Source organism: Orcinus orca, chromosome 14, assembly GCF_937001465.1.
Source record: "Orcinus orca chromosome 14, mOrcOrc1.1, whole genome shotgun sequence".
In the NCBI taxonomy this organism is placed as follows: domain Eukaryota; kingdom Metazoa; phylum Chordata; class Mammalia; order Artiodactyla; family Delphinidae; genus Orcinus; species Orcinus orca.
Window position 1 is genome coordinate 41929503 of NC_064572.1, and position 144179 is coordinate 42073681.

A 144179-nucleotide genomic window follows, 5' to 3' on the forward strand; every position below is an offset into this window, starting at 1 on the left:
TTTGCTGTAAGAAATCAGAATTTATTTTAGAAATTGGATGAGAGAAAAATAAAAAGTTATTTTAAGCTAGTTTCATCAGGACCCTGAGCATTCAAACATGAATAAGCCATGCTTCCTGCCCTCAATAAACTCAGTGTGGATGGGGAAACCCATGAAACAGAAAGATGCAGAGACCCTTGCAGGGGATACAATGAGAGGTCACCCCAGGTGGGACAGCGTGGGTGCTTACCTTTGGAATCAGGCAGTTGTGGGTTTGAATCCTGATTCTGCCCCCTGTGGGACCTCAGGTAACCAACCTGACCTCCCAGAGCCTCAATTTATTTCTCAATGAAATACAGATACCACTCACCCTTCCAGGATGTCGGAGAGATTATATCAGAGAAGAGACATGTGAAAGCACCGAGTACCACGTTGGACCCGTAGCAGTCACAAAAAAACTCTCTAAATAAAATCCAAGCTTCACATACCTTAGGATTTGTGCCAACGTTGATTTCATATTGCAGTCATCCTCCCCAAAACCACCATACAAACTCCGGGCTTTTACAGTTTTGTAACTAGGGGAGTAAAAAGCTCAACTTTACTGGAAGGTAAAACCTTTGTTTCAGTTCATCCCCATTTCAGAGCTCGACTCAAGTTTTGTGTGTCAGACATTCTGGCGGTGGTTGTGAGAAAAATCGCCCCAGTAAAAATTCTGATGTTTCATATTCTAAGAGAATTATAAGGTTTCAAATCAGCCATCAGGGAGTATTACTTGAAAGCTGAAAAGTGCGACTGCCCTATGGTGTCATCCTCAACTTGGCTCTTCGTCGGAGGGTCAGGTTTCTGCTGCTCACAGGCCTGCTTTCCCTCCCAAAGTCTTGATCGTTTATCAGCAAATAGTGGTCCCATTCTCATCACATCCTTGAACAGAGTTGTTTTGAGTTGCTTCTGCTCTTGATGTTTTAAAACACTTTAAATGCCTTAAACAGACTGTTATTTGGAAATCGACTCTGTTTTCAATAGTATTCGCTTTTTTCCAGGGATCAAGACATTCATTAAAAAGATCTAAAAATCATTCCCAGTTTTGCATTAAGCTATTCATATGATGCTGGTTGAAATATACAGTACCTGTTAACCTCTCAAGGACTCTTAGTTGCACGTAACATGTTTATTATATTTACTGCCTACGTCTGGCACTAAATAATGATAACTTGCCCCCACAAAGCTCAAGTTTCCACTGAGCTATTGGGACTATTTGAACTAAGTTGAGGGTGGTTTGCTGGGATGCTCTTGAATGTAACCAGATCACCATTTAGGCTCAATATTTAGAATCCTCTGTAGATAGCTACTAGGTAGCAGTGGCAAAAATACCAGCTTTATGTCTGTTCATTTGATTTTCTGGACTTTCAAATTTATTTTTAATACATATGAAATGAATAAATATGTTCTTATTTAAAAGAAATCCAAATCGATACCGATTAAACAAAGTTCACCCTGACATCTCCCCTCACCTCATCTTCCAACATAAAAATCATTATCAGTTTGATAAGTAGCCTTCCAGAATTTTTCTGTCTATGCACTCATAAGCATATCTAGATATCATATAAATATGTACTTTAACTGATTATGATGCACTGTACATATTACTGTGCAACTTAAATATCCCCCTAACAATACGACTTTGAGATCGTGTCAGTAGAAGAATGATCTCTTTCTTTGCACAGATGTATGGTATTTCAGAGATTTGCCTATGTAATGTTTATGACGCATAATCCTTTTTAAAGTTTCACTGTTGGGGCTTCCCTAGTGGTGCAGTGGTTAAGAATCCACCAGCCAATGCAGGGGACACAGGTCGGAGCCCTGGTCCGGGAAGATCCCACATGCTGTGGAGCAGCTAAGCCCGTGTGCCGCAACTACTGAGCCTGCGTGCTAGAGCCAGTGAGCCACAGCTACTGAAGCCCACGAGCCTCGAGCCTGTGCTCCGCAACAAGAAAAGCCACCCTGGGCTTCCCTGGTGGCGCAGTGGTTGAGAGTCTGCCTGCCAATGCAGGGGACACGGGTTCATGCCCCGGTCCGGGAAGATCCCACATGCCGCGGAGCGGCTGGGCCCGTGAGTCATGGCCGCTGAGCCTGCGCGTCCGGAGCTTGTGCTCGGCAACGGGAGAGGCCACAGCAGTGAGAGGCCTGCGTACCGCAAAAAAAAAAAAAAAAAAAAAAGCCACCCTGATGAGAAGACCGTGCACCACAATGAAGAGTAGCCCCCGCTTGCCGCAACTAGAGAAACCCCACGTGCAGCAATGAAGACCCAACGCAGCCAAGAATAAAATAAATTTTTAAAAGAAGTTTCACTATTATTACCTGGGGACAAGGAAATCCCTCAGGGCAAAAGTGATTGTGAGTGCTGGGTTCTTCCTTCTCACCTCTTTGTTAAGCCAAGTAATGATTCACTAGCCTGTTAGTTCTTCAGTGCTTTTCTTAAAAGGTTTAAGAGAATTTTTTTTGCCAGCATTTTAATTTGTCTTCAGCAGGATGGTTTGAACTCTTCTGTTGGCTGTTCAGTTTTTTTTAATTCTTATCTACTATATTGCTAAACTATCTTTTTATTTCTAACAAATTCTCTATGGATTTATTTGGATTTTGTATTAGACAATCATATCTGCAAGTGGTTTCAGGTTTTCTTTATTTTCAACTTCTATGTCTGTAATTACTTGTCATCACACTGGCTAGAACCTCTAAATAATGTTAAATAGAAGTACTGACATTGGAAATCCTTATTTTGTTACAGACTTTAAAGAAAATGCTTCTAGGATTTTACTATTAAGATACATTTCTGGGGCTTCTCTGGTGGCGCAGTGGTTGAGAGTCTGCCTGCCGACGCAGGGGACACGGATTCGTGCCCCGGTCCGGGAAGATCCCACATGCCGCGGAGCGGCTGGGCCCGTGAGTCATGGCCACTGAGCCTGCGCGTCTGGAGCGTGTGCTCCGCAACAGGAGAGGCCACAACAGTGAGAGGCTCGCGAACCACAAAAAAAAAAAAAAAAAAGATACATTTCTGTAGATTTATACTAGATACCTTTGATTGTTTCAAGGAAATTCCCTTCTATTCCTACCTTGCTAAAAGATCTTTTTTTCTTTGAATATTTTTGAATTTGTTTTGTTAATACTGAATCTTCAAATAAAATAATTCTTTCAGCTAGGCTTTCGATTTATTTTGAATATTATTTGAATTTAATTAAATGCTTTTTGTGCATCCACTGAGAAGATCCCACGGTTTTTGTCATTTATTAATGTGAAGAGTTACAGATACTGATTTCCCTAATGTTAATTTACCATTGCTTTCCTGTGATAGATCCAACTTGGACATGTTCTGTATTTTTTTAATAAATTGCTGGACTCAATTTGCTAACATGTTTTAAAGGAATTTAGTGTCTATGGTTTTCAGTGGGAGAAGCCTGCAATTTCCTTTTCCTTGTTGTCCTTGTCTTATTTTGTTATTAGTGTTATATGGACTTCATCGAGTTTAGGCAAGTTTCCTCTTTTTCAATGCTCTAGAAGAATTTGTGTAAAATTGGAACTGTTTATTGCTTGGAAATTTAGTGGAAATAACTTTCTTTCTTTCTTTCTTTCTTTTTTTTTTTTTGTGGTACGCGGGCCTCTCACTGTTGTGGCCTCTCCCGTTGCGGAGCACAGGCTCCGGACGCACAGGCTCAGTGGCCATGGCTCACGGGCCCAGCCACTCCGCGGCATGTGGGATCCTCCCGGACTGGGGTACGAACCCATGTCCCCTGCATCGGCAGGCAGACTCTCAACCACTGCACCACCAGGGAAGCCCAAAAATAACTTTCAAAACCATGAACTTTCTGTTATATATGTTATGGAATTTTTTTCTTAATGTTGATTTCTTTAGAAGTTATAAAACTCTTCTGCTTTTCATTTCTTTTTGTGTGTTTTGTTCACTTAATTTTTCTGATTTGATAATGTCTCTTATCTATTTCATTAGCATACATCCAGAGTATTCAGTTAATGTCTTTTAAATCACTATCTCTGTACTTTTGTATTTTTATAGTTAATTTTTAAATGTGTACTTTATGTCTTCCTTCTTGGTCAGTATCCCCAAAGTTAGGTTACCCTCTTCAAAGAATCTATTTTTGGCCAATTAAAAATTTTTTTTCTATTAACTTCTTTTTTTTTTTTAACTTCTTTTTTTTTCACTTTAAAATGGTTAAACTGATACTTTTATTTTATGCATGTTTTCCTAAAATTAAAAAAGAAGCTATCAAGAAAGTAAAAAGACAGCCCACAAAACGGAAAAAAAAATTTGCAAATCATATATCCGATTAGGGTCTAGTATCCAGAATATAGAGAGAACTGTTACAACACAACAAAAAAAAAGAACAAATAACCCAGTTTCAAAAATAGGCAAAGCAATTCAATAGACAGTTCTCCAGTGAAGATATGTAAATGGCCAACAATCACATGAAAAGATTCATGTAAAAGATTCTTGTATATGAATGCAAGAGATTTTGTGCATTAATTTTGTATCCTGCTACTTTACCAAATTCATGGACTAGCGCTAGTAGTTTTCTGGTAGCATCTTTAGGATTCTCTATGTATAGTATCATGTCATCTGCAAACAGTGACAGCTTTACTTCTTTTCCGATTTGGATTCCTTTTATTTCTTTTTCTACTCTGATTGGTGTGGCTAAAACTTCTAAAACTATGTTGAATAATAGTGGTGAGAGTGGACAACCTTGTCTTGGTCCTGATCTTAGTGGAAATGGTTTCAGATTTTCACCATTGAGAACGATGTTGGCTGTGGGTTTCTCATATATGGCCTTTATTATGTTGAGGAAAGTTCCCTCAATGCCCACTTTCTGGAGGGTTTTTATCATAAATGGGTGTTGAATTATGTCAAAAGCTTTCTCTGCATCTATTGAGATGATCATATGGTTTATCTCCTTCAATTTGTTAATATGGTTTATCACATTGATTGATTTGCATATATTGAGGAATCCTTGCATTCCTGAGATAAACCCCACTTGATCATGGTGTATGATCCTTTTAATGTGCTGTTGGATTCTGTTTGCTAGTATTTTATTGAGGATTTTTGCATCTATGTTCATCAGTGATATAGGCCTGTAGTTTTCTTTTTTTGTGACATCTTTGGTTTTGGTATCAGGGTGATTGTGGCCTCATAGAATGAGTTTGGGAGTGTTCCTCCCTCTGCTATATTTTGGAAGAGTTTGAGAGGGATAGGTGTTAGCTCTTCTCTAAATGTTTGATAGAATTCGCCTGTGAAGCCATCTGGTCCTGGGCTTTTGTTTGTTGGAAGATTTTTAATCAGTCTCAATTTCATTGCTTGTGATTGGTCTGTTTATATTTTCTATTTTTTCCTGGTTCAATCTTGGAAGGTTGTGCTTTTCTAAGAATTTGTCCATTACTTCCAGGTTGTCCATCTTATTGGCATATAGTTGCTTGTAGTAATCTCTCATGATCCTTTGTATTTCTGCAGTGTCAGTTGTTACTTCTCCTTTTCATTTCTAATTCTATTGATTTGCATCCTCTGCCTTTTTTTCCTGATGAGTCTGGCTAATGGTTTATCAATTTTGTTTATCTTCTCAAAGAAGCAGCTTTTAGTTTTATTGATCTTTGCTATTGTTCCCTTCATTTCTTTTTCATTTATTTCTGATCTGATCTCTATGATATCTTTCCTTCTGCTAAATTTGAGGGTTTTTTGTTCTTTCTCTAATTGCTTTAGGTGTAAGGTTAGGTTGTTTATTTGAGTTGTTTCTCGTTCCTTGAGTTAGGATTCTATTGCTATAAACTTCCCTCTTAGAACTGCTTTTGCTACATCCCATAGGATTTGGGTTGTTGTGTTTTCATTGTCATTTGTTTCTAGGTATTTTTTTATTTACTCTTTGATTTCTTCAGTGATCTCTTGGTTATTTAGTAGTGTATTGTTTAGCCTCCATGTGTTTGTATTTTTTACAGATTTTGTCCTGTAATTGATATCTAGTCTCACAGTATTGTGGTCAGAAAAGATACTTGATATGATTTCAGTTTTCTTAACTTTACCAAGGCTTGATTTGTGACCCAAGATATGATGTATCCTGGAGAATGTTCCATGAACACTTGAGAAGAAAGTGTAATCTGCTGTTTTTGGATGGAATGTCCTATAAATATCAATTAAGTCCATCTTATTTAATGTATCATTTAAAGCTTGTGTTTCCTTATTTATTTTCATTTTGGATGATCTGTCCATTGGTGAAAGTGGGGTGTTAAAGTCCCCTACTATGATTGTGTTACTGTCAATTTCCCTTTCTATAGCTGTTAGCATTTGCCTTATGTATTGAGGGGCTGCTATGTTGGGTGCATAAATAGTTACAATTGTTATATCTTCTTCTTGGATTGATCCCTTGATCATTATGTAGTGTCCTTCTTTGTCTCTTGTAATAGTCTTTATTTTAAAGTCTATGTTGTGTGATATGAGAATTGCTACTCTAGCTTTCTTTTGATTTGCATTTGCACGGAATATATTTTTCTATCCCCTCACTTTCAGTCTGTATGTGTCCCTAGGTCTGAAGTGGGTCTCTTGCAGACAGCATATATACAGGTCTTGTTTTTATATCCATTCAGCCAGTCTATGTCTTTTGGTTGGAGCATTTAATCCATTTACACTTAAGGTAGTTATAGGAACATACCTATAGGAACATAATAGGTATGTTCCTATAGGAACATAATAGGAACATAGGAACATAGGAACATAATAGGAACATAATAGGTATGTTCCTATTACCACTTTTTTAATTGTTTCAGGTTTGTTATTGTGTTTTCCTTCTCTTGTGTTTCCTGCCTAGAGGTTCCTGCCTAGAGAAGTTCCTTTAGCATTTGTTGTAGAGCTGGTTTGGTGGTGCTGAATTCTCTTAGCTTTTGTTTGTCTGTAAAGGTTTTAATTTCTCTGTCGAATCTGAATGAGATCCTTGCTGGGTAGAGTAATCTTGGTTGTAGATATTTCCCTTTCATCACTTTAAATATGTCTTGCCACTCCCTTCTGACTTGTAGAGTTTCTTCTGAAAGATCAGCTGTTAACCTTATGAGGATTCCATTAAATGTTGCTTTTCCCTTGCTGCTTTTAATATTTTTCCATTGTATTTAATTTTTGATAGTTTGATTAATATGTGTCTTGGCGTATTTCTCCTTGGATTTATCCTGTATGGGACTCTCTGCGCTTCCTGGACTTGATTGACTATTTCCTTTCCCATATTAGGGAAGTTTTCAACTATAGTCTCTTCAGATATTTTCTCAGTCCCTTTCTTTCTCTCTTCTTCTGGGACCCCTATAATTCGAATGTCTGTGAATTTAATGTTGTCCTAGAGGTCTCTAAGACTGTCCTCAATTCTTTTCATTTTTTTATCTTTATTCTGCTCTGCAGTAGTTATTTCCACTATTTTATCTTCCAGGTCACTTATCCGTTCTTCTGCCTCAGTTATTCTGCTATTGATTTCTTCTAGAGAATTTTTAATTTCATTTATTGTGGTGTTCAGCATTGTTTGTTTGCTCTTTAGTTCTTCTAGGTCCTTGTTAAACATTTCTTGTATTTTTTCCATTCTATTTCCAAGATTTTGGATCATCTTTACTGTCATTACTCTGAATTCCTTTTCAGGTAGACTGCTTATTTCCTCTTCATTTGTTTGGTCTGGTGGGTTTTTACCTTGCTCCTTCATCTGCTGTGTGTTTCTGTGTCTTCTCATTTTTCTTAATTTACTTTGTTTGGGGTCTCCTTTTTGCAGGCTGCAGGTTCATAGTTCCTGCTGTTTTTGGTGTCTGCCCCAGTGGCTAAGGCTGGTTCAGAGGTCTTCTGCCACCGTTCCGTAGGTGTTCTGTAGGAGGTGTTCCACTTGTAGATGTACTTCTGGTATATTTGTGGGGAGGAAGGTGATCTCCACATCTTACTCCTCTGCCATCTTGGAGCGCTTTAGCCCAAGCACAGTCAGGAAGCCAGGTACCTTTAGCCTCAGTTTGTCAGTTGGGGAAAAAAGGGGAGGTGAAAACTCACTATCCTCTTCCTCTAGCTGGAACTGCTTCGCCCCCAGGGGCTGTCTCCAGGGCGCAGCACAGCAGAGCCTAATGCCTGTTAACTTCTACTTATCAAAGGTTTATTCTATTGCTGTTCTATCTTTAAAGTGGAAAGTTTGTCCTTTAGAGTTTTCAGTCATTCTGTTTTTCAAATATAAACATTTAAGGTTAAACGTTTATCCTTAGTATTGTTTTGCTGCTTCTTATGACTTTTGATATTTTATTTTTGTCATCATTTAGTTCTAATTTTTGAAGAATTTCCATCATAATTTCTCTAACCCATAAATTATCAGGAGGCTTGTTATAAACTTTCTAAAAAAAGATTTTTTCATTTAACTTTCTGTTATTTTTTTCCAGACTAATTGTTGTGAATGTTTTCACCTTAGGCTTGTTTTGCCAGTTCTACAAATTTGTATCAATTGATTCATGCTATATGTAAGTTTTGTTAGGCTTCTTCCACTCAGCATTATAAATATGAGATTTATCTACATTGTTGATTGAAAGAGTAGGTCATTCCTCTTTATTGCTAAATTATGTTGCATAAATAAATCACAATTTGTTTATCCATTGCCTGTTGATGGACATCTATGTTGTTTCCAGTGTTTGGCTATTGTTAATAAAAAATGGCTATGAACATTTTTTCACACATTTTTCTGTTGAATGTTTTCATTTCTCCTGGACAAAATGGAAATACTGAGTTGAAAGAGAAATGTATTTTTAATTTTACAATCACATCCCAAAACTTTTTCAAAGTGGTGTTATGACTTTACATTCCCACCAGCAACATTAACAAAGTTCCAGTTGCTCATTTGTGCCAACATTTAGAGTTATATTTGGTTGAATTTTGGCTGTTCAGTTGAATAGAGTAGTATCTCGTAATTTAAACGTGCATTTTCCATGATTACTAATGATGTTGAGCGCTTTTAAATGTGTTTATTAATTCATACATCATCCTTTGTGAAGTACCTATTCAAGTTCATTTAAAAATTAGACTGTTTGCTTTTTTTTTGAGTTGTAGTTCTTTCTATATTCTGGATACAAGTCCTTCATCAAGCATATGATTTGTGAATATTTTCTCCCAGTCTAAAACTTGCCTTTTCATTTTCTTAATGGTGTACCTTTATGAACAGGCGTTTTTGATTTTAATAAAATTTAACGAATAATTTTTTGGTTATTGATTTCTGTATCTTGTCAAGAAAATTCTTGCCAATCCCCAAATCATGATGATGTTCTTTCATGCTTTCTTCTAAAAGCTTTATAGTTGTTGGGTTTTTTTTATAGGTAGGTGGTACATCTTTATTAAAAAAAAAAAAAACTTCTATTTGATTGACTTAGAAATAATCACTTACAAATTAAATATTTCTAAATATCAAGGTAGCTGGCTAGAATGAACTTTAGGGTCATGTGATCTAGTAAATATTTAATTTTGAGTCAATATCTGGTATTAAAGCTAGCTTAAGCTTGTTGGTTTAATCAATACAGATATATCTTACTTTTTAATTTTTTTTTACATCTTTATTGGAGTATAATTGCTTTACAATGGTGTGTTAGTTTCTGCTTTATAACAAAGTGAATCAGTTATACATATACATATGATCCCATATCTCTTCCCTCTTGCATCTCCCTCCCTCCCACCCTCCCTATCCCACCCCTCTAGGTAGTCACAAAGCACTGAGCTGAACTCCCTATGCTATGCGGCTGCTTCCCACTAGCTATCTATTTTACATATGTCCATGCCACTCTCTCACTTTGTCACAGCTTACCCTTCTCCCTACACATATCCTCAAGTCCATTCTCTAGTTGGTCTGTGTCTTTATTCCTGTCTTACCCCTAGGTTCTTCATGACATTTTTTTTCTTAAATTCCATATATATGTGTTAGCATACAGTATTTGTTTTTCTCTTTCTGACTTACTTCACTCTGTATGACAGACTCTAGGTCCATCCACCTCATTACAAATAGCTCAATTTCGTTTCTTTTTATGGCTGAGTAATATTCCATTGTATATATGTGCCACATCTTCTTTATCCATTCATCCGATGATGGGCACTTAGGTGGTTTCCATCTCCGGGCTATTGTAAATAGAGCTGCAATGAACATTTTGGTACATGACTCGTTTTGAATTACGGTTTTCTCAGGGTATATGCCCAGCAGTGGGATTGCTGGGTCATATGGTAGTTCTATTTGTAGTTTTTTAAGGAACCTCCATACTGTTCTCCATAGTGGCTGTACCAATTCACATTCCCACCAGCAGTGCAAGAGCGTTCCCTTTCCTCCACACGCTCTCCAGCATTTATTGTTTCTAGATTTTTTGATGATGGCCATTCTGACTGGTGTGAGATGATATCTCATTGTAGTTTTGATTTGCATTTCTCTAATGATTAATGATGTTGAGCATTCTTTTATGTGTTTGTTGGCAGTCTGTATATCTTCTTTGGAGAAATGTCTATTTAGGTCTTCTGCTCATTTTTGGATTGGGTTTTTGTTTTTTTTGTTATTGAGCTGCATAAGCTGCTTGTAAATTTTGGAGATTAATCCTTTGTCAGTTGCTTCATTTGCAAATATTTTCTCCCATTCTGAGGCCTGTCTTTTGGTCTTGTTTATGGTTTCCTTTGCTGTGTAAAAGCTTTGAAGTCTCATTCTACAGATTCAATGCAATCCCTATCAAACTACCAATGGCGTTTTTCACAGAACTAGAACAAAAAATTTCACAATTTGTATGGAAACACAAAAGACCCCGAATAGCCAAAGAAATCTTGAGAACGAAAAACGGAGTTGGAGGAATCAGGCTCCCTGACTTCAGACTATACTACAAAGCTACAGTAATCAAGACAGTATGGTACTGGCACAAAAACAGATAGATCAATGGAACAGGATAGAAAGCCCAGAGATAAACCCACGCACATATGGTCACCTTATCTTTGATAAAGGAGGCAGGAATGTACAGTGGAGAAAGGACAGCCTCTTCAATAAGTGGTGCTGGGAAAACTGGACAGGTACATGTAAAAGTATGAGATTAGATCACTCCCTAACACCATACATAAAAATAAGCTCAAAATGGATTAAAGACCTAAATGTAAGGCCAGAAACTATCAAACTCTTAGAGGAAAACATAGGCACAACACTGACATAAATCACAGCAAGATCCTTTTTGACCCACCTCCTAGAGAAATGGAAATAAAAACAAAAACAAACAAATGGGACCTAATGAAACGTCAAAGCTTTTGCACAGCTTTATAGTTTTAGCTTTTACACTTGGATCTAGGAACCATCTGGAATGAATTTTTTGTTTGGTATGAGGTGGGATCAAGATTTTGTTTTAAATGGATATCTAGTTGTTTCAGAACCATTGTTAAAAAGTAGTTTCTGCATTAAATTGCTTTGCTGCCTCTGCCACAAATCAGTTGGTGATATATATGTGCTTCTGTTTCTAGGCTCTATTTGCTGTACTGATCTATTTGCCCTTATGCTAATATCACAAGGTTTTGACTACTGTAGTTTTATAGTGAAACCTGAAGTTCAGTAGTGTACATCCTTTGTTATTCAAGATTATTTTGACTACTTTAGGTCCTTTGCATTTTCATGTGAATTTTAGGTCCGTGTGCCAAGTCTTCTTAAAAAAAAGTATTGAGATTGGACATCTCTGCCTTTTTCTCAATATTAAGGAGTAAAGTATTATACATTACTGTACTTTTCCTATATGCTCTTTTTCTTATTATGGTGGTTCCCATCTATTTCTAGTTTGCCAAGAGTTGGGGGTTTTTAAAATCATGAATGGGGGGGTGCATTTGGTCAGATACTTTTTCTGTATCTAAAGAGCTGATCATATTATTTTAGTCCTTTATTTTGTTAATATGGTTTATTATCTTGATTTTCATGTTAAAACAACCTTGTATTCCTTTGATAAACCCCACTTGTGATGTATTATACTTTTTATATAATAATGGATTTTATTTTCTAGTATTTTGTTAAAGCTTTTGCATCTTTATTCATAAAATTTGGTCTGTAGTGGTATTTTTTCCCTTTGCTGTTTATTTTTTCCATTGTCTGCCTTTAGTATTAGGGATATATGGGTAAGACCATAAAGGTGATTTGAGAAGTATTCCATTCTCTGCTTTCTCAATAAGTCTATTTAAGATTGATACTCTTCCTTAAATGTTTTATGATACACTAGTGTTCTTCTGGGACAGGACTTTTATTTGTAAGAAGATTTTAAAATATAAATTATTTTTATAGATAGAGGGCAAATCAGGTTTCCTATTTCTTGAGTCAGCCTTGGTAAGTTTTGTTTTTCAAGGAATTTGCTCATTTCACTTAAGTTGTAAAACTTACTGGCTTAAGTTGTTCATAAGTCTTTATCATCCTTTCAAAGGTCTGCAGTATCTATAGTGATATTCCATCTTTCATTCCTGGCATTGGTAACTTGTAACTTCCTTTTTCTTGATTAGTCTTGCTAAGTGTTTATCAATTCTATTAACTTTTCAAACAACAAAATTTTGGCTTTGGTAAAATTTCTCCATTGCTTGTCTTTTTTATTTTATTGAGTTCTGCTCTTGTTTTGACTTCTTTCCTTCAACAACTTACTTGGCTTTAATTGCTCATCTTTTTCTAGCTTCTTCCAGTAATTAGCTTCTTCAAGCTAATTTTCCTCTAAGCACTGCTTTATCTGCATCCAACAAATTTTTTTTTGTATTTTGTCATTTAGTTCAATTTTTTTTCTAGTTTTCCTTTCTGATCTGTTATTTAGAAGTGTATTTAATTTTCAAATATTATGTTCTAGATATTGTACTGTATTGCCTTCTGATATAATTCCTTGTGATCAAGGCTTCAGTCATCTGAAATTCACTGAGACCACCATCTGTGGTCTGTCTTGGTAAAGGTTTCACATGCATTGGAAAAACGGTTCAGTGTAAATGTCCCACAACTGTCAGTTAGGTCAAGGTAGTTGATATTGTCATTCAGTTCTTCTTTTCTTACAGATTTGTAAAATATATCAATTCCTGAGAGGTGTTAAAATATCAAACTGTTACTGTGACTATATCTATTTCTCCTGTGGAAAAAGAATGTTGCCTGCCCTCAGCCACTGCACACCCCCTCTCCCCACCACCACGAAGGCATACCCTGAGGGGAATTCAGGATGGAAGAAAAAAGTTAAGATTCTGTGATCTGGATACTGGCCCTAGGTAGTTAAGATGCATATCTAAGGAATGATTTGTGAGCCGACTCTTGCATCTTCCCATGCACAGAAAAGCACTAAAACCATTAGCTTGAAGTTTTTGTGATCAGCAGTAATCTTTCAATGTTTGACTACATGTTCTTTTCAGCAAAAACTCCTATGTGTTCTGGCTCCACCCTCACCTCTTTGGAGGAGTTCCTCAGAGCTATATGAGAAGCTCTCGGGCTATAGTCCTCAGTAAGGTCCCCAAATAAAACTTAACTCACAACTTTTAGGCTGTTTTTCTTCAGTAGACACTCCCTTTAATTTCAGTTTTTGCTGTGCATTTTAAAAGTTCTACTGCTAGGTGCATAGCCATAATTGTTATTTCTTACTGATACAGATTTTTCCCTTTCCCTAATCATTATGCAATGCTTTTTAGACTTGTTAATATTCCTTTGTCTTAAAAGTCTACTTTGCCTGATTTTAATCACTCCAATTTTCTTATGATTAATTCTTGCACAATGTATCTTTTCCCATCCATCTTCTTTGAAACTATTTGTATATCCATTTTCTTTGAAATTATTTGTATATTTGTGTTTATTGTGTGACTCTTCATTTTTTAATTTGACAATCTCTGCGATTTAATTGGAGTGTTAAAATAATTTAAAATAATTACTGGTATCATTAGATTTAGTGAACAACCTTGGCTTGTTCCTGTCTTAGGAGGAAAGCAGTTTTTGCTTTTTACTTACATGTGTTTTCTATTTTTCTCATCAGTTTTTGTTACTGCTACTCTTTCCCTACCTTTGGTTAATCAAATATTTTCCAGTGTTTGACTTCGATTCCTGTAAGGGGCTCCAGCTGTTATCTTTTTGCATTACTTTTTACTGGATGCTTTAGGCATTATAACAGGCATCTTTAATTGACTTCAGTCTACTAAGTATTACACTACTTTACATTAAGATTTCTGAGCCTTGTAACAGTATAGTTCTATTTACCCATAGTCTCCTTATACAACTCTGGCAGACAGGTCCTTTTAATCTAGGTGGTGTACAGGTATGGTTTTCTATTTTTGCTCCTTGAGCCAGTGCACGGCCTTTGGAGTATTCAAATTGCAAACACAGAAGCTAAGGGAATAGAGGTTTGACCAAAACACTCAACAGTATTTATTCAATTTTTTTCTTCAGTTTAAAAACTTTCTGTATGAAATTATCTATGCATCCAGTATCAGGATACCAATTAACTGACAGTGAATTGTGCAAACTTCTTCTGGTCCTTGCTTCTAATGTAAGGAAAAATCTTATTTGAAACATTTTAATGATTACTTAATTTTATTCCATTTTTCCCCTGCTTTATTAGTCACTACCAAGATATTAATAATATGTTTTGAAACAACAATTTTAGAGATTTGCCTTTAAAGTAACCCAAACCCAGTACCCACAGTGATATGAAAAGGTATTATCCCAGGTGTTTAAAATTGTTCTTCACATTTGTTCTTCCATTTCCTGATGGAGTGAAAACAAAATTGTTTGATAAAAGCTACTGTTTACCAAGACCTGTTTGAAACACTGAATGCTTCACATGTACCATCTTAATTGTCACAACACTGAGGTTAAGTACTATCCCCCATTTCTGGCTGAGTAAACAGAATAAAAGTTCAGGAATTTATTCAAAGTCCATAAACATCACTAATATTCAAAATTTATGCATTTTTTTTACGATCTTTCTATATCCTTAGCCTGCACTCTTAAACAGGTTATATACTATCTCTATGTGGGTAAGAGGGGAAAGTAGATGGGAACTTCCAGGACAGATCCTTTCATCTAGGTTTGTAGTTAAAAGCACTGAGGAGAGGTTGAGGAACCCACTTGAGTAAATACAGGAAACTTAAAGGCTGTCAACTAAGAAGAAAACTGAAAAACTAAAAAGCAGCTCTAAAAACTCAAACGCAAAGAAGTCTTGGGTCATATTCAGAGGAGCAAAAGGATTAAAGCAACTTAATAAACACACCGAGGGCATGACTACTTAACCAGAAAACTACCATCCCTAATATGTGAGCTGCTCAGTTGACATTACATTCAGATGAGTATTATTAAAAACATGGGGAGATATAGTGTTTAACAAAAATTGGTTAAATTTTTATGTGCATATTCAAAGTGTGAAACTCACTTAAGTGACACATCATGTTTCCCATTAGTTGGCTATATCAAGTTCGTGAGACTTCCTCCTCCAAAATAGTTCAATAGATTTATGTTAAAGACAACATGTGTATTGAAAGTAGCAATTTTATTTGAGTTAAAATTATTTACAAAAACCCAAAGACATACTTCATGAAACTGGTACAAACTAGTTTTTTCCTGCCGTTGGCTTTTGCTCCAAAGATCACAGCTGAGAAATACTGTATAAAATAAAAATAGGATTGGATTCAAAAAAGTACTCTACCTTCTAATTTCCGATTGATATTATTTACAGAAATATTTACAATGGAAAAAAAGGTTACTTTAAAACTTTAATTTGCAAGTCAGCCTCAAGTACCCTAAAATGCAGAGTTCTCTGAGGGTTAAAAACACACAAATGCACTGCGGTTGGTGAGGTGATTTCTCCCCCACCACTCCCCACCAAAATCTGCATCTCTATCAGTGCTTGACAATTAGTTACTATTTAAAAAACAAAACAAAAAAACTGTTAAACACTGAGGTAAATCAATTCTCAAATGATTACCAGTGTAACAGAAAAATGTAGTTCGCCCTGATTGTTCTTATCCAAATGTTTTATAATACCCCTTACCATCTGCCACAAGTCAGTTTGATCAACACTAAAAATCTCTTCCTAAATCCAATGAGTAATAAATATCAGTGTATTTTAAAATAATTTAACTAATTCAATTTTATGGATATCATTTACCAATAAGCTTTTAAAATAGTTTGCTAAGCTAGCTTTTATACTCAGGGCAAATACAACCTCAATCTTTCCCAAGTTACACTGGCATACTATGCTCTTAAAAGGTGATGGGTGGGGTTTGGGGTGGGTAGGAGGAAGAAGAAAACAATTTGACTGGAATCAGTTACTTCCTTATAGATTTCCCAACAATCTGCATTATCAAAAATAGGAAGACAATAAAAGGCAGCCACTGCATTAAAAAACATTACAGGTGGCACTGATCCAAGAGCCCCAATTTGTCACTTTATACAAGGAAATAACAAAGTCTAAATGGGTAAAAATTAGACTTTCAGCTATTTTCCCCAATACACACCAAACTAATATTTTTATGGCTTCAAGTTTTACAAATCCAATGAAGAAACATAACTACCTGAAAGGTATTTTAATGTATTAAACGAAATCTCTGGAAAGCCTGTATTCAGGCCTGATCAAGAAAAAAGAAAAAATGTATTAACCAGTGGTCTGAACAATAATTAATATAATAAAAATTTGCAGTGTTGTGAAATTAAATACATAAAATGTGTTTTGTGTGTTCCAAACAACACACTGTTCTATGAACTAAAAGAATCTGAATGAAAAAAAGGATCTTCTCTAAACCAACAATTTAAGGCTTTGCGTTTATGCATTTGATCCTGTCACTCTTATAGAAGAATATACATGTTATCTGGAAACATGAATTCTACATTGGTGTTTTAGCTTACTTATATTTACTGTACTGAACATTAGAAAATATATCTAGAGAGTTCTCCCTCAAAACTTAATCATGTTTCAAGAGCCTCCCCTAACATTAAGGGTAAACTACCCTGGGTTTGTCTATTTTGCTTCATCCTTTTAACAGGGCACATCATCTTATATTCCCTCAAACTGTTATTTGTTTTCTTGCGTCTATAGCTATGACTCATTATGATACGATAATGAATATGGTCATGGTCTCAAAGGTGAAAAATAGTTTTGACAACCCAAACCAAATCAAGAATAAAAAAATATACTATTAATCCCTTGTGTCTTTGGATTCCATCTAATTTTAAATATAGACAGTAGTTCAGGGAACAACAACAAAAAAAATTCACAAAATTATTAAAAGCTTTATTTACGATCGGAATCATTCAACAAAAAAGCAAAAGCAAATGAGCCTGAAAAAGGAACTAAGCTGTTGTCTAGAATGTCCCCAGAACATTCGATACCTCAGTAGCTAAGCTGCCTTTGCACCTGGCTGGCATGACAACAGTGGCTCAACATACACAGCAGTTGCACTAACAGCAGCACAAATTTTCCCCTTAAAACTTGCCCAGAATAAAAGCAAGAAAACAAGGGGAGAGTATAAATTCTGCCAAAGTGTGTTTAAATACTGTGTGGAACTGTTAACAGCCTGAACCTTTTCCCTCATTTTTGATAGTTGCAGATTGATGTAGTAACTGTCATTTAGCAAATGCAGAATGCATGACGAAGAAGAAATCAGGTGGCCTTAAAAATCCACATATGAATGATACTGATGAATGTTCTTGGTATATCTTCAAGGACTTCTTTCGTGACTTTTCTTTGTCTAAGAATAGCTCCAGCATTACCGAGCACCTGAAGCAAAGGTAAAGCAGCTAGCAATGTTCCAAGTATTCAATCACTCTAGAGATAGATTTCTGGCCTGTGGTTCCAACAGCACACTGAAAAGGGGAGGATTTGAGGTCGGGGGGGGAGAGGAAGTAACAATTAATATTTATCAAATTTTCAAAAGTATTGAATAAGAGCTTAAATTCTTTAGCTTTACTAAACCAAACAAACACTATGAATCAAAACAGATTAAATTGTGGCTTTGATAATACAGTATCAATATATTTGGCCATAATAATTCAGTTATCTTAAAGAAACAGAACACAATTATTAAGAGAATCTTTTTTTTTGCTTCTATTCACTATGGCCAAGTATTTGTATTTCTACTGTCATTAATGTATCATAATTAAAACCACAGAAGCTGCAATAGAAGCCACTTACAGTAAGATTCATGAAGCTCAGGAATTTTTTGAGCATCTCTGTCATTATTGAAAAGTCCCCTTCTGGCAGATACTCACGCACAGTGGTCACATTGATCTGAGGAAACATGGAAACATTGATCAGGTGACACAAACCATAAGCTTGAACCTTGCACTGTGTTGTTGGTTTTGGCACACACACCCTATTTCAAACTTCTACAAGGTCCTTGAACTCCTTGTAGATAGTAGTTCAAGGACCTATGTGATTTCCTTTTCCACACTCCTTAATTCTGTAAGTGTGTGTGTCCATTCCCTACTCTATCCCATTCTCAGAAAGAAAGGAAAAAAGGTAAAGCTGACAAAGGCTACAAAGAAACATGTGCATGTTTACTTTTGTAAATGCACAGAAAGATGCCTGAAATAACAAAATGCACTGTTGAATGTGTGTGTTGGGGGGGTGAAGGGTGGTGGAGATGGAAGGAGATGGAGGGAGAGGGAAGGAGTACAGACTTAGAATGTATCCAAAAAGCTGCTTAGGAATACAAAGAAAAAGATCAAAGAAAATTCTTAGTGTTCCTATGTAGGCTAGGAATTAACTGTATCTTTCCAAAGATAATATAATATTATCTATGAGAAGGAAAATGTAGGCAATGCCAGGAGAGAAGATTAAAATGTTTCCCTCCATTATTACCAAGAAGCAGCCAAACTATATATAAACCAATTTGTTGTAAGAAAAATAGATGGCCTGCTTTAAAAACTGTTTTATTTCAATATATTTTTTAAATGCTTTAAGCATTTTAAGCATAGCTCTTCTAAGGAGGCTCACCTATAATAAAAAGCACATACAAAAAAATGTTGTCCCGAGTTTTGGGCCACAAGATGGGGAGGAAGTGGGAAGCTTCCGATTTGACTTTTGTTGATGGAGGCAGGGGAGGAAAGAGTACAGATTATCTCTTAGGAAATTTGCAACCAATCCCCTCCTTCCAACTTTAACTGCTACTGGGTTAGATCTTGGAGCTAAAATCTTTAAAATACTTATATTTTTTAAATATACTGAAAAGTGGAGAGTATGTTATAAGGGCAATAGCTATGGTAACTAACTGCAGAGGTAAAGGAACGCTGGATTTAATGACATCTTTAACCAGTTTCTAGGAAAGGGACATGATAGCACCGTGGTGGGAAGAACAGTGGCTATGTTGTCTATGAAGAGTGCTCAATAGAAAAGTGTACTTCTATCATTCAGAATAAATGATGAGATCCTAGATTTTGAGTGAAAGCCCTCAACAACCCAAATCAAATCCTTTTCTATCAACACACTACAGAATACAACATAAAAAGTAGCTGAGGCATAGGAAGGAGAGCCTGAGCAATTTTTTTTTTTGGCCGCGCTGCATGGCATGTGGGATCTTAGTTCCCTGACCAGGGATCGAACCCGTATCCCCTGCATTGAAAGGTGGATTCTTTACCACTGGACCACCAGGGAAGTCCCTGAGCATTTATTTTTAAATAGTGTGCAGCAGGTATAAAAAGAAAAGGTGTGAAATGGCATGGCCTATTTGGGAAATTTAGAAAAAGTACCCACAGGGTATGACAGATTTTAATATTGGATCAACTATACTTCAATAAAATAAAATTTAAAATAAGAAAAATTGGAGAAGCATTTAAGTTTGGAGTCTTACAGTAAACAAAGTCATCATTCCCTAAATGATGGTGAGTCAGGAAAGACTGATGAGAGAGGAGTTACATGATCAGATGTGCTCTTAAGGAAGTCAGCTATGGTGGCAGTGTGCAGGATTTCAGGAATGGAGAGTGTCGAGAGCAGCAAGGACAGAAAGACCAGAGAGAAGACTGACCATTGCAATGCACCAAGATGTATAGTGGGTAATGGAAAATGACACCAGAGTCTCCTGGGCATCCTAAGCATGTTGTCCTTTACCATAAAGCAGCACTTAACTGCATATAACCACCTGCTTTCTTGTCTCTCCTCCACTTAAACATTGGGCAAACCAGTTTCTTTCAGATTTTGTGGCATCAGCTAGCTCTTTGGGGTTATAATCATAATGATTCCCAAGGCAACAAAGACATCCTGGGCTCTATGAATTCACAATATTGTTTACAACCTAAGGAACTTATCTCTTTAGAGACAGGAGAGAAATAGACAAATAGGAAATTATTAACATGGGAAAGATGGCCCTAAATAAATCACACCTGATAATTAATTTTAAGAATGATTATTTAAGAAAGAACATGATTGAAACCAGGTGTATACAAAATACAATACCTAAAAATCTTTAAATTTAAATAGCATACCCATTGTTTTTTTCTTTTGAGGGGGCGAGGGGGGAGTCTTCCTCCTTCCCTTTGCTTGGTATGTGTTTCTCATTTGTCCTTAATCTCCGGATTTTAAGGAAATAAGGAAAAGAGCTGAGCTGAAGGATTCAGGAAAAGGAATAAAGATTTGCAGAGACTCCAGAGCCACAGTAAGAACTCTGGTCTTGATCCTGAAAGCAGCTGTGCCAGCAAAGGCCACAACGAAGTGGGCTACTGTGCATTTAGATCTGAGCTGTCTATAATATAAATATGGAAGAGATGAACAAGAAGGATTCAGAAAAATGCACAGGACTTAAGACAGATACAGGGCAATGCAGAAAACTCAATGGCAAAAATGAGGAAATAAGGGTAGGCTGATAGAAGCCCTTCATATCATAATTATGTTCTTCTAATCCTCCTATACAATACTTCTCCACTCTTTCTTGCGTCCTGAATGCCCTTGCTTGTAAGGGAAAAAAACAACTCCTTTTTTTGTAAAATTTGGCTCTTCTACTGGGCCTTTATGTTAAAAAAAAAAAGAAAAAATCCACATGTCCCCGATTTTAAAGCAGACTGTCTGAACAGCCAGAACCTGTCCACTTTTGTGCTGATCCAGCCCAATTGTGTAGACACTCACATGCTTCTCATAGTTACATAATGATGATCTAAATCTCACATAGTAATCCCATTTTCCCGGCCAGTGAGTAGATCAAACAAAATCATGTGAGCTAATGTTGGCCAAGGTAAAGGGAAGTCTACTTTTTGCAGTGGGTGTGGAGAGGTCCTAGAGAAAAGAAACCATTGCTCTTACAAAGAAACAAAGAGGCCACGTTCTTCTGCTGGACATTATTTAACTAGATGAGACACATAGCCAGAGTCAGCATAGGGCCATGAAGAGAGCTAGCAAAGGATAAGACAATATGCAGAGGACAGCAGAGTTTAAGAATAGAAATTATGAGTCCTTGATGATATCACTGAGGCTAGACTTTTCCACCTTAAGTCAGCTGAGTGCAGGTTTTATATGATGTTCTTTTACTTCAACCAAAGACATGTGAAATCATTCCTCCATCAATCTGGAACTTACTCATCAAACCCAATATACTCTTACTTTGAAATGCACCTTCTAAAGCTCACCAAATATATAAATGTTTTTAGCATGAGGGGAAATAAATAATAATTAGGTAATGATGTGAAGTGATCGCAATGGAATCCTTTTAAGATACATAAAACAACACTGAACTTACTGGACTCTCCTGGCAGAGACACCCGAGAAGTAGTGCTGTGTATGAGGCCACAATGCAGTCCTCCATGTGTTTGCCAGCATGCTGAAGGGCTGAAAGTATTAAAACAAAACCGTAACAGCACATCCAAAAAAAAGCCCACAAGAAAACAAACGCCCCCAGGAAACCAACTGCTGAACATCAATAAATGGTGCTAGGAAGATGGGATATCCACACAAATTAACAAAAAAATAACACAAGTGGAAGAGGGACCTTAATTAAAAGCTAAAACCATAAAACTTTCAGAAGAAAACACAGGACTAAATCTTTGTGACCTTGGGTTAGGAAATGGTTTCTTAGACACAACACCAAAACCACAAGTGACAACATAAAAAACAGATTAAGTTAGACTTCATCAAATTTAAAGCTTCACCATCAAAAAAGTGAAGACAACTCACCGAATTTACCAGCAAATCATGTACTTGATAAGAGTCAAGTCTCTAAAATACACAGAATTCTTAAAACTCAACAACAACAAAAAAAGACAACCCAATTTAAAATACGGGCAAAATTTCAAAACTCTTAAAACCTTTAGAGGTCATATTATTTGGCTGCTTCTCTTTACAGATGAGTAAAGAACAAACCAGGGAGGAAAAGCAAACCTCCCCCACACTGCACATATACCTTCCTCACTGCTAGGAAGCCAATGAAGAAGAACTATGAAAAAGCAAAGCTTGTCTGCACTGAACTAGAGAGGCCATAAAATAGCAAGATTATTACAACACACGAATTAAAAGAAAGTCTTGCAGGAAAAAAACCACATTACTTTTTTTAATACACCAGTCAAAATAAATATACCTTTATTGAGGTCAAGTTCTTCATCGTCCTCCTCCTTCTTATGTTTCTCTTCTGTACCATCAGTCTTTTCAGTTGATACCCACTGTATTTCTCCACTTGTTTCTTGCCACTCTCCACTCTTATCATGCTGAGTGGTGGGAGCATCTTTGATCAATTCATCTGTTTTACTTTCTGCCAACTGTGCTGCTCGCTCTCTCTCAAGGAATAGCTGATAAACATCATTTTTGAAGATCATTAAAAGGATCACCAACCAACATGTATGTACCCAAATATAAGGCTCTATTTGCTTTTAAACATCACTAACCCTAAGAAGCATGCTGTTTGGTAAAAAGGGTATCAATAAAAGCCTTCACTCTACATCCAACTGAAGGCCAAAACAAAAATATAAATGCCACTGGGGTTCAATCAAGTGCAATCTACTGATGATGCATACATTGTTTTTATGCATACATTGTTTTTAAAAATGAAAATCTTAACTCCTTCCCTTAATTTAGATAATACTGACAGGAAATTCAAGCAAAAACTACAAATTAAAGGTTAAAATTAAAAGAGTTAAAAATTCTTTAAACCTAAGCAGCCTGGATAAATTAACTGGAAGGAGGGAAGGAAGGACACTGAATAAAGCTACATAGTATTGGGGAAAAGCAACATAGCTTCTTTAAAAGAAATTTAAAGAAATAAACAAGAACCAGTGAAAGTAAAAGGCCAGTTTTCAGAGAAAGACTCAGAAGTGAATCTCAACTAGTATTATTAACAATAGAAGTACCGGGTGTGGAGAAAAGGGAACCCTCTTGCACTGTTGGTGGGAATGTAAATTGATACAGCCACTATGAGAGCAGTATGGAGGTTCCTTAAAAAACTAAAAATAGAACTACCATACGACCCAGCAATCCCACTACTGGGCATATACCCTGAGAAAACCATAATTCAAAAAGAGTCATGTATCATTGCAGCTCTATTTACAATAGCCAGGACATGGAAGCAACGTAAGTGCCCATCAACAGATGAATGAATAAAGATGTGGCACATATATACAATGGAATATTACTCAGCCATAAAAAGAAACGAAATTGAGCTATTTGTAATGAGGTGGATGGACCTAGAGTCTGTCATACAGAGTGAAGTAAGTCTTTGAAAGAGAAAAATACTGTATGCTAACACATATATATGGAATCTAAGGGGAAAAAATAATGTCATGAAGAACTTAGGGGCAAGACGGGAATAAAGACAGACCTACTAGAGAATGGACTTGAGGATATGGGGAGGGGGAAGGGTAAGCTGTGATAAAGTGAGAGAGTGGCATGGACATATATACACTACGAAACATAAAACAGATAGCTAGTGGGAAGCATCTGCATAGCACAGGGAGATCAGCTCGGTGCTTTGTGACCACCTAGAGGGGTGGGATAGGGAGGGTGGGAGGGAGGGAGATGCAAGAGGGAAGAGATATGGGAACATTTGTATATGTATAATTGATTCACTTTGTTATGAAGCAGAAACTAACACACCATTGTAAAGCAATTATACTCCAATAAAGATGTTAAAAAAAAAAAGTACAGTGCTCACTTCAGCAGCACATATACTAAAATTGGAACAATAGATTAGCCTGGCGCCTGCACAAGGATGACACACAAATTCGTGAAGTGTTCCATACTTTTTACAACTAGAGATTATCATACTAAGTGAAGTAAGTCACAAAGAAAAAAATACCATATGATACCACTTATATGTGGAATCTAAAATATGACACAAATGAACCTATCTACAAAGCAGAAACAGACCCACAGATACAGCGACAGATTTGTTGCCAAGGGGGAGGGGAGTGGGGGAGGGATGGACTGGGAGTTTACGGTTAGTAGATGCAAACTATTACATATAGAATGGGCGGACAACAGGTCCTACTGTACAGGACAGGGAACTACAGTCAGTGTTCTGGGATAAACCATAATGGAAAAGAATATGAAAAAGAATGTATATGTGTAACTGAGTCACTCTTCTGTACAGCAGAAATTAACACAACGTTTTAAATCAACTATACTTCAATTAAAAACAAACAATGGAAGTACAATTGTCAATGGAAGTATACACCAAAAAGTCTGAAAGGGAACACACACTAAAATCTTTTGCCTTCACTTACTTCCCTGTGCTGATACAGTGTTGAATGTACAGAAAGCATTTCATATATTTGCTGATACAATTTGGAGAAAATCCCAAGTTACTAATGACAACTACCTGAAAACTAAATGCCAAGTAGATCTCAAAAACTTGCTGAGTATATACAAGAGTGGTATGTAAACTTTAATACCCTTAAGAAAATAAAATTTAAGCTTTATATAAAGCAATATTTCTTAAAATTGGGTTCAAGGATCCCTAGGGGAACGCAAGATCCTTTCAGGGAGTCGGTGAAGTCAAAACTGCATTCATAAGAATATTAAAAGGTCAACTGACTTCTTTCATTCTCTCATGACTGTATGGTGGAGTGTTCCAGAATCTACATGCTATGTGATTATGTTATTGCTCCAGTGGTTAATAGAATGAGTGCCTGTATTTTACACTTTTCTCTGTTTTGATTTCTAATTTAGTAAATATCAATAGATAAAGCACACATAAACAAAAGTTCTTTGGAGTTCCCAATAATTGTTAAGAGTATAGAGAAGTCCTGAGATCAAAATGTTTGAAAAGAGAATGATGGGCTTCTAGTTATGACTCAGGAAAAGATCCAAGTTGTTGAAGATTACCTCAAGACACAGTTCAAGCACTTCTAGTTTCAAAAAGGCCGAAAGGATTAAAGGTTAGCAAAGGCTTCAGAAAAAAATGAAAAGAATGGTTCTCTATCACTTGTGAACATGTACAAATTGTCATTTAAGAAAATTACAAAGGTAGCTAGGAACTGGCAAAAAGTAAAAACTGTAATGCCCAGCATTGTCAAAAAACAAAAACTCACATACAGTTTGGGGGGGAGTATAAATAGAGGGGAGAGGGAGTGTTCGGTTTTTGGGGTGGAGCGAGTTGGAGACATCAATTTTAAAACACATATTCTGACACAATTCCTAAGCCAGGAAATTATACTTTGAAAAGTACGTCCCAATATTTAGTTGCACAGATCAGACCAGTAAGTAAATGCTGGAGGACTTGAACCAGGATAGCGCTAGAACTTAATTCCTAATTTGTTGTTAATCATCTACCTTGATTCATAAACAAATATGCCTTGTTTCTGCTTTTTGCTAACAATGTCTAACAAGTGATTATAGTAGTTGAAAACAGTCAGCAGAGAAGTAATGGTATACATTCTAACCCAGTGTACCTCTCACAGAACTGGTGAGAGTTAGAGAAAGGGAAAGGGGAGGTAGGGGGGAGAGAGAAGATGCAACTGATCAAGAAATTGGACAGATGCAACGAACTGAAAGTGTTAGGTTTTAAATTGTTGCTTACCTGCACTAACGCCTGAACTGCGTGAACTTGTCCAGCTATCCTTAAACTATCATCTCCTTCTCCACTACAGAAGGAAGAATCAAAAGAACACGATGTTTCCATGTTGACAAGACAGTGCCGATTCCGAGCACTATACTCCACTAGATTTATCAGTAGACCTAAACCCTATAAAAATTAAAACATGCATGTTACCACAGGGAAGAATTAAAAGCAAATGAACACAATATACATAACTCTTACTGGCAGCCAGAAAACTAATCAGTGCTCTACCATCTACAAAGTGGTTAAAAACCAGTATATGATCTTCCCAAACAAAGATTTCACCACTTTTAAAAGTCACCACTTTTAGTTCTTATACTTTTTATTTTTACACAGGGCCCTTCATAGCTCTCTTTTGTACAATAAGAGGTATATTCATAAGGAATCAATTGAAACCCACAACATATTAAACAGCTGGTTCTTAAATCCAAAACTAAGATGAAGTTTTTATCTTAATAGATCAAGTACTCATTTCTGAAACAGTCACACTTCAACTCACCAGCACTCGAATATCAAATCTCTGCTCCTGAGGTAGGTACTTTGGAACCTGAAGCACACAGTTCATCGCTGTGCCAATCAAGCCATCCTGTTCTCCTGTTTTGGTGCTGCCCCATTCTAAAATGGAGAATGGGAAGAGTATGAAAATTGTTACTGATTCTTTATGACAACCAATACTTATTAACATGAATATTAAAAGTTAAAAACATGTATCTTGAAAAAAAAGTATAGCTATTCCTTTATTAAAATACATCGTTGATTATAATATTTCTGAGCCAAGCTACCAAGCTGGTTCTAAAAATATCAACTCCTAAAAGCAGTTAAATCTATACATGAATAAGTGAATTACATGATGGCAATTTAAAAATCACTACATCAAGACAAGAAACAAGGGAGAGGCTTCCCTGGTGGCACAGTGGTTGGGAATCCGCCTGCCAATGCAGAGGACACGGGTTCGAGCCCTGGTCCAGGAAGATCCCACATGCCGCAGAGCAACTAAGCCCGTGTGCCACAAGTGCTAAGCCTGTGCTCTAGAGCCCGCAAGCCACAACTGCTGAGCCCACATACCATAGCTACTAAGGCCTGCACACCTGGAGCCCATGCTCCACAACGAGAGGCCACCACAATGAGAAGCCCACACACTGCAACCAAGCGTAGCCCGTGGTCACCGCAACTAGAGAGAGCCCATGCACAACAACAAAGACACAACACAGCCAAAATAAACAAACAAAAGAGTAAAAAAAAAGGGGGGGGATTAACTTTCTTAAACATGTAATACAATCTATCATTGAGAATATATGTAGAAAATATGACTTACCATTATCATTAGTTAAATTGAGTAACACCCCAATGATGGCTCTCATGCAGTCTTCCACTGCTTTGCCCACGTGATTAGTTACATTCTGGTGAGGCAGAGGCTTACTGTCAGGTAAGCATATACTGTTCTCAGCACGATTATACTGCTTAATCAATTCTTCACAATGCTGTAATGCTCTTGAAGAGAAGACAAAATACAGACTATTATGCTAAACTAAAATAGTTACACTAAGAATTTCTACCTACTTCGACCTTAATGTTTTAAATCTGTCATAAGGACCACCCTGGTGGTCCAGTGGGTAAGACTCCGTGCTCCCAATGCAGGGGGCCCAGGTTCAATCCCTGGTCGGGGAACTAGATCCTACATGCATGCAGCAACTAAAGATCCTGCGTGCCAGTACTATGACCCGACGCAGCCAATAAATAAGTAAATAAATATTTTTAAAACATACAAAGAAAAAAGATAAATCTGTCATAAATGCTGCCAAATTAATTTTTTTCTACCCCAAAAGTTATATCAACTATCCAGTCATGTACCAAACATGTCTGATATCACACCAGGTGCTCAATTTTATTTTGGGAAAACCTGATAATATAAATTTTTCTAAGCAAAGTTAAAATTATAAAGTCAATGCAGAAGTTTATAACTATACTACCTACAGCTGTCCCCCATTTTACCAATCTCTCCAACATAACAGAACTACCACTACCCCACTCCAAACAAGGTAAAACCTTTAAAAGCTAACACTGGACACTTCTGAATTTGATTTAATGTTTTTCCTTTAGAATGTAAGCTCTTAGCAAGTAAAGTATATTATTTATATTAACATTGCATAATAACCTTATGTAAATGGATGTTAAATACTTCATAAACATCAGAGCAAATCATTTTTTTTAACATGAGGTCATTTAACTGACATGTCTCCTGGCAGACATACAAGGGTACCAGATACATCCAAGGACTCTCAAGATGCTACCCAAAATAACAAGGAAATGTAATTTTTAAGTGGGTCTAGTATTTCTCAAGACTCTCTTTAAATCACTAAGTCCATTAACTTAAAAAAGTCTATGAGAGAATGAGGTAAGCTGACTCTGTCAGTTGATTCTTCATGTATTATATACCACACAAAACCCTTAAAGAAAACTGTACTATATCTAATCCCCCTCTAGCTGCTCCTTAAAACACATCCTCTAGTGAGGAAGGTGTTCGTGTCTAACCTAAAATAATTTGTTTAGATGTTTGAGGATGTTCGCCAGAATTACCATGCCGTTACTGTTAACTGCCTTAAGTAGCACTGAGCTAAATCTGTTGGGAGGTGAGGGGAGAACAGTAAGGGTATACCATTTAATCGTTCAATATGCTATCCCTGCATTTATCAGGGTTCTACTGAAAGTTTCAAAAAGTCTTTCACAAACATCCAATTCTGACGTCTACTGCCACTTCTAAGACATCTGACACAAGTTCCTAATCGCAAAGGTTCCTAACCTCCTTTTAGAAGTCCATTTGTCAGGGGTCATGAAGTATACAGGAGACGTTTTAAAAATAAGAAATAGATTTAACTTGCAAGAATACTCTTTGGTGAGGGAGGGTAAAACATGGTAACAAAACAACAACACATGCCTTAAGGATACTAACTGTGATACAAAATTTAAAGAGATGGAGGGGAAACCTACAGATTAAAAACAAGTCTATTGGGAACTAGAGACTATTAGAAATTTGAGACTATGGGAAATTTGAATACTGACTGGATTTATGATAATATTAAGCAATTAATAATTTTTAAGAGATGAAAATGGTATTGTGGTTATATTTTTTAGAGTCCTCTTTTAGAGATTATATACTCAAGTATTTATGGATGAAATCTGTAATTTGCTCCAAAATAATGTAGAGGGGGGAATGGATAGGGTTATACATGGAAACAAGACTGGCCAATGTTTGATGATTATTCAAGCTGCATGAAGTGTACACTGGGGTTTATCAAACTATTGTCTACTTTTGTCTCTGTTTGAAATTCTCCAAAATAAGAACTTAAAAAACAGATAAACTTGAGTCAGGCTGTAGTGGACCTTTGATACTCTACTAAGGACTTTGAACATACATCCAAAGACAAGGGATCACAGAGATTAGGAGTTTGGGATTATTTTTACAAGACAGAAATCTGGGGAAAGTTAAACCCCTGTGGTATTATGTTGGAGAGGCTAGAGGCCAGAGTACCAGGGCAGAGGTATCAAAAACTAAAATAGACATATTAGGAAGAAGCTGCTGTAATAAGCTAGAACCAGGACTGGAGACATACTTGGAAATTTTACACACACTGAGTGACAGCATTAGCCTAATGTCAAGAAAGTTGGGTGGAGAGTGTGAAATGGAGGAAGCTACATATAGATCTGGGGAAACAGGTATAAATAAACAGTAGAAGGCAGCTAGTAAACTTCATTTACAATAAAAATAAGGACTAATGCTTAGTGCTTACTATATGCCAAGCATTGTTCTAGACTTTACATATATATATATAAAAAAACTCCTTAATATATATTGTATATAATATATATTATATACAATATACAAAAGATAGTTTAAAAATTTTTAGAATTAAAATATTATTTAAAATATATATCATATATAATTTAAGATACATTAACATATACTAATTCTTTTTATTGCAACAACAACCTTGGGTGGGTAGATACAATTATTACCCCCCTTCTGAGGAACCTGTAAGTATTCTTGCCCAAGGTTATAGGGCTGAAGTTCTGAAGCTGGGATCCAAACTCAAGTTATTCTGGCTTCAGAATCTGTACTCCTCTAACTTTTGTACTATACTGCACCACTTCTGGTTCACAGAACTTGACAGAAGTACTTTATGGAGGAAGGTGATACAATGGCACTTCCTTTATGGTCAATCCAAATGCTTTAAATAAATAGCATGACATTTCAGAAAAACTTACTTAGCTGATGAAACAATGAGTTGTGAATCTTTATATGCTATCAAGTAGCTTTGATTCTCTGGATTATGCACCGTTACCTAAAAGGGAAAATTTTGAAGTTTTGTGGCAATCCATAACATTCATTCATTCACACACAACACACAGTGCTCTAAAAGACATAAAGATGAGGCATAATTAGCCCTTGTCATCTAAGGGAATAACAACCCACATGTTCTAAATTTAAAATAATAGAGCTATAGCTTTTTTACAGAATGGAAACACCACTCTTATAATTGCTTGCTCATAATTAATATATTCTGTACTATACATTCACTGTAATGAACTACCAAGCACTTTAAATGTCAGAAAAGAGCAATCACTAACTTAATAAACTAATATTTTAAACTACTTAAGTAGATTCATTTAGAATTTTAAAAAATTAGATCTGTTTATCAAATGTACCTGACACTCTAGAAAAGGAACAATTTCAATTTCATCTGTGCCAGGAACTTTTCATTCACACTAGATTATTTTCCCATAGATGTTTCATAAAGTACCTAGCTAATCCAATCTGATCAACACACAGTCTATGCATCCTGAAATTCACCGGCAGAATAAATTCTAATCTACACTGAACTGGGTTAAGTCATTCATAAAAGTCAAAGAACAAATAGACTGCATTACAGTTACAATTTCAATTTGGATTAACAAAAGTGAAACTCTAGGGATATGTAATATAAACTATGACAGTCTCACATACAGAGTCACATTTAAGATTAAATAATTTTCTCCAAATAGTTGTCCATACTTACACTTTCTAAGACTCGTAAACATCTCTCTGCTCCCCATAATGAGGCTACTAGTTTCTCTTCATCTTCATCTTTACTTAAATGATCCACACATTCTTTCACTAGGAGAAAAGAAATGGACATAAATTAGCATGTCTCACCACTTCAATACTTACCCCCTTTACTAACATTAAAAGCCATCTGTACACATGCTATGAATATGCTGGAACCTCTCCGAACACTGTTTATTCTAAGTTTTATAGTGTGAGATGCTGAAATTTACGAAAATCTGATTTATTATAATTATTTTATTTCCATAATTCCCCAATATCAAACTGTTAATGGCCTTTCCTTTAAAAGTTAAGAGATTTTCAAGATGCTACGAAAAGGAACAGACCTTTTCAAACTGATGCAATTATTCTTTGAAGTATGTAAATAGAATATTTTCCGCAGGCTTCAAATAATATATAAAAATGTTATACGTGTGTGTATATCATACCTTTATCTACAATATGATCCAGACCACCCAAAAGCCGTAGTTCTTCTTTAAACCAGTCTCCGGCTCGTTTAGAAGTAAGGGACAGTAATGTCTCCATAGCTAAATGCCCAGTCTGAAAATCAAAAGCACCATTAATGAATACTGACTCTTAGCAATAACTCTGAGGCAACACTTCTAGAGACTGCTTTTTTTAAAACACATACTGCATGCTACCAGCCCACAGTAATACAGAAAATGCTTTTTTAAATAAAATTAAACATTTAAATTCTTAAGCTGAAGAAATGTTTTTAACCATTGGGTTGTTTTCAGAGAAAATCCATTATTTAAAGTAGTCTATCACTTGCCAGTTCAATAAAATATATACTGGTACCATCATATAAAGACTCAAGGGCAAATTGAAAGGGTACATGTATTTTAACTGCAAATCAATATGTTGGATTAATTTACCACAAAGGCTGTAAAAAGTAATACTCTAGGAACAAGGTGTGGGTGTGTCTAAATTTTTGTCTGTTGGTAAAAACTGGTATCTTATTGCTTTACTTTGCATTTTTCTAATTATAGCAAATGAGCTTGTATTCATATATTTATCAGTTAACTGTATTTCTACTGTTAAGTCCCGTCAAATATTCTTTCCTTATTTTCTTGCAAAGTTGCTTGTCTTTTTCCTGTTGTTCTATACATTTTCTTATCTATTCTGAACAAAAATCCTTTGTTACTTTTAGGGTTTCAGATTCACCAGTTTTAAACTTTATACTACAGGGTTATTAGCAGCTTAGATATACATAATGTGGCCACCATGACAAAATTATATATAAATAATGATTCAGGACTACCACTAGAGGAAGCATAGAACAGTCAGAGCCATATTTATAAACCAGTTTCGGTTTTTCCTTCTCTTTATTTGCCTTTAATTATTAATCTTACTTTTTATTGTATTTCTTTTAAAAAACATAAAACCACCCACCAACAATGGGCAATTTGGTTCCTGTTGCAGTAAAGGAACGTTAGTGTAACAGAAGAAATGCTTTAGTTAACAAGGCTGAAAAGACCTGGGTATCTTCCCAAAGCTTTTTCCTTTGAAAGATCCAAGTTTACATTAAGTCTTCCTGGCCTATTTGGAACTGCATATAAAATAGATATTCAGAAATGCAAAAAACAGACCTTATCAGTGAAAATCTTCCTATTACTGATTTAGAAGAGATTTTATTCTGTACCTTATAGATTTTACTCTATACTTTAAAAAGAACAAGGTTGATATCCAAGGTGACAAATATATAACTAGAATTCAACACTACAAAAACAAATTAAGTTTTGCTCAATTCTCATTCTAAGTCCCTGAAAGAGTAATGTAATGAGATCGGTACAGGCAGGTTAGCACATGAGTCACAGAAGTGAAACTGAAGACTAATGAGGCTTTCTTTGCTTAGGAAGATTTGATGTTAATATAGCAAAGACTCATAAGATTTTATGCAAAAAAGGGACTTGACTGTTTCTATAGGCATAAAAAGGACTGTTTGATATTTTAGGCTATATTCAGTATATAATAAGCTAGTAATAGCCTACAATTCAAACATTTTATTTGAAACTGGAATAGTCCTCAAAGCATTAAAGCACAACCAAATCACTAATCAGAATGCTATTCAGCAATTGTGAGCTCTCAGTTATTTGAATTATATTTTAATATTATAATATTAATGTTTTAAAGTATCTTTCCATGGCACATCAGGAGAAGCAATGTATTTCAAGGAAGAGGTTGAGCAATTAACGAAACAAACAAAATTAATGTGTAGGAGATAGTCACTGTATGAAACAATTCTACTGTTAAAATTTAAAACAAACACAATATCCAAGAATAGCTGAAGTTGGGGTGGGGGGAGGCAGGCATCCTAATATTAGCAACTGTGTGTTCTGGTTTTAATCATGTGAGTTAACTACTTAACACAGTATAACAAAGTTATTATCTGGTGTTTACCATCCTAATAAATTCCACAAAAGATGGAGAAAATTCAATGAACAAGTTTCCCATCATGTTATTTAAGAGCGAATGCCTGGAAAGAATCTAAATGTTCAATAATATGGGAGATGAACTAATAATAATAATTTTTAAAAGCTGTATTTATTCCATTATGCAAATAAAAATTATAGGCTCAAATTTATTTTATAGCATTAAAAATTAGTATATGTTGTAAAATTGTTAAAAGTAAATAAAAATTATGAATATATTTTAAAAGCGGTATACAAATAGTTTGGTGAGGTAGAAAGATTGTTTAGCCACACTTTGAACATAACAGCTATTTTCTAATTTTAATAAGTGAAAGTACTGAATACGTGTCAATTTTGTATCCTGCTTTTTAATGTTAACTTGCTTTACCCCTCAACCCTCCACTCTACCTGAATCTATTCCCTACTCTACCTTAACTAAACAGAGCAATAACCCTAAGTTCATATGTGGGTAGCACAAAGCATTCTGTAATTTTCTGAGGCAAATGTCTTCAGTTGTCCCTTTAGTGGGCAGTCGAAAAATCAATGTTTATATAGTTCAGATGTTGGAAATATCTGAAAGTCAGGTATATATAAATAATCTTATTTTTTCAAAATGACAAGGCCAATTCATCTTCTACTGGCCTACTAGTCTTTGGGGATTCTACAAGTTAAAAAAAGCCAGAGGAAAGTAGAACTAAAATCAACCAAAGGCAACATAGTCATCTTGAACTTAGGGAGTTGTATTGAGCATAAGGGTAGCCATGGCCATGACCCTGAGTATGAAGGACACTGCTTGACAGAAGGGCAGGTGCCTAGGAATCTTCCGAGTCTTGGTGCCTTGCAGCAGTTAATCAGACATCGTAAGATACTATGGAATAAATGAATGCTCATTGAAACTGGTTCTTTCTGAAGATCCTTTAAATCTTTATTCCTGAAACCCACAGAGGGTTAAAAACTGAAGTTCCTAATAGCCTAAATGTAGTTTCTACGCTGGAAAAAAATTTTTTTCAAAAGGGAAGGATTAGGCAAAACACAATAAAAAATTTACTGGGAAAAGAAATCTAAATACCAATGGGCCAAGTTTAGGAATTTCAGGCAGGGAACAGAATTATGCTCAGAGCTAAACCTTAGAAGAATTTGCCAAATTGTAAACCAAGAGGTTAAATGATTTGTCCAAAGTCATACAGCTGCTGTGACAAATTAAAAACTTTCTGAAAGTAATTTTCATTTTACAATAGAAGGAAGGAACCCACCGTTATATTTTCTAGATCAAGGTGCTTGTTGTGTACAGTTTCACAGAGCCTTCGAATTTTTTCTTTTATTTTGTTCATGTCTTTTTCATTCAGCAGCTTAGCTGAAGAAGCATCTTGTTCCAGTTCTAGAAGTCGAATCATTAGATCTAGGCTAGCTCTATCAAGATCCATGTTCAAACGATCTCTACTCAGTATGTACATGAGGGCAGCTGTACAAAGGGACAGATTCTTCAACGGACCCCCCGCAAAAAAAAAAAAAAAAAAAAAAGTTAATGTAAGCAATTAGTGACAATTTCAGGAAACAAGACTATTTTGACATTTGTTCATATGTTGGAAACCTTGAAAATGTTTTATTCAGTGAAAACCTCACTCTTAAAATATTCTAGGGAAATGTGAATTAAATAAATACATAAATAAAGCACCACTGCTTAAGATTTTCCTTTCTACAGACCTTCCCTATATGAACGCGCCACAGCTAGAAGCATTTAAGTGGAATTACATGTTTTTGGCCATTCTGTGCTAAATGAAGAGTTTACAAAACCTTTTTTCAGATATATAATCCTATTTTACAATACACTTCACTCTTTGTCCTTTATGATACAGTAAAGTCAAATTTCCATTTAAAATCAATAATGTAGGGACTTCACTAGTGGCGCAGTGGTTAAGAATCCGCCTGCCAGTGTAGGGCACACGGGTTCGAGCCCTCGTCTGGGAAGATCCCACATGCCGCAGAGCAACTAAGCCCGTGTGCCACAACTACTGAGCCTGTGCATAACTACTGAAGCCCGCGCGCCTACAGCCCATGCTCCACAACAAGAGAAGCCACCGCAAATGAGAAGCCCACGCGCCGCAAAGAAGAGAAGCCCCCGCTCGCCGCAATTACAGAAAGCCCAAGCGCAGCAACGAAGACCCAACACATCCAAAAAATAAAAAAAACAAAAACAAAATCAATAATGTAAATGTGTTTTAAAATCTGTATCAGAAACTTATTTTTTTCTTGTAAAAATAAACACAGCTGGGTTTGTGTCAATACATAAAACTAGGATGCTCAAATAAACATATTTAGACTCATTTCTTTAAAATAAACCTATCAGGTCTGGTTGAACCAAGTAATTTTTAAAAAATCATTAATATAATGTGCTCTCAAAATCATTCAGATCTGGTAGTTAGCACACTCTGCTTATAATAAAATCTACAAGTACTGAAGGTGATATAGGTAAGCATTAATATAACAAAGAGGTCTATGTTTGAATATTCCAACATTTGAGATATTACTTTTTTTCCCTCCTACATATGTATTTATTTTTATTGAAGTATAGTTGATCTTACACTTATTTCAATGCACAGAAACACAATTAACTATCTAAAGATTTAAACTTTGAATCCCCAAAATTCAGACTAGGTGACTAATTAAATGCTTACACAGCAAAATATATTTGGAAATAAGGATGTCACAGTACAGGACTTAGGAGATCCACTGCCCTTAAGAACACATATTAATGCCTTGGTCCTCTCATAACTGCATAAGAAAGCAAATTAATTCTTAGTTCTCTTCTCCCTCATTGTTTTGTACCTGCTACAACTTGGTAATGGAGTTATCCTCACTCGGGGTTAAGTATACTGATTTCAGTTTCAGAAGACTCAATATTAGATTATGTCACCTAATCTGCACTTGGAACATAATTTCCCTGAACAAAAATATAATAAAGCCATCTCAAAATATCACTATTGATGATTAATAATGATTTTTTTCTAACTTTGAAAATGTTAAACCCGATTTTTATATGTAAATACGCTTTATTTTTAAGTGTCAAAGTCATAATGAAAATGAGGATATGATTCCATTTCACAGTGGGATTCAACATCCAGACAGAATGCTAAAAAAAAATTAGTATCAAAACTTTTTTTTCATGCTATTATTATCAAAAACTAGTAAAAGATTTTTTTTCCAGTACTTTCTGATTTGAGGAAATCAGTACTTACAGAATTAAATATCCAGTATGGCATGGTATGTTAGCCACAGTATCCAGTATGGTATGGTATGGTATGTTATATAACGGTTAATAGGATATACTGACAAGTTAAGGAGGAAAAATGTCATGAGAAGATAATCTTAAATGATTTATTAAGCAAGAATTCTGGCATTAAGCTCTAAATATTTAGCACATAAAACTAACTCAACCCATAATGAGAAATATTTACAGATGAATATCCAATGAAGGTTGGTTTTTTTTCCTATTTTGGTCATGCCACACAGCTTGTGGGATCTTAGTTCCCTGACCAGGGATCGAACCCAGGCCCCTGGCATTGGAAGCTCAGCGTCCTAAGCACTGGACCACCAGGGAACTCCTGAAGGTATTTCTCAGTAGCCAAATAAACTAGAATTCTAAAATAATGCTTCTCAATCCCAGAAACTTAAATACCTGATGATGCTGGGAATCATCCAAGGTTTTAAAGACCATTGCTACCATTCCATGTGCTCTCAGGTGCATTCGAAAACTGGGCATGGCACATTTAGTAGCCAAGCTAATAACACTAGAAGAAAATAGACTAGGTTAAGGGGGCTGAAGTTTTTTTATTTGCGTAATACCAAAATAAGCAAAAGGGTGCTCAGGGGTGGGGGTGTTTGTGTGTCAAAGCATTGCCCATGCAGATCACAATATTAAAAACACGGGCAAAACAAGTTATTAAAAATTTACTGATGTGATTAGGTATGCTATATAAAAAATATGAATAACCCATGATCATCTTCAGTGTTTTCCTTACATTACTACTACCATTAAATGAAAAGCAAAAAATCTCAGCTACCTTTCAAAATGCTTCTGATCCATAAAGATTATAAATATCTAATTGGACATATTCCAAATGACTGGATAACTCAATCAAACCAAAATATTCAATCCATTACAGTATGTAAAAGATGATCCAAATCAAAACATGCTTAAATTAAATCAAATCTATCACTTGCATGTGTAAAATCTGGGGCTAAAAGTACTTAAAAGATTCTTTGGCATAACACTCTTTTAAGCATCTGGAAACTGAAGCCTATGCTGTGCTAAAATGCTGTATCATCCAACTTTCCTTTGTGCATGTAGAATCAAGTCCCTTAAAAGAAATCAATCACATTTTAACATCACTGGCTATAACCTACACCTATGATAAGAAAAATCACAAATGTTTGGCTCTAATGAGCTAGAAAATTTTAATGAGAAAGCATGCACACAATTTTCAAATATAAAAATAAGATCTTACCTAAGGCAACGTGTGTTTAGAGGCTGAGTGCTCTTTAAGCCACTTAACAAGTACTCAATGTCATCAGTGAACTCTTGATTTTCACCAAATTCCACCACATCATTGAAGTGCTTCACGTGCTGAACAACAGTATACAACTGCCAAGAAAAAAATATGTCCACCTCTTTTGTAACTATGAAGTAGCATATTTAAATATTTAAAGCACTTGCTATGCTTTATTTAAAAGTGTATAAAATAGTTTATTAGATGGCAACCAAAAGAAATGTTTTAAAAACATGGGTAGTAGTAGGACAAGATAAGTTTGTGGTTCAAAACTGAGTATCAGTATACTGATATGTGTTCAAGATATTAAAAGGCTAAATTACATACGAAATTCTATCCACGTGCAGTAAAACTGTATATGGCTGCTTACTTCTTTGTCTTCTTTTCTGCATTTCAGTGCAGTAACTATATCTTGGTAGGGCTGAGTAGGTATTGTCACAGTTTTTATCACTTTGGGTGGTGGTGCAGGAGCCTTAAAAACTCCATCATCTTTTTGATTTTGCTCCTTTGAAGACAGCCTCACCTATTAATAAAGGTATTAAATTAGTTGTTCTAAATAAATATATAAAAATAGTAACATCTCATCTACTTGGCAAATTTAGCTTAAGAGTAATAAAACCCCTATTCTCCCCCTCAAAGGTAGGAGGAGGCCTCTGAAAGGTCACAAGGGATACTTTAAAATTCCATGCACTACAAGATAAGACTCATATGTGTTTTATTCACAAAAGAACCACTCAGGAAGTTATTCTGGTCTTTTTAACTTTACATTTCATACAATTTGTTATCATCTCCAGGACCATTACAAGGAATAAAGAACCACCATTACATACATAAATAGCATTGATAAGCAGCTCAGGACAGACAGGAAAACTACAATAGATAGACAAAAGAATTTTTTAAGTACAGGAGTCCATAGTTTGGGGTAGGGGGAAAAAGCCATAATAAGAGCATGGTATATAATTACTAATATACACAATAATGGTTTAATACTAGTGAAAGAAGTTTAATATGTCAAGAAGACATGGAACTGTACATTACATTTTAGAATGATCTCTATCCTTATTTTTTGTTGTTGTCTATAAAGAACCCATTCCTTGATAGCTCCAGATGACTGAGGTGTCACCATTAATCTGTAAGTATTAATGCATGGTCCTACCAGTTATTCTGAAAAAAGTAATTTGATAAGAATCTTTTTCAAATGTGTTTTGAATTGAAAGGTATTACTGGAATGCAGGAAAAAGTTCTGCTCTGAAAAACAAATTAATCACTCAAAGACACTTTAAGATCAATGTAGGATATAATTTATAATATAGCTTTTAATCATTAATACAAACTTCAAATATGTAATTTATAATATAGCTCTTAACAGTTAATAAAAACTTCAAATAATTTACCCTTAAACACTAAATACTATAATTCCATAAAATGTCAGGAGTGAAAAAGTAGTCCAATATTTTTTAAGGCTTTCATTTATAACCGAGCAACACCATAATTTCTGTTATCCTGTCCACAATCCTTACTTTTCCAATGAGTTAAACTAAAGCCACTAAATTTTAGTGAGGAAGTTGAAAATAAACTGTTAAACAGAAAAGCCAGAGACTTTCAAATTATGAATGAAGATAGCAACTGTTTAATTTAAAATTCATTACACAAACATGAAATTAAAAAGTACAGTTCACTTACTGTGACACTCTGAGGTTTTACTGCTGGTGGCCCAGGTAGTTCTTCTGAATCTGGATGATTCCAATGCCTGGCATTATATACAGCTTTTGTAGGAGACTAGAGAAATGAGAAAAAGATCAACTGTTTCCATCTTACTTTGCATCCTTATAAAATTACCTCATTTTAAAACTGAAACTAAAAATCATATAGAGTAATTTAAATACATAAATATATATCCTAGACAGAGCAGGATAAACAATATCTGGCTTATACTCCCACCACGCTCCCATGCCGATGGCAGACATGGAGTCACAGTGCTATTCTGACACAAAATCAACAATCAGTGTTCCGGACAGTCATTACCAACCAAGAAAAGCAATTAAACCTCTTGCCAGGCTTATATTAACTTATAATTATATTAACTAATCAATATAGTTAAATTCAACCTGTTCTTTATTCCTCGTAACTGCTGATTCATGCCCCACGTTCTTCTAACACGGAAAATAAGGCAGGTTATGACAAGCGATAAAAGTCCTTATTCATTTAAGTGAAACTGGTGAGGCCAGATGAGTGCCGTTATTCAAGTTTTCAGGTTTTATAAAGGTAACTATGGTATGTATAACATATTACATAACACACTGGAATCTAAAGCAGTACTATATACTAAAATACATGCAAATGTATAAAAATTCACACCGGGTGGGATAAAGATGTAAATTGCCCCACCCCAGTTCAGATTAGTTTGCTGCCAAATCAATATACTATAAGCTTAGTGAAAAAAAACTTTCAGTTTTAACACGTTGAATTTCAGAATTGAGGATAAATAACTGTGAGCCTGCATGATCAAATCCATAGGATTAAATCTGTATAAAAGGAACAAATCCTCACTTTCAAAAGGGGACTAATTAAACAGACTGACATTTTCTCCATCCTTTACAAAAGTGATATTAAATTATGTCCTTTAAACTTCAAATAAATAATCTCATTAGAAATTTTTTGTTTTTAATACTGTAATTAATGATCTTCATACTTTCAGTACTACATTAAAAAAGAGTACAAGAGAAACATACTTCAAGACTGGCCAAAAATCTGCATTAAAAAATTAACCATCTTCCCTTATTAGCTGCAGTGAAGTAACATAATTGGAATTAAGCATCATACAAAGCTATCTTTTTATACAAATATTATCTTCAAAATAACCATGCTGTGACAAAGACAACAGTGTAAGCTCCAAAAGAACTGGTTTTTCAAAAGATAAAGTTTAAACTGACTCACATATTAAATTTGTCAGAAAATCTTAATGCTAAAAGGAATCTACTGTGAAACTTACATAAAGCAGTCTCATTTGTATTGTGTATATGAACGTATTATTCTTATATATCAGGTTAGCATAAAGTAATGCAGCATTAGTAATCTAAAGCAATTTATGCACTCATGCAATGACTTGATCAGGCCCCCTAAGGCACAACCATACAGAGCAGACTGAACATAAATTTTTAAACCTAGCTCTATTCCTTACTATTTTCCTCTCAAACATTATCTATATAATCTACATGCCTGCTAACTGTTAGATCCCTCATTTAAGCAACCTCTAATCCCCAAAGCACAGCCATAAGCTCAGGAAGATAACAGACTTTTGAAAGGAATAGGTGCCTCAAGGCTTAAGCACTTTACTTATTTTTAAAAAGCACTGATTTCAGGTAACAAACCATCTTTTGGATAACAAAAAGATTATCTGGTTCCACAGATAACAATATAGCACAGTCAGGTCAACGTTCTAAATTAAACAGACCCTGGAGATTGGGACTGACATATACACACTACTATATATAAAACAGATAACTAATAAGGATCTACTAGATAGCACAGGGAACTCTACTCAGTACTCTGTAATGGCCTATATGGGAAAAGAATCTGAAAAAGAGTGGATATATGTATATGAATAACTGATTCACTTTGCTGTACATCTGAAACTAACACTGTAAATCAACTATACTCCAATAAAAATTTTAGAAAGATTAATACCAAAAATTATATATAAATTAAACAGACCCCCTTCCAGTTAATTGTGAGTGGCAATATATACCTAACAGTTATAAAGGAGACACAGGAACCAGATGGTCCAGATAAATAGTAAGCTCTACTACTGCCTGTTACTAAACATCTTTCTCATCTGTAAAATGGGGTTAATAACAGTACCGACTGTAAAGGGTTGTTGTGAGGATTAAATGAATATATGTAAAACACATATTAGAGTGCCTGAAACAATATGTGCTATACAAGTTTTATTGCTGATAATTCAAGTTATAATAATTATGTGATGATGTGCAATTCTGAGTTCAGCATCTTCATAAAAAGAATTGGAGTATATGGTCTACCCACATAACAGAGGACTGCAATAAAAGGGATAACTGACATGAACACACTCTGTTAACAAATACTATTATTACAAAAAGTAGACTGGGATATACTGTTCTAATTCATCTCAAAAGTAATTGAATGATATGCCTGATAAATACAGAGGCAAAAATCCTCAACAAAACACTAGAAAACTAAATTCAACAGCACATTAAAAGGATCATACACCATAACCATGTAGGATGTATCCCTGGGATGTAAGGATGGTTCAACATATGAAAACCAACCAATGTGATACACCACCTTAACAGAATGAAGGACAAAAATCACATAATCATCTCAATTGGTGCAGAAAAAGTATTTAACAAAATTCAACTCTCTTTCATGAAAAAATCACTCAACAACAGGAACAGAAGGAAATTGCCACAACATAGAGGTCATATTTTAAAACATCATACTCAACAATGAAAAACTGAAAGCTTTTCCTCTAAGATCAGGAACAAGGCAGGGATGCCGATGCTCACTGATTCTACATACTAGCAGAAGTAATTAGGCAAGAAAAAGAAATAAAAGGCATCCAAATCAGAAAGAAAGAAGTAAAATTTTCTCTATTCACATATATAATCTTGTATATAGAAAACCATAAAGATTCCATCAAAAAAAAAACCCTGTGAGAACAAATAAATGTATTCAATAAAGCTGTATGATACAAAACTCATCTGCATTTCTATACACTAACAAAAAACAATCGAAAGAGGAAATGAAGAAAATTCCATTCACAGTAACATCAAAAAGAATAAAATACTTAAGAATAAACTTAACCAAGGAGGCAAAAGATTTGTACACTGACAACTACAAAATGTTGAAAATAAAGGCACAAAGAAATGGAAAGACATCCTTTGTTCATGGATTAGATGACTTAATACTCTTAAAATGGTCATACTACCCAAAGTGATCTACAAATCAATGCAGTTCCTGTCAAAATCCCAGTAATAATTTTTACAGAAATAGACAGAATGAACCTAAACTTCATATGGAATCCCAAAGGACCCTGAATAGCCAAAACAATCTTGAGAAAGAACAAAAAAACCAAAGGCCCCACACTTGCTGATTTCAAAACATTACAAAGCTACAGTAATCAAAACAGTAGGGTACTGACATAAAGACAAATATATAGACCAACAGTACAGAATAGAACGCCTATGAATAAATCCATATATAGTCAAATGATCTTCACCAATGGAGACAGTCTCTTCAATAAATGGTGCTCGGAAAACTGGATATCCACATGCAAAAGAATGAAACTGGACCCGTATCTTATACCATACACAAAAATCAACTAAAATGTATTAAAGACTTAAACATAAGACCTGAGCTACAAACTCCTAGAAGAAAACATGGGAGAAAAAAATACGTAACACTGGTCTTGGCAATGACTTCTTGCCAAGAAGCACAAGCAACAAAAGCAAGCATAGACAGGTAGGACTACATCATAAAAAGCTTCTGCACAGCAAAGAAAACAATCAAGAGAGAAAAATGCAACCTACGGAATGGAAGAAAATATTTGCAAACCATATATCTGATAAGGGATTATTATCCAAAATATATAAGGAACTCCTATAAGTCAACAGCAAAAACAAACAAAACAAAAAACCCTGACTAAAAAATGGGCAAAGGACTTGAACAGAAATTTCCCCAAAGAAGAAATGGCCAATAGGTATACAAAAAGATGATCAACATCACTAATCATAAGAGAGATGCAAATCAAAATCACAATGAAATATTACCTCGCACCCATTAGGATGGCCACTAGCAAAAGAACAGAAAATAACAAGTGTTGGCAAGGATGCAGAGAAATTGGAACCCTCATGCAGTGTTGGTGTGAATTTAAATAATGAAGCCATTATGGAAAACAGCATGAAGGTTCCTCAGAGAATTAAAAGTAGAACTACCACATGATCCTGCAATCCCACTTTCAGGTATTTATTCAAAAGAATTCAGAGCAGGATCTCATAAAAATATTTGCACTCCCATGTTCAATGCAGTATTTTTCACAACAGCCAAGAGGTAGAAACAACCTAACTATCCATCAACAGATGAACAGAGAAAATGTTACATATCCATACAACAGAATATTATTCAGCCATAAAAGAGGAAAAAGGAAATCCTATCATATGCTACAACATGAACCTTCAGGATGTTACCCTAAATGAAATAAGCCAGTCACAGAAAGACTTTAAAACTGTATGATTCCACTTATGAGATATCTAGTCAAACTCATAAAAACAGAAATGGTGGTTGCCAGGGGCTGGAGGGAGACTGAAGTAAGAAGTTACTATTCAATGGGTATAGAGTTCCGATCATGCAAGATGAAAAAATTCTAGAAATCTGTGGCACAATACTGTGCTTACAGTTAACAATACTGTACACTTAAAATGTTCCTAAGAGGGTAGACTTCATGTTGTGTTTTCTACCACAATAAAAAAAAACTTTGAAAAGGCTTTGAAGCTTAAAAGTATACAGAATAACTGCATAAGTTATATTCAAAAGACACATTCAATGAACATTTTGTTTACTCTGTTGAACTAGGCAGCTTAGTAAATACTATTATTTTAAAAGTTTTGACAAGGTTTTGCCATTTTAATGCTAATGATTAATCTAAAAGAAAGTGAATCCAATGAGAACTGTTCCTCGACTATTAATTATTTCAAAGTTTTACAAGGTTAATATAGAGCTTACCATCGGCAGCAGGAGATGAAGATACACCCTACTATCTAAAAATTAAAATAAAAAATAACATCTGGATGTGGCTAATACATACACATGGGGTGGGGGGGGTGGCAGAGGTTAAGTTATGACAACACTGACCGACTCTGAGCTCTTCACATCATTCCAAATGGTATAACAGTTCCACATGCACCTAAGTGAATTGTATATGGAAACAATACAACACTACTATGTCACATCATAATGTCACTCAGTGAAAGTGACTGTGTACAGTATCTGCAAATATACCAGATAGCAATCAACTTTTCATGGAAAATGAAAATCACTCCTATCATTTAGCAACCTAGCTAAGTTTTAACTGGGTCATTCTGATTACACCACCAGGCTTATCTGTAATTCTTGTTAATTTTTTTCTGGTTTAAAAAGCAGATGCACATATTAACCAGATTCCTTAACTTTTCTGTGTTAAAAGATTTGTGGATTCTGTTTCCTCTGAAATGTAATGGGAAGAATACTTAGAACAAAAAAAGCAGAAAGCTCTTAAGACTACTCTAACATTCTAAAGATTTGCAATCATTGTAGCACATTTCAGTCCTAGTAATCTTAAACATACTATTCTCTTCTTTCAGTTCTCCAGGGGCATGACAAACAAGAACCTCAAATGTAACACTGTATTACAGCTAAGGAAAAAATATGCCAGTGACAGACCCACAGAGCATTTATCCATGAGAGAGAATCCAGCATCTACAAAAACAATGGATAAAAACTGGTTTTTACATTAATGCCAAGGCTGTGGTTAACAGATTGGCTTATTAAATCACAATTATAAAGCAGAGGTAAGAAGAGTTCCTTCATGAAAAGCTAAGAAGAAATTACAGTATTATGTTATCCTTTATTGAGCTGGCTCTCAAAAGGGAAAAAAATTGGAATAACCGCTCTTAAGCCATATGAATTTTTTAGCAGTACCAAACGTATTTCTGAGTTTTAAAGAGTACTGTGTATACTGTGTACTAAAGGAGAACAAATATAGTAAGCCTATTAGAATTCATCCAGCCTTACGCACACAAGGATGTCATAACTGAATTGCACTCCCACCAGTAATTCAATCAGCACGTTCTAAAACTAGAAGAGTTCTGAAAAAGCAAAGTGCCACAACGCACCACTGTGCGTGCGTTTGTGCACACGTGCAGTACTTTAGTGGCAATTCAAAAAGGGAAAATTAATCTGGATTTGGCTTTTTAAAAAAATTGTTAAGTTTTTTTTTTTTTCCCCCTAAAGATGGGCAGTAGAAGCAGAGGGAATTTGAGGAAGAAAGTTTTACAAAGATTAGGGTACCTTTTAGCTCTTTAGAACTTTCTTTTAAGCATAATCATATAATCCCAAATTGTCTTAAACTATGACCAAAAAAGCCTTAAAGTAAATTTTCATAATTTGTTACATATTCAGGGCATTAAATTATTTGAGGAAAAACTGCAGCTATCCCTAAACTAAAACCAAGAATGTCTGTACTGCTAAGAACTAGACATTTAGAATATGTTAAGATAGAGCACTATGCAAAGAATATAATCCAAAGGTATACGGGAGAAGTAGAGCTGAAAATCTTTCTTTTCTGCCTGATTCAATTAAGTGCTACAGATAAACCTTTCAAAGATACAGCTGCTATTTTTATGAAGAAACTGTCAATTCCTATCCACAAGAAGAACAATACACCCACTACTCAGTTGTTTTAACTTCAAAAGTATTTATATCAATATTATAAAACTTTATAAAAGCGAGCATTGCCACATCAGAATATCACCTTGAAATAGCATAACCTGAACATAAGCTCTAAAAAAGTCCAGGTAACAAAGCATAAAATCCAATACTTGGCCCTTTGTGAAAACTAATACAACTAAGCCTACAATTCAACAATTGTTAAATAAAAAGATACTAGAATGAGCCATGATGAAAAATCGGCTGAAATAAGCATCAGTTTTACAACTAAAAATATCACTAAATATAGAATGGACCAGTCGTATTAGGGAGATGATTTATCAAATTTAGAAACACGAAAAGAGAAGCTGAAAATATCTTGAGACACCTATGGGTAGATAGAGAATGTTCATTCTCCCCTTCGTTTTCCTCTTATTTAGCTGGACGTATGCTTGCCCTGATTTTCCAACATCTCTTGCTACTTGTGTGGGCACATGACCAGGTTCTAGTCAATGAATGAACAAAAAAGTAGGGTACACCTTCTGGGTCCTGGCCTTCTAGGGATGGTTCTTTGCCTCCCCTTCCCGTTCTTACTATTTGTACTCTTCAATACTCTAGAGATGGCAGGACACCACCCACAGAGGAAGGGGTCTCTGACAATACAGCAACTTGAAAATAGTCCAGAGATAAACAGCCAAGGTCTGATACGCCACAGAAAAATAAGCTACCTATTAAAAACTAACTTGAGATTTCTTTCACAGTAGTTGAGGCAAATGCTACAACTGAAATTAGGACTAAATAATGATAGGGGTGTGCTGAATATATAAGATTTTGCCAACACTGGATTTGTATATATATAACCTACACACGTATAACCTTAAAAGAAACAATTTGAAGGATATAAAGAACATTTAAGAGAAGAAGGAAAAAACCAAGGAAAAATACAATCTAAAGCCAACTTTTTTTAAAAAAAGTGTAAACATATATATTCTGAGGAAGATCTATGAACTCACAGGGTACAACTTCCAAGAGTTATTACTAAATAAAAATTTAAATAGAAAGAAAAGTGCACATACAGATGCTACCTTTTATATAAGGGGGAAGATAAGAAAATTTGTGCTTATCTTTATAAAAAGAAATACAGAAAGGATAAAGCAGAGAAGTCCCTACCAGGGTGAGTGATGGGCCAGAACATCACTCAATGAAGTGACCGTTCATTGAACTTACCTTTTTGTATAGTGCTGACTTTTGGAAGCATGCTAATGTTGTACATATTCAACCAAATAAATTAAATAAATGAGAATGAAAGGGGAAAAAAAACCTAAAAGTGAAAGCAAACCAGAACACATAAACCTACTCATAATTCAAATGAATAGCAAATACAATGAAGGGAAGATAGGAAGAAAAGACAGGCAGACAGAACTCATCTAAATTACTTATGAACACAGTATTTGACTTTATACCTTGGGTCAGTGGCAGTGTAGGGTAGGGCAAGTGCAGGATTACAAATAAATCCTAAACACAGTAGTAGAGTTATTTATTGTAGTGGAATGGACAAAGCAATTCTCAAACTATTTTAGATGTATTATAGATTTGAGTAAAAGTGTTGATATTGCTGGGAGTCAGGGTTAAGACAGAAGGCAAGAAAGAACCCTGTAGGGATGGACTAATATTGAAGTTAGTGTGAACTCATGATTTCTAGAACAGGTACGTGCATATGCAGGAATCTATATGCATATACATGAATGTTTCCTATCTCCATCTATTACTAAAAGGGCCAAGAAGTGATGACCACATCTACTGCCCAGATCTTGGTCTCTAGTACCATTCCCCACTAAAGGGAATGGAGACTTCTCAGAGAATGGGCTTAATTCCAGGGCTGGAGCAGAGCAGGTACAATATGAATCTGGAAAACTGTGTTATATCAATAAGTAAGAAAATGCCCATAGAATGATGGGGGTATGTCACAGCGACAGAAGAGCCAGACTAGCCAAATCAGGACAGCTGTACCTCCAAAATAAATAATGAATTTTGAACCATTAAAGAGGCAGGGATACATGAGTCCATACTGATAAAAGAAAAATAAAACAACCAAACAAATAAAATAAATAAATAAATGGGGAAAATCGACTGAATATTTTGCAAGCAGCACAGCAAACACTGAATCAGGAAAGCATCATCATGTATATTAAATCTAAGAGTATGAAGAACAAGGTATTTGAATAGTCTCTTCAAAGACTGCTTTTTAGTTGCATGGGGAAGAAAATAATTATACAGCAGAGGAATAGACAACCCCTTAACTGGGTGATCATAATTAACATTCTCCAGAGGTGGCACGCTGAAAAAAATACATCATCACTTACACAGTATCCCAGCCTAGAATGAATAACCTGAATACAATCATGAAGAAACTTCGATTAAACCAAAGTGAGAAGCTTTTTTTTTAAAGGGGGGTCAGGGGATGTCAATGTCATAAAAGACAAAGAAAGACTACAGAAATGTTCCTGGTTAAAAGAGACTAAAGACACAGCTAAACAGCTAAATGAATGACAGCTAAATGAAATACCTCACCCTAGACTGGATCCTGTAGCAGAGACGAGAAAATGCTACAAAGGACGTTACTGTGTCAACTGACAAAACTGACACAACAGATTAGGTAAAAATACTGGAACAATGTTAAATTTACTAAAGATGATTACTGTGATGTGGATATGTAATTGATTAGGAAGTACACACTGTATTTAGGGTAAAGGGCTAATTATATATATAAAATATATATATGAACTTACCCTTAAATATTCAGAAAAAATACATATGTATGAATATACACACAAAGAGAAAGAACAAATGAAAAAGCGAATATTAAGATAATATTCATAAGGAATGTTTGTTGTACTATTTTATTTTTGTAACTCTTCCGTAATTTTGAAATTATTTCCAAGTACAAACTATTTTTTAATTATTCCCAGATAAAAAATATTAAAAATCTTTAAAAATTCTCTCAGAAAACTTTTAAAATAGAAAAAGTATAAATCATCATTCTATCAGTTAATATTTTAATTTCCATGAAACAACTAAATCAAATTCAGACAACAGTTAAATTAAGAAATCAAAGAGTAATAAAAAGATGAATTCAAGTTTAATACAGGCAATCCTACAAAATGGGAAGGGATAAATATATTCTTCTTTTATGTTCTTTAATCAAATGTTAATTAAATAGCCCATCAATAATAAATGAAATAGCAATACTTCTTAGCTGAGGCACAGAAAAAGATGAAAACATAACCCATACCTGGTGCAACGGTAGTAAGAGTTTTCTGTTTTTAATCTCCCCTCCTAAAAAGCAAACGGGCCACTGATAATCTTCTTTGCCCTGGCTTCTAAGAAGCTCAAAGTTGTATTTGTGGTAGATCCCCAGGAAATCCATCAAGACAAAAAGGCTTGAATTTTGGATTCAACTCATCTATTCCTTACTTTTTCTTAACACAGTTTCCTCATTTATTTTCAATCTGGTTCTACCAAATTTGTCTCTGTTCACTGTAAGAACAGACCCAGAAACAAGGCAGATGACAGAATTAGGAGACAAAGACACTGAAAATAACTGTAACTATATTCCACATATGTAAGAAAGTAGGGAAAACAACTGAGTATGTTAAGTAGACAAGAAAGATATAAAATAGACCCAAACTAAACTTTCAGAGATGGGATTAATAGCTGCTTAGACGCTGTAGAAGAACCTGAAAATGGGCAACAGAAACTATCTAAACTATCTCCAAATGAAACCAAGACTGAAAAAATTAAAAAGATGGAAAGAATGTCAGCACACACTGGGACAAGTTCACCCAGCCCAATAACTGTATGAGAAAGTAAAAATTAACTCCCTTCACAGATAGTACTTTGCCCTGAACCTCTCAAACACTGTTTCATTTAAATTTTACCCAAACTCCCCAGTTCCCCCAAAATCCTACAAAAACTTTTCTTTGGTAAGATGCCCCTTGGTTTCTCTGCTGTGCAGTATCCTTTATTGCAATAAGTCAATAAGCCTTATTCTGTCAGACTACAGGTTATACGTGTTGATTTTAGGCTGATACAAGCAAGACAAGTATAATAAGAGTCCCCAGAAGGGGACAGAGAGCCAAAAACTATTTGAAGAATATTGGGTAAAATTTTCCCAAATTTGATGTTTACCAATTTTCAAACATAAAAACGCCAAACATTTAGTACTATATGAAGATTATTTGCTGAAAGATACTTTCAAAAATCCTAGAAATAAACATTTATGAACACCTTCTGTATCTCAGACACTAAGAATTTAAAGGTGAAAAAATATATGGTCACCATCCCCCAAAAACTCCCAATATTTTACATCTAATGTTAATTTATGGTCATCATTAGCATAAAGTCGTAAGACTATCAATAAAAGAAAGTTCAGCAAAGAGTTTTCTGGATGTCAGAATCCCAATGAACTCTAAATAAAATGTACTACAAACTAGAAAACCAAATTCCAAACTATAAACAACCTAACACACACACACATTCTCTCTCTCTCTCCCTCTGTCAAATGTTTGTTCGAGTTCCCATGTTCTTGATTAACCCATGGCTACATTTTCTCATTTCAAACTTCACTTTCTGGGAAATAAGTTATAGTGAAATATTTTGAACTTTCAAACTTTAAAGGAACCTGAACTACAGAAAATAAAAAGATTAATGGTGCTTTTATTCCTTATTAAAATCCTTCCAGAATAAAATATTACAGGAAAGAAAACCACCCGAATTAGATCTCATAAAGAAAATAACTTACACTTTCCTACATCTTTATAGAATACAGATCAATGACTTAAGTACCTGGTTCAATGTTTAAGTTAAATACTACCTATATAAAAGGAAGACAGATACTCCTGCTTTGGAACAAACATAATGAGTATGAAATACTAAGACTACTCAAAAGTTTCCGTGGGGAAAAAACATTCTACCTCACTTTCTAAGACACTTACTTATTTTTCTCCTTTTTATATCCCCAGTACCTAGTACTGTGAAATGCAGGTATTATGTAAAAACAATGACAACGAAAAGTCAGCTAAAACTGACCCTCTTCCATACCCAGGCTCAGCCAGACCACGCTCAGCTTCAACAACTCTTTGACTCACCAACCTGCTTTTTACTTTTACACTTTGGCCAGCATCCCTCATCAGCAGACCAATGGCTTACAGTCTCTCTTTTTTTCGGCTTCACGTTTATCTATGTCTCAGGTTTCTAGTCCATGAGACTATAGTGAATCTCATACTGCTATCTCGATGACTGGATCCCAGGATGGTCAATGAATCCCCAGACACAGAACAAAGGTAACCATGGGTAAAACAATTTGACAGAAAAATAAGCTGCTTCATCAGAGTGAGTTCTAATTGCTGGAGAAGGATACTATAAAGGAACATCTGTTCTTGGGTGAGAGGTGGAACTACCTGTCCTTTAAAATCTCTTCAATTGTAAGATTCTGTTTTTAAGTTGACAACCTATATATATAAACTCATTTTATAAAACAAAAAAAATGAGTTTACAAAACTATAAAAACTATACTGAACTTTAAAACTGCAGCTTTATACAATTTTAACTTTTGAATACAGCTAAATATATAACCATGATTTATACTGATAATCAAGTTTTAATTCAACTGCCCATAAACCCACTATCCTATGTCATATTGAATGACAGGAGGGAAGAGGAAAAAAAAGTCCAGAATGTTCTTTTGAGAGTCAAACAAAAGACAGTACCACATGGGCCCAGCATTAAACCACAGGGAAATGATGAAAGTGAAGCTATAAATATTTGAGAACTGAAACTGAGATTGACATTATGGTTAGTTTCATCAATGACCCAGCAAATAGTCTTAACCGGCAAAATAAGATGGCCAAAGCCCAAGGTAAAATATAACCCTCCAAGCACAGAAGGTTAGTTGGGATGATTATACAGATAATCCCTTAGGAAGAGAGCAAACTGGCAGCAGCTGAATGGAAAGCTAGAAATCAAACAAAAAGCAGGGCAGGCAGAAAAAATGATCTAAACTTATCAGCACATACGGGGTTGGCCAAAAAGCTCCTTCAGTTTTTAAGTAAAAATAAAAGACACATTTTTCATTTTCCCCAACAACTTTATTGAACAACGTATTCACTGTTTTGTTCCACTACCTTCTGCCATTCTTCAGGCAATTTCATAATTCCATCTTCCCAAAACTTTTCATCTTTCTGAGCAAAGAACTGTTCCAGGTGCCTTTTACAGTCTTCCAAGGAATTGAAAATTTTTTCCATTAAGAGAATTTTGTAAAGACCAAAAAAAATGGAAATCCGAAGGTGCAATGTCTGGTGAATATGGCGGATGAATCAGAACTTCCCAGCCAAGCTGTAACAGTTTTTGCCTGGTCATCAAAGAAACATGCGGTCTTGTGATGGAAGATTATGCGTTTTCTGTTGACTAATTCCGGATGCTTTTCGTCCAGTGCTGCTTTCAGTTGGTCTAACTGGGAGCAGTACTTGTTGGAATTAATCGTTTGGTTTTCCAGAAGGAGCTCATAATAGAGGACTCCCTTCCAATCCCACTGTATACACAACATCACCTTCTTTGGATGAAGACCAGCCTTTGGTGTGGTTGGTGGTGATTCGCTTGCCCCACAATCTCTTCCATTCCACATTATTGTACAGTATTCACTTTTCATCACCCATCAGTTTGTTTTACAAACGGAACATTTTCATTACAATAAGTAGAGAATCGCATGTGGAAATATGGTCAAGAAGGCTTTTTTTGCTTAACTTATGTGGAACCCAAACATCAAAGCAATTACATAACCAAGCTAGTGAAAATTATTTTCAGCGCTTGATTTGGATATTTTGATTATGTCGGCTATCTCCCACGTGGTATAACGTTGATTGTTCTCAATTACTGTCTCAATTTGATCACGATCAACTTCAACTGGTCTACCCAACTGTGGAGCATCGTCCAGCGAGAAATCTCCAGCACAAAACTTTGCAAACCACGTTTGACACCTTCGATCAGTCACAGCACCTTCTCCATACACTGCACAAATCTTTTTGTGCGCTTCAGTTGCGTTTTTACCTTTCTTGAAATAATAAAGCATAATATGCTGAAAATGTTGCTTTTTTCTTCCATCTTCAATATTAAAATGGCTACACAAAAATTCACCAATTTTGATTTTTTTTTTTTTTTTTTTTTGCGGTACGTGGGCCTCTCACTACTGTGGCCTCTCCCGTTGCGGAGCACAGGCTCCGGACGCGCAGGCTCAGCAGCCATGGCTCACGAGCCGAGCCACTCCGCGGCATGTGGGATCCTCCCAGACTGGGGCATGAACCCGTGTCCCCTGCATCGGCAGGCGGACTCTCAACCAGTGTGCCACCAGGGAAGCCCCTGCTGTTTTTTTTTAAATGCACGCTGATACGACAGTCACATACAATCTAACAAAATTGTTTCAAATGAAGTTAATGACAACTAAGCACTACTAGAGCCATATTATGGAAAAAAACTGAACGTACATTTTAGCCAACCCAATATATGGCAACTACAAATAATGGGATTCAGGGAAACTGTAGCCAGTGATCAGAAATAAGACGGCACTGAAAGAAAAAAAAAAACATTAAAATTATCAAATGATCAGGACTTCCCTGGTGGCGCAGTGGTTAAGAATCCGCCTGCCAATGCAGGGGACACGGGTTCGAGCCCTGGTCCAGGAAGATCCCACATGCTGCGGAGCAACAAAGCCTGTGCACCACAACTACTGAGCCTACGCTGTAGAGCCCACGAGCCACAACTACTGTGCCCGCGCACCACAACTACTAAAGCCTGTGTGCCTAGAGCCTGTGCTCTGCAACAAGTGAAGCCACCACAATGAGAAACCTGCGCACCACAACGAAGAGTAGCCCCCGGGCTTCCCTGGTGGCGTAGTGGTTGAGAGTCTGCCTGCCGATGCACGGGACACGGGTTCGTGCCCCAGTCCAGGAAGATCCCACATGCCGTGGAGCAGCCGGGCCCGTGAGCCATGGCCACTGAGCCTGTGTGTCTGGAGCCTGTGCTCCGCAACAGGAGAGGCCACAACAGTGAGAGGCCCACGTACCACAAAAAAAAAAAAAGAGTAGCCCCTGCTAGCCACAACTAGAGAAAGCCCGCGTGCAGCAACGAAGACCCGACACAGCCAAACATAAATAAATAAATAAATAAATATTTTTTAAAAAATTATCAAATGATAAAACCACATACAGAAACAACAGGTACTCAGGCTCAGGTACTTAAAACCAGGTATGTTTCAAGCTAATGCCTCAAACTCTATATTTACTTTTCTCCCTTGTAAGTGACAACTTTTCTGAGTAATCATTTCAAATATGTTCTTACCAGAAGTTTACTTTACCTCCTCATCTTCTTTCTGCCACATGTGTTTACCCAGCCAGCCCTCAATTCTGTTACGAACAGAATTCTTTATATACCTGGTGAGGTGTTGGGGAAAATTCTCACAGCCAGCAAGCTTAAAAAGTTAGTTTTTTGTTTTTTTTGGCTGCACCACACAGCTTGTGAGATCTTAGTTCCCTGACCAGGGATCGAACCTGGGACCCCAGCCATGGAAGTGCAGAGTCCTAACCACTGGACCACCAGGGAATTCCCAAGTTAATGTTTTCTAACATGGGAAGATAGAGAGAGGGAAGAGGGACCTCTTGGCTGGTGGCACTAAAGCTGAGGAGATGGCCTGTGTGGTCAGGAAATTGGCTATATACAAGAGGACTGAGCAAATACGTAAATGTATTGAGGATACTGGGAAGCAGATTCCTCACTGTCGGCAAAGAGAAGTAAAATGTGCAAAGTGGGAAGGCTAGAATAAAACATGTGGTGTTGAACTAGAATTGGAGGTATCAGTGTGAACTCATGGTTCTAAATATACATAGATATGAAGTAAGTATGTGTCTGTGTGGTGGCGGGGGGTGGCGAAGGAGAGAGGAAGAAAATGCATATATTCACGTGTTTCCTTGCTCTGTTAACTCAAAGAAGGCCTAGAAGCAATGACACCCCAGAAGAAATGACCATACTTTGCGACCAAATTTTAAAGATCATTCTCCACTAAAAGAAAACAGGGGTCCTTGGAGGAATGGTTGATTCCACAACTGGGAATGTGCATCATGAGCCTTGAACATCTTTGTGTGTCATTAGTAAGGAAATGCAAAGTGGTGGGCCATGTTAAAAGCCAGTTTGAAAAACCACGAACAGGCCAAGTCTAAGAAAATCTGAGTATCGAAATAATAACAGTACTATCATTTAAATAAATAACAGTAACAAATGACTGAATAAAACAGAAATCCATGTTCATACTGATATAAAGAAATTTATAAATAAATGAATATATAATGTATATACTACATAATGAATATATAAATACATATATTCTTTTATATACATGAAGGAGAGGAAAAAAATCTACCTTACCAGTAGAAGGCCAACTACTAACAACTAGAGAAGGCAGGATGTAATTAGAAAAAAAAATTCAACAACCATCATAGTAAAGATTGATTCAGGCAAAAATCAATGCTAAAACTAGTGGGTAAAAGTTTGATGAGGAGTTGAGGAACCTGACAGGCCTCAAGGGATAGTTAACATCAATGGCAATGGTACAAAGTGACATTGTGCACCACCTGGTATGATGCAGTAAGAACAGAGCACCTCTTCTGAGGTATTTCCACCAAATACACAAAACCTAAATCTAATCGGGAGAAAACATCAGACAAGCACAAACTGAGGGACATTCAACAAATAACTGATTTTAACTCTTCAAAGATGTCAAAGCCATGGAAAAACTAGGAAAGACACAGATGTTCCAGACAGAAGGAGGGTGGAGACTTGTGACAACTAAATACAACATGTGATTCTGGATTGGATCATGGGTTCTTTCTCTGGGAGACGTGGGGGAGGGGGGAGTAATGTGTGATTTGTTCTGCTATAAAGGCCACTAATGAGACAATTGGTAAAACTGAATGGGATCTGTGGATTAGACTGAATTACTATATCAATGTTATTATTAGCTTCCTGGTTTTGATGGGTATACTATAGCTATAGAGTAGAGTACTCTTGTTTTCAGAAAGTAAAGACTAAGGTATTTGGGAGTAATCAGCATTAAGTCTACAACTTACTCTCAAATCATACATACACACACATACCCCCAATGAGAGGGGAGCCCATTTTGACCCCCATAGGACATTTAGTAATGTCCAAGACATTTTTGGTTGAAATGGAGGCGCACAGAGCAGGGGAAAACAGGACTAGCATCTGGTGGGTAGAGGCCAGCGATGTTGTTAAATATCCTCCAATGTACAGGGCTACCCTCCACAACAGCTTTATTCAATCCAAAACATGAGCTAAGAAAGCCTGATGGGTAAGGAGGAAAATTTGCCACTACAAGACGTGGGCCACCTCTCTACCACTCAGAAATGAGGTCATTAGTGCCTTTAATCAGAATGCAGAAGACCCAGATACTCCCACTGACCTATCAGCTACAGGAGGGTATTTCTATTATAATGGAGAAATGGAACAACTGCTGAGTACATTTCCTATGCCCACCTACCTAGTGACCCCTGCCTTTCCTTTTTCTCTGGAGATTTGGGGGATAACCTACATAAAACTCCTTGGAGAACTGAGCTTATCCTTTTTTACATCGAAACCATGAATCCTGATTTCTCACATATGAAACAAATCTATTCTTTTCACTCTGTTAATCTATAAATGCTTAAAACTTTGATCCCATTTATTTCCTGTATTCCTTTATACTCATCAAAACTCAATAAGGTTAAATTTCCACTATTTCTGTTTCTCAATGGTTCTCTCCTTTTAAACAACTCTTAAGTAGTCTTTTAGCTGTCTTGAAGACAAATGGATGACCTATTTATTTTAAGAGCTAGGGATTTTATACTGCTTAACTTCTTGCTGCTCTCTTCCTGAAGGAGGCTTCTAAATTCTTTACCTAGATATTTTCATAAGGATACATAACTTCCATGGGATCTAAAGCATTTTTTATTACTTTTTACTAAAGTACTATAACACTCTGGATCAAAGTCTCATTTTTGAATCTTACTGATCCACCTAAATAGTAGTAGTATCTAAGTGAAAAAATTTCGGACACAATTCCACTTAAAGAGGGTTTTGGGCAAATCTTTCAATAGGAGGTTTAAAAGGAAATTAAAACATTTACTGAAGCCTCTTTGGGGATTAAATCAGGACTATTGTTTTAAGGCAGGCTTTACTTATATTACATCTTTTAAATGAGTTCAATCTCATAGCTCTTTTGGTTTCATAAATTAATAATGATTTTCTTAATTTTCCTCTGACACTATCCATCAACAGTAAATAGGTCTTCTGCCTACTTGGTTGCATGACCTGATTTACTTTAGGCCGGAGAGATTCCTTCGTAATCGGGTCAAGTACATGTACACTGCTGCCTCCTAAGTTGTGTTAGTAGGAAAGAAATATATCCAATATTAAGTTTAAAACTAAGTTTAAAAAAATGAACATAAATAAGTACATATGAACTTGAATACTGAATTAACATACACAAGATAAAAATTACTTCAAAACTTTTGAACACATTACTATGACTTCATCATTAGTGAAATAATCTAAAGACAAAAAACTGGAAAGAAATTTTAACTTCACTTAGTGTATTTACTGTTCATAATAATATTGGTGTTATAATTTAAAAAGTAATGTGTGCTGTACAATAAAGAAAGCTAAGTACCAAATTTTGAAATGTTAGATTTGAAATGAAACTATCAGTATGAACTCAGTTTATTTTTCAATGTATTTCATAGCTCTGTCCAGTGAAAGAGCCTAGAAGCAATGAACACACCCAGCACTTAGTTCTGGGTTTCTAAGTACTAATCCCCACAAAAAGAACCAAGGATCCTTGGATGGGTCCATGATTGAAAGCACAAGATAAGTCCGGGTCATCTTTCGTGCAGAAAGCAAAAGAAAAGCTCAAAGATGATGGGTCTATATCAAAAGGACACAAGAAATGGCTTGAAATGGTTTACTCTGGCCAAATCTATTATAAATACATTTAATAAGTAAAAATTATTGAGTCTATAGTGATAGAAGTTCGGGGTTGGGATGGGGAGAAAGAAAACTCCTTTTTACAAAATTCCAGTTATTAAATGTAGAAGAAATCGCAATTAGAAAACTCACCATTCTGTAACTATCAGTGTAATAACTGATGCAGGCAAAGATCAACAATGGATGCTAAAATTATGAGGTAAAACAATAATGGGGAACAGAATATTCACGTGCTGCCAGAGTCACACCCAGAAGCTTACTAATTAAATTATAAAAGGAAAAACATACTTTTATTTTGGGGAGATCCAGTAGTCACAACCTTCAATAGGTGGTCAAACAATTTTGAATGGAACAACCAGATATTACATACCTTCCGATGTGATGCAACATACACAATATGACTTTGAGGCATTCTTGCCAAAATATGTTTAAACCTCAGCCTAATCAAACGTAGAGACTTACTTCCAGTGTTCTATGACACCATACTACTTTAATATAGTGGAGTAACAACTTACATCATCAGGAAACAATCAGATAAATTCTGAATGTGAAACATTCTACAAGACAGATATCCTGGGCTCTTAAAAGCAAAAAAAAAAAACCAAAAAACTAGTGCCATGGGGAATTTTAAAAAGATGAGGGGACTGCTCAAGATTAAAGAGACATAACAAGTAAATGATTATAGTTTGGGGAGAAAAACAGCACTAAAAGACATTTTGGAGACAGCTGAGGAAAACTGAATATGGCCTGGACATAGGATTATATCAAAGAATTACTAATTTTCTTAAGTATTACAATCATATAACCACAGTTAGGTATGAGACTGTCTTTTTTCTTAAGAAATGCATGCTATCTCAACAACTTTCAAATACGACAGGAAAAATGTTATATAATACACACACACACACACACACACACACACACACACATATGAAGAGAAGAGAAAAAGGGGAAGAGGAAGGGGACTGTGTGTAATTATGACGATTTGGTGGGGGGGTGGGGATCAATCTAGATAGAGGAATATAGTTATTCATCACATTTTTTTACACTTTCTGTATATTTTAACTTTTTATAATAAAAAGTTGAGGTGGGAGAAATAAAGTAGAATGCTTTAAAGGACTCAGGAAACTCTTCCAGGGTGTCTACAAAGACAAAACCATTTTCACAATAATAATATGTTGTTTGCCTTTTTCACTTCGTTGATATTTGCAGGGATGGTGCAAAAGCAATGCTGGGTAAAGCTGTTGGTGTCTTAGCATGAATCAAGGCAGGGGCTCTGAACTGTATATAAGTAGTCATATTCTTCACTGCTACACACTTCATAGTTAAAAAATAAAATGCCAGTTTCACATAAGAAAAAAGCCCTTGATAAAGGAGTGAAAATTAGTGATTAAATCGTAACCCTAAGTGCACTAATGGTCTATGTGACAAAACCAGTGTGCCTAAAACACTTCTGTTGCATATAAAGTGTGGTTGTATCAAAAAAAACCACTACTGGCTCAAGTTTCAAGCTGAACCAGCCACTTTTTTCCTGAACACCATTCTTTACTTAAAAAACTGACAAACTATGCTTATACAGACTTGGGTATTATGCAGACATTTTCTCAAAAATGAACAAAGTAGGCCTGTCATTGCCAGTCATTTTCCCTGAAGTATTTTCTGCCAATGAAAAAATTTCAACTTTTAAGCAAAAACTAAAATTCTGGAGAACTGTGAACTTGATAGCTTCCCAATACTTAAAAGACTTTTCTAATGAGTTTGACAGTGATATTAATGATATTTTTGATACTGTATAATGAAGTGTGTCACCACTGAAAGATTTAGATAAATCAGTCTAACCAGTATTTTCCAAATGACCAATGTATAATGTTACAAAGCATGCATGTGTAAAAGATCCATTCAAAGGCAAGACAGACCAACAGATTTTAATGCAACATTATGAAAGGTTCACTGGCACGGTTTTAGACTCCAAGTTACAACTAATCTTTAAGAAGCTCCTGGGGTAGGTACTTTCCTCGTGGTCCAGTGGGTGAGACTCTGCGCTCCCAATGCAGGGGGTGCCTGGGTTCGATCCCTGGTTGGGGAACTAAATCCCACATGCCAACAACTAAGACCCAGCACAGCCAAATAAATAAATAAATGGATGGATAGATAGATAGATAGATAGATAAGTAAATAAATAAATATTAGAAAAGAAAAGAAAAACTCCTGGGGCTTCCCTGGTGGTGCAGTGGTTAAGAATCCGCCTGCCAATGCAGGGGATATGGGTTCGAGCCCTGGTCCGGGAAGATGTGACATGCCGCGGAGCAACTAAGCCCATGCGTCACAACTACTGAGCCTGCACTCTAGAGCCCACAAGCCACAACTACTGAAGCATGCACGCCTAGAGACCATGCTCTGCAACAAGAGAAGCCATCGCAGTAAGGAGCCCACGCACCGCAAGGAAGAGTAGCCCCCACTCACCTCAACTAGAGAAAGCCTGTGCGCAGCAACGAAGACCCAACACAGGCACGCATAAATAAATAAATAAATAAAATTATTTATTTATTTATTTATAAAAGAAACTCCCATTTTTTTCCAATTTTGGTGTAATGTCAACGAAGAATGTCTATAATTATCTGAAAAAGCTACTTAAAATACAACTACTTATCTATGTGAGGCTGGATTTTCTTCATATTTTTCAACTAAAACAACAATGAAAAATACTGAATATAGAGGATATAAGAATCTAGCTCTTTTAAAAAAAAATTTATTGAAATATAGTTGATTTACAATGTTAGGTTAATTTCTGCTGTACAGCAAAGTGACTGTTATATATATTCTTTGTCATATTCTTTTCCATTATGGTTTATCACAGGATACTGAATAGAGTTCCCTGTGCTATACGGTAGGATACTGTTGTTTATCCATCCTAAACATACTAGTTTGCATCTGCTAATCCCAAAGAATCTACCTGTCTTTTACTAAGCCAAACTTTATAAAGAGATTTGCAAAAAATGTACAATGCTACTCTTCTCACCACATTTTTAAGAAAATAATTCTCGCTAAAATGTTATATTAACATGTAATGGGTTACTGTTAAGTGAATTATTAATAAGTATCTTTGAAATATGTTTTCACTTCCAATTTGATAAATATAACATATATAATCAAAAGCTTTCTGGGATTCTTAATAAAATTTTAAGAATGTGAAGTAATCCTGAGACCAAAAAATGTATAACTTTTACACTAGAAATCAACACATGCCATACACAATTTTATAAACCAAAACCTCACCTAAGCATTAAGGGCTATAGCCATTATACCACACTACCCTGGCCCCTGGCTCCAGAGCAAGTTAGCTCTGTTGAAATGAGCATTAAGCATTTTTTTTTTCTGGTGGGGGGTGAGCACCTGGGGCTGCAAAAGTATAACACAATCACTCTGAAAAGATTCCTAACTGGCTGTTTACAGAGGTAAAAGAATAAAAATAAAACGAGGCCAGATAATATGGACACACTCATTCTTTAGTTGCTTAAAAGTAGTTCAATCTACAAAAAATGTCAACAACTTCTAACTGCAATTTTCAATAATAAAACTGTTTAACACTATACAAGCTATTTAAGTAAAGGAATTTTTTTTTAAAAAAGGTAAAGTCAAGCAAATTATTCTCAATACCTATGCTGGACCATATTAAAATGACTTATATAATGCATAAGAATGAAGTTGGACCCTTAACTTACACTATATACAGAAATTAACTCAAAATGGATCAATGACCTAAATGTAAAACCTAAAACTATAAAACCTAGAAGAAAACATAGGGAAAAGGTACATGACATCCAATTTGACAATGATTTCTTAGATAAGACACCAAAAGCACAGGTAACAAAAGAAAAAAATAGATAAACTGGACTTCACTGATATTAAAGCACACTACCAAGAAAGTAAAGAGACAATTCACAGTATAGGAACATCTATGTGCAAATTATGTATCTAATAAGACATTCATATATAAAGAACTCCTATAACTCAACAATAAAAAACCAAACAACTTGATTCAAAAATGGGCACTGGCGATGAAGAGTGGCCCCCGCTTGCCGCAACTAGAGAAAGCCCTCGCATAGAAACGAACACCCAACACAGCCAAAAATAAATAAAATGTAAAAAAAAAAAAAAAAAGGGCACTGAATAGACATTTCTCCAAAAAAGATATACAAATGTCCAGCAAGTACATGAAAAGATGCTCAACATCAATAATTAGGAAAATGTAAATCAAACCACAATGAGATACCATTTCCCACACATTAGGATAGCTATTATCAAAAAAAAAAAACTCAGAAAATAAATGTTGGTGAGGATGTGGAAACATTGGAAACCTTGTGCATTGCTAATATGAATATAAAAATGGTGCAGTCAAGGTGGAAAACACTTTGGCAGTTAAACGAAGACCTACCATATGTCCCCAAAATTCCACTCTTAAGTATCCAAATCAATTGAAAGCAGGGACTCAAACAGCCAAAAAGTGAGAACCACCCAACTGTCCATCTACAGATGAATGGATAAACAAAATTTGGTATTCAGCCATAAAAAAGAAACATTCTGATATATGTTACAACAGGGATGGACCCTGACAACATAATGCTTAGTGAAATAAGCCAAGTACAGATAGACAAACATTGCGTGACTCCACTTATATTAGGCACCTAGAATAGGCAAATTTATAGAGACAGAAAGTAAAACTGTGTTTACCAGAGGCTGGGAAGGTCAAGGTGGAGTTATTGTTTAATGTGTACAGTGTTTTTGTTAGAGACGATGAAAAAGTTTTGGTTATAGGTAACAGTGACGGTTATACAACACTATGAATGTATTTAATGTCACTGAATTGTACACTTGCATATAATAAAGACTATGTTATATATGTTTTACCACACTTCAAAAAATGGTTACAATGCTTTGAAAAAATAATTTACATATATCCTCTGAAAGACAAAATTTAATTGCCATGATGTTTGTTAGTAATTTTTAAATAAAAAAAGAGCTGAGCCCTCCAACAATAATACAAATCACCGATAGTGCTTTACTTACCCGTTTGGGGCCACTAAAAATCTTTCTGGTATTTTCCTTTGATTTATCTCCTTGTTTATTTGGGGGCTTCTTCACATTTTCAGGCACACCAGGCAAATCCTCTGTAAAATCCAAGTTTTCTGAAATGGTAATCAAAACTAGCTAGCTTTCTATTATTTCAAATTATCTACCAGACAACCTATGAACATTGTGGGGAGAAAAAAAAAGGAATAAAAGCACCACAGAGTTGACAAAATACTCCAATGATATTAAGTCTCATTCTCCCATGCTCACTCCCTGCTTGTCCCCTACTCTAAAAGAAAATCAGAAACCTAGTTGCTGTGTATGTGCTCCAGTTTCACTGGCAAAATCAATTCTTTTCCAGAATAATTTGTTCTTCGAAGTTCATATAACTGCTAGTTATCTATCAACATTAACACTGGCATGGTCTAGTTTAAACACACACACACACACACACACACACACACAAACACACACACACACATCATCAGGTGATATGCACCTGTAACATTTTTCTAGAATTTAAGTACACTTAATCATGTTGGCCTTCAAAGAATGCCTGCTTACATCTGAAGAGGCCACATTTTTAAAAAACCCCAAAAAAGGATATAGCTATCCTTGGCAAGATACAGAATGACCTAGTACAATGTAGTTCAGTGGTCTGTGGTACTCCCACAATACTAACCAAAGGATTACACTAATTTCCAAATGGCTATATTTTTTTCTAGCCTAAACAAAAACAAAAAAGAAAAAAATAGGAAGGGGACTTCCCTGGTGGTCCAGTGGCTAAGACTCCACGCTCCCAGTGCAAGGGGCCCAGGTTCGATCCCTGGTCAGGGAACTAGTTCCCATGTGCATGCCACAACTAAGAGTTCGCATGCCACAGCTAAAGATTCTGCACGCCGCAGCTAAAGATCCCGCATGCCGCAACTAAAGAGACTGCACGCGGCAACGAGGATCCTGTGTACGGCAACTAAGACCCGGCACAGCCTAAATAAATAAATAAGTATTTTTTTAAAAATAGGAAGACTTGGGCTTCCCTGGTGGCGCAGTGGTTGAGAATCTGCCTGCCAATGCAGAGGACCTGGGTTCGAGCCCTGTTCTGGGAAGATCCCACATGCCACAGAGCAACTGGGCCCGTGAGCCACAACTACTGAGCCTGCGTGTCTGGAGCCTGTGCTCCGCAACAAAAGAGGCCACGACAGTGAGTGGCCCGCGCACCGCAATGAAGAGTAGCCCCCGCTCGCCGCAACTAGAGAAAGCCCTCGCACAGAAATGAAGACCCAACACAGCCAAAAATGTAAATAAATAAATAAAAATGAACTATCAATTCCCCCCTCAAAAAAAAAATAGGAAGACTTTTCTCTGTCCCAACCCTTAAAAATGTTTGCTGTTTCATACAGTGTATGAAGACTCAGATTCCAACTTTGGATATATCAATCAAACAGTCTCTCATTTTTAAACATTATTTGTTATCAACATGATGTTTTTCAAAGGGAGCCTAATGATTTACGATAACTTGCTATCAAGGTTAGGATAAGAGCTAAGAAGGCTGTAGCAGAACTGGAGCTCAGGTTTCAGTACATAATTACTAACCATCTTCCTGAGAAAGCAAATGTAAAGCTGTCTACCCAGTCATATCTCAAGTGACTAGCAAGGCTGCAGCAAACTTCAGTTCTTCAGAAGCAATTCAACACAACGTTGAATTCTGAAAATACTCTTATTTTTTTGCAGTGGGGAGTAAGGCGGGCTCCTAGGGGCTACTCCTGTGTAATTCTAGCTTTAGCGATTCTAATCTAGCAAACCTATTTTTAGGCCAAATGAAGCAAAATGGTAGGTAGCCTCAAGTATGATACACTCTATAAGAAAATCTGTATGTAAGAATACTATGGGATCTTTAGTTGCAGCCTGTGGGCTCTTAGTTGTGGCATGAGGGATCTAGTTCCCTGACCAGGGATCAGAAGCCAGGTCCCCTGCATTGGGAGCATGGAGTCTTTTTTTTTAAAATTTATTTATTTATTTATTTATTTTTGGCTGCACTGGGTCTTTGTTGCTGTGCACGGGCTTTCTCTAGTTGCAGCGAGCAGGGGCTACTCTTAACTGCTGTGCGTGGGCTTCTCATTGCGGTAGTTTCTATTCTTGCGGAGCATAGGCTCTACGTGTGCGGGCTTCAGTGGTTATGGCTCACAGGCTCTAGAGCACAGGCTCAGTAGTTGTGGCGCACAGGCTTAGTTGCTCCGCAGCATGTGGGATCTTCCTGGACCAGGGCTCGAACCCGTGTCCCCTGCATCAGCAGGTGGATTTAACCAACTGCGCCACCAGGAAAGTCCTAGGAGCGTGGTGTCTTAAACACTGGACCACCAGGGGAAGTCCCTACTATGATAGTTCTAATTCACCATAATGACTCTTGTTCTATGACCCTAAAAGGACAAAAGCTCTATTTAACAAGTAAACTGATATAGGAAAACTGTATTTGGTTAAATACAAATAAATATAACCCCTGTATCCCAGAGGCTTTCGCATACTCTTCGTCGCTCAACAGTCAATCCACTTCACAAAGCCCTTGTCAAGTAGTGACTTACTCATAGCAAAGCTAACCTATTTCTTTTGTTTGTCTCTCAGTGGAGACTATCAACTCCTCAAGGACTTCAAGTCATTACTGCTCCTACTATCTTAAGGGACAAATTAATTTTTCACTGGTAAGAGTGTATAAATACTTAACTAGCACTTTTTAATTTTATTAAGTCAACTTACGAGGATGATTCTTAAGATTTAATCTTAACTTCATAAATTTAAGATTTCTTTAGAATTTTTAACATTTATTGATTAGGCTTTTTTATTTTAATTTTCTAATACTTCCCTCATTACAACCACCTAGTATCAATATAGTTCTAAATGACCAAAATCTATCCTTATGTTTCCATTGCATTTAGTTTTTCAAAACTGAAATATCAAGATGTTCATTATCCCTACACACACACACACACACACACACACACACACACACACACACACACACACACACGGACACATACTAAAATTCTCAAGTGCTAATGGTAGAATTAAAATACAAATATGAAAAGACTCCCCAATTTACAAACTGGTTCCTTACAAGGTGGGACTTTATTAACATTTAAATGCTGTTATCTTTGGATAAGGTAATCTTTGGCACTAAATAGGTACTCCTATTAAAATTAAATGTAGTAACAAGCTAAAACTAAGTATCCAGGAGGAAACTAAGTAGCTGTTACTTAAGCCTGAAAAACACGTTTACTTGTAGTTTTTTTTTTAAGTCTTACCTGCATTATTAGTACTAGACTGACTGTCCTGGGAATTATCACTGCTTTCTGGAGGAGGCTGCAAGGAGGGTGATGGAGCCGTTTTAGATCTTTTTTTGTTTGTCTTTCTTTCCACTTGACAGTCATCATCTTCATCATCTTCACTTTCACTGAGATCATCAAAGCCAAAATACTTAATTTTGTAATTAGAACTCCCAGAACCTCCTTCATCACCTCCTGTCTCATCATGATCTTCAAAACCAAAAAATTCAAGTTTAACATCTTTTTTAGACTTAGTATTACTAGGTCGAAATCTAGTAGTGGTCTTAGACGTTGCAATATCTGCTTTTTTTCTTAGCCGGCCAGCTTCTCCCAAATCTGCAGGAGTTGATGCAGTGAACTCATCCATGCTGCGTTCCATAGTATCCTGTATGGTAACATTACAAACTGACAAGCAAGATGGATGTAAAACAGTATAATCTCTAGTCCGTCCAACCGTCCCTCTAAAACTGGTCCCACAACTTACACTGCCTTTTTTTGCCTGATTCAGGCCATCTTTACTTGATTCACTGTTTGCTTTGGCTAAGCCCTGACTGGTGCCGTCCATTAGCTTATCAAAATTTGATGCTCCTTGTGAGGATTTTGCTTTATTGGCCCTACAATACGTCCTACAGTTGCTTGGCCTAAGAACCCTTTGCATGATGTCTTCCTCAATGGCTTCATTTAGATTTTCCAACCGATTTTTTAAATCCTCATCCTTCATCTCCAAAAGAGGATCACTATCCAAACTTAAAATACAATCTTCTGATCTGCTATCTTCAAAGTCATTATCCCATTCATACAAACCAGTTCTTACAGATCCCTTGATTGAAGATGTTTCTGATGGAGATTCTGACCTTCTTCCAAGCTGGGAGTTCCAAGTATCATTTGTTTCTTTGATTTCATCAGCTTTGTATCCAGAAGCCACTGTTGTTTCTGCATTGGGTTTCTTAGTACTGTCTTCAGCATTTTTGTAAATATGGTGACTATTTTTTTCATGTTCTTCACTAAAGTTCTCCACTTTATCTATAAAAATGAAAAATAAGTCAAAGGATAAAAATATGAGTGACAGCAATATAAAAGTTAACAAATAAAAGGGACATTTGGTTAATAGTACAATTATGAAAAAATTGCAAAAATTTTAAATTGTGAAAAAAATAAATGTTTATATATCTGATAATTCCCCTTCCAGTATACAGCTCTCATGTCTTCCAGTGACCTCTCCCTAGGCATCCAAGTCCCTTAAAATTGTTACCCTAAACTCAAGAGATTTCAGCAGTGTTAAAAAACAGGATCAATTCAGAATGACATATAAATAACTCAGCCAAACCTTCTAAGACATACTATGGATTTTTCAAATAAAAATGTTTAATCACTGTAAAGCAATTATACTCCAATAAAGATGTTTAAAAATTATTTAATAGAACCTTAACAATGTAACACAATTAATGAAAACATTCTGGCAGTGTCTATTCCTCTGGGGTAGGGTTGCCCATATGGCATGCCAGCTCTGTCTAGAAACCTGTTCCAGGGTCAGGTTTCTTTATTTCTGCTTTCCATTCTTTTTTCTAATGCTAAAAGCCATACAACTTCAAGGCTCTTTTTTTTTTTTTTTTTTTTTAAACAGTGGCTCTGATGCCTAAGTTACATGGCTACAGTGGTTATTTATCCATATCAGCCAGTGGTAAATCTTAAACTGCCTACTCATTTTGTACTTGGGAAATTCATTTCTGTTGTCTTTAATTTTATCATCAGAAATATTTTTTAAATTTTTCTAAATGAGATGGAAATGTGATTCAAACTGGTACTACAATTAATTCTCCAAGCACTTGTTAGTAGGAAAAGTCGGGTTAAATGTTTATGCCAGGGGCTTCCCTGGTGGCGCAGTGGTTGAGAGTCCGCCTGCCGATGCAGGGGACACGGGTTAGTGCCCCGGTCTGGGAGGATCCCACATGCCGCAGAATGGCTGGGCCCGTGAGCCATGGCTGCTGGGCCTGCGTGTCCGGAGACTGTGCTCCGCAACGGGAGAGGCCAGAACAGTGAGAGGCCCGCGTACCGCAAAAAAAAAAAAAAAAATGTTTATGCCAAATAATAAAATTACCAAAAAACAAAACAAAACAAAAAAAACCTACATTTAAGAAAAGTCATCTACAAATCTCAATTAACAAACCATCAAATAAAAGCAAAGGGATGCTTTACATGAATTCACTGTACAATTTTTAATGCTACCCAATGGGTGTAAATGTAATTTATATTTACCTACCTCTACAAGGCAACTAATTTATAGGTATACCTGTTTTATTCTTGGATATTTTCCAACCAAAGGCAAGGAACTATAGTTTTCATAATCTCAGAAGTACCAAATCATTAAGTATACAATACTGAAAAGCGAAGAATTAAAAGCTGACTCTGGCATCTGATACTTTCTTAAAGGGGCAGAAGCAAAGCCAAGTTTAAAACCAAACCTGAAGAAATGATACCACTGCTCTTATAACAAGTGGAAAGAGCACTAGTAGTTGAATTTGGAGACTTGTGTTGCCCTAACCAACTAGCCCTACAGAGCTCAGGCAAGACCCTTAACTTTGGGCGTTTTCCTGAGGGCTTCAATTTCCTCCTGTGCTCAAAAGGGAATCCACTGACCCATACTACTTTACAGCATTATTAAAGGAATTATTTGCTAAAAAATGACTATGGGAATGCTTTGCATGCCTAGCTATACAGACGTCTATGAGATGTCACTAAATGTTATACCACACCACTTTTATAGTTACATAGCATTCTACTGTCTTAATGTCACAAAATTTATTTAAGCTGTTTCTAATTGTTTTATGTAATAAACATCCTTCTGACTTAAAAAAAAGGTTATGTTACAGTAAACTTTATTATCCATGTTTTTAAAAATTACTACTTCAAGTTTTACTTACCACTCCCATTTCCCCTAAAGTCAGAGAATATGTGTTGTGTTTTAACAGTTACTATTCTCATGGGCTGCCTTTCATATGTAAATCTAACTGTTGTGAGTATACCTTATAAATTTAAGTGCAAAGAATAATAAAGAGCCTTAGAGAAAGAAGTATTATCACTAAAAGTTATGTCACTAGTAAATACAATTTATTCATGTATTCAATTATATAGCATAAACAATCCTACAGATTAATTATTAAAGTATATTATATAATTTTTAAACTTCAGAAATACACTGCACAGATAAAAACTAATTTAATCAACAAAGAGTTCTGCACAAGAAAAGCTATCTAAGTTTTCCACAACAGTATTCTGATATGTAAAATAAATACTTTCTACAGTCCTTCATCATTTAGGTCTTTAAGAAATATTCTTAACTATACCTTCAGAAGAGAAAGCAAGGTTATCTTGTCCTAAAATGCAAAATAGCAATTACTTTCAACTGCCCTCCTTCCTCAAACATCCCAGCTTCCTTGTCAGATAAACTCACTTTATATCTCAAAACATCAAGGGTGGGGAGGGGAAATAAAAATGAGTTGGTTTTTTTTTCTTTTAAAATGGCTTTTATTGAGACACTTTTAGGGCTTCTGCAACATTTCTACTCGGAAATCTTCTTTATTTCCAGTTCTTAGGTGGCTAAACTCTTTTCTGTATGCCAACAAGGCTCACTCACACCACCTTAGCAAGGAAGCATACTCATCTATCTTTGCTCAAATGTCCAACCTGGTATGCCCCCACACCTCTTTTTTTTTGTAAACAGAGAAGATAAATATCAGTGTTTACTCTGTTTTAATCTAAACTAGCTATATAAACAGTAATGTATTTCTAGCAAAGGTAACAGTTTAGGAGTTAAATGGATGAGTGTCAGCTCTGCCACTTAGTGGCTAAAATGACCTTAGGCAAGTCACCTTAACTTGGGACAGGGACTTCCCTGGTGGTCCAGTGGTTAAGAATCCACCTTCCAATGCAGGGGACTCGGGTTCAATCCCTGGTCAGGGAACTAAGATCCCACATGCTGTTGGGCAACTAAGCCTGCACACCACAACTACTGAGCACGCAGGCCAAAACTAGAGAGCCCACGCACCACAACTACAGAGCCCATGCACTCTGGAGCCCACACACCACAACAAGGAGCCCACAGGCCAGAACGGAGGATCCCACGAGCCGCAACTAAGACCTGACGCAGCCAAAAATAAAATAAAATAAACATTAAAAAAAAAAAAAGAAGTTGGGACAATTTCTTCATCTGAAAAAACGAGCTAATAAAATCTGTCTCAAGGACAAGTTGAACAGATAAAAGAAGATAATGTATCTAAGGATATATGCAGGTTACAGAACATCACACAAATGCAAATTATCATAGCTGTTACAACTCTGCCACATATAAAATATATTTTTAATAATCTTTTAGTGAGACATTTCTTAGTGGAATTTAACCTGTATGTTCATCAATATTCCCTTAGGTCCTGTGTCTATCAGCTTCAAGCAAGGAATCCAAAACTACACTCTAACGCCTACTGTTCTTCCTCAGCCTAAAGGGTGAAGATTGGATAAGTAGAAAGTTTTTAGCAGAAGACTTAGCCTAGCGCCATCTGCAAAGATACTTAATAAATGCTTTTTAATATCACTAGATTTTAGTATCACTGGATAGGTACTCAATCTTTTGCATATTCGGTATTACACAAGGGAGGGAATTTAGCATAATAAAGGCTATGTGGAATTTGAGAAACATGGTATTGAACCACACAGCTAAAACTACAACTAGATGTGTAAAAATTTGGCAAGTCGAATTTCCTCTCTGAGCCTCATTCTGCTTATCTAAAAAACAGTAAGCAACCTCACATTAAAGATTAATTAAATGCCTATTATTCCCTTAAGATTCTTAATTTTGAAAGGAAATAGATGATTCCCTTAAAAATAAAAACACATCAGTACTTGCAATAATATGAGTATATATGGGTTTATGCAGGATAATAATCAGGTGGGATAATTTAAGGCTTCCATGCGTAAAGTGAACTCTGAAGTATTTAAAAAGTGGGAAGGGAGGTTTGATCAGAGATTTATGAAATGATTTCACGGGTTCTGCAAACCTTGTGACACTGTGTGAAAAAAATGCCTGTGCACACATTTTTCAGGGAGAGTATCTATAATTTTAGCCGGTTTTCAAACATTCCAAAATACATTTTTTAATTGGTAAATGACAAGAGAAGGAGCAAAATATCTGTGGGAAATCAGTATATGTTAATTGCAGAATTTCAAATCTCTATGGGAAGGATTATTCAATAATGTGTACTGGAACATCTTGTATCTTTAACCATAAAGCAAAAGAAATTTCATCAAAATTAAATGTCCATATATACACTACCAAACATTAAGGTAGATAGCTAGTGGGAAGCAGCTGTATAGCACAGGGAGATCAGCTCGGTGCTTTGTGACCACCTAGAGGGGTGGGATAGGGAGGGTGGGAGGGAGGGAGACACAAGAGGGAAGAGATATGGGAACATATGTATATGTATAACTGATTCACTTTGTTATAAAGCAGAAACTAACACACCATTGTAAAGCAATTATACTCAAATAAAGATGTTAAAAAGAAAATTAAATGTCCATTAGAAAACCACTATTTAGGGAATTCCCTGGCAGTCCAGTGGTTAAGACTCCACACTTCCACTGCAGGGGACACAGGTTCGATCCCTGGTCAGGGAACTAAGATCTCACATGCTTCAGCGCAGCCAAGAAAAGATTAAAACACACACACACACACACACACCAAAAAACGCTATTTAAGAGAACTACCATACCAGAGAGAGAGAGAAAGAGAGTGAGTGAGAGTGTGTGTGTGTGTGTGTGTTTGTGGGTGTGTGTGTGTCTGTGTGTGGGTGTGGGTGGGTGGGTGTGGGTGGGGGTGGCCGGGGCAGGGTGGGGGGTTGATTACAACTATGTAAAGAATGCCCCAACTCAATAAGACACCCAATAAAAAGTTAAAATAGAAAAATGATCAAGAGACTTGGACTTGACCAGTCACTTGATAAAAAAGGATATTCAATAAACATATAAAATATAAATATATTAAAAGGCACTGACATTCATTGGTTATCAGAAAGATGCCACTGAAACCATAATGAGATGCTACTAAACAACCAACGAAAGAGTTAAAATTCACAGTGCCAAGTATTGCGGAGGAGGTAAAGCAACTTCAACTGCTCAGAATGGAAATGGGAACAACCACTCTCGAATTATCTACAAAAGCTAAACATAACAGTTATCCTATGACCCAGAAATTCCACTTCAAAGTACTTACCTAAAAGAAATGTATGCATATGTGCACTAAACGACTTATTAAACTTAACCATATGAAACTTCCACTTTTAAAATAATCAAGTATTCGCCATTCCACGTGGTTCAACATAAGGGAAGTACACTTATGACGTCATTCCAAAACAAAGAAATATAAATATCCATTAACAGTACAATCAATAGTGGTCTATTAATACAAAGAAATACTGCAGAGCAATAAAAATAAATAAAACTACATTTCTGTAGGAGTATATCTTAGTACAATCACTACAGAGAGCAATTTGGTAATACTTTTTAAAATTAAAAATGTACATATGAAAGAAATAGACTGACCCTGAAGCAAGCTGTTTTATTTACTCTACAAATAACTCTCCATGAGTATGAATAACATAAGCAACAAGGAACATTGTTTCCTGATTTCTGCTTTCATAAACAATACAAATACCTATCAATAAAGAACTAACTAAATTATCATACAACCACATGTCTGAATACTATATAGCTGTTAAAAAGAATGAGGCAGGTCTACAGATATGGTTGCCCTTAGGGAAAGGGATGACAGAAGGATAAAGGGAAAGTCTTCCATACCTCTTGAATTTTATATTGTCTATAGTCTATTCAAAAGTCTTAAAAGTAAAAATTAACCAAAAAAACAAAAAAAAAGTAAAAATTAACAAAGGTACATATTAAGTACCTTAAACTGTAACAGTGATCCTACAGTTATCTTTTTTTTGGAGTGCTGAGCTGTTAAAGAATTATATTTATGGGCTTCCCTGGTGGTGCAGTGGTTGAGAGTCCGCCTGCGGATGCAGGGGACACGGGTTCGTGCCCCGGTCTGCGAAGATCCCACATGCCGCGGAGCGGCTGGGCCGGTGAGCCATGGCCGCTGAGCCTGCGCGTCCAGAGCCTGTGCTCCGCAACGAGAGAGGCCACAACAGTGAGAGGCCCGCGTACCGCAAAAAAAAAAAAAAAAAAAAGAATTATATTTATGTATGAAATACAGTGTCTGGAATTTGCTTCAAAATAATCCACTGTTGAAAGGGAGTAGGTGGTAATAAAAATAAGACTGACTATGAATTGATGTTTATTGAAGATGGATATACACACACACCTGTGTAACTGTATGCTAGTCTGTATATACAAACAGCATATATACTACCTTCACCCTTCTTAGAAGAAAGTGAAGATATTTCCTTTCACTTTTCACCAAACCCATCATTATATAGATAAAGAAAAGGCAGCCCAGAGAGGCCAATGACGACAAAGGCTGCCAATTAAACCAATGACCAAGAGATCTCATAAAAAGAACCATACCAAATTCTAATACACATTACACTACCCCTAGTGGTGGCTGCTGAAAATTGAAATACTAAAGCAGATAAACCATCTTAACCCACATTAATATAAGAGGTCTAGATGAGATGAAGAGGTTAAAATCTAATGTGTTGGGCAAATTGCAGTGCGTATCACCTGATGTGCTAAATACTAAATTTAAACAAAAACCTCTGACTTCTAAGGCGACTGTACAGATGATAGAGAAGTGGCTTTGGAGACCATGACCCATGAAATACAGTTGAGGTACCGAGAAAAGTTTAATTTGTGTGTGGGGGGGGGTGTGTGCCACCATTACATGGCAAGCTGCCTCTAATTTGAGTGGCTGTCATGCAAAGAGAGAACAAACTTATTCAATGTGTAGAAATCATTCAAATTCATAGAAACTAAAAGGACTGATGAGCATTAAAGGTCAATTAGAGGGACTTCCCTGGTGGTCCAGTGGTTAAGACTCTGCGCTTCCAACGCAGGAGGACCGGGTTCAATCCTTAGTCAGGGAACTAGATCCCGCATGCCTCAACTAAGAGCCCACAGGCTGCAACTAAAAGATCCTGCATGCCGCAACTAAAAGATCCTGCATGCCGCAACTAAAGATCCCACACGATGTAATGTAGATCTTGTGTGCCACAACTAAGACCCGGCACAGCTAAATAAATAAATATGTAAATATAAATAAATAAATATTTTCTTTAACAAATCAATTAGCGCTGTCCAATGAAGGGGATGCCTAGGGAGGAGTGTACTCCCTTGTCATAAAAGAAGTATTTGATAAAATGGGACTACATCAAAACCAGTAACTTCTGCTCTACAAAAAACACTGTTAAGAGAATGCAAAGACAAGCCACAGAGTCAGAGAAAATGTCTGCAATAAATATGTCTGATATAATACTTGTACCCAGAATAAAGAACTCTCAAAATTCAGTGAGAAAATAAACAACCCGATTAAAACTGAGCAAAAAAATGTGAGCGGATGTCACCAAAGAAACTATACTGTTACCAAATAAGTACATGAAAAATGATCATTAGTCATGAAGGAAACGCAAAAGGCTGATTTCCTTAATATACTAAGAATTCAGGGCTTCCCTGGTGGCGCAGTGATTAAGACTCTGCCTGCCAGTGCAGGGGACAAGGGTTCGAGCCCTGGTCTGGGAAGATCCCACATGCCGCAGGGCAGCTAATCCCGTGCACCACAACTACTGAGCCTGCACTCTAGAGCCCGCGAGCCACACTACTGAGCCTGCATGCCACAACTACTGAAGCCCGCGTGCCTAGAGCCTGTGCTCCGCAACGAGAAGTCACCTCAATGAGAAGCCCACGCACCGCAATGAAGAGTAGCCCCCTCTCGCCGCAACTAGAGAAAGCCCAGGCGCAGCAATGATGACCCAGCGCAGACAGAAATAAACTAATTAATTTAAAAGATTTCTATGAAAAATATATATATACTAAGAATTCTTACACATCGATAAGTCCAATGAATGTCCCAGAAGAAAAAGCAGGTAGAGACACATAAAAGCAATCAATAGAAAAAGAAATAGAATGAATTAATAACTTATGAAAAGGCACTCAATTTCATTCACAATTAAAAATCAGAGTACACAATGTTATATAATAATTATACTTCAATAAAGCTGGAAAAAGTAAAACAATTGAACTATATACTTACTAAGGCCTCAGTATGTGCCCAGTACTGTCCTAAATACTTTCCATCTATTAATTCATTTGATCTCTTAGCAACCATCTGATGTAGGTACTATTACAAGTTCACAAGCCTTTATCCACAATTCTAACATCTAAAAAGCTCTGAAAACAAAGTTTTCTCATAATGCATTTTGACGCAAAACCTGACCTCACCTAAGTGAGGCTACTGATAGTATTTTTTCCTGAAGAAACAGCTGTCTTGATTAGACTGCTGCCTAGCCCCTGACGGGTGTTAATGTAAAATACATACACTTTCTAAATTCCAAAATAATCCTAATTTCAAGACAAATCTGACCCCAAAGGTTTCAGATAAGGAAATGTGAAGCTGTATCCCATTCTGCAGATGAGGGACGGTAGATTTCAGTTAGTAGACAGTTGACAGCCACATAGTTAAGTGGTGTTTATTGTCTGAAAAATAAAAGCAACTTTTTAAAGAAAACAAAAACACTGGAAGCAACCCAAAGGTCTGACAACTACAAGGAACTGGTTAAGAAATTACAAAACATAGGGAAATTGACACACCATGCAGCAGTATTTTTAAATAAAAAAGGGAGGGAGGCCAGAAAGAAAACTTTCATATACTGACATAGACTTATTCCCAAGATATATTAAGTGAAAAAGCAAGGTACAAAACAGCACGTTATCATTTTGTAGATCTAAATACACACACATATATGCAACTGTTTGTATTGCTTGTAGGTGCACAGCATATGTCAGAAAGGGTAACAAAATTATGAATGGTCGATCACTCCAAGAAGAGCTGGGACAACCGGAGAAAGGGGCTGGGAAGCTTTTAACCACTATCATTTTGTACCATGTGCAGATAGATTTTTAAAATTTTTAAAACATAAAGATGTATATATTCTAAAGCAGAAAAAATTAAACCCCCAAAATAAACATTTTTTTTCTACTTTCAGCTAGACAAAGTCCAAAGTTAGACAGAATGATATGCTAGGAAAAAAAAAGCCACACTGTTAAGTGGGAAATTTGGCAATATCAATTGAATATTTAAATGTATATGCTCTTTCAATTCTAGATGTTTCAACTTCTAGAAACATCTTCTGCCACTATACTGACAACATGACTCTCAAAAACATAAGTAGAATGATTTTCCAAGTAGCATTTATTTGTAATAGCAAATGACTATAAACAGCCAAACTACCCCTAAGAGACTAAAGTATGGTACATCCATATAATGGAAAACCATGAAGCTGCTAAAAAAGAACAAGATAGATTTATAAATACTGATGTGTACATCTTAAAGATTTTTCTGTGTTTTTTTTTGTGTGGTTTTTTTTTTTTTGCTTTACGCGGGCCTCTCCCGTTGCAGAGCACAGGCTCCGGATGCACAGGCTCAGCGGCCATGGCTCACGGGCCCAGCCGCTCTGCGGCATGTGGGATCTTCCCGGACCGGGGCATGAACCCGTGTCCCCTGCATCGGCAGGCGGACTCTCAACCACTGCGCCACCAGGGAAGCCCTTTCCGTGTTTTTTAAGGCACAATACACTATACACACACAGTATACACAGATATACATCATGCTCCCATTTATGTGTTTGTTTTTAAGGATACACAGATTTATATGCTGTGCATATTAAAAGATTATGAAAGTCTATGTAAGAAATTGTTAACAGCACTTGCTTCTGTGAAAGGGAACTGATTTTTCACTGTCAATGAAGGTATGTGGCTATCTATCAAGGGCACTTAAAAAACTCACAGGAAAAACATGGCACATCATCCTCAGTGGATCAGTTTTACTCAAAGATGTGGAAGGTAAAAAGTACTTAAAAAGTTAAGCATTTCAAGTGGTAATTTAAAATGTTTTTACATTTTATAAATCATACCTATCAAACACACAGCCCACATGTAATTTTAAAGATAAAACAGTAAATATAAAACAACTTCAGGGACTTCCCTGGTGGTCCAGTGGTTAAGAATCTGCACTTCCACTACAGGAGGCACGGGTTCGATCCCTAGTCAGGGAACTTAACATCCTGCATGATGCACAGCATGGCCAAAAAAACTTCAAAAGCAGCATTCAGCTGGGTCCACTACACAGAGCAGTCCAAGTCAACTCAACTTCCCCTCAGTTCCCATCAACAACAGCCCATGGAGAGCCTTACTGCCCACTGCCATTGCCCACCCACACACCAAGAAGCTTGTCTGCTCCTGTGGCCTCCTGCTCAAGCTGCCTAACTCTGCCCACCCTTGCAGAAGAACAGGGAACCACACCCACATACCCAAGCCAATCCTCAAACTGTAGGCCACCCTGACAATTAACTCTTCAAACTAGATACACAGACCCCTGGAGTTACACAAAGACCTTCCAAAACATATACAGGCACAATTAAGTTTTAGGGACGTTGGTTTCTAAATCCCCATCTTCCTCATGTACTCTGGTCCAAAAACTGATCTACCAACCCACCTGGGATTGATCATTCTTCTCCCACGTTACAAATAATGGCATATCCCTCACCTACCCGTAATCTATGATACACTGCTCCTACTCTGGCATGACCTATAAAGAAATAATGTGATACATTATTAGCTTCTGTGCTTAATAACTGAGTAACTCTAATGTCTTGGTAACAAATCCTTTGCATGTCAGGTGGTTCCAATTATTGCTTTCCAAATAGGAACTACCATAGCAAAACTCTCTCCATTCTTATTTTTGTCAATATGGTATCTCAACATTTACATGTATTAAAAAATAGGAATAGATTGATGCCAAAGACTTCGTAATTCTAGCAATAATATTCATCCACATATACATGAGCTAATTGAAAAAAGGTGCCACGCATGTCATTAAGAGGTGTATTTCCAATAAACTTTGCCTTTAAGACTCACAGCAATCACATTTGATCAATTATACACTAATAATTGTGGTCATAACTTAATCTAGAAGAATTTTTAAATACTTAAAGCATCAGAATCACAGAAAATTCTTAAAAGTTTACATTTAAATTTATAAACATATTTTTGTACAAAGAATTATGAAAAGATGACCGTTAAAAGACATATTCAGGGGCTTCCCTGGTGGCGCAGTGGTTGAGAGTCCGCATGCCGATGCAGGGGACACGGGTTCGTGCCCCGCTCCGGGAAGATCCCCACATGCCGCGTAGCGGCTGGGCCCGTGAGCCATGACCGCTGAGCCTGCGCGTCCGGAGCCTGTGCTCCGCAACGGGAGAGGCCACACAGTGAGAGGCCCGCGTACCAGGGAAAAAAAAAAAAGACATATTCAGGGGGCTTCCCTGGTGGCGCAGTGGTTGAGAGTCCGCCTGCCCATGCAGGGGACACGGGTTCGAGCCCTGGTCCGGGAAGATCCCACATGCCACAGAGCAACTAAGCCCGTGCGCCACAACTACTGAGCCTGCACTCTAGAGCCCACAAGCCACAACTACTGAGCCCACATGCCACAACTACTGAAGTCTGTGCACCCTAGGGCCCGCGAGCCACAACAAGAGAAGCCACCGCAATGAGAAGCCTGTGCACCGCAACGAAGAGTAGCCCCCGCTCGCCGCAACTAGAGAAAGCCCACGTGCAGCAACAAAGACCCAAAGCAGCCAAAAAAAAAAAAGACATATTCATTAGGATCAAATTCTAAACGGCAAGTGGGATAGAAATACAATTTCAAAAAGGATAAAGGGTGCTGTAAACTTCTGGCTGTTAAAGAAAAACTTGTTTTTTTTTAATGTATGAAAGTGAACAGCAAATACTTATGTATTTGTAAGCAAGAGGTGATTACAATAAAAAACAGGATAGCAATTACTTTGAGGTGAAGGAGGGGACACAAGGAAGAGCTTCTGGAGTGGCTGGCACTCTTCTGTTCCTTGATGTGGGTGGTGGTTACAACAGTGTTGGTCTTATAATAATTCACTAAGCAAAACATGTATTTCTAGATATTTTATTATATTGTGTGATTTTCTGTATCTGTGTTTTATTTTACAATAAAAAAGTTAAAGAAATCACTATGATACCTATTGCATGTCAGTTTTATTTTAAAATGCCAATATTTACAGGAAATTATATTATTTATTATTTTACAGAAAATGTATATCCTTTGCAAGCATTTCAGTATTTTCGTGACCAGCAATCCACACCTAGGCTAGGTACTTGCCCCAAGAGGAATATGGACATATCTCTACACAAAAACCTAAATGGAATTGTAAGCAACTTCATTCATAATCGCCAAAAACTGAAAACCCAAATGTCCTTCAACTAGTGAATGGATTGTGGTACGTACAATGGAATACTAGTCAACAATAAAAATACTGATACAGTGCTCGCTTCGGCAGCACATATACTAAAATTGGAACGATACACAGAAGATTAGCATGGCCCCTGCGCAAGGATGACACGCAAATTCGTGAAGCGTTCCATATTTTTGGCATGGACATATATACACTACCAAACGCAAAATAGATAGCTAGTGGGAAGCAGCCGCATAGCACAGGGAGATCAGCTCGGTGCTTTGTGACCACCTAGAGGGGTGGGATAGGGAGGGTGGGAGGGAGGAAGATGCAACAGGGAAGAGATCTGGGGACATACGTATATGTATAACTGATTCACTTTGTTATAAAGCAGAAACTAACACACCATTGTAAAGCAATTATACTCCAATAAAGATAAAAAAAAAAACCTGAAACATGCAACAACGTGGAATACTCTTAAAAGCATTATGCTAAATGAAAAAAGCCAGACTGAAACTGCTACATACTCTATGACCTCAGGTATATGAAATTTTGGAAAAAACAAGGCTGCAGGAACAGAAAACAGATCAGTAGATGCCAGGGTTGGTGGTGGGAGAAGGGACCCACCACAAAGGAGCATGAAAGAGCTTTTGACAAGAGGGAAGTAGTCTCTATCTTGATAATGATTATCTAATTGTGTACATTTCCACTTTTTTTTTTTTTTTTTTTTTTTAGATATTGCACCAGTTATCTTCTACTTGCCCTTCCAGATGTACTCTCCACCCTGATCTCAGCCCCAGGAGGCTGACCTGTAACAAAGTTTCCTTACCCTCAGGCTTCCCTCGGAGGCTGACCTGTAACAAAGTTTCCTTACCCTCAGGCTTCCCTCGGGTTCCATCTATGAGGAGCCTCAGGACAGAGGAGGGAAGGAGCAGAGTTAGGTTCAAATACTTTATCCTCAAGCACCCTCCTTATGAGGCCCCTTCAAAAGAAGGATACTGCTCTTCTTAAGGTGGCCTCTAAATGGCCCAATTAATCCCTTGCCCCTGTGAAACTGGGTGATAATAGCTTCACTGCAGCTAACCCAGGCTAGGCTTTCCCTAACATTCCTCCCACACCTTTGTAAATAGCCTAAAACCCTCCCGGTTTGAGCCTAACTGGGGCATGCCATGTTTCCAAGGGCGACCTTGACTGATAAATCAAGATGAAAACTTTAAAAATATATGAGAAGGCAAATACATCTTGTCATCTACCTCCTCCTGTACTCTAACACTCAAAATGTACCTGCACTTCTTTCCCATCTCCTAATCCAACAACCCACTACCCCCACCCCCCGTACCTTTTAAGTCCAGAGTATTCAGGCCTCAGTGAAGAGCAAACTCACACACACCTGGGGGTCATGCCCTCTATCACCTCCTTGTCCTAACTGAAACCTAAGGATGCTACTTCTCCTGCAGTGCCCTCTAGTATCTCAGAGAAGGATGGCTTGCCCTTTATAAAACTATTACTACTCCCCACTCTTATAAAAGCCCATTCCTTTGAGGCTTGTGCCACCTAGTTACCCTCTAATATTCCTCATATCTGTCATCTAACAACCTTATTCTTCATTAAAGGATTTTACACAAAGATTTATAATCTACCCCTGCATGCCACTTTCGCTATCATTCTGAATTCCACCAAATTCCAAACCCCTAACCTCCCAGTTTCTTAATCTTCTCCCATCAACAGTCTTCTACATTCCATCTGTGCCACCAGTTCACAGTTTCATCCAGGAACTTGTCATGTCCTAAAATGCTTCAACTTTCAAATATTAAAAAATCAGATAACCCATATTTTAATCACTACCAACTATCCAACTTGCTTGTTCCAGTAATCCTATTCTTGGCTTTTATTTAATAAGACTCTCAGTATACTGACCTCTCTTCTCTCCTTTCTCCTACCCACCCACCCTGTCCAGTTAGTAAACTTTAAACTGCACAGTCCATCATTTCAGTCACTCTCTGGTTGATAACCTAAATTCTTTCTTCTCTATCTGTTCATTCCATATCTACTCAGACAAAATGCCAGTCCAGGGTAATTCTCATTATTCTATCCAATTCTGTATTTTGTGCAGGTTCTGGCTAATAGGGCCTACTAAAGAAGAGGGGGAAACACACATACTCAATGGGGAGATCAGCAACCATGAGTTTTCAGTGATACAAACTTCAACTAAGGCATCAATAATGTCCAGAAATTCTACTTTCTCCCTAGACAGCTCCCTCCTTTTCCACTTTCTGCAACATCTATTTGAACCCTTTGCTCCTCCCCTCCAGCCACCACATACCCATCCTTTTTTCTATCTCCCTTTCAGAGATGGCTTCTTTTGCCACTTTATGGAAAGAAAGAAAAAAAAAGAAGCTTTTGTTCATAAACCACCTCATCTTCCATCTTCCCATTAAACTCACATTTTCACCCACCTTTCCTCCTAGCCAAGAAATGCAGCATCCCTTCTCCTAAGACCACTCTCCCCCTGGGTTTTGGATCCTACGCTTCAAGGCTCCCTTGTGTAATCAAACTTTCCAGAACCCCTCATTTATCTCTAGCTGCCCCTTTTCTTCTCTCCTTCAAACATCTTTAACAAGTTGTGTACACTTGCCAACCCCATTTCCTAGCTGTATACTCACTGCTCAGACCACTTCTATCCAAGCTGTAAAATCCAATGCCTGCTTTGTAGTCCTCATTTTCATTGATTTTACAGCAGGAATTCCAATTCAGTAGATCCTTCATGAAACACTTTTCTGTTGGGTTCTATAAAATATCACTCACATGATTTTCCTTCAGGTACTCTAGTTTCTCCTACTCAATTTCCTTATCTAGTTTTTCTTCCTCTTTTCTCCATCCATTAAGTATTGCAAGTTCTTCACAGTTCAGTACTTCTCCTTACATTCTCTGTAATGACTTCTAATCCTGTACTTTCAAATAACATTTATATGCTGATTCACAAATTTATCATCGCTAACCAAGACTTCTTATCTAAGAAGTTCCATACCAGCAGATCCTGCTGCCTCTTGAACATATCTCACAAATATCTTAAACTCAATGTATCCAAAACTGAACTCACGAACTTCCCCTCATAAATGTCCCCTTATCTCAATGAATGACACTACAACATACTCAGTTGCTCACATCAGATACCTGGGATTCATTCTTGATGTCTCCTTCCTTATAGCCCACATCACCAAGCAGGTTCACTTTTATCCTTTCCCAGTCACCAGCAGGTCTCAAGTCAAATGTCAGTCTTGCCCCCAGGCCTCACTCAGACCAGGTAAATTAGCCTATATTTCACAGCATCCTATATTTTTCTGTCATTTTCTGCAGAAAATGTTTGTCTTTATTCAATCTGTCTTATTCTTTATTCAATCCATCTTGCCCACTAGAATGTGAAAAAGCAAGATCTTTTTCATGGACATACACCCAACACCCGGCATACAGAAGACACTGAAATTATAGTTGGATGGTTGGAAGGAAGGCATCCCCACAACTACTTATGAAAAATTCATCCTCCTCTACCACCAGAGGTCTGGAAAAGTTGAGGACTATTTCCTAAAGAGTCAGGGGCTGAACCATAAAAATATACAGTGCATCATCTTGTTCTAAATTCTAAGAATATGGAATACATGTTGAAAATGCTCTGAAAAACAACAAACATTACAAAAATGTGTTGCCATTGTTTTAGAAATACTTATTTATCATAGCCAGCAGAAGTCAACAGTTCCATCCCTAGAGGACAGAGACTATGCTTACGGTTTTCTTGTACCAGCTCATGGCTGGTATTCAACCTGGATCTGAGAAGAAACTTATTAGTGATTACCTGCGCTTGTGTTACTGCTCAAACGCTAAGAATGAACCTCCTTTCACAAAGAAACTCCTTTACAAGAAACTAAAGCTCTACTTTAAAACAAAATGTATTTACTTGAAATTACAGTGTCTCAGAATTTGCATATTGTTAAATTTCCATACAGAACAAAAAATTAACAAACAGAAGATACCTATTAACTATAAAAATAAGGTCAGCTTTCTTCAGCAAGTATTATAGGTAGTTTGGCCTCTATTCTTATTAAAAAGAAAATTACTTAAACAGAGGCAAAAGATAATCCATAATTTGTTGTCAAAGTTATTTCCAACATCAAGAGAAAACTCATTGTATAGTGACAGTCTGTTAAATATAAAGCTTTAAATATGATAAAATTAAGTTCACTCACATCAGAATACAGCAGCACTGTACGAAAAGAACACTTTGGATGTTTCTCAGATCTTCCACTTAATAGTTCAAGTTATTCAACTTCTCTGAACTATGCTTTACCCCCTCTAAAATGGGAATAACACCTGCCTTAAATAGTTGTGATTAAAGAGCAACTGATACAGAAAGGGCTTAGAACAAAGTAACAACAGGCATCTTCTCCTCTTCTCTCTTTTTTTTTTTTTCTTTTTTGGCCAGCTTTGCACCTTGCAGGAGCTTAGTTTCCCGACCAGGGATTGAACCCATGCCCCCTGCAGTGGAAGCACAGAGTCTTAACCACTGGACCACCAGGGAAGTCCCTTATCCTCTTCTCTTAAAAGAAGCTGATTTCAGGTACGACAGGTATATTCTATATGACAAATACATTCAATATCTAAATGAAGGCAGGTAACTCTTGCTGATGCTGTACTTGCAGAATTCTTTAGTAATCCTTATTAATCACCTGTACTTTATCCAATGAGTAGATGACAATCTCCTCTCAGGTCACAAGTTCCTGGCCTACTCTAAGCTTTCAGGACGAGAACAATTCATTTCCCTTTCTAAAAACCTCTTCAGTTCTAAATCAAAGTTGCTAATTTCCTGACAGTAACAGCCCTCTAACTTATACAAATACTCAGTACAGCTTTAAGCAAATGGAAAAAATTTTATTGGCTACAAAGACAGTCATGCAAATTAAGAGCCTATGCCATAGTTATCTCAATATTTGGCAGGAAATGTAGACTGAATCCCAGCTGGCTAGCAAGGAAAGTGTGCCAAATAGAAATACAAGTCTTTACACACTTTATTCTGGAGCCCAGATTAAAAACCTGTAGCAGAAAGCACAAAGATGGAAAATAGAAGTAGCTGCATATAAAAGGCAAGAGAAGCTTTCTTTTACCCCTAATGCACATAGCCCTGGATTCCAAACTTTATAAGAGTACTCCAAGATCTCTCAAAAGGTCAAAGTTTTAGGCCCTGCTAAAAGTCATTTTTAAGTGTCGCACTTGTTTGAGGATTCACTGGCTTTAATGATAACTGCAACTGAAGTATCTACAGATAAAATAACAAATCCTGAAGCTGCTTTAAAATAATCCAGGAGAGGGACTTCCCTAATGGCACAGTGGCTAAGAATCCGCCTGCCAATGCAGGGTACACAGGTTCGAGCCCTTGTCTGGGAAGATCCCACATGCCGCGGAGCAAATAAGCCCGTGCGCCACAACTACTGAGCCCTCGCACCTTAGAGCCCGTGCTCCACAGGAGAAGCCACCACAACGAGAAGCCCGCGCACCGCAATGAAGAGTAGCCCCCGCTCACCCAACTAGAGAAAGCCTGTGCTCAGCAACAAAGACACAACGTAGCCAAAAATAAATAAATAAAATAAAATAAATTTTAAAAAAATCCAGGAGGCAGAGAGAGTAGTGTCTACAATAGATGGAACAAGATTTGCCATATACTGACAACTGTTGAAGCTAGAAAACAGGTACATGACGTTCTTTTTAACATTCTATTTTTGTGTGTCTGAAAGTTCCACACTAAAAAGTTTTTTTTCTTAAATCAAGGTTAGGATGTTTTAGCAACTCAGTCCTTCCCTGTAGTTCTCATTCAGTTTGTAATCTTGCTTCTGGTTCCCTTACCCACCAAGCACCTATTTGGAAAATAGCAACCATCATATTTTATCATGACCTCATTCTGGGTTTCCTCTTCAAGTAAGCCATAATCTTAAAAAGCACTATCTGGTATGAAATATTTAAAACAAAGAATTTTAATAGTACCTAAAAATTAACCACATACTACGCCATAAAGAGATCTACTTTAAAACTTAATGCCAGGAGATATGATATAGTAAGTCTGAGCTTGGATAAGTCCTTTTCACTGATGTGATATAATTCTGCAGCAAAAATGGTATGAATGAGCAGGAACATTCCACTGGAAGGATACCAAAGAAACTGACTTGTGCACTTTGAACAGAATAATCATAAAATTTCCTGTACATGACCTGCAAAGAATTTCTGAGACCAAAATAGGTGTACAGCACTTTTATCTGAAGTCCAAAATTTTATCATTCTCAAAAGATCTCTAATTCAAAAAAGGTTTAGGAACCACTCTAGATTTACAGAGACTCCTTTTATCAAAACCTTAGGTTTGAATTTCTAAACTTCAGCTAAAATGAGAAGGTTTTCTGAATGATAGCAAAGGCAATGACAATCTGACAGACATAATGCAAGAAAAGAGTCTAGGCACAGAGAAATGCCCAAATTTTAGAGAAGACGGGCAAAAAAGGAAGCTCATCATGTATAGAAGTATTCTCAGAACTATAACCAACTTATAAACATGAACTTATACAGGGTTTATAAGAACAATAACTTTTACATCTTAGGGATAGGATAAGACCATGAGAATTAAATGCACTCCTTCAAAGTTCCCTTCTTATCCTACAGCAAGCTACCAGGGTTGCTGCAGCTCTGGATGGGTGAGGGAGAGGAGAAAGTAAGAAATATTTATAGTGCTACACCATTCCCTTTCTACTAAGGGTGCCTTGCGAAGAAAGAAGGAAGAGGAACAAGATGTTCTTGAACATCTATTTTCTCTATTTTAGTATATATTTTCCCCTCACAAACCCATTACAATGGAGTTTGGATTTCCAGTCAGTCCACAGTATCAGCACCAGAACTACAATTTAGCTACATTATACTGGGAAGCTAATACCTCATTTCTACAGAAAATTATGTTTCCAGTTCCCAGTGAACAACTTCAAATGGCACTCTGGATATATATAGATGTAACATGAGCAAAACTATATAAGCAATTGCTGCCTATGAATATTTCACTTCCAAGTTCCTGTTCTCCCTGTACCTAAACATTTATCCTATTGATGATACCCTCTGCCTGCCAGTGATGCCCCCCTCTCCTCCGAAGACAGCACTTGGGAAAGCTTGTGTCTGCGCACCTTGACCAGTTTCACCACTTCCCCAGCCTCATCTTCCCTCCTCCAGCCTATCTGTCCCATACTGAGGACTAGAACACTGGATAACTGACTGGAACAGCATTCCCAGAGCCTGGCACAGTGGAGGACACAAAGTAGGTGTGCGTTTTGAAAAAAATCAATAAATGAATCTCATTCCAATTCTGCCACTACCCAAACTTGGACTGTTACTTAATCTTTTTGAGTCTCATCTATAAAACAAGGAAAGCTGAATTAAAGTTCATTTTGGCTCAATGGTTCTATGATTAGAATACACTTTTAGGAGCTTATCTGGAAAACAGCTTTTATGCTCTGTTTTCTAATGAAAATTTAACCTAACCTTAATTTATGAACAATGTTTCAGGAGAAATGTAGGAAAAGGATAAGAAGAGCCAAATCAGAATTAACCAGGAGGACCAAGGGAATGACAGTAACAGCTGGCTCATCCTCTCATCCAAGGGTGAGAAAAAGAGTGAAAAATGTTCAGGATTTTTTGTAAAACTATGCAAGGCAAAGTATTTGAGGTGCCTTATAGTAAGCCCCCAAAGGACAAATTCCTCTACAGAATTCCGAAATAGGAAAGTTTTGTCTTTACCTCCTTTTAAAATATGAGCTCTCTGTAACTTTTTTTTTAAAGGCTGCGCAGCATGCGGGATCTTAGTTCCCTCACCAGTGATCGAACCCGACCGAGCCCCTTGCAATGGAAGCGCCGAGTCTTAACCACTGGACTGCCAGGGAAGTCCCTATGTAACCTTTTATTATCACTAAATTTTGTCAGGAAGTCAAGAACTAAGGTTTGTTTTAGACCACAGTGCAATCCTTATCCTATTGCTGATAAGGCACGCAGGCTGTCTCCCTTGCCATCTCCAATCTAAGCTCTTCAGTCTTTTAGTTAATTGCACTTTTTATCATTTATTATTGTAAGTCTTAAATCCTTTACATAAACGAGTTAGGGGCTTCCCTGGTGGCGCAGTGGTTGAGAGTCCACCTGCCGATGCAGGGGACATGGGTTCGTGCCGGGAGAGGCCACAACAGTGAGAGGCCCAAGTAACGCAAAAAAAAAAAAAAAAAAAACGAGTTGGGGTACAACTGATAAAATACATTGTTTTAAGAACAAACACTAGATGCCAGGTTTACAAATTAACATTTTAAAAATACAACTGGTTTTGTGGATGAAAATCTATTAATACAAGTTGCTACTGGCACCAGACTCCAAACTAATTTCAATTTGCTCAATTCTTTGTTTCCACTCCATACTTCCTTAATCTTCCTAGTTTTGGAAGAAAGTGTTAACTCCTAAACTTAATCCTCATTGTAAACGCTCATCTCAGTTTCATTATCAGTAACCATCCAAATCCTCCACAGTAATAGAAATGAGATACTGTGCAATCCCAACACAACAAAAAGATGTTTCTTACTTCAATTGGAGTTAAGGATTAATGAAAGATCACTCCCAAAATGTACTGTGGGTACAGTCTGGAAACATTAATTTCCAAGTTGCTTAAGTAAAATTTCAACTCCTAATTGGTTTCTTTAATTTCTTAAATCTCTTCTACAAAATTATCTTTGGTCCCCATTAATTATTAATGCAGAAAAAAAACCCCAAGAGGTGTAATATTTCAGAATCTAAATCAAAATCATTTAACTAAATATTAGCTTACACAAAGCTCTCCTGGCTCAGAATAAAGAAAATCAAAACTTACCTGAAGTAATTAATTTAGCACAGCTACTTCTGCTTGCATCATCATCTAAGACACGGTTTGTGCTCTTTTCTTTCCCAAGCAAAGTATCCTCTAAACGTAAGCATTTATCAGATACAACAATGTCTTCACCCATCACATGACTAATTTTGCTATTAGTTTCAAGTACAGAAGTGACGTCTTCCAGCTGAGCAGCTTCACTAGATTCTGAATAAGAGGAACCTTTACCCTGGGCTAAATTCTTTGAAGAAACTGGTAGAGACTCGTCATCACTGTCAAATCCAAAAGGATCTCCAGTGTCTTCTTCTTCCATCTTAGGTTTCTTCGGAATTTCTTGGATATCCGGTTTGAAATTGGGCCTCTTCTGTCCTAATTTAGCCATAAATGTGGTCTCTCCCCACTTTGTGCTAAGGGTGGTCCGTTTGTTGGAAAAGACTTCATCAAACTTTGAACTGCCATTTCCTCCTTTCCTACTGTATGTTTTCCCAAATCTGGATGTCATTTTGACACCTGTTTCATATTCTCTGTGAAAAAAAAAGTAAGAAAATATATAATCACCAAATATTTAACAAGTAAATATGGCTTTTCTCCCCATATGGCTTTTCCACATTCAAGGTACAAATCTTTAAAAACGGTTAAATAAGGGGAGGGAGTATACAGAGAGGGGCTCATTTTTTACTCTACATACTTCTGTTAATCTTTTTTACGAGTACATATTCATTTGCTACTTTCAGAATAAGAAAGCCTAACAACTAACCAACTTATAAGCCAGCATTCACAAAACCAACTTATACTGGAACACTGATTTCTTTAAAAGTTTCAAATTCATCTACTTATTATTCTCATATTACTTTTACCATAAAAAATAATCTGAATAGGCTAATTACCCTTAATATAAAATCTTAAGCACAAAATGTTAATTTTTTTCAGGATTTTAGAGATGTCAAATAATTGACTAAATATAGTTCCTTGAAATTTCAGAGCACTTACTCATATAAGGGGGAAAAAGTCAGAAAAATGGTGCTATTTTCCCACATATTAGAACCTGCAGCTTTTAACCCATCCTTAAAAACCTGATTTTTGGCCTAATGTAATATGAATTATGACTTGAAAAATATTCCTTACTTGGTCATCTCCCTTAGTGCAAGAAACCGTATTTCTTCTACCTTCCTTGTCTCCATAGTGCTGTGCTCATTTGCTGGAGCTAGTGAACGCCAGCATATTACAATGACTGGTCCATGGATTATTAAAAGAAGCAATAGAAACATGTAACTTTATTTTCCTCTTTGCTTGAAGATAGGATAAATTGATTCATCTGATTTATCTACATACTAAGTACTAGGACAAAAATTTCAGGACAGTAAATCAAGAGTCAAACATTTTTAAAACAAGTTAAAGTACTTCTTAAACACTATCAATCCTTATCCATTTCTTACACAATACAACAATCAGAATGATATTTTGACCTATACTTTTCAATGTTTTAATCTGTAGTTTATGTTTCCCTTTATCAACTTAAATTCTCCCAATTTATAGGGAATCCCTATAAACCCAGTTTGATATATGTATGTGTGCATATATATATTTAGTAAAGCAATTTCCCCTCTAATATTTTGGTTAGAAGCCAATTCTAATTGGACAAAATAATAATTTAGTCATCATACACATCTGCTTTAAGAGAAAATAATTTGTAATTGTTCGAAAATCTTTTAACATCTCACAAAACTTTCTCCTTTGGGAAATCTATTTCCCCTTCTACTGTAGATTTACACTAAAAAATCTTGTCTTTCTAGTTAAGAATAGCTAAAAAAACTAAGTATATTTAGCAGGTACAAGAAACACAAAATAAGTCATTTCTTTTCATTCCTCCTGGGATGTAAAGCCCTGATCTACAGATCTATATTTACACATACACCAACAAAGCTGGAATGTTTTGGATACACTAACACGGTAATTACCTAAAAATGCTGACTAAAGGCCAAACCAAAAATCTAGACTTGGGCTACTTTAGGCCCATACCAGAAAAACTCATGGCAAAAGTGGTCCGAGAACCATAAAGCATTAACTGTTACAACTTGAAAGTCTGCAGATGAATATTTGATATTAAGGAGTGAATTATTTCAAGTTACAAGAAAATCATGCTTATGTTTTTTTTAAAAAACCCATGTCTTTAACAAATATATACTGAAATACTGATGCAATAATGTCAGTGATTCTCTAACTTGAAGGGGTGTGGAATGGAAAGTGCATAGATGAGAAAAATTTGGTTTAGAGTTAATAACTGTTGAATCTGAAAGATGAATACATGGGAGTTCATTACACAATATCCCCTACCTTTGACTGTCTTTACAGTTTTCCACGTCTTTTTTTTTTTAAAGTCACTAGACAAACTATTGTGATGGCATTATCCAAGCCTCGAGTGTAAAGCACACAGAAATTCAAAAACAAGTGTGTAGACGTATGTGACATTGTACTTTCAGTATACTTCAAGAACACAGGCTATCTTGCTCAGGCTTCAAACGCCAAAGATTACCCTAACCAAAAAGGAAAGAATGATTCACAAGTAAGTCTTTTCTGTCGGTGGGCCTTTGCCCCAGCCCAAAGCCAGGTCGAATTTTCTGGGAAGTGCGCTGGGATAAAAGGTCCTCACACTTAACCCCCAACCAAATCCAGCGTCTTTCAGATCTCCAAGGGCTTAGGGGCTTCCACGACGGAATGAAAGCCGGAAAAGCCAAACCTCATCACCCAGAAATCCTCACCTGGGGGCGGCGGTGCGCGAGGAGGTGGCGGGGAGAGGCGGCCCCCCTCCCGGGGAAGCTCACGCAACTTTTCTCCTCCCCACCCCCACCTCCCAGGAAAGGGATGTTGCTTCCGACGCCCCGGAAGCCTCTGCCACCGAATCCCCAGGGCAGTGGAAGGCCTCCGCGGCGGCCAGGGGCGGAGGAAAGACGGCAAAAAATTCCGGCCTGAAACCAACGCACTTGACCGCGCCTGGGGAGGGAACTAAATCAGCCGTAGCCCAGAAAGAACTCAGAATAAAAGGGAAAAGAGTTCTTCAGATCGTTCCTTGCCCAACTTCCTCAGAGGCCGGGTGGGTGAGGTACAGAGACTTCCATCACCCCCTCCCGGACCCCTGCCTCCCCCACCCTCGGCAAGCTCCGGGCCTAGGCAGCCACCCGAGACCTCACTTACCCTCGGCGCCTCGCGAGTGCTTTAGCCTCGGGCCGCCTCCGCCTCTCCCGCTCCCAACGGCCCACGGGCGGGCGCCGGAGCCCCGCGCGGGAGAACGGGGCCGGCTGGTGAGCGAAGAGAGGCAAAGGGCTCCGCCACCGTCAGAACCCGCGACTCCGCTCTCGGTAAATAGGAAACCCGGTGGAGGGGGGGGAGGAGCGGCGGCACCGCAACTTCCCTCCCCGCCTCGAGCGCCGCCGGCCGGGCCCGGGCCTAGGCCTCCCTGGCTACCGCCGCCGCCGCCGCCGCCGCCGGAGCTGGTACCAGAGCCCGCTACGTGCCCCCAATGGGCCGCCGCCGCCTCCTGCGCCGCCGCTTCCGTCGGTGAATGGTCAGCGCTAGAGTTTGAACAGGGCCCTGAACCATCTCAACGCCATTTGCGCTCCCGGCCCCCACCTCCTTCCTCCAACAGCGGCTCGCTCCGTCACTCCGCTTCCCACAGGCCCCGCGCGGCCGCCCGACCCCGCAGCCAATCGCGCAGCTGCTTACTCAAACCGCCGCGCAGGCGCCGCGCCCCGCATGCTCCGGCGCCCGCCATTGGGCCGACCGCGGGGCCCGACGGGAGTTGTAGTCCGGGTCCGCGAGGTCGCGGCGCTGAGAGCTCGGCGCGGGAGCTGGCAGCGGGAGGAGAGGTGGCGGCGGACCCGGACGGCCCGGGCTCCGGAGCAAGTTCCAGCTGCTGGCCCTGCCGGGAGACGCAGGTGCCACGGAGGAGGGCCGGGGGCGCAGTGCAGGCAGCTGTGTCAATCGTTTCCCCTCCAGGGACTCGCCGGTGTCAGGGGACGGTGGGTTGTACAGCTGCGCCGGGCCTGCTAGGGTCGCCGCCTAGGAGCCGGGAGGCTGGGAGCTCGCGGCTCCGTGCGGCCCTCGACCCGTCCTGGCCGGTGCTGTACCTGCGCAGTTAATGACAGCGGGAACTGGGAGGCCCGGGGAGCTGGGCAACCGATCCACGGTCGCGGCCTGGAGCGATGTCAGCTCGGCTCTTTATTGTGCCACCTGTATCCCCTCGGTCCTTACCTTCGTAGTTCTTTCTCCCTCTGTCCATCCCGAACCCGTTAAAAGTGACCCCTGAGAATATTGGATGGTATTAAGGAATTATCGTTAACCTTGTTGGGTGTGATGACAGTAATGTGGTTATGTGAAGGAGAGAAAGGAAAAAAAAAAAAGACGAAATACTAAACGTTTTGACAGATAAAATGATCCAGTGTCTGGGATTTATTTTAAAATAACTCCTACAAAAACTGATGGAAGGAGGATAAAACAAGCCAGTGGGGTGTTTTCCATTGCTGATGCTGTGTTATACACGGGCTCATTCCAATATCTCTACCTATATATCTGAAATTTTCCATAATAAAAAATTTAACCAGTGATTGCCTCTGGGGAGGACAGGGAGGTGGCGGATGATGGGAGATCATTTATTTTTCTTTATACACCATTTTGTGCTGTTCGAAGTTTTTTCCGTGTCAATGTATTACCTCTTCAGAAACTCGGAAAGTTTTAGTTTTCCTTTTTTGTTTTTAAGGCTGCGGAAGGAAAACCACGTTAAGAGTAGCACAATTGGTTCCTCCTAAGAGATGTACATGATTCTTTGGGCTCGGATGGCACTGCTGTTAGGTAGGCGGTGAATGGAGATCCACTTGGGAAATTAGAAAACTACTAATTGCTTTATTTGAAAAGCCCGCCTCTTCCTCCACAAAAGGTAATTTGCTTTTGAATGCACCAGAAGTTACCAAACTCCTCCAATATATTCGGGCAACTACAAACAGAAAAAATAGTTCAGACATCCTGTAGCCCTTCCCAACAGGAATTTAAAGTGGATTTTAGTATGGCTGAATTGTTTTACTTTTGCACAACTGCTTGCAAAATTTACATTCCTACATTTACAATTTCCCAAATATATCAATACTTGATTGTATCAAAACCAACTTTTTTCTTTTTTTTTTTTTTTTTTTTTTGGCTTAAACAGTAGAAATTTATTTCTCACATTCTGAAGGCTAGGAAGTCCAAGATCAAGGTGCAAGTTGATTCTCTTCCTGGTGAGGACTCTCTTCCTGGCTTGCAGATGGCTGCCTTCTTGCTGTTTCTTCACATGGTAGAGAGAGATGATTTTTGTCTCTTCATATAGTGGTTCTACCCTCATAAACTAATAACATCCCAAAGGCCCTACCTCCAAATGCCCTCACATTGGGGTTAGGGCTTCACTATATATATATATTTTTTTTTTTTTTCAAAACCAACTCAAGTAGCTTATTCTAATGGAAGTTGTAATGAGTCTGCGTGTTCCACGGCATGTGACTTTTATTTGGGCCAGTTTTGTCTTTTTAAAAATTGGCATAGGGGCTTCCCTGGTGGCGCAGTGGTTGAGAGTCCGCCTGCCGATGCAGGGGACACGGGTTCGTGTCCCGGTCTGGGAAGATCCCACATGCCGCGGAGTGGCTGGGCCCGTGAGCCATGGCCGCTGAGCCTGCGCGTCCGGAGCCTGTGCTCCGCAACGGGAGAGGCCACAACAGTGAGAGGCCCGCGTACCGCAAAAAGAAAAAAAAAATTGGCATAGGATCTTGTTTTATCAGTTTGTTTGAAGACTGCCAGCAGAGGTGCAAGCTGCACTTACTATAATTATTTAGATGACATGGTGGTGGGTGCTAATTAAGGGGTAATTATCATCAGAGGCAAAGGCTAAGATCAAAAAGCTGAAAGTGGTGGGGAGACAGTTGCAGGATCTTTCTGTAAAAGGGTGCTGTGAACCCTCCGGGACCAAATGATGCCCTCACAAAGCTCATTATGCCCTGGCCTGGCTGGTGCTGGGCACTTAGCTGGGTCAGTGACTTTGCATGAAGCTGAAGTGGAAAAGTAAAATTTTTAAAGAAATAGCTAGTCCGTGGAGCTCCTTTTGAGGGCTTTTTGTGTGGTCGTTGTGTTAAGTAATGGAACTTAATGTTCATTCTTGCTACTCCAAGAGTGACCCCCAGCATAGTCAGAACCTGGAAGCCTTTTGGGTAATGCAAGAATCCTTGTCCCCTCCCCAACTCCCCTGAATCAGAATCTGTACTTTAACAGGATTCCCCCAGGTGATTGGTGCACATGTTAAAGGTTAACAAGTACTGTTTTAAAGTATACCCATAGCATTTGACAGTAATCTAATTCTTTTTGTTAGGATGGGGGAGAACATTAAGAACCTACTATGCATCAGATATGATATCAGGCTCTTGAGGAAGTCTTCATTTGCATCTCTACCTGTTATCTTTATTTTACAAGTGAGGTAATGGAGACGTTGGCATTTGCTCCAGGTGTTGTAACTAATGAGGAAATCAAACTTTTTCTTAAGCATTCAGGACCCATTATTACTTTCAGATCTTGAATCCAGTACATGATTTGAAAAATAAATTGTGTGTGTGTGTTAAGTCTGTGGAAGCTTGGTGTATGAATACCGAAAAGAGCTGTGCTAGGGCTCTCCACCCTCCTGTGTCCCACACTAAAGACAGGAGAGCCTGCCCATTCCAGGGCCCCTCCTAGAGGAGGTTCAGACTGTGGATTTGCAAGCTGTACCACCACTTTACCCTTTACCTCCCTGGTTCCACTGAGGCTAACAAATGCTCTGAAGGCTCCACCCCATTCCCTTGCCATGGCCCTGAGTTCCCTACCAGAGTGAGCGAACTGGATTCCAGTGTGGATAACACATCGGCAAGCAGCTTTTTGGGTTTTTTTTATATTTTATTGCTTTTGTTTTCTTAGTTCCCTCAACTTATACTCCTGCCCATTCCCCATTCCCACCCCCTAGGTTGGTTCTCTTCACTTCATTTGAATCTGTGCGCATACATACCCAGTAGGTGCTTTTTTCTTTGCTAGAATGCCTCTATGCAAAGCTCTCAGATGTCTGATTTTTTTTCCATTAAATTTCCTATGTATTTCAGAAACTGAAAAGGATCTAAGGCAAGCGTGTACCCTTTGATGCTGCAGGCTGTCCCTGTATGCTGCCTAGAGGAGCACAGCATCCCCACTACCTTGAGTTCCACTCAGATGGACTCTAGCTGAAAAAAGAAAATCCCACAAAGAAAACTAATAGAATAATCTATTCTGCCATTGTTGTGCCTTTGTTTTAGCCCAGTCATGGGAACTGTCAGAACTGGAGTTGCTAAATAGAGCTATGCAGTCTTTCTCTGATAATGTGTAGTAAAATGTACTACAACTTATATAATTCAGTTCCAAGAACTAGAGGTCAGAAATTACCACATCGGCTAGAGGAAATTTTTCCTTTTCATGGAATGTGGAATAAAATTATAAATCATACCCTTAACATTGTAGCGGTTGTATTACAAGATGTGGGCCCAGCCCTGCCTTTATCTCTCTGACACTCTGCAACCCTTCTCTCTGTTCCGAGGAATATTGGGCTGATAGGACTTTTTTAACTAATGTCCCCCTGACTAGCCTATTTTAAATTGTAACACACCCACTCTCAAATGTTCACTATTCCCCCCCTTATTTTTCTTCAGGGCATTTATCTCCTCATCCAACATATCACATATTTTGCGTGTTTATCTTCCGTATGAGGTTAGAGATCTTTGCCGGTCTTGTTTTCTGCTGTATCCCTTGCACCTGGAAGAGTGTGGCACATAGTAGGTGCTCAGTAAATATTTGTTGAATAAATGGCCCCATTTCTTTCTTTTTTTAATGTAAGTTATATCATAAAAAGAAAGTGACTTGAAACTAACAACAGTTTCACATAAATTGTGGCTCCATAAGTTGATGACTGGGTTTTCCCAAGTGGGAGGGAGTGCTTTCTGGAGCTACCTTTTGTTCTTGCTTTGGATAGGTTTTCATTCTGAGAATTGAGGCGATGAATATTACTACAATCCCAATTACCTTGTTTTCTGGGATAATTGGAACATGTTCTCTGTAGATAGTGACATCCTTTGGGGAATAAACTGCTGTCTAGGTAATTGAAAGACAAAGCAAGGGAAATTCCCTGGGGACAGGCTGCCTGACAAGGATTGGTACCCAGTCATCTCTAAAGGTCTGGCTACCTGACTTTTGTCTGGAAACAGCCCTCTTCTCCCCAAGGTCCTCACCCCTAATGCTCTATGATACCCCTCTCCCTCAACAAAAACCCTCCTGGGACTTCCCATCACGAAAACTAAAATCCAAAATCCTTACAATGGCCTATAAGGCCCTGCATGATCTGGCCCCTGACAACTCCTATCCCTTCCCACTTTGCCAAGCCTGCCTCTGTCTACTACTAGAACCTCCCAGCTACTGCCTCAGGGTCTTTGTACTGCTGTTCCCTCCACTGGTCCTAGAGATAAGCACAGGACTCAAGCCCTCACCACTCAGGTCTTCGCTCCAGTGTCTCCTCAGTAGCGTCTACACTGACCATGCTATTTAAGTTAAACCCCTCACCCTGCTATCCCCACACTCCATATCCTTTCCCTCTGGTCTTTCACCATAGTAATCATGTTTGTTTTACATATTAACTTGTCTGTTTGTTTCCTTCCACTAGAATATAAACTCTATGAGGACAGGGATTGTTGACTTTTCACCCATATATGCCCAGCACACCTAGAATAGTGCCTCACACACAGAAAGCATGCTGAAAATATTTGTGAACTAAATACCTCGTAAATTATGTTGAACTCTTCCATATCTTTACTTATTGTTTGTGTGCTTGAACTACCAATAATTGCAAAAGGTATCTTGAAACCTCCCACTGTAAGAGGAATTTTGTCAGTTTCTCCCTACAATTCTATTTCTGTTTTTATGTTTTTAGGATATTTTTTTGGGCACATAGAGTTTAGCATTGTTATAACTTCCTGATGGTGTTGAAAGCTTTTTAAATAATATGGGAGATGAATTGCCAAAATTGCCTGAATTTTCCACCCCTCCCTGTACACACACCTCTTGCAATGTGTCTTTCCAATTCCTCCCAGAATCTGGGCTGGCCTTGTAACTTGCTTCTGCCAAAAGAATGTGGCAGAAGTGATAAATAGTTCTGAGCCTGAGCCTTCATAAACCTTGAATGCTTCCACATTCTCTCTTGGATCCCTGCCTCCACCATGAGAACAGGCCTGGGCTAGCCTGCTGGAGGATGAGAAGCTATATGGAAAAGAGCTGAGGACATCCTATACCAGTCAACAGCCAGCAGACCCCAAACAGGCAAGCCCAGCCAGGATCAGCATAGCCACCCACTGACCTGCAGCTGCTCACAGATGCATGTGTGAGCCCACCTGGGCCCAGAAGAACTGCCCAGCTGACTTGTAGACTCATGAGCAATAATAACTAGCTATTATAGTAAGCCTGTGAGTTTTGAAGTGGCTTGTTATACAGCATTATTGTGGCAATAGATAATTGATGGTTAATGCCTCCTCATTTGGGTCGCAGCCTCAGAAAGGCTTTTCCGACTACCCAGGCAATCTAAATCTGCCTCCCAGTCTCTGTATAATACGGGTGTATTATTTTCTCAATAACGCCTATCACTCTCCACAATGATTTGTTGACTACTATCTGTCTCCCACACTAGACTGTCAGCGGTATGATGTCAGAGACCTTGTCCACCTGCTCATCCTCAGCATCCAGCACGGTACTGCACTGTCCAGCTGTGTGTGTCCACCAAGCACTGGAAATGTGGCTAGTCCAACCTGAGATGTTCTGGAAATACAAAGCACTGGGTTTCCAAGGCTTAGTACAAAAATTGTGTATATAAAGTATCTCAATTGTTATACTGATAAAAGGTTGAAATAATAATATTTTGAATATATTGTGTTAAGTAGAATATGTTACTAAAGTTAATTTCATCTCCTTTTTACCTTTTTTAATGTGGCTACTAGAAAAAGTAAATTTGTGACCTTGCATTATATCTTTATTAGATAGACAGAATCTATAGAAGTTGCTATAGAAGGTCAGTAAATATTTATTGAAGGAAAATGTAAAAAAACAGACGGGCTTCCCTGGTGGCACAGTGGTTGAGAGTCCGCCTGCCGATGCAGGGGACGCGGGTTCGTGCGCCGGTCTGGGAAGATCCCACATGCCGCGGAGCGGCTGGGCCCGTGAGCCACGGCCGCTGAGCCTGCGCGTCTGGAGCCTGTGCTCCGCAATGCGAGAGGCCACAACAGTGACAGGCCCGCATACCGCAAAAAAAATAGACTTACCATGAATCATATACCCTCTCACATAAGTCAATTATCCTCTATTCCGTGTTTCCATAGTTCTCAAAAGTAGATACAGAAAACCAGGCATGTGGAGTTTTGGTCATATTAGAGTTTTGTGCCTCTTTCTAGTAAGTCTGGAAAATGGCTATGATGAGTGTATGTATTGGAAGTGTTGAAAAAGAATTCTGATAGCCGTAGGCAGGCTAGAGATTAATATCCTTGAGATGGAAACAGTGGCAGAACAAGGCTATTGAATGTCAGTGAAGATCTGCTTGGGCTCTCCTCCTAGGCAGGAGGCAGTGGGATATGCTGCTGGGAGAAAGATCCATCCCAACAGTGAGGTGGTGTTAGCTGACTGCCTAGCTACGGTGACAGGAGGCAGGCCTCTGGGTTGTCACCTGCTCTGAAAGCCAATCTCCCTCTGACTGCTGCTCACCCAAGCCAGGATGCCAGGGTGATTCAGTTTCAAGTATTTCACTTGCAGGGCAAACGATAGTGTGGTAGTGACATTACCGTCTCTACTGTCATGTAGTAGAGCCTCAGGAGAGCATGTGAGAAAACAGGTGAGCAGGCTTCCAGGTGCTGAGTTTACGATGCAGATTTCCCTACATCTCCTTTTCAGGGATTTTGGTTCTATTATCCAGCCACTCTGCTGATGGGAAACTTAAGGAACACTGTCAAAGATAAATGATTTGCCAAAGATCACCCAGCTACTTAGGTGTCTGTCTTTCTCCAAAGGTCACAGGCATGAAGCATGTACTATCCTGGGCCCTTAATATCAGGCCATGTAGAGGAACCCTATAGTTTTGCTGTCCTTTTAAGCCAGAGGTTCAGGCCTGCCTGGAAAAGTAAGAATCTGGTTGAGACTTTGGGGGTATTTAGAGGAAGAGGCCAGGTTGGAGTCAGGAATGGACTAGTCCTTGCAAGATAAAACAAATCTAGGAGACCCTAGGAGGTAATCTGTGAACACCAAGGGTAGAGGGGCAGACAGGTGTCTACAAGACCAGGCTTATTCAACAGTTTGGGGCCACAGTGCCTAGTCTTACCCAGGTGATATACAATCTCTTCCCACCTTGTCCATTGGGTCCTCTGACAGCACCCAGATGCTATTACTGGGATAGAGAGCGGGCTCCTCTACTCTAAGCTGTTCCTCCTCCCTTCCCTGTGTCCCTCAGCTGGCCCAGGGGATCCACAACTTGGGACAGAGGAAACACAGGAATTGGGATTTCAAAGAAATGCTTATGAATAACCTGGGCAGGGATTTCTTCCAGTGACAAACTCCAGCTCTTGGGTGAGAGCCCTCCTAATCTGTACATACCCCAGCCTGGCCCATAGTTTGGGCAGCTAAATATTCTCTGCGCTGAGGGACCTCTCCCAGGAGAGTGGGAAGGAATTCTTTCTTTTATGTGACTTGCTTCCTCATGTATGAGTGTTGTTGGCTCTCATAGTTGAAAAATGATCATTTCTCTGTTGGGTTTTCCCAGCTTGAGGAAAAAGCTTTTGGAAGGCCAGGCAGCGCCTGCTTGGAGGGTTTAATGGATTAAAGAATGTTGAAGTTGGGCTTCCCTGGTGGCGCAGTGGTTGAGAGTCCGCCTGCCGTTGCAGGGGACACAGGTTTGTGCCCCGGTCTGGGAGAATCTCACATGCCGCGGAGCGGCTGGGCCGGTGAGCCTGCGCGTCCGGAGCCTGTGCTCCGCAACGGGAGAGGCCACAACAGAGAGACGCCCGCGTACCGCAAAAAAAAAAAAAAAAAAAAGAATGTTGAAGTTGGGGAATTGTGGGGGCCTGGCAGCGTTCCAGGACCACAATGGCGCCCTGGCGACCTCCACAGCCTCTCTCCAGCACATATGAATCCCGAGCCCTTGAAGTCATACCTGCACAACTGGAACCCCATATCCTATGCGCGCATCCCGATTTGCTCTCATCCCGAGAGGACGGGTGGAGAGTAAGTGATGTACCTGTTCTAGAAAGAAACGTTGATGACTTGAATCATCTCATCAAAAATTAATCCATGTGAAGGGATTCGAACAGTGACTGGCAGAGTGTCAGCGCTGCCAAAGTGTTCGCGGGTACTATTATCATCGCTAGCAGCTGGGCTGAGCAAAGAATCCGACAGGATGCTATTTTGGCAATAACCCGACAACTATGGAATGTGAGCAGGGAAACACAGGTCAAGTCTTTTAAAAACACCAGTTGTGACAACCCTCTGTGTCCTCCCGCTAAGGAGGCCGGGCGCGTTAGGCTCAGGCCTACGGGCCAGAGACACAGAACCTCGCGGTGGTCGGGACTTACCCCCAAGACATCCGGAATTCTAGCGGCCACTTGGCGGTGGAGCTGCGGGCGGGGATCTGGCCTGATAGCACCTGGGCGGGGCCTGGGCTTGGCTCCGCCCGGGCGCGGCGCCGCCCCGCCCTCTACCTGTGGCCCGGATTCCACCGTGCGGGTCGGGGGGCAGAAGTCAGCGGAGCTGGGGCCGTCAGCCCGGAGGGTACAAATAAGGGCCTGTAGATTGGGAAAACTTCTCTCTCTTGGAATCTGTGCACAAAGGAGTCTTTTTAAAGCGAGTGGCGGGACTGTGTAATGATTTACCCGCGTTTGTCCTAGTACACCTGCCTCTCTTTGAGACCAACAAATGTTTACCCGGCTCCCACCCAAGCCAAATGCTGGTTTGTTTATTAATCCCAGAGGCTGCAGCCTGCTTTCAAGGAGACAGATCCAGGCCTAAGGGAAGCTTCAAAACATTAACATTTCAAATGAATGCGCTCCGTAATTGTGGGGGAAGGGTGCGGAGTGGGGGCGGGATTCCTCCGGCTGCTTCTCTCCCGGGGCTCCACTGTGCCCGGGGACCCGGCCCGGTATTTACAAGACAGAAGGCGCCGCTTGGGGCCGCCTTTGTTGTACCGACGACCTCGCGGGCACTTCCCGGACTGACCGATGGCCCGGCGGCTTACGCGGGGCTACTCGGCAGTGGCCCGGGGAGCGGATGGGGGATGATGAACGAAGGCGGGTCCTTGGGCTCCCGCCGGCGGAAGAACGCGGGGCAGCAGCCTTCGCCCGAGCACACCGGCTCTACTGACCCGCACAGTGGTCGGGAGCCGCTGGGGACCGGCTAGCAGCGGCAGGATTCTCCCGTCCACCCCCAGCTGGGCTTTGACCTCCTTATCTGAGGCTTTTGAGTCCAAAAGGGCTTAGCAACGACTGGCACTGAGCCAGCCCGGTTGAAGTGGACACCCACACCTCCGTGCCTCCCGCCCACAGCGGGTTTGGCCTGTGCAGCTCAGGAGGGAAGTGTGGGAGTGAACCCGCGGTCTGCAGCGGGTCCTGGGCGCCGGAGGCCACGCACAGTGCCCATCGGGCCACGCACCATGCTACCGGGGTCTCTGCTGCCGGATGCACGGTTCCTGCACGTTTTGCCGCTGTCCCCTTTCCCCGGCGCCCACACCTGCCTTGCTTCCTCTGTCCTCCCGAAGCTGATCAACACAGCAAATCTGAGGCCTCCGAGCCCGTGGCCTCTCATCTGCCCCCAAATCCCTGGGCGACCCCGAAGGTATTCCACAAAGTTGTAGTCGCAGTCATAATTAGTTGTGTGCGCCCTGGACTTTCTCAGGCCTTGGCTTCGCTCTGTCTCCCCTGCAGAATGAATGTTTGCACACACAGTCTCACGTACTCACCCCAGGCTGTGCACCCTTTTCTCTGGAATCACGGAGATATCTCCAAGAGGACCCCTGGGATTATAGAAAAGGAATGAGTTGTCAGTTTCGGTGAAATGAAAACAATAATACCAGTCCCCCTTCCCCCTACAGAAAGGGTTTTAGGAGGCCCCATTGAGTTAAGGCCACTGTACTTCAGACAGGGTTGATAAACTGTAAGGTCCGATCCTAGGCAGCTTCCGAGTTTTATCTCACTCTGCCCAGAAGCAACAGTGGCTCTCAACCTTTGAGAAAAATGCTATGAGCTCTGTTAACCCTGTGCCCTGAAAAACGCACGTGATCTCTCAGCTTTGCACCCAGTTTCAGTCTCCAGGCCATGAAATTTGTCTGGGCCCAGGTATAAGAATCCTATTCTAAAACCTTCCCAGCCTCCACTTCCCTGCTTATTCCCTTACTCCTGTCAAGATGGCTTACTTGTTATTCCCTAGTAGGTACCTGGGCTGGCCAGCTTCAGTGTCTGTTAGCAGTGAGTTGCCTACAGGAATGCCACGCCTTGCAACTCTCCTACCCCTCCCACCCTCCACTGCAGCCACAGGTCATCACCTCAGAACTTCCACAGCAACTGACTGAACCTTCTGACCTGGAGCCAGCTGCCTCCTAGCCTTTATCTTCATTGGGTTTGTCTCAGTTCCCATGACTGGCACACTCCTGGGACAGGGCCTTTACTTCGCTCTTCTCTGTTCCCTCTCCACCCACCTTAGTCCAGAGCTGACTGGAGGACCCCTTTGATAACTTCACCTCAGAGGTAACCTCCCAGATGCTGCTTTCAGTGGAGATGTCACCAAGGATGGTTCAGAAATCCCCAAACGGCACACAGAATAAATTCAGAAACTTGGCAGGATTCTTCTGCCTAGGACAAGCAGTAGGGCTGGAGAACTACTTTGGGGCTTCCCACATTGAGGGCTCTGCTAATATTCTGTGGGCAACTCTGAGCTCAGTGGGGTGGGACCATCAGCAGGATGCTGATGGAGGACTGCTGTGGGCCAGGCAGCAGTTCAGGTTAGGGGTACCAAGAGCACGGGATCTAAAAGATGACAGCTACTGTGTCTGTACTCAAGCAGCACACCCTGAGCTACTCTCAAGGCTTGAAATTTCTTCCAGCTCCACCCCACTGCATTAGTTTCTCCCTCTCTTTGAGTACTTACTACGCTATCATTCGTTAGTTTTATCAATGCCCACCAGAGCCAGGCTGGTGCCCACCTGAAGGAAGGTCACCAAACAGATGATGGTCAGGACGACCTCCAACCCCAACTCTCAAAGGAAGCCAGGAAAGGGATTCCAAGGTTGGCCCTGGGAACTCAGGGGTTTTTTTGTTTGTTTGTTTAATTTGTGGTTTTTGTTTGTTTTAGTGTAGCAGGATATAAAAATTACACAGAGCTCTCAGCTCTTGGTTTCAAATACCATTCTCCAATAAAAGGAACCAGGGTCCCTTGGAGATATGACTCATTCTAGGACTGGGGTAACAAATGTGCAAGAAAAACCTGGAGCATCTTGTAGTGCCAGAAAGTAAGGGAGTGCTGAAAAACAAAGCCTCACAATTCTGGGAGTGTTAAGGGGACACAGACGTCAATTGAAAGAGCTCCCAATGGCTAAAGCTGGAGCAATTTGATCAATAAAAGTAGTATCGGTGATAACCCAAAATATAAAATAAATATCCATGAGTCCATGCTGATATAAATGATTGAATAAATAAATAAATGGGAAAGAAAAGACAAATCTCCCATTCACAAGAATTTCAAATAATGCATGCTGCTGACGTGAGTTAGTTAAATCTTGAAATTTTTTTTCATAAAAGGCTGCTCCTGTGTTTTATGTTGCAATCTGACCTCGGGACAAGCTGGGTCTGATCTCTATAGTCCAGTAGTACTCAGTCTTGGCTGCAAGTTAGAAGGTCTGTGAGCTGCTAAAACCCAAATTAAATTGGACCCCAGAAAAATTAAATCAAAATTTCTAGGCATGAAAGCCAGAGACAGTGTTTTCTAAGACTCTCCAGGTGATTCCGATGTGTAGCCAAGGTTGAGAACCATAGTTCTCGTAGTAGGAGGGATTGGCCCCAGGAGGGATTGGCCTTCTCTTGCAGGTAACTCGCTCCAGAGTCTCTAACGAGTCTTCAAGCAAGGTGACTCTTCAGACAAACGAGGCTGAGTATGGTTAGAAGTGTGAACCTCATTGCACTTTTGAGAATCCTCATCACTGCCTTGACTTTCAGCTAAAAAACAGTGAGGCTGGGGCTTCCCTGGTGGCACAGTGGTTAAGAACCTGCCTGCCAATGCAGGGGACACACGTTCGAGCCCTGGTCTGGGACGATCCCACATGCCGTGGAGCAACTAAGCCCATGCACCACAACTACTGAGCCTGCGCTCTAGAGCCCATGAGCCACAACTACTGAGCCCATGTGCCACAACTATTGAAGCCCATGCTTCTAGAGCCCATGCTCCACAAGGAAGAGTAGCCCCCGCTCGCCACAACTAGAGAAAAGCCCGCACTCAGCAACGAAGACCCAATGCAGCCAAAAATAAATAAATAAATAAAATTAATTAAAACAAAAACAAAACAGTGAGGCTGTGAATTCAACTGATCATGTAATTTATCAGATTACTGCTCAAACTTTGGGTCTGACTTTTGGCTACCTTGTAGCCAGTGGCTACAAGAGGTGAGAGATTCTTTTAGCACAATCCCAGGTTATATGATTTCATTCCTCAAAGAATTCTCAGTCACTTTGAGCAAGTGGTTTTCCTACTGTATTCCTGAATGGAGGCAATCTCTTTCTCTGACTTTGTTTTTATTAAATAAATGTCTTCACCATTATGTGAGGTGGGTAGAAGTAAAACCATACAAAACTTGAAATTGCTTTTTTGTTTGTTTTTTTTTGTTTTTTTTGAGGCACGCGGGCCTCTCACTGTTGTGGCCTCTCCCGTTGCGGAGCGCAGGCTCCAGACGTGCAGGCTCGGCGGCCATGGCTCACGGGCCCAGCCACTCCGTGGCATGTGGGATCCTCCCAGACCAGGGCACGAACCCATATTCCCTGCATCGGTAGGCGGGCTCTCAACCACTGTACCACCAGGGAAGGCCCCCCCATAGGTTTTTGAGTGTCGTGTTTTCATTGTCATTTGTCTCTAGGTATTTTTTGATTTCCTCTCTGATTTCTTCAGTGATGTCTTGGTTATTTAGTAATGTATTGTTTAGTCTCCATGTGTTTGTGTTTTTTACATTTTTATCCCTATAATTCATTTCTAATCTCATAGCATTGTGGTCAGAAAAGATGCTTGATATGATTTCAATTTTCTTAAATTTACTGAGGCTTGATTTGTGACCCAAGATGTGATCTATCCTGAAGAATGTTCTGTGCGTACTTGAGCAGAAAGTGTAATCTGCTGTTTTTGGATGGAATGTCCTATAAATATCAATTAAATCTATCTGGTCTATTGTGTCATTTAAAGCTGTCTTTCCTTATTTATTTTCATTTTGGATGATTGGCCCATTGGTATAAGTGAGGTGTTAAAGTCCCCCACTATTATCGTGTTAGTGTCAATTTCCTCTTTTATAGCTTTTAGCTGTTGCCTTATGTATTGAGGTGCTCCTATGTTGGGTGCATATATATTTATAATTGTTATATCTTCTTGGATTGATCCCCTGATCATTTTGTAGTGTCCTTCCTTGTCTCTTGTAACATTCTTTATTTTAAAGTCTATTTTATCTGATATGAGTATTGCTACTCCAGCTTTCTTTTGATTTCCATTTGCATGGAATATCTTTTTCCATCCCCTCACTTTCAGTCTGAATGTGTCCCTAGGTCTGAAGTGGGTCTCTTGTAGCCGGCATATATATGGGTCTTGTTTTTGTATCCATTCAGCAAGCCTGTGTCTTTTGGTTGGAGCATTTAATCCATTCACGTTTAGGGTAATTATTAATATGTATGTTCCTATGACCATTTTCTTAATTGTTTGGGGTTTGTTTTTGTAGGTCCTTTTCTTCTCTTGTGTTTCCCACTTAGAGAAGTTCCTTTAGAATTTGTTGTAGATCTGGTTTGGTGTTGCTGAGTTCTCTTAGCTTTTGCTCATCTGTAGAACTTTTGATTTCTCCATTGAATCTGAATGAGATCCTTGCCGGGTAGAGTAATCTTTTTTTTTTTTTTTTTTTAAGGCTTCCTAAAGTATATTTTGGTTTTTTTTTTTTATCTTTATTGGAGTATAATTGCTTTACAATGGTGTGTTAGTTTCTGCTTTATAACAAAGTGAATCAGTTATATATATACATATGTTCCCATATCTCTTCCCTCTTGCGTCTCCCACCCTCCCACAGTCCCTATCCCACCCCTCCAGGTGGTCACAAAGCACCGAACTGATCTCCCTGTGCTATGCGGCTGCTTCCCACTAGCTATTTACCTTACGTTTGTCCATGCCTCTCTCTTGCTTTGTCACAGCTTACCCTTCCCCCTCCCCATATCCTCAAGTCCATTCTCTAGTAGGTCTGTGTCTTTATTCCTGTCTTACCCCTAGGTTCTTCATGACATTTTTTTTTCTTAAATTCCATATATATGTGTTAGCATACGGTATTTGTCTTTCTCTTTCTGACCTACCTCACTCTGTATGACAGACTCTAGGTCCATCCACCTCACTACAAATAGCTCAATTTCGTTTCTTGGCTGAGTAATATTCCATTGTATATATGTGCCACATCTTCTTTATCCATTCATCCGATGATGGACACCTAGGTTGCTTCCATCTCCGGGCTATTGTAAATAGAGCTGCAATGAACATTTTGGTACATGACTCTTTTTGAATTATGGTTTTCTCAGGGTGTATGCCCAGTAGTGGGATCGCTGGGTCATATGGCAGTTCTATTTGTAGCCTTCTAAGGAACCTCCACACTGCTCTCCACAGTGGCTGCATCAATCCACACTCCCACCAACAGTGCAAGAGTCTTCCCCTCTCTCCACACCCTCTCCAGCATTTATTGTTTCTAGATTTTTTGATGATGGCCATTCTGACTGGTGTGAGATGATATCTCACTGTAGTTTTGATTCGCATTTCTCTAATGATTAGTGATGTTGAGCATTCTTTCATGTGTTTGTTGGCAGTCTGTATATTTTCTTTGGAGAAACGTCTATTCAGGTCTTCTGCCCATTTTTGGATTGGGTTGTTTGTTTTTTTTATTGAGCTGCATGAGCTGCTTATAAATTTTGGACATTAATCCATTGTCAGTTGCTTCATTTGCAGATATTTTCTCCCATTCTGAGGGTTGTCTTTTGGTCTTGTCCATGGTTTTCTTTGCTGTGCAAAAGCTTTGAAGTTTCATTAGGTCCCATTTGTTTATTTTTGTTTTTATTTCCATTTCTCTAGGAGGTGGATCAAAAACCGGGTACAGTAATCTTGATTGTAGATTCTTCCCTTTCATCACTTTAAGTATATCATGCCACTCCCTTCTGCCTTGTAGAGTTTCTGCTGAGAAATTAGCTGTTATCCTTATGGGAGTTCCCTAGTATTTGTCATTTTTCCCTTGCTGCTTTTAATAATTTTTCTTTGTCTTTAATTTTTGCCAATTTGATTACTATGTGTCTCGGCATGTTTCTCCTTGGGTTTATCCTGCCTGGCACTCTCTGTGCTTCCTGGACTTGGGTGGCTATTTCGTTTCCCACGTTAGGGAAGTTTTCGACTATAATCTCTTCAAATATTTTCTCTGGTCCTTTCTCTCTCTCTTCTCCTTCTGGGACCCCTATAATGTGAATGTTGTTACATTTAATGTTGTCCCAGAGGTCTCTTAGGCCATCTTCATTTCTTTTCATTCTTTTTTCTTTATTCTGTTCCACAGCAGTGAATTCCACCATTGTGTCTTCCAGGTCACTTATCCATTCTTCTGCCTCAGTTATTCTGCTATTGATTCCTTCTAGTGTAGTTTTCATTTCAGTTATTTTATTGTTCATCTCTGTTTGTTTGTTCTTTAATTCTTCTAGGTCTTTATTAAACATTTCTTGCATCTTTTCGATCTTTGCCTCCATTCTTTTTCTGAGGTCCTGGATCATCTTCACTATCATTATTCTGAATTCTTTTTCTGGAAGGTTGCCTATCTCCACTTCATTTAGTTGTTTTTCTGGGGTTTTATCTTGTTCCTTCATCTGGTACATAGCCCTCTGCCTTTTCATCTTGTCTGTCTTTCTGTGAATGTGGTTTTTGTTCCACAGGCTGCTGGATTGTAGTTCTTCTTGCTTCTGCTGTCTGCCTTCTGGTACATTGCTTTTAGTTTTCATGTCCTTTTAATCTCCTTCACTCTGGAACAATTCTTCAGTCTTTCCCTAACCTTTGTATCCTTGATATTTTGGGAGATTACAGTTCAGTTATTTTTTTTTAGCTCCCAATTTAGATTTGTCTGCTATTTCCTCATGATTAGATTTGGGTTATCACTGACGTGATATTGTTTCCTTCTATTTTCATCCAAACAGATGGTGCATGATTTTGATTTGTCACATTGCTGGTGATGTCCACTTTTTTTTTTAATAGGTTTTTTTTTTGGTCTCACCACATGGCACATGGTATCTTAGTTCTCCAGCCAGGGTTCAAACCCGTGCCCCCTGCAGTGGAAGCTCAGAGCCCTAAGCACTGGACCGCCATTTTGACCACTTAAGTAAGAAAGTGTCTGCCGGGCCTTGCCACTGTAAAGTCACCGTTTTCTCCTTGAAATTAACAAGTATTTTGTGGATATTTTGAAACTCTGTAAATATCCCATTTGTAATTAATTAATTTGTTTATTAATTTATATAGACTCATGCTTTCCTGTTTTATTTTAATGAGTTGTACTTTCTTAATGTCATTTCTTTTGACTGGCTCAAATTGTCCCAGATTTGGCCAGCAGGAACCCCTTCATGCTGGCTCACAGGTCCTTTTGACACGTCTCCAACATTCTTTGAGCAATCCTTGCCTTCTGGTACAAAAAGATGTTTTGAGCTCATCTTGTATATTTCCTGTTCTAAGCCTGGAATCTGCCATTTCTCTAAGGAACACTGGTTCTTTTTTAGGAAAAATGGTATTTCTGGTTGCTAGGTATGATCATTGCTATTAGGATTATCCTCTTCCAGGCCCCCTAGACAGCAATAGGAAACACACACACACACACACATCTATCTATCTATCTTATCTAGAAAACCATGAGTTAACATTCATACCTCTGACACCACAGGATTTATGTTATTTTTCTCCCTTTCTATATTTGTAACTCAGTCTTCTGACAGTGAGAAACTCCAGTTATCCTTAATACACGTACTCACGTGCTCAATCCCCTGTATGCAAACTATCTTCCACCACTGCTCCCACCCCCACACAGACACAGATGACTTCCTCAAACACAGTTGGGCTCTAACTCCCCACACCAGTCTGTCTCTCCACATGGATGTCTTCTTTACCCTGCTTGGGCTCTGGAAACCCAGGCCAGCTTCCCCTTTGTGTGTACGCCCTTCTCACCCTGCTCAGACTGTGAGACCCCATACCAGGCTGTCCCTCCATGGCTTCTACAGTGGTTTTAAAATATGTCTGTGAATTCTCTGATACTCCTGCCTAAAAAAGGTGGAACCTAATTCGTTGGCCGTGGGCTGGATTTAGCGACTCACTTCTAATGAATAAAACATGAAGGAAATGATGCCATATGACTTTTTACACTAGGTCTTAAAAAGGATCACTTCTTCCTGACTCACTCTCTGGGATCACTGGCTCTCCGGGAAGCTAGTTGCCGTGTTGTGAAGACACTCAACAGCCCTGTGGAGGGCGCCACATCTGGATAGGCCCACATGGAGAGAAACCAACTCTTTAGCACTGGCTTTCCAAGTCTGAAGTGAGCCACCTTAGAAGCAGATCCCACTCAGCTGAGACTTCAGATGATTTCAGCTCTCCACCTGTCAAGTCTGTCAGCCAGGGCTCCAGATGTCATAGAACAGAGACAAGCCACTCCTGCTGTGCCCTGTCTCAGTGCTTGACCCACAGAAACTGTGAGATAGTAAAAGTTTATTGTTCTCATGTACTAAATGTGGGGGTAATTTCCTATGCAGCAAGAGGTAATTAATATACTTTCAGTGTCATGCTCAGGCTATGACGCCCTCACTGAGCATCTCCTTTGCAGGGCTGTCCTACTCACCTTTCTTGGGCTCTAACACCTATGCTAGGCCACCCTCCTGTGCCCTCCACAGCCAACTCAAGTTCTGACTCTCTATGCCAGGCCGCCCTCCTATATAAATGCTCTCCTTACCCAATTCAGACACCAATACCCGCTCTGTGCCTCCACAGTTCCTTCCACTCCAGGCACAAATGCCTTCCTTGTTCTGTCCTACCTAATGCCTTTAGGATTGAATTTTTCAGCAAGGTAAGGGAAAAGAAGAAAAGGGAAAAGTAAAAGTAAAACGAAGTAGAAGAGGAACAAGAATTTATGAACTTGTGCTTATCAATCTCTTTCCTTAAATTGTGCAGCAGAGTTCAAAGCAATGGCACCACCCATAGCCCTTAAATTCCTTGTTTCCTATACGCTGGTTTTTGGTGTCAGCCATCTGGTCCCCCAGAGCCTTGCCTCAATGGATACTTCATTGTAGGCAACCCTAAGCAATAGTTAAATTACTTATTTCATCACCACATGCCATAACTTGCAAGTTCCCATCCCTAAATAATTACTGTTAGTTACCTTTGGTACGTAACAAATTACTCTGCAATTTAGGGGCTTAAAATAACACACACTTATTATTTCACAGTGTCTGTGGGTCAGGAATCTGGGCACAGTCTATATGCATCATCTATGTCAAGGTCTCTCACAGGGTGGCAATCAACGTATCAGTTGAGGCTGTGATCTCATCTTGATGGAGAAGGATCCATATTCAAGCGCTCTCACATGGTAGTTGAGAAGATTCAGTTCCTCATGAACTATTGGTCAGAAATCCCCATCAGTTCCTTATCATTTGGACCTCTCCAACATGTCAGTTTGCTTCACTAAAGAGTGCAGACATGGTAGGAATGTAAATTGGTACAGCTACTATGAAGAACAATATGTAGGCTCCTTAAAAAACTAAAAATAGAGTTATCATATGATCCAGCAATCCCACTCCTGGGCATATATCTGGAAAAGATGAAAACACTTAATTCAAAAAGGTACCTGCACCCCAATGTTCATAGCAGCACTATTTACAATAGGTAAGATATGGAAGCAACCTAAATGTCCACTGACGGATGAATGGAAAAAGAAAATGTGGTATATATATATATATATATATATATATATATATATATATATACACACACACACATATATATATATATACACATACATACAATGGAACATTACTCAGCCATAAAAAGAATAAAATAATGCCATTTGCAGCAACATGGGTGGACCTAGAGACTATCACACTAAGTGAAGTAAGTCAGAAAGAGAAAGACAAATATCATATGATATCACTTATATGTGGAATCTTAAAAAATGATACAAATGAACTAATTTACAAAACAGAAAAAAACTCACACAGAAAACAAACTTACAGTTATAACCCAAAGGGGATAGCAAGGCAGGGATGAAGATATAAATTTTGAGTTTGGGATTAACATACATACACTACTATATGTAAAATAAATGAGGATTTCCTGTATAGCACAGGGAACTATATTCAATATCTTAAGCTATAATGGAAAATAATCTGGAAAAGAGTATATGTATATGTATAACTGAATCACTTTGCTGTACACCTGAAACACTGTAAATCAACTATACTTCAATTAAAAAAAAAAAGAATGCAAACATAGAAGGGAATAGAGCAAGATGAAAATCATGGTCTTTTGTAACCTGATCTCGGAAGTGATATCCCATTATTTTGCCACACTTTTATTTGTTAGAAGCGAGTCACTAGGTCCAGATTACAAAATAGCATGACTAGCAGGAGGCAGGGATCTTTGGGAGCCATCTTAAAGACTGCCTACCACAATTATCTTAACCCCAATAAGGGAAGATACCAGACTCAGATTCTCTCCATTTCCCTGAGAGTCTATTGCTTATGCCTCACACCTCATATGAATTGCTGTTATATTCAGGGTTCTTCATGGCAAAATAAAAAACCAACTCTGGGTAGCTTAAGCAAAAATGGTCTCTATAGGCCTTTCCTGGTGGCGCAGTGGTTGGGAGTCCGCCTGCCAGTGCAGGGGATGTGGGTTCGAGCCCTGGTCCGGGAGGATCCCACGTGCGGCTGAGCAGCCGGGCCCGTGCGCCACAGCTACTGAGCCTGCGCTCTAGAGGCCAGGAGCCACAGCTGCTGAAGCCCACGCACCTGGAGCCCGTGCTCCACAACGGGGGAGAGGCCACCGCCATGAGAAGCCTGCGCACCACAGGGAAGAGTGGCCCCCGCTCGCTGCAACTAGAGAAAAGCCCGCACGCAGCAACGAAGACCCAACGCAGCCATAAATAAATAAATAAAAGTTAAAAAAAAAAAAAAAGGTTCTCTATAAAACTAGGGTTAGTGTTCTAAAAAGTTCTTGATATTCTCAAAACTACCATTAGGTATATAGCGAACACTTTGTGGTTTTTTGAATAAGCTAGTGAGAGAATGAATGTCTAAATGAATGAATTAATAAATTCTCCAGTAGTAGGTGGATGTTATCTGGTGGCATATTTAGCTTGGGAAAACTCTTTAAAAACTAAGCTTATTACTGTGAAGCTACTTTCTAAAAAGCATGATATCTATAATTACTCACTTGGGAAGTTGTCTACAATATATTTCTTGATGAAAAAAGCAAGCCCTAGAACATGAACTTGTTCTGAACAAAATTCAGCTACATTTAATCCCAAGAAGTTATCCAAGACAATCATGGTGAAACTAAAAATCAGAGATTTGGAGATTTCTTTAAAAGGATTAGAGAAGAGTAGTCTTCCAGAATACATTGGACACTCCAATCAATATTGGTGACTCCACCACACCGATGCAGAAAGGAGTTTGTAAATTTTTTATTGCCATGTCACACATCATCCCAAAGCTTAGTGACTTAAAACAATGGCAATCATTTTATTTTATTTTATTTTTCTCGGTCACCACCTAGCTCAGCTCAGCAGTTCTCGATGGTATCTCTCCTGTAGCAGTCAAACCACGGCTGGGACCTGAAGGCTTTCTCATGGTTAGAACCTCAGCTGGGGTTTCAGCTGGATCACCTGCCTGTGGCCTTTCCCTGTGACCTAGGTCTCATCACAGCTAGATTCCATGAAGGAGTGTCCCAAGAGGACACAGGCAGATAGAAGCTGATCTACTTTTATGATCTAGCCTCAGAAGTCACACCATATCACTTCTTCTGTATTCTATTTGTTAGAAGCAAATTACTAGGGACAAGGCATATGCAAGGGAAGGGGAATTAGACTCCACTCCCAATGGTGAGAATCTCCAAGAATTTGTGGCCATGTATTAAAAACCACCACAGGAATCATTAGGGAAATTGCTCTGGGCTCTGCAAGCAAAGGCTTCCTGGGCAAATGCAGTGTTTGAATCATGAGGGCACACACCAACTTCAGGAAATACAGAGGGGGAAAGGGCTCAGGACGTGCAGCAGCCTAAGGCATGGAGGAGGAGAAGAGGCCATTCCCCGTGCCCAGTGCTGGACCTCATCCCTGGTGCTGAACTTGCCCACTCCTCAAGTCAGCTCCTTCCTGGGCAGTGTAGTCCGGCCTGGCAAAGGATGCAGACCAACCTGTTTCCCAGTGTGGTTCTGCCACCTACGAACCCTTAAACTTGGGTGAGTTACTCCTTATCTCTTTAGGGATTATATCGGTCAGGGTCCTGGCAGAAAACAGATGACACACTCTATGGGGTAATTTGAGGAGAGTTTACTAAAGGGACTATTTACAAAGGTGTGAATAAGGTGTAGAATAACCACCAGGGATAGTGTGGTCCTCTGGGAGCAGAGACTAGGGACTAGGAACAATAGGGCTGTCATCTCCCATGGGCCTCAAGGACAAACACTGGAGACAGAGAGGCTGTGCGGAGGGCTACCCTATGGGTGGTGGGGCCCTTAGTGGCTGGACGTAGCCAGCCAGTAGGGGTTCTTCAGTGGAAACTGGGGAACAAACACCTCAGGTGCTCTGTCCTCTGTGTGCCACCTCCTGCGGGTGCTCCCCATTGGCCAAACCCAAGGGGAAGCCAGAGCAGGAAGGAGCTGGCTGATGCTGTCTCAACAGCTCAGCCTCTGGGGGGCACAGGGTGGGTGGAGAGGGCTGGGGAGCGGATGGGGGGTGTTGCGGTGCAGATATTAAATGGAACATGAATGAAGACTGCCTGCCCGGCCCAGAGAAGACACTCAATAGTCCTTAGTTCCAACTCACTGCTCAAAAGATGTAGAAAAAGTTATGCTTCCAATTTGCAGATCTTTACTTGGCATAAAAATGCATACAGGTGTGTCCTAACACAAAACATTTTTAAATGCATGTTTGTCATTTCCCCACAGGAAAGAGGAAAGGCAAACACTGCCTGTCTGGGAAGCATATCACAGCCTATAGCAGCATCTAGTGGTTGTTTAATACATGGGGAAATGTGAGGATCAGGATATTCCTGTCAAACCAACTGCCATAAACCTTAGTGATGGTTTGCATCCAAATGTGACAAATTTGTCTAGGACTCCTAGAATTTGGACACCATGTTTTTAATCACACCTTTCTTGGAACCCATCTAAGGATGTAACTAGGCAAAAAATGCCAGCAGATGATTCAGAATAAATTTCAAAATCATAGTGAGATGGGCTGCCTGACAAAAATGAAAACTGATGTTGAAGAGATATCTACACTCCCCCGTTCACTGCAGCATTATTCACAACAGCCAAGATACAGAAACCACCTAAGTGTCTGTCAGCGGATGAACGGATAAAGAAGATAACATACATATATATAACAATACATAATAAAAAATAATAACAATACATAATATACATAATTCTATTATATATAGAATACTAATCCATTTTATTCTATAATATTCTAATATATGTAAATATATACATGTATATGTGTATTAGTATTTTTTATATCTATCTATCTATATATATTAGAATACTATTGTGCCATGAGAAAAAAGGAAATCCTGCCATTTTCTACAACATGGATGGATCTTGAGGATATTATGCTAAGTCAGTCAGAGAAAGACAAATATGGTGTGATATCTCTTACATGTGGAATCTAAAAAACCAGATTTGAAGAAAGAGTGGAATTGTGATTACCAGGGGCTGGAGGGTAGAGGAATTGGAAGAGGTATTACATAAGGGTTCATACTTACAACTAGTAGATAAGTAAGTCCTGGAGACATACTTGTACAGGGATTATAGACCACAATATCATAGCGTAAACGTGTACAGAGTACAGTGATTATAGACAACAATACCATTTTATAAACATCAAACTTGCTGATACTAAAGTTTTAATTGTTCCCATCACTTTGAAAAATGGTACTTATGTGACATGACGAACAGTTAGCTAATGCTACAATGGCAATTGTATTGCAATATAAATGTATCAAATCAACACACTGTACACCTTAAACTTACACAAAGTTGTATGTCAATTGCATCTCAGTTTTAGAAAGTGAGACCTGATATTCGGTTGTCACTCATAAGCCAACTCAGTGAAGTGTCTGGTTCACTTTGTCCTTCCCTTTTCTTACTGGAAATGCAATAAAAGACGTGAGTGATGTTTTTAAAAAAGAAAATCACCTATAATATAAGAAAATCACCTAACATAGCAACTTTTTTTTGGAGTGTGTTTTCTGGCCTTTGTTCATTTAACTTCATATTATTTTACTACAGCTATAGACCATTTTCTCCACTTAAGTGTTTTTCAGTGGTGCAATGGTTCAACAAAGACTTCATAATTATCATTCTTTAATCACTGCATAATATTCATTGAAAAGATACACTGTAATTTATTTGACCTGTTGTACATTTATATTATTCTAGTTTTTTTTTTTTTACTTTTATAAGAGAATAATGTCATGGACACTTTTATACATCAAAGTTAGTTCTTGAGGCTCATCTTCCCACAGTTCCCGAAACAGGATTCCAGGGTATGGGGCTAAAGATGAGATACATGGTATCAGCACCAAACACTGCATGTCTAAGCTAAGTCCTGCAATGTTGGGAAATCTTCTGCTTTGTTAAAACAAACATGTTTGTGCCTCAGAAGGGCCAGGGTTTGTAATGGAAAGATCAGTCAAGCACGCTTGGGTGTACATCCCTGGCTTTGTGAGGCTATGCATTAAAAACCAATATACCACACCGAGATACCACTTGGAGATGGCTGTTAGTTTTAAAAAATGAAAAATAAGTGTGGGTAAGGATGTGAAGAACTTGGAACCCTCATATATTGCTGATAGAAATATAAAACAATGCAGTCACTGTGGAAAACAGCATGGCAGTTCCTCAAAAAGTGAAATGTAGAATTACCATATGATCCAGACTTCCCACTTCTGGGCATATACCCAAAAGAACTTAGAGCAGGAACTTGAACACATATCTGTACACTAACGTTCACAGCAGCATTATTCACAACAGCCAAAAGGTGGAAACACCCAAGTGTCCATCAACAGATGAATGAGTAAACGAAAGGTGGTACATCTATACAATGGAATATTATTTGGCCTTAAAAAGGAAGGAGATTCTGACACACGCTACAACATGGTTGAATCTTGAAAACATTATGCTAAGTTAAATGAGCCAGACACAAAAGGTCAAACATTGTACGATGCCATTTTATGAGGTACATAGAATAGGCAAATTCATAGAGACCGAAAACAGAACAGAGACACCAGGGTTGGAGGGAGGAAGGAACGTGGAGTTACTGTGTAATGGGTGTGGAGTTTCTGTTTCGAATGATGAAATGGATAGTGCTGATGGTTGAACAACATTAGGAATGTATTTAATGCCACTGAATTGTATGTGTAAAAATGGTTAAAATGATAAAATTTATATTATGTGTGTTTTACCACAATAAAAAAGATAGATCCAAATGAAGAAAAAAGTAATTATAAATTCCTTTGTTGTCATTTTATCGGGGTTTCCAGAGTCGTAAAATTAGACGCACATGTTTAATTCACTTTTTTATCTGCTCAGTGAATATGTATTAAATGAATAAATGAATCAGATCTAATGGAAGTGTTGTTGGACATATACAGAGGAGCAAACACACAAACCTTCATGGCTGAATCCCTTTTTCCCATCTGTCTTTTAAATTTCAAGAGCAATATATGAATTCGTGGTTGTTATTAAAAATTATACACCCTCAAAGGGTAACTACGTGACGGTTCACTTTCACAGATTCTCTATCCTACCCCCACTCTCAAGCTTTTACTTCCAATGATAATTGGCTGAAATTAACACCCATGTGTACCTGTCAAAGTTTGCCTTCCAGCTTAAGCCAGGACCCTGGTCCAGCAGCCTCTTCTCAGGAAAGCCTCTTGTGTTCTCATGTCTGACTCCTACCCCCACTGCTGTCCTATGAAACACACACACACACACACACACACAATTTTAAGATTAAGGGGACTTCTGTAGCCTCTTTTACTTTTCCACCAGCAGTGCATGCCTGGAGATCCCTGCTAGGTTGTGGGTTCACTTATTTGCTCTGATTTCTATCTAGAGAAACTCTGACAAAATCCAGATGCCTGAATCAGGGTTACTAGTTGCAAACAACAGAAGCCAACTCTGACAGATTTAAGGAAAATGGAATGTATAGCATGAATATGGGGAGACTTGGAGACCCAGGCCTGGAAAATGAACAGGTCCAAGGGAAGCTATGTAGCCAGAGCCACAGCAAATATTATGCTGTAAAACGAAACCAGTGATATAAAATGAGGCCGCTGCGGCATCTACTTGGTCTGTTAACATGGAATCTGGGACATCACCACTGGACCCACTGTCAGCCCTAGACTCTCTACTACCATTGTTTCTGGCCTACACTGTCCCAGCACCTGGGTGGTACCCTTGTTGCAGCTGATGACCCTAGAAAGGATTCTTCACACCACTGGCTCTCACTTCAGGCTCTAGGGAGGATGCAGCTGATTGACTAAGCCTGTGTCGTACGTGCCCATGCCCTGTTTGTAAAGGAAGCTGCAAAAGTGGGTATCTGGCCCTTATGGCTTCCATAGTGGAAAATGATCTCTGCCTCCCACCAAGAGACATAGATACGTTCATGCTTGGCAGCTTTAAAAGAAAGTCAAAGCTCCATTCTTCCCATCTTCAGCTAGATTTTTCCAAGCCTCCTGTGTCACTGTGCTAATCACTGCCCAGACATCACATTACTCTGTAGTGCAGAGCAGAGTTACTGAAGATTTAAAGAAAAACCAGGGAATTCCCTGGCAGTCCAGTGGTTAAGACTCCGCGCCTTCACTGCCGAGGGCCCGGTTGGATCCCTGGTCTGGGAACTAAGATCCCACAAGCTGTGCGGTGCGGCCAAAATAAAAAATCAACTGAAAAATGATCTTTGATGCTGGCAATGAATGATGCTTGCTTGGAGGCAGATGGAGCTTGTGTGTGTGCATATGTGTGCACGTGTAAAATAATTTTATTACATTCTTCCTAGATTTGATGATATCATTCTTATTGGGTTTTTCTTAAATTTTTAAAGATATTGGTAATACATTTACCTGGTTCAAATACAAAAACAGTATATAAATGTTCATGCTCAGAAGTGTTGCCTGCACTCACATCCCCATCACCCCATTACCTCCCTATCTGCTCTCTGCAGAGAACCACATTTTTTCATTTATTGTGAATACTTAGTGTTTATTTATGCAAATAAAAGAAAATACAGGTAAGTGTATATTACTCATCAAGTTGTATCATTAAATATATACAGTTTTTTGTAGGTCAATCAGACCTCAATAAAGTAGTTTATTTATACACATTTTTTCTCTCTTTCTTACAAAAACAGATAGTACGTTATTTACACTGTTTTGTGCCCTGCTTTTTCATTTAATACTATTTTCTAGAGAAATTTCCATATCAGTATACAAAGAACTTATTCTTTTTTTTTTTTTTTTTGCGGTACACGGGCCTCTCACCGCTGTGGCCTCTCCCGTCGCGGAGCACAGGCTCCGGACGCGCAGGCTCAGCGGCCATGGCTCACGGGCCCAGCCGGTCCGCGGCACGTGGGATCCTCCCGGACCGGGGCACGAACCCGTGTCCCCTGCATCGGCAGGCAGACTCTCAACCACTGCGCCACCAGGGAAGCCCCAGAATTTATTCTTTTTTAAAACTACCTGCCACTATATGGATGAAACATGGTTTATTTAATCAAAAACCCACAGAGGGACACTTGAGTTTCCAATATTTACTATTAAAAACTATCTTATAAGTAAGTAAACTTGCATACACATCTTTTTGTCCATATGTAGGAATATCTGTCAGATACATTCTCAAAAGTGAGATTGCTGGGTCAAAATGTATGTGCATTTGTAATTTGGTGGTTATTGCCAAATTTCCTTCTTTGGGGAAGCTGCCATTCTGCATCTGGACCAGCTATGCATGAGCTGCATACATATGTGACTGTCTCATGCATGACTGCTTTCCCACAGTCTCAGCGGGTGTGTTGTCAGTCTTTTGAATTTTGCCAATCTGATAGGCGAGAATGCAACCCCATCGTGGTATATGTTTGCATTCTCTTTTTATAAGTGAAGCTAAACATCTTTTTCATATTTGTATTGCTTTTTCTGAAAACTATATTCATGCCTTTCTACATTTTTCTGCATAAATGTTCTGCATAAATTGTTGGTCCTTGACTTCTTGATTTTTAGAAGTTCTTTATTATTAGAGAGATTGGCCTTTGTGATCTGAATTGCATATATATATATATATATATATATATATATATAACCACACTGTGAGGCTTGCAGGATCTTAGTTCCCCAACCAGGGATCAAACCCTGGGCCCCCAGCGGTGAAAGCATGAGTCCTAACCACTGGATTGCCAGGGAACTCCCTGAATTGCATATACACACACACACACACACACACACACACACACACACACACATATATTTTCACTGCATTGGGTCTTTGTTGCTGCGTGCGAGCTTCCTCTAGTTGCAGTGAGCAGGGGCTGCTCTTTATTGAAGTGAGCAGGCTTCTCAATGCGGTGGCTTCTCTTGTTGCGCAGCATGGGCTCTAGGCGCGCGGGCTTCAGTAGTTGCAGCATGCAGGCCCTAGAGCACGCAGGCTCAGTAGTTGTGGCACATGGGCTTAGTTGCTTCATGGCATGTGGGATCTTCCCGGACCACGGATCAAACCTGTGTCCCCTGCATTGGCAGGCGGATTCTTAACCACTGTGCCACCAGGGAAGTCCCTGAATTGCATATATTTTAAAAACCAATTTGAAATTTAAAAAATCAGCTCAATTGAAGCATAATTTACATATAATAGAATGTTCCCATTTTGAGTACAATTTGATGAGTTTAGAAAAACATACACACAACCTGTAACCAGTACCACAATCAAGATACAGAATATTTTTATCATCCCTAAATGTTCCCTGTGCTCATCCCCAGGTGATCTACATGCACCACTCTCAGATCCAAAAAATCACGTATCTTCTTTCTCTAACTATAGATTTGTTTTTCCTATATTTTGTATAAATGGAATGTACAGTATGTACCCTTCTCTGTCTGGCTGCTTTTGCTCAGCAGATTGTTTCTGAGACTTAACCATGTTGTTGTGTGTATCAACAGTTCATTCTTTTTTTTTTTTTCTTCCTTTTCCTGCATAATATACCACTGTATGGATATACAATCATTTATGTATCCATTTACCTGTTGATGGACATTTATACTGTTTCCAGATTCTAGCTATTATGGATAAGGCTACTATGAATATTCATGTACAAGTCTTTATTTAAATATATATTTCCTTTCTCTAGGGAGTACAATTGCTGTCTCTTATGGTAAGAATATATTTCATTTCATTTTTTAAAAAAACTACCAAACTGTTTTCCTAATTGGTTTTAACATTTCATACTCCTACCAGAAATATATGAGAGTTCTAGTTTATCTTTATAATCATAAATACTTGCCAGTCTTTTTAGCTTTAGTTGATCTAGTGGGTGTGTAGTGGTATCTGATCATGGTTTTACTATGAATTTCTCTGATGATTACAGATGATAAGCATCTTTTTCTGTTTTTTGGCCACTCATGTGGTGAGGTTTTTGTTCCTATTTCACCAGGCTTTTCTCTTTTCCTTAATTGAAAGAGTTCTTTATATATATTGGCAACAAGTCCTTTTTCAGTTTCGTGTATTGTAGATATTTCCCCAGTCTGTGGTTTGCTTTGTCATTTTCTTCATGATGTTTTTCAAGCAGCAGTTTTACATTTTTGAAATTTAATCATTTTTCCTTTTATGATTTGTGCTCTTTGTGTCCTATCTAAAATGTATTTGTTTACTCCAAGGTTGCAAAGGTTTTCTCTTATGTTTTCCTCCAAATGTTTCATAATGTTAGCTTTTTACATTTAGTCTACGACCCATTTTTTAATTATAGCTTTATCAAGATATAATTCACATACCATAAATGTCACCCTTTAAGTGTGCAATTCAGTAATTTTAGTATATTCAAAGAATATACTATAAAATTTTTGAACATTTTTATCATCCTTCAAAATAAACTCCATATGCAGTTGCTACCAATAAATACCAGTTACTCCCAATTCCCCCTCCCCAGGTCCTGCCATCACTAACCTACTTTCTCTATTTTGGATTTTCCTATTCCAGGAAAGTCATATAAATGGAATCATACAATATGTGGCTTTTTGTGGCTGGCTTTTAAAATCTAGCATCATGTTTTTGATGTTTAGCCATGTTGTAACATGTATCAGTACTTCACTCCTTTTTATTCCTGAATAACAGTCCGTTGTAGGGGGAGTTCCCTGGTGGCCTAGTGTTTAGGATTCCAGGCTTTCACTGCTGGGGCTGGGGTTCAGTCTCTGGCTGGGGAACTGAGATCCTGTAAGTTGCTCGGTGTTGCAAAAAAAAAAAAAAAAAAAAAAAAAATGGCCATTGTAGGTATATACGACACCTTGTTTATCCATTCATCAGTTGATGGACATTTGAGTTGTTTCTACCTTTGACAATTATGAATAATGCTATGAAACAGTCATGTTCAAGTTTTTGTATGAACACGTTTTCAGTTCTTTTGAGTATATACTTAGGAGTAGAATTGCTATGTCACATGGTAACACTGTGTTTACCTTTTTGAGGAACTGCCAAACTTTTCCACAGTGGCTGCACCATTTACATTCCCATCAGTGATGTATGAGGGTTCTCTACATTCTTTTCAACACTTGTCATTTTCCATTTAAAAAAATTAAACCCATCATAGTAGATACAAAGTGGTAGCTCATTGTAGTTTTGATTTGCATTTCCCTGCTGGCTAACGATGTTGAGCATCTTTTCATGTGCTTATTGGCCATTTGTATATCTTTTTTTTTTTTCTTGGAAAAATGTATTGTGCTCAAGTTTAAAATGGATTTTTTAAATTGTTAAGTTGTAAGAGTTCTTTATATATTCTGGATATAATCAGTCCTTTATCAGACATATAATTTGCAATTATCTTCTCCCACTCTATGGTTGTCTTTTCACATTCTTGATGGTGTCCTTTGAGTCCCCAAAGTGTTTAATTTTGATGATGTCTAATTTATTCTCCCCCACTTTGTTTTCTTGTGCTTCTGGGGTCATACCTAGCTTAAGGTCATGAAGATTTCATTCTACGTTTTCTTCTAAATGTTTATAGTTTTAGCTCCAACAGTTAGGTATACGATCCATTCTGAGTTAGTTCTTTTCCATATGATGTGAGCTAGTTCACTATGGCATGTGGATATCCAGTTGTCCCGGCACCATTTGTTGAAAACACTATTCTTTCCCTTTGAATTGTCTTGGCATCTTGTCTCTCAATTGACCATAAATGTAAGGGCTTACTCTTGGACTCTCAGTTCTACTTTATCTCTCTAGCTATTCTTATGCCAGTACTACACTCTCTTGATTCCTGTAGCTGCACAGTGAGTTTTAAAATTGAGAAGTGGGACTTCCCTGGTGACACAGTGGTTAAGAATCCGCCTGCCAATGCAGGGGACACAGGTTCAAGCCCTGGTCCAGGAAGATCCCACATGCTGCGGAGCAACTAAGCCCGTGTGCCACAGCTACTGAGCCTGTGTGCCACAACTACTGAAGCCCGCGTGCCTAGAGCCACAATAAGAGAAGCCATTGCAATGAGAAGTCTGTGCACCACAACGAAGAGTAGCCCCACTCACTGCAACTAGAGAAAGCCTGTGTGCAACAACAAAGACCCAACTCAGCCATAAATAAATAAATTTATTTTTTAAAAAATAAATAAATAAAATTGAGAAGTGTAAGTCTTCCAACTTTGTTCATCTTTTTCAGGACTTTTCGGCTATTCTAAGTCTCATTCATTTCCATATGAGTTTTAGAATCATCTTCTAAATTACTGCAAAAAGTGGGGGCACCTGAGACTTTGATAGAGATTGTTTTGAATCTCTAGAACAATTTGGAGAGTACTGCCATCGTAATACTGTCTTCCAATCCATGAGAGTGCAATGTCTTTCCATTGATTTAGATCTTCATTAATTACCTTAAGCTACTGTTCTGTAGTTCTCCATGTACAAACCACGCACTTCTGTGAAATTTATTCCTGATATTTCATTCTTATTCCTGGTACTGTAAATGGGATTATTTTTTCTTTCTTTCTTTCTTTTTTTATAAATTTATATATATTTATTTATTTATGGCTGCATTGGGTCTTCGTTGCAGTGCCCGGGCTTCTCATTGCGGTGGCTTCTCTTGTTGCAGAGCATGGGCTCTAGGCATGCAGGCTTCAGTAGTTGTGGCACACAGGTTTAGTTGCTCTGTGGCATGTGAGATGTTCCCGGACCAGGACTCGAACCCGTGTCCCCTGCATTGGCACGCAGATTCTTAACCACTGGGCCACATGGGAAGTCCCGTGATTATTTTCTTAATTTCACTTTCAGATTATTCATTAGGAGTGTATAGAAATACAATTGATTTTTGTATATTGACCTTACATCCTGCAAATTTGCTTAACTTGTTTATTATTTACCAGTTTTTTAGTGCAATTTTTAGGATTTTCTATGTAAAAGATCATGTCATCTACACATAAATATAGTTTAATTTCTTCCTTTCCAATCTGAATGACTCATTTCTTTATGTTACCTAATTACCCTGACTAGAACCTCCAATACAATGTTGAATATAAGTGGGGAGAGAGAACATTCTTGTTTCTGATCTTAGGGAAAAATAGTCTTCCACTATTAAGTATGTTTGCTACCTGTGGGGTTTTCATAAATGCCCTTTATAGCTTGAGGAAATCTCCTTCCATTCCTAATTTGTTGAGTGCTTTTGTCACAAAAGGGTGTTCAATTTTGTCAACTGCTTTTCTGCATCTATTCATGTGAGTGTGTGGTTTTGTCCTTTATTCTATTAAACATGTATTAGGGAATTCACTGGCAGTCCTGTGGTTAGGACTCTGTGCTTTCAGTGCCAAGGGCCTGGGTTCAATCCCTGGTCAGGGAACTAAGATGCTGCAAGCTGCGTGGCAAGGCCAGAAAAAAAAAGATAAAAGGTGTATTAGTGTTTATAGTATTCCCTTAAAATACTTTTTATTTTTGTAAGGTTAGTAGTGATGTCTCTTCCTTCATTCTTGATCTTAGTAATTTTAGTCTTCTCTATTTCTTGTTCATTTTACCTAAAGATTTGTCAATTTTGATAATATTTTCAAAGAACCAATTTTTGGTTTTGTTGAGCCTCTCCATTTTTAAAAAAAATTCTCTAACTCATTAGTTTCTGCTTTGATCTATATTATTTCCTTCCTTCTGCTTGCCTTGGGATTAGTTTCCTCTTCTTTTCCTATTTTCTTTTTCCCAGCTGTATTATGATATAATTGACATAGAACATTGTGTAAGTTTAAGATGTACAAGGTGTTGATTTGATACACTTATCTATTGCAAAACGATTAACACTACAGCTTTAGTTAACACCTCCATCATGTCACATAATGACCATTTCTTTTTTGTGGTGAGAACGCTTAAGATTTACTCTCTTAGCAACTTTCAAGTACATAACAGAGTATTATTAACTATAATCCCGAGACATGCTGTGTATTAGGTCCCCAGAACTTATTTATCTTTCACTGTAACTGAAAGTTTGTACCCTTTGACAACATCTCCACATTTCTTCCAGCTCTGAGCCCCTGGTAACCACCATTCTACTCTTTGTTTCTATGAGTTCAGCTTTTTAAGATCCTACATATAAATGATATCACACTATTTGTCTTTTACTGTCTGATTTATTTCACTTAGCACAATGCCCTCAGGTTCTATCCACATTGTTGCAAATGGCATTACTTTCTCATTGCTGAATAATATTCCATTGTGTGTGTGTACATACATATATATACAAACATATATATATATGTACACCACATCTTTTATTTTTAACATCTTTGTTGGAGTATAATTGCTTTACAATGTTGTGTTAGTTTCTGCTGTATAACAAAGTGAATATACGTATACATATATCCCCATATCCCCTCCCTCTCGCATCTCCCTCCCACCTCCCTATCCCACCCCTCTAGGTGGTCACAAAGCACCGAGTTGATCTCCCTGTGCTATGTGGTTGCTTCCCACTAGCTATCTATTTTATGTTTGGTAGTGTATATGTTTCAAGGCCACTCTCTCACTTTGTTCCAGCTTACCCTTCCCCCTCCCCACATCCTCAAGTCCATTCTCTACGTCTGCGTCTTTATTCCTGTCCTGCCCCGAGGTTCTTCAGAACCTTTTTTTTTTTTTTTTTAGATTCCACATATATGTGTTAGCATACAGTATTTGTTTTTCTCTTTCTGACTTACTTCACTCTGTATGACAGACTCTAGGTCCATCCACCTCACTACAAATAACTCAATGTCATTCCTTTTTATGGCTGAGTAATATTCCATTGTACATATGTGCCACATCTTCTTTATCCATTCATCCATTGACAGACACTTAGGTTGTTTCTGTATCTTGGCTATTGTGAATAATGCTGCAATAAGCATGGGAATGCAGATATCTCTTCAAGAGTCTGTTTTCGTTTCCTTTAGATATATACCCAGAAGTAGAATTGCTGAATCATATGGTAGTCCTATATTTAATTTTTTGAGAAACCAGCATACCGTTTGGATGTACCAATTTATATTCCCATCAATAGTGCACAAGAGTTTCCTTTACTCCACATCCTCCAACATTTGCTATCTCTTGTGTTTTTGATGACAGCCATTCTACCAAGTGTGAAGTAATATCTCATTGTGTTTTTTCATTTTTTTATTTTTGGCCACACCATGTGGCATGTGGGATCTTAGTTCCCTGACCAGGGATTGAACCTACGCCCCCTGAAATGGAAGCACAGAGTCTTAACCACTGGACCACTAGGGGAGTCCCTCTCATTGTGGTTTTGATTTGCATTTCCCTGATGGTTGCTGATGTCAAGCACTTTTTCATATACCTGTTGGCCATTTGCATGTCTTCTTTGGAAACATATCTGTTCTGTTCCTCTATTTTGTAATTGGATTGTTTGAATCTTTTTTTTTTTTTTTTTTTTTTGCTGTTGAGTTGTATGAGTTCTTTATATATTTTGGATATTAGCCGCTTATCTTTTCCTTTCATGTACTTATTTTAGATTTAATTTGTTGTTTTCCTAGCTTTTTAATGTACTAAATTGGATTTTCGATGTTAGACCTTTCTTATTTATTTATTTATTTTTTGGCTGTGTTGGGTCTTTGTTGCTGTGCGCAGGCTTTCTCTAGTTGTGACAAGCGGGGGCTACTTTTTGTTGTGGTGCATGGGCTTCTCATTGTGGTGGCTTCTCTTGTTGTGGAGCAAGGGCTCTAGGCACACGGGCTTCAGTAGTTGTGGCACACAGGCTCAGTAGTTGTGGCTCACCGGCTCTAGAGTGCAGGCTCAGTAGTTGTGGTGCATGGGCTTAGTTGCTCTGTGGCATGTGGAATCTTCCTAGACCAGGGCTCGAACCCACGTCTCCTGCATTGGCAGGCGGATTCCTAACCACTGTGCCACCAGGGAAGCCTCTTTCTTCTTTTTAAATATAAACATTTGAAGTTATAATATCCCCTTAAGCACTGCTTTAGCTTCATCCCACAAATTTTGAAACGTTGTGTCTTCATTTTCAATCAGTTGAATGTATTTTCTGATTTTCCTTGTGATTTTCTCTTTGATTAATGGTTATTTAGAGGTGTTGTTTAACCTCCAAATATTTGGAGGTTTTTCTAGATTCATTTCTAATATTGATTTCTCTTTTAATTCAATTCAACTACTATTTCTTAATTTAATTTCATTCATACAAATGTTAGACTACTTGATATTGTCACATAGCTCATTGAGTGCTATTCACTTTTTTCAGTCTTTCTTTTGCTCATTTTGCTTCATTTTGTATTTGTGTAATTCCAATCCTTTTAATATTATTGAGGCTTGTTTTATGGCATTTGGTATATTTTAATAAATGTGCACATGAAAATTATATATTGAGTAGAGTGTTCTATGAATTTAAATTAAACTGTTGATAATGTTTTTAGGTTTTCTACATTCTTACTGATTTTCTTCCTATTTATTGAATCAATGACCGAAAGAGGCATGTTTGTATTTCCAAATATAATTGTTGATTTATTCATTTATTTTAGCTTTTCTGTTTATTTTTTCATGTATTTTGAAGCTTTGTTATTGGGTATGTATGTATTTAGTATTTTTATGTCTTTGTAATGTCCCTCTTTATTCCTTGTAATATTCTTTGTGTGATATTAGTTTAGCCATTCTAGCTTTCTTATGATTGGTGCCTCCATAGTATATCTTTCTACATTCTTTTACTTTATTTTGTCTGTGTCTTTATGTTTAAAGTGGGTTTCTTGTATACAGCACATTGTAAAGTATTGCTTTTCTATCCAGTCTGATACTTCTGCCTTTTAACTGGAATGTTTAGGCCATGTACATTTATTGTACTTATTGTTATGATTGGGTTTAAGTCTACTATCTTCTGTTTGTTTTCTACTTGTTCCAACTGTTCTTTCTTTTCTTACTGCTTATTTTGGATTTTCTTTTTCTTTTGCCATGCACGCGGCTTGCAGGATCTTAGTTCCCAAACCAGGGATTGAACCTGGGCCCTTGGCAGTGAAAGTGCAGAGTCCTAACCACTGGACTGCCAGGGAATTCCCTTAATTTTTTATGCTTCCATTTTACATCTTCTATTGGCTTACTAGCTCTACCTCTTTGTTTTATTAGTTTTAGTGGTTGCTGTAGCACATACAATATACACCTTTAACTTTTCACAGTCTACCTTCAAATAATACTATATAACCTAATGTAAATCGTAAGAATCTTACAACAGCACACTTCCATTTTCCTTGTTCCACCCACTTTCACACATTTTACTTCTGCATTTGTCATGACCCCGAACCATTTATGGTGCCATTCCTTCCTGTCTATAGATCAAGGTTTCCATGTGTTTCATTTTCCTTACATCCAAAGAACTTCCTTTAATATTTCTTGTGGTACAGGCCAACTGGTGACAAATTTACTCAGCTTTTGTTATTGTTGTCTGAAAAGATTTTTATTTTATCTTCTTTTGTAAACAATATTTGATACATATGTATTCCAGGTTGATCATTTTTTTAGCACATTAAAAATGTACTATGGCCTTATGACTTACATAGTTTCTGAAAAGTTTTCATTAATTTTTATCTTTATTCCTTTGTTTCTTTTTTCCTCTGGCTAATTTCAAGATTTTCTGTTAATAATATTTTGGCTTTCAGCTATTTGATTATAACATGTCTTGATTCTGGTGCTGGTGCTGGTGGTGATGTGCGTGTGTGTAGTCATCCTGTTTCATGTTTGTTGATGTTTTTGGATAGTATTTATCACCAATGGAAAAAATTTTGACCACTATTTCTTCAAATATTCTTTTCTGTATTATTATCACTCCTTTCTTTCTGGGTTTCCAATTAGAACTATGTTAGACCATTGGATACTGTCCCACAAGTCACTAGACTCTGTTCACTTTTTTTTTTTTTTTTTTGCGGTACACGGGCCTCTCACTGTTGTGGCCTCTCCCGTTTCAGAGCACAGGCTCCGGACGCGCAGGCTCAGCGGCCATGGCTCACGGGCCCAGCCGCTCCGCGGCATGTGGGATCTTCCCGGACCAGGGCACGAACCCGTGTCCCCTGCATCAGCAGGTGGACTCTCAACCACTGCGCCACCAGGGAAGCCCTGTTCACTTTTTTAAGTCTTTCTTTTTCTCTCATTGTTTCATTCTGAATAGAATCTATTCCTGTATCTTCAGGTTTACTGATTGTCTTCTTCATTGTTTAACATGCTTTTAATCCCATCCAGTGATTTTTTTTTCATCATAGGTATTGTTTTTCACCTCTAGGAGTTTCATTTTGTTCTTTTTTTCCTATCTTTCATCTCTTTCTTTATTGTGTTCATGCTTCCTCTCCTTATTATGTTCATGTTTTCTTTTAAATACATGAAATAGCTATAATAGCTGTTTTAATATTCTTATTTGCTAGTTCTATCAAATCTATCATTGAGTCTATTTGTATTGACTGATTTTTCTCCTAGTTATAGGTCACATTTTCTGGCTTCTTCCATGTCTAGTAAATTTGGATGTTAACAATTGTTTTATGTTGTTGTGTGTCTTATTTTTGTTTTCTACCTCTATAGGATGTTGGGCTTTGTTCTCATAGTCAATGAGAACAGCTTGATCCTTTTGAGGCTCCTCTACAGTGTAATTAAAATGTGTTTAGAGAGGCCTATATTCTAGGGGTAGTTGAGCCTTTTTACTAAGGCATGGCCCACTTAGGGCCCCAAGTAATCAATTAGATCTCTCTATTCTGGCTGGTCAGAACTCAAATGTGTTCCACTTTTTTGTGCGTTTGGGGAACCGTTCAGCTCATAGCTTCCCGGTTGGTCTCCATCCAGCCTCATGAAGTTTTATCCCATACATTCACATGTTAGTATTCAGCAAAGATTCATGGAGGTATCTATGGAGATTTCTGGAATTCTTTTTCTGCATAATCAACTCCTCTCTGAACTCTGCCCTGCAATTTCCAGCCACCTCAGATAATCCTGAACTCTGGCTCTTCATCTAAGCAAGACTGTTGGACTATGTTTGGACTCCTCTTCCTTACTCTATAGTTTGAAATACGCCTCCAGGCAGAAAGCTGTGGAGATCATAGGGCTCAACTCATTTGTTTCGTTTCTCTCAAGTATCGCAGTCGTGGGACTTCTTTGGTGGCGCAGTGGTTAAGAATCTGCTTGCCAATGCAGGGGACACAGGTTCGAGCCCTGGTCCAGGAAGATCTCACATGCCACAGAGCAACTAAGCCATGCGCCACAATTACTGAGGCTGTGCTCTAGAGCCTGCGAGCCACAGCTCCTGAGCCCATGTGCCACAACTACTGAAGCCTGCGCACCTAGAGCCTGTGCTCCACAACAAGAGAAGCCACCACAATGAGAAACCCACACACTGCAACAAAAGTAGCCGCCACTCGCCGCAACTAGAGAAAGCCAGCGCACAGCAACGAAGACCGAATGCAGCCAAAAATAAGTAAATAAAATAGATAAATTTGAAAAAAAAAGTATCACGGTGTGTGTTGCCTGTTATTTGATGTCTGAGATCAATCTCACATATTCTGTCCAGTTTTTTGTTTAATTTGTCTTTTGGCAGAATGCTAAATCTGGTCCTTTTTATTCCGTTACAGCCTGAAGTGAAAACCTGCCATTTTTTTGGATAATTTGTTTCTAGAGTTTTCGTTTTGTTATTAATTTTTTTCCATGCAGAAATGTCTAGATTTTATGTAATCAAATTGACTGAACTTTAGTCTATGACTTCTGAATTTTGAAGAACTTTGAAATTAAAAAGGATGTCCCCACTCCAAGTTTAGGAAGGCATTCTAGGCCATTTCTTCACGCTGATTCTAACCTTGTTTTCCATGCAATTCATGTCCCTGTAACCTTGACTTGAACACTTCTAATCTCTTTGCCAGGTCATATTTGTCCTGCTTGTCCCCAGGGAAGTGGAAATTTTATCTCAAATGTGTGAAGTGGGGTTAATTTGGCATTTTACCTACAGTTCCCCAAAACAGTTATTTATGGCATAAGTTAGATGCCCTGAGTTCTTTTGGGCTTTATTTTTGACATCCAAGGCAATGGAAAGCTTTGGGAATTCTAAAACCCTTTCTATCAAAGTGGTGTCTTTGTCACAAATTCTAAAAGCCTATTTTAGAACTCAAAGGGTTCTTTGATACCTATGCCCATTTGAAGTAATTGACCTCTATTGAGACAGAATTGGGAGACGGGCCTGGCTGATTGGTCTGGGGAGGGCCACAAGGCACTAGGAATTGAAAAGGGAAAAGCACAAAGATTAATATATCAAAATATGTTTCTACCACACCCTCTGTCTTCTGCACTTTCTGACACACCAGCAGAGTAACACCATCAAAAGAGCAAATGAAGTTAGCCTGATACTGTCTCTTCTTCATTCTGGGGTTCACTGCCTTTTAGGTCAGCTCACAAACCAACCTCTCCAAAAACTCAGTCTACAATATGACCTTGGGTCTGCAGGAAGTTCACTATGGAGAATTCTTTTTTGGAAACTGGAAATGGTAACCAACTAGTTTTGTTAGCTTATTTGCAAGTTTTCCAGAATGTAATTCGTCAGAGCAGGAGACCTGTATTATTTAGAACAGTTTTCTTATTAATGCCGTCACCCATCTTTGGATCAACTCCCTTTTGGTGAACTTGGTTCTGTACTTTTCAGTACCATAAACAAGGCCTTTCTCACAGTCATCTATCAATATTATGTCTTTAGCTTCCAACAGAAGACTCCATTTCTTGCTCCGTAAATTATTTGCAACCAAGTTTTGTATTCCCTGTCTTATTTGAAACATCAGTCGAATTTACCATTTTATATGCCTTTTAAAATATTAAGCTGCTTTTCCTTCTGGTGCGGGGGCTGGATTTTTTTTTCTAGTGGGCAGGACTCTTCCCATTAGGAAGAGTGACCTATTAGCATAAAAGTGAAGCAGAAAGCTTATCCTGAGCTTGGAAAGTAAGACACTGAGCGCCCCACTGTCCACAGAGCTGTAGGAGTATTTCCTGACTTGGCAGCATAGCCATGGGACTCTCAGGCAGAGAGCCCTGCTGCTGGATTCATAGAGTCCAAGGCAGGAACAGGTCTCATCTCCCACCTAGCGCCCCATTCTGGCCAGCTGATAGCCCAGCCTCTCTTTGTTGTCCTGGAGCAAGGGTCAGGAAACTCAGCCTGTGGGCCAGATCTGGCCTGCTGCCTTTTTGCAAATAAAGTGTTATTGGAACACAGCCGTACCCGTTTCTTGCCGTATTGTTTATGACTGCTTTCATACCACAGTGGCAGGGCTGGGCAACTGCAACATAGACCATATAGTCCACAAAGACTAAAATATTTCATTACTGGCCCTTTACAGAAAAAGCTGGCCAAACCCTGTCCTAGCACACTGGAACTGTGAGGGAATTTTGGTATTCTCCTTTTTCTAGGTTATTCCAGAGCCCTAACTGGGCATCCGGGAGTGATTATTGCCCTCAAACCCCTTGGCTCCTCCATCCTGGCTGATTCCCATTTCCTACTTGCTAACGAAGCAGAGCCTCTTAGTTTGAGTAGACCCAGGAGCAGATTCTGACATAAGGATTTAAATGAAAGTAATTTATTTGGTAAGGGCTCCCTGGAAACCCCATTAAGGGTGTGGGAAAGTAAGTTAGGGAAGGAAGTCAATATACTATGTCATCAAGCAAATTACGGTTGTGGGCAACAGGAAGTCAGTCTGGTATGGAACTCTGGAAGTCAGTGTAGAACAGCTGGCTCAGTGTTCTGCCAGCTGAGGAGTGAGGGAGCTGGGGTGTTTATACACCAGCTCCTGCCTATGATTAAGTAGAGGGCTGCCACCAGGAAGGATGAACTCTCTGTCACTTCTGGACTGTTTTTGAAGGCACAGTGGGCTCTAGAGAATGGTCTCAGGCACTTAGGTGCACATGCCAGCATTCAGAAGTCAGGCCAGCATACAATGAAGTGATAAAGTTAAGAGGGTGCAGGTAAGGTAGCATCTGCTACAGGAAAATACAGAATACCAAGGTGACTGCCGGAAGATCCTCAGGGCAAAGGGGCTGGCTCTCAGAAAAAGAAAAACAAAACGTTCCTTGTGAAACATCTAGTTGAAGAGAAGTGAGCACTCAGTTCTGACTGTGTGATCCTGGCCAAGCTCCCTACACTCCTGGGGGTTCAAGGGGCCCGCCTGTAAGACCGAGGTGAACTGACTGACCTCCTCCCTGACTTGGTGAGGGGCAGTGTTTTGTTTTGGCAAAATTTGTGCACAGCAATTTATTTAACACAGGTTCACTGTGGGAATTTCACAAGCTAAGAGCATACAGGATAATGTCTCTTAATAAGCCAATAACGAAATAACATACCCCAAACCACTGACAGGTTAATCACACTATTGTTCCAGGCAAGGGGAGAGGAAAGGAATAAAGTCCAAATTCAGCATGAGGTGTACCTTTATACAAGCTGGGAGGAGATAGATGCCTTAGCCAACTACTAGCTGATGTCCAGCTGCCAGGACAAAAGTCAAAGTCCCTTGTTGCTAGAGCACATTGCTAGGGAACGAAGGCGCTATTGTTGATGGGCGAGATGGCCTCCTTGGAGGAGCCGCCGAGAGGCTTTCCCTACTGCCAGTAAAAGACTCACCCTTATCTAACAGGAGCTAATGTCTAACAGTCCCCCAGACTATTTAGTTCAGCAAAGGGCTGCCTGCCCAGACGCTCAGATAGCCCCACAAACACTCCGTATTTACAGGCATACCTCATTTTATCGCATTCCACTTTATTGTGTTTTTTCACAAATTGAAGGTTTGTGGCAACCTTTTGTTGTCAAATGATGATTAGCATTTTCTAGCAATAGAGTATTTTTAAGTTAAGGTATGTACATTTTTAAGATATAATGCTATTGCACACTTAATAGACTACGGTTTAGTGTAAACATAACTTTCATATGCACTGGGAAACCAAAAGAAAAGTATGACTCGCTTTATTGCAGTGGTCTGGAACTGAACCTGCAATGTCATCTCTGGGGTATGCCTGTGTCAGTTCTTCACATGTTCTTATCAATAAGCTCCCAGTGGGGTCCCTCAGCAGCTGAGCTACTGAGTGCTTACCAGTGACAACAGACCAGATGATGACTGCCTGACACTACTTACTTCATTCTTATATCAAAACAATTTTATCTCTAAAAACAACTTTTTTTTGGTCTTTGCCATAAACAAGTAGATTAAAACAACTTCACTTCAGTCATAAACAAGTGGGTTTGAAATCATATCAAACCCATTCACAACAGGCAGATAACTCAGGAAACATCCAAAGATATAGGGATTAAAGTGCTGGAATATTTGTTTTCTCCCCAGATGGAAACTCTATTATTTTTACTGACCATAATACTAAGAAATACTACAGAAGTTTTTTTTTAATCCAAAAGAGTAGAAATAGGAAATTTTAAATCCTTCCCAAAGCTAGCTACTCGCAAAAGTTTAATGTGCTCTATAACTTTCCAGATTTTCTATGTATATATAGATTTCTGTTTTTACTTAGAAGAACTCACAGGAACATACTAGTTTTTAATCTGCTTTTTTTTTACTTGACAATATATTGAAGATCTATTGGCATACATTAAGAGGTATGGATCTGGGCTTCCCTGGTGGCACAGTAGTTAAGAATCTGCCTGCCAATCCAGGGGACACGGGTTCAAGCCCTTGTCTGGAAGGATCCCACATGCCATGGAGCAACTAAGCCCGTGTGCCACAACTACTGAGCCCGTGTGCCGTAACTACTGAAGCCAGCGCCTAGAGCCTGTGGTCCTCAACAAGAGAAGCCACTGCAATGAGAAGCCCGCACACCACAACGAAGAGTAGCCCCCGCTCGCCGCAGCTAGACAAAGCCCGTGTGCAGCAACAAAGACCCAACACAGCCAAAAAAAAAAAAAAAAAAAAACAGGTATGGATCTATGTATCCTTTTTAATAGCTATACGGTATTCCATTGTGTGCTTATACCATAGTTTAGCCAATGTACTCTTTTATTTTTTTAACCAATCTACTCTTGATGGACTTTTATGATTTTTTCAATTTGCCTATAAAGAAAATAGTACTACAAGGAAAATCCTTGTATATCTGTCTCTGCTTAGGTGGGCAGGGGTTTCCACAGGATGAATTTCTAGAATTGGAACTGCCTGATCAACGAGTATACACATTGTGACTTCACTGGTGGCACAGTGGTTAAGAATCTGCCTGCCAATGCAGGGGACACGGGTTCGAGCCCTGGTCCGGGAAGATCCCACATGCCGCGGAGCAACTAAGCCCGTGCACCACAACTACTGAGCCTGTGCTCTAGAGCCTGCAAGCCACAACTACTGAGTCCACATGTCACAACTACTGAAACCCGCGTGCCTAGAACCCGTGCTCTGTGACAAGAGAAGCCACCGCAACGAGAAGCCCACATGCCACAACGAAGAGTAGCCCCCGCTCCCCACAACTAGAGAAAGCCTGCGTGCAGCAACGAAGACCCAACACAGCCAAAAATAAAAATAAATAAATTAACTGATTAAAAAAAAAGAGAGTATACACATTCAACAATTTTTAAACTATTCTCAATTGAAAGACTGTATAAAATTACACACCTAGTCATAGAAAGTGAGGGCCAGTTTCATCTAAAACTGGGCATTTTTAACCTTTTGTGAATTGTATTTTTCATCCCTTTTGCCCATGTTTCAATTGGGGTTCTCATTTTTTATTTGATTTATATGAGCTCTTTATGTATTAAGGATAATACATCACCAAGATACTGACAAAGTCAACAGTAAGCTCTTACTGATGAAATGACCAGACGCACCATCACTTGCTTAAATCTACATATCTAAAATTTATAAAAAGACTCAGTGGTGTCAGGATACCCCATAAAGGGCTTAGAAGCATTCTGCAGAAGAGGTGAGGAATAGGATAAATTCCCAGCTTCCCCAAATCCTTTCCTGGAGCCCACAGTTGCAGAAAACAAAATCTGTTCCTGGGGGTTGCATCATGCCTCTGGAAACTCAGTTGCCCCTCCTCCAAGGCCAGCTTCTGTGCTGAAGCATTTCTGCACCTAGTCTGGTCTGACCTGAAAGCTCCTCATCAATTTGGGGATGAAATTACATACAATCTGACCACAGAGTGTGGTACCACAAAGCCTGGGCCAAGTGCATTTCTTGACCTTCTTGCTGCATGATTCTTTGTAACATTAAAAGGTAATTGTTTAGGAGCAAACGGGCAAAGGCAGAGGAGAGGGCTTTATCTCCCTTAATCCCCATCAGCTCCCCTCAGGCCATCCTCCTCCTCTCCCCTCGTTACTCAAATAGATAGTTACAATATATAAATTTTCTGTTTCTTTGCAGAACAACAGAAATGTGTAATTAAAAGCAACTTTGGAAAACTGCAATTTGTATTGATCTGTAATACACTATTTAAATGAAAAGGTTGTGCAGCCCTATACACATGTTGCTTGCAGCAAAGCCCCTTGTGCCTCTTCTGGAGTCTCTAAAAGGTGACCTGGACTCCCCAGCTGGGGTGGGCAAGTCTGGCTCTGGGGCTGGAAACTGGTGGAGGGGAGTGTGAGGAAAAGCCCCCTCCCTGGCAAACCCTGGGCACCTCCAAGCACCCTTATCACCTCTCACCAGCGTCATTTGTAAATGAAAAAAAGAGGCACAGAGTATCTGCTCAAAATGATACATCGGGTCCTGGCCTGCAGCCTCTGACCCACCCTGTCCCTCCTGTGCCTGTGGTAGGATTGGGGGCAAAAACAGGCGGCCCCTTCAAGTGATGGGTGTGCGTGGTAAGAGCCCGCCGACCCCGACGCTGACCACCTGCGATGCACGGGTTTGAAGTCCCCAATCACTAACCTCCGCCAGTCCATCTTCACTTGTGCTTCTCTTTAGGAAGTCGATTTTAGTTCAGCCTTTGGAATGTGGGTTTCAACATCATGATGCATTAATTTCTGAATAGAAAATTTGAAAACAGAGAGTCTTTGTTCCATCTTTAAAAACTTGATGAAAATATATCCAGCAGATATTAAACCATTTATTTCCCTGCTGCAAGGCTGGGCCTATCAAATTTTACAGACTCTGTGGAGATCAACTGTGCTCCAAGGACAAAGACATATTCTGGTTTTCCAGTGGGCCCTGGCCAGTCCTGAAGTGAGCACAGGGAGTCTGCTGCCCCCAGCTGCCCCACCTCCCAAAAGAAGACCGGGGCGCACCTTCAGGTCAGCAGGAAACCACATGGGCTGCTCTGTTGCTATTTGACTTATTTTCCCCCACCCTGTGGCTTCTGACTAACGTTTTGCATTTTCAACATATTTGTGCACATGAAAGACCCCTTTTACAGATGCAGTCACTGAGCCCCAAGAGCTGTGGCATCTGGGCCCAGGTCCTGCAGCAAGGTGGCACCAGAGCTGGGACTGGAGGCCGAGCTCCAGGAGGGCCAGGAAGCGAGAGGACAGGAGGCCGCTAGTCTTCCATCCCTTCCAGGGGTTTCCAGCATTTTCTAGTTGTCCTAACACCAGGGGCCTCTCCATGTCCCTGAATTAAGTGCTTCACGGAAGTAAAGAGCACCCCGGGGTGGGAGGGGGGTACGGGGTTGCGGCACTGAGGCTCCTGTGCACAGAGGCACACCGCTGCTGACGGAGGCCTCCCGCCGCCAGCTGCCCTTCTAAGCGCCCTGCAGAATCCGCTCCCCCCATGCCACGTCTGCACACTGTGCCGTGGGAGCCAGCACCATCACAGCCATCCTGTCCCAGCATGGCCTACAAGGAATCCTGTATCAGCATTCAAACACCTCCTCCCCCTCGGTCCCTTCAGTTGGAACCACTCGTCAGAACAGTTAATTAGTTATCCGTGTGTCTCTCTGTCTCACCATGGGATCCTGGAAGGCAGGAACTATTTCTTGTCCCTCTTGTAACCCCAGTGCCCAGCACAGGAGGGCCCAGCATTGCTCCCACTTCTTTTTGTGGCTAGTATCCCGGCGGGCCTTTACCTTTCTTGAGGAGCCGCAACGCCACCCAGTGGCGGGCTGGCTGTACTGAGGATGCCGGCCGAGGGCGCTTCCGCTCCACCCCCTGCTGGTGGAGGCCGGTTACTGCAGGAGTTGAAGGTGATCGATGGGTCACCTTCTCGGCAGGGCCCTCCAGCACTCCACAGCCAAGGTTAAAATGGGGGTGGAATGTCAGAGAAGCAGGCCCAGTGCCTTTGGGATCCATGGGCACAGAGACTCAGCTCTAGGTTGCTGTATCTGCCTGAGGCTAACGTTGTTCTTCCCTTCCTGCTGTCCTTCCTCCCTTCCCACTCTACCAAAATGCACTTCCAGGCTCAGCTCAGACACCGCCTTCTTCCTTTGCCCCTCGTATGCATACAACCACAAGAATCTAGCTTATTCAGCCTATATTCACATCCCCGCTTTGCCCATTATCTGTTGTGAGACTACAAGCAAGTTACTTAATTTCACCGGCTTCAGTTTGTTTATCTACAAAATGGAGAATAATAATAGTACTGGCCCTGCTGGATTGTAAGGAATAAATGAGTCCTTACAGGTAAAGTCTGTGCAAGTGTTGTGCCTGTTTAGTTGGTGCTACTATTCCTCAGTCAGTTTCACTGCCTGGAGACAAGGACCAGGTCTAATCCATTGCATCCTCACAGGGCTGGCATGGCATATGGCAGGAACTCAACAGCTGCTGCACCTGCCAGATGCATGGGAACAGTCAGCCTTTGACTTTGGTCATAGTGAGCAGTGGAGATGCGGGAAGACCTTCATCCTAGTCCTGGCTGTGACACTTTATCATTGTGTATCCTTGCACATGCCATGCCCCTCCCTGGGCCTCAGTTTCCTTATGAATAAGTTAGGATATACTGGAGGAGGGACTATGCCATGGTGTGAATACTAGGGGCAGGGATCACAGGGGTCATTTCGGAGGCTGCCTACCACACAGACTCCTTAAAAATAGATAGAAAAATAGTTTTATAATCTTGGTAGCTATGCATGTCAATAAATCCAGAAGGCGAAAAAGAAATATTGATCATTTTATCTACAGTATGGTAAAAGACATGACCAATACTTCATTTCTCTCTTTTTAAATATATATATAGCTTCCTGGTTTTCTTTTGTAAAATTGCTTCTCTCTCCTTGTGTGCAGTTTTGGTGGCTGTGATAGTCTGGGTATGCTAGCCACTGTAAAAACAACCTCCAAAACTCAGTCTCAACCCAGCGAAGGTCTCTTTCTGATTCATGCCAGAGGTGTCCAGTTGGGTGACTCTCCTGCAAGCAGACAGGGAGCCAGGCTCTCTGCATCCAGTGACTCAATGGTCCCCAGGGCTCTTGAACTCTCCTCCTGCATCTGGCCCCCTGATGTGTAATGGGGGAACGTGGAGGGTTGCATGAGAAGTTTAAGGGCCAGCCCTGGAAAAGGCACACATCACGTCTACCCACATTTGATTGGCCAGAATTAGACATCTTGATACCAGGGGCTTGGAAAATGTAGCTTTCTTTACTGTGTGCCCAGGAGAAAAACAAATCAGTTTGGTGAGCACGTGATTTTGTGCCTGCCATGTGGACCTGGAAGTCAGGATTTCTATTCTTCACCAGCCCAGGCTTGACTGTCCAATGGAAGGACTCATTCTTTTCAGGACTTCGAACCATGAGCCAAGTGACTCCAGGACTGAATCAACTGGGAGAATTACTGGAACTCAGCACCTGAGCCTGCAAGGTCTCTGGGTCGGTCAGGTGTTATTGACCCCTCATCTCTTTTCCCAGGGAAGTCCTGCCTTGTATAAAGAAGTGCTAAGTTACATTCTATGCACAGCTTCAACATCATTATCAGCTTCTAAAATGCTACCCAAGGGAATTCTGCTGCATATCCTTCAATCTGCCTCCCCAGATGGACCTCTGACACTTCACCTTGCTCTGTTTCTTGGAAGCAGATCCGAATGCACTGCATCACGGGTGCCCTGGCCCTCTAACTTCCAGTTGGGTTCGGCCAACAGGAAGCACCAGCAAGAGATCCAGAAAGTGGAGTCCCTGGAGGATGTCATACTTAAAAGCAAAGAGAATAGTGTAATCATCCCCCAAGTACTCAGCAACCAATTATCAATTGTGGCTAATCTTGTTTCCTCTTTACTTTCCCCTTCAACACACACACACACACACACACACACACACACACTTCCTCTCTGTCTCCTCCTCAACCTCTGCTGCTGGGTTATTTTAAAGTAAATTCCAGATATTATGTATCTTTAAGAAAAGCACTCAGGAATTTCCTGTTGGTCCAGTGGTTAGGACTCCACACTTTCACTGCCGAGGGCTGGGTTCGATCCCTGGTCAGGGAACTAAGATTCCCACAAGCCACGTGGCACGGCCAAAAAAAAAAAAAGACTCTTTCAACATAAACACCATTCCATTACTTCATCTTTAAAGCAAATAATCATTTCTTAAAAACGTCTAATATCCAGTCACGGATAAAATTTCCCTGATTGTCTCCAAATGTTGGTTTGAGTCACACACTGCATTCTGTTGACATGACATATTTCCTTTAATCTATTGAAGTTCCCCCTCCTTTTTTTGAAAATCTAAGGAACCCTTTTGGATCCTTTGTTCGTAACCTAACCTGCTGTGATCATGTCACAAGTCCCAGGGTCATTTGCTTTTCCCACCCTTTAGTAGACAGTGCTTTGGGTGTTCTCTTGATGTTACACCAGTCTCACACCTCCACTGAGTGGTCAAGTGGGTCCCCATTTCCACCTACAATAAGTGCACCATCTGAAAACTTATTTCCTTGAGACCTTTTTGATGGTAAGTGGGGAGCTGTAATTCTCAGGCTTTTTGGTTTTCTGTTCTCAAGAAATGACTTTTTCAAGAAACCTGTTGGATGACTCAACAGGAGGCTTTCGGGTGATAAAGACACTGGGTTGTTCCACAAAATGTGGAATGGAACAAAGAAACATTTATAGATTGAAGTATCACTTTAAAATATGGTTTAAAGCATGAGTAACTAAATTAATAAACTAAATGAATGCAGATGTAACTATTTCCTCTATATTTCAAAAGTTTTATATATTCATGATGAACAAAAATTGGAAAAATTGAGGTATTTTGATGAAGAGTTGTCATGCGTTGGGTTGTATAAGGTGCTTTTCCAGTTACAGAACGACAGACTCATTTCCTAAGAAGACTGCCTCCCCTTGTCCCTCTACATTTTTTTATTTTGTGAAGTTACTTCTCCTTCCACTGCCCTTGATCAGGTGTCTCACTTCCTCCACACAAAGAACTCTGAATATGCTCTGGATGTGGTCCCTAGTTATTGGCCATCCTTGGATACCACCAGCCCTGTCCCCTTTTATCTGAGTCTCTGCTGGGTTCTCACCGATTCACTTCCCCTAGCTGCACACACCCTTCATGCCAGCTGGTAGCAATCGCTCAAGTGCAGGAGACAAGGCAAACACAGTCTCAACAACCTCAAGCCTTAGGAAGCAGGAGTTAAGTTCCTTTATGTTTCCTCTGTGTCCAGGAGGGATGCTCCAGCGACTTCTACTTGGCTTTTCCTGTTATAATAGACCTACTCTTTTTTTTTTTTCGGTACGCGGGCCTCTCACTGTTGTGGCCTCTCCCGTTGCGGAGCACAGGCTCCGGACGCGCAGGCTCAGCGGCCATGGCTCACAGGCCCAGCCACTCCGCGGCATGTGGGATCTTCCCGGACCAGGACACCAACCCGTGTCCCCTGCATCGGCAGGCGGACTCTCAACCACTGCGCCACCAGGGAAGCCCAATAGACCTACTCTTTAAGTCAGGGAGCAGTTCCATGGCAATCAGACCATCTGACCATTCAGAAACTGGGGAAAGACCCTGATGATTGCTGCTTCATAGGACCTGCTGTTGACTCTAGCCAAAATTTCAGTTATCCTCTGATGCTCTTAAAGCCCTGAGTGGTGGAGCAAGCTGGTGGTCTACGTATCAAGGAATTGGTTTTATCTCAGAGCCAGGGTCAGTTGTAACTGAAAGTTTGGGGGGGGCGGTTCCTCTTTACCTGGTAGAGTTACCTGGCAAAATCACCACAGGTTCCTCAGTGGAAGACTAGGAAAAAGTGCACAGTATGTGCTTGTGCTGTTAAAGCTGGTCAGGGGCCTCTTAAGTCTGGAAATGGGCTCACGAGGGGCTGCAACTCGAGTAAAATGGGCCTCTATTCCCCAGACCCAGAGTACATTCAATTACACAGCTCATCTGCAGCTAAATTGTGCTGTTGACCAAATATTTCCTGCTCTCCACCTTTGGGGGTCCTGGTGGTTTGCGCTTCCCGGCCACCTTGTGGTTGGGTGGGGTACTACATGACTAGTTCTGGCCAATCTGCTCTGAGCCGATGTGTGTCACTTCAGGGACAGAACAGCTAATTGCTGATTTGTCACCCTCTAGAACAATCCCTCTGCTTTTGAGTCTGGCAACATTCAAGATCATGACTGCTCCATCAGCCTATATCCTAGAGTGAGAAGGTGTAAAGTGAAGAGGACCTAGCAACTGGCAATAGATATACAGCATGAACAAGAAATAAACCTTCGTAGGGACTTCTCTGGAG

At 39.0% G+C, this 144179-nt stretch overlaps 1 protein-coding gene, 1 long non-coding RNA gene, 1 other non-coding gene and 1 pseudogene across 5 annotated transcripts; 3 read left to right on the forward strand and 1 right to left on the reverse strand.

Annotated features, from left to right (window-relative positions):
- Positions 1 to 15479: 15479 nt before the first annotated feature.
- WAPL (WAPL cohesin release factor) lies at positions 15480 to 93010 on the reverse strand. Of its 2 annotated transcripts, none has more exons than XM_012534209.3 (19): positions 92535 to 93010; positions 89346 to 89866; positions 66924 to 67967; positions 63625 to 63725; positions 39718 to 39813; positions 38405 to 38557; positions 37993 to 38129; positions 37164 to 37275; positions 34741 to 34968; positions 31505 to 31616; positions 31030 to 31127; positions 30239 to 30315; positions 27291 to 27466; positions 26475 to 26590; positions 25937 to 26101; positions 22505 to 22712; positions 21671 to 21759; positions 18139 to 18234; positions 15480 to 17810 (listed from the first exon to the last, which is right to left on the reverse strand). In XM_012534209.3, exons 2-19 carry the CDS (start codon positions 89842 to 89844, stop codon positions 17745 to 17747), a joined length of 3573 nt encoding a protein of 1190 aa, XP_012389663.1. In that variant the 5' UTR covers positions 89845 to 89866; positions 92535 to 93010; the 3' UTR covers positions 15480 to 17744. The 2 variants fall into 2 exon arrangements, with proteins under 2 accessions (XP_012389663.1, XP_012389662.1); XM_012534208.3 differs by having other exon boundaries at positions 63625 to 63743.
- On the forward strand, positions 24063 to 24162 carry LOC117202577 (uncharacterized; annotated as a pseudogene).
- Positions 80512 to 80618, forward strand: LOC117202575 (U6 spliceosomal RNA). Its single transcript, XR_004485028.1, has one exon. It is a non-coding gene; the product is annotated as a U6 spliceosomal RNA (small nuclear RNA).
- Positions 93011 to 93140: 130 nt separating the features above from the next.
- LOC117202566 (uncharacterized) lies at positions 93141 to 99362 on the forward strand. 2 transcript variants are annotated; one of them, XR_007471372.1, is made up of 3 exons: positions 93141 to 93274; positions 94096 to 94272; positions 95728 to 99362. It is a non-coding gene; the product is annotated as an uncharacterized LOC117202566 (long non-coding RNA). The 2 variants fall into 2 exon arrangements; XR_007471371.1 differs by having other exon boundaries at positions 99085 to 99362.
- Positions 99363 to 144179: the final 44817 nt, after the last annotated feature.

Excerpts from the sequence above, each read along its gene's own strand:
- WAPL (XM_012534208.3), bottom strand. The coding sequence starts at position 89,844 with ATGACATCCAGATTTGGGAAAACATACAGTAGGAAAGGAGGAAATGGC. Across the intron at positions 37,276-37,992 it reads CTAAACACACGTTGCCTTAG|TGTTATTAGCTTGGCTACTA; the intron begins GTAAGATCTTAT and ends ATTTTCTTCTAG. Across the intron at positions 26,102-26,474 it reads GATTTGATATTCGAGTGCTG|GGTTTAGGTCTACTGATAAA; the intron begins GTGAGTTGAAGT and ends TAATTTTTATAG.